General features: G+C 46.3%; 2 protein-coding genes across 2 annotated transcripts; one reads left to right on the forward strand and one right to left on the reverse strand.

The window, feature by feature from the left end:
* Positions 1 to 15,934: 15,934 nt before the first annotated feature.
* On the reverse strand, positions 15,935 to 17,074 carry LOC109783701 (uncharacterized). The gene is made up of 2 exons (XM_020342299.1): positions 16,250 to 17,074; positions 15,935 to 16,150 (listed from the first exon to the last, which is right to left on the reverse strand). Exons 1-2 carry the CDS (start codon positions 17,072 to 17,074, stop codon positions 15,935 to 15,937), a joined length of 1,041 nt encoding a protein of 346 aa, XP_020197888.1.
* An 11,392-nt stretch (positions 17,075 to 28,466) lies between these two features.
* LOC120974682 (uncharacterized) lies at positions 28,467 to 110,010 on the forward strand. The gene is made up of 3 exons (XM_073507377.1): positions 28,467 to 28,709; positions 108,974 to 109,764; positions 109,838 to 110,010. The coding sequence occupies exons 1-2, from the start codon at positions 28,467 to 28,469 to the stop codon at positions 109,385 to 109,387; spliced, it is 657 nt and encodes a 218-aa protein (XP_073363478.1). The 3' UTR covers positions 109,388 to 109,764; positions 109,838 to 110,010.
* The last annotated feature ends 34,169 nt before the right edge of the window (positions 110,011 to 144,179 follow it).

A 144,179-nucleotide genomic window follows, 5' to 3' on the forward strand; every position in this document is an offset into this window, starting at 1 on the left:
ATCTCGAAAAAGGATAAATAACTTGTAGCACCTCCTGACATCTTTATCGAGAGTAGGCGCTTGGCCAAAATATAAGGTTTGCCAAGAGGTTCTCTCGGCATAGTATAGACTCGGTTTTCATGACAAGTGACATGGCCCTTTCCTATTGGCTCTCTTTGCCAAGAGTGGCTCTCGGCAAAGATAGCACTCAGCCTATTCTTCAGGTCTCACATGTCAGGAGCTGGACACGTGGCCCTTTCCTACTAGCTCTCTTTACCGAGGGTGGCTCTCGACAAAGATGGCCCTCGGCCTATTCGTCGGGGGACCCACATGTCAGAAGCTGTACATGTGGCACTTTCCTACTGACTCTCTTTGCTGAGGGTGGCTCTCGGCAAAGATGGCCCTCGACCTATTCTTCAGGGACCCACATGTCAAGTACTGGACACGTGGCACTTTCCTACTGGCCCTGTTTGCCGAGAGTGGCTCTCGGCAAAGATGGCTCTCGGCCTTTCTTCAAGGACACATGTCAGGATCTGGACACATGGCACTTTCTTACTGGCTCTCTTTGTCAAGACGGGCTCTCGGCAGAGTTATGCCACGTGGCACCCGTCGTCCTCGTCCGTTGTCCATTAACTACTTTTTTTTGCCGAGTGGTACTGTTTGGCTCTTGACAAACTCTTTGCCGAGTGTCTGTGTCCTAGCTCTTGGCAAATTCATGTTTGCCTGAGAGGTGTACGCCGGGTGGCCTTTGCCGAGTGCAACTCTCGGCAAAGGCTTTGTCGGCAGTTATTGGCACTTTACCGAGTGTCCGTGGCACTCGGCGTATAGGGCGATTCTAGTAGTGCACGCTCCAGCGAGCCACGTGTGCCCCTCGTGCGCATGCCTTGGGAAGCGGGAGGAACGAGACGAGACGACCATTACTCTCCACTCCTCTCCCCTCCCCACCCAACCCCCATTCACACCCCTCTTTCATGGGCCCATCATTCGCACCGATGGCTGCCGACGCTTCAGCACTCCACTACACGACTCCTACCCCGCCGGCGAACAGCAGCCACTACCACTGGCGTGCCTCCGTGACAAAGCAGGCCCACGACCCCGATTAGTTGGTGAGGATGTTGAAGTCCCCTTTCCCATCTCCACTCAGCCGTCGGCAAGGGAGGGGACTGCGGCAAACGGTACTTTGGCTGTTGTGGCGGGAACGTCGACCGTGACAGGGGCGGGGAGTTCCCATGCGGTTCCCGGGACATCCACCGCTTTAGGTGCGAGGATGTTGTCGTTCTAGTCGGGGTTTGCTCTGGTGCCATCCGTTCTGCTCCACCTCCGGCGTCACCTGCTTCACCTCTGGCCAATGATGTAAATACATTCGATTGTGCATATTCAATTTGATTTGAGCAGTTAGAGTTTTTTCGGAGATGGTTGCTGCTCCGGATAGATTAGATTGTGCATGGTAGCAACGTGCATGTCTTGACTGATTCCTAGGATTGTTATGATCATAGTATTGTGCTTGTCTAGACTGGTTGCTATGACTATTAGGATTTCCTAGACTATGTAATGATTAGATAAAATTGTACATTGCTACCAATGTGCATGTCTAGACTGATTGCTAGGATTGTTGAGATCATAATATTTGTGCAAGCCTAGACCGAGTGCTTCGATTGCCTAGAATGTGTACTGATGTGTATGCTGATGTGCAGTGCATGTATTAAGGTGATCCTTGGTACTAGGCTTGGTTCTACACATTGTATTCTGATACTTGTACCAGTTCTCCCTCTCTACATGATAGCATGCGGTGAAGATCATCACCCATGACATGCACATTGTGATCCTACATATTGTAGTATGGTTTACATTGTAGGTTGGTAGTGTGTTCACCACAATGTTCTTCATTTCATCCCTCTGTTGGCAAGTTGGTCATCAATAATGATGCTTTCGGCAGCTGCTCGACGGGTAAAGTCGTGGTTGAAGGTAAAAGTACCAAGATATCGCCTAGAGAGGGGTGCATATGCGTTTTAAAAACTTTTCCGGATTTGGCTTTATCCTAATGTGGACTGGAATATGCAGATATTTTTCAAGCACAAATCCTAAATATACTAGGCCCCCTGGGGCACGCCCTGCTGCCTTGTCTTCTCCTCATCTGCCTTCTGGTCCTTCCCCGAAGCTTCTAAGGTCCCTCCTTGTCCAAAAAATTGTCAAAAAGTTTCATAGCATTTGGACTTCGTTTGTTAGGATTTTCTGTAAAACCAAAAACATGCAGAAAACAGCAACTAGCACTAGGCACTAGGTTAATAGGTTAGTTCCATAAAATGATATAAAATGGCATATAAAGTATATAAGATTGATAATATAATAGCATGAAACAATCAAAAATCATAGATACGTCGAAGACGTATCAGCATCCCCAGGCTTAATTCCTGCTCGTCCTCGGGTAGGTAAATGATAAAAACAGAATTTTTGATGTTGAATGCTACCCAACATGTCTTATCATGTAATCTCTTACGGTATGAATGTTGAGAAACGATGAAGTAGCATGGTATGGCTCTTTAACATAATAATATCCATGAATACAAGAAAACAATAATTACTTTTCAAAATATATGGTCCTTAACAAATGTGCGTTTTACAAAAAAATCCCTAACGAACGAAGTCCAAATGCTATTAAATTTTTTGACGATTTTTTCTGGACACGGTGGGAACCTAGAAGCTTCTGCGAAGGACCAGAAGCCAGACGAGGAGACGACAAGGCAACAGGGCGCGCCCTAATGTCTTGTGGTCCTCTCGCGGCTCCGTCTGACCTAATTCCAGCGCTATGCATTCCGAAATATTCCAAAAAAACCAGAGGAAGTCCCAAAACAATTCTTTCTCTACCGCAAGCCTTTGTTCTCCGTGATCCCAGCTGAAGGCCTTTGTCGGTAATCCGACAGAGGGGGAATTGGTCACTGAGGCCTTCTTCATCAACCTTACTGCCTCCATGATGATGTGTGGGTAGTTCCCCACAGGACCTAAGGGTTCTTAGTTGTAGCTAGATGGCTCTCTCTCTCTCTCTCTTTAATCATCAATACAATGTGCTCTTCGGAGATCGATTTGACGGAATCTTTTGTGGTGCGTTTTTTGGGATCCGATGAATTGTGCGTTTATGATCAGATTATTCATTGAAAGTAGTTGAGTTATTTCTAAACTTTATTATGTGCGATTGTGATAGCTTTGTATTTCTCTCCAATCTATCTGTTTTGTTTGGCCAGCTAGATTGATTTATCTTCAGCGGGAGAGGTTCTTTGTGGTAGGTTCAATCTTGCGATGTCCTCACTCTATGATAGGAGGAGTAACGAGGCACGTATTTGTATTTTTTCTACTAAGGTTAAAACAACGGGGTTTGATCATATCGATTGGTTTTATTATATCTATACTATGTCATCATACTTCATGCATTACTCTGTTTGTCATGAACTTAATACATAGAGAGGCAACATAGAAGCGCTCTTTAAGTGGAGTAATAGTAGTAGGCGTCAGTAAGTTTAACGGTCTACTTGTTTGTCATGAACTTAAAGGTTTGTACAATCTTTCCACTAAAGTGAACAGTAACATAGTGTTACAAAATAAGAAGTATGATGCATTGGAAAAAAAACTTGATAGTGTTGGCATCTTCAAAACTGAGATAGAAGCTCTTAACAAAAAACTTGATCACTTGATTTACTTAATCAATGAGGGTAAAGAGAGTAAGTTGGGAAAAAGAAAGATTGGTAATAACATCGAACTATTTGGGAAAGAGATGGTCAACCATGCTTCGAAGGACGATAATACTTGACACTATAAATTATTCCTAGCTAGGGGCATTAAACAATAGCACTTGTTGGGAGGCAACCCAATAGTTATCTTTTGCTTTCATTTTATTTTTCTTGAATCTACATGGTTATTTCTACTGTAATGATTGTGCTTTTAACTTTTAATTAGTGTTTGTGCCAAGTAAAGTCTTTGGGATGATTTAGATGATAGTAGAATTGATGTTGTGCAGAAATAGAAATCTTTGCACCCAGTGCTGGAGTTTTAATTCTGTACTGGAACTGATCAATTGCTGAAATTTTTACAAAGTATTGGTATACAAAATTTTCATGTTGTTCTAATTTTTAAGAATTTTTGGAGTTACAGAAGTATGGATAATTATTTTGTCATTACGCATTGTTCTGTTTTATACACATTCTTTTTTATTGCATAGTGTGCTTATTTTGATGATGCTATGGATTATATCGGAGGGTATAAGTCATGGAGAGCTTAGAATACAATAGGTATTACGCAAGGGAAATTATGAATCTATTTATAATAGTGCCTAAAGTGGATGATTGATTTATTGTACTAACGGATCTCACGAAGCTCCTGTTGAGTTTTGTGTGCTGAAGTTCTCAAGTTTTGGGTGAGATCATGATGGATGAAGGAATAAGGAGCTACAAGACTCTAAGCTTGGGGATGCCCAAGGAACTCCAAGGTAATATTCAAGGAAGACTCAAGCGTCTAAGCTTGGGGATGCTCCGGATGGCATCCCCTCTTTCGTCTACAATCTACCGGTAATATCACTTGGAGCTATATTTTTATTCATCACATGATATGAGTTTTACTTAGAGCATTGTGTGCTATAGTTTTATTATGTTTGTTAGTTTGACACAATCATTGTTTGCTGGACACACCTTTTGAGAGAGACACACATTCTTCATAATTTGTTAGAATGTTCTATGTGCTTCACTTATATCTTTTGAGTTAGGATGTTGCTCATATGCTTCACTTATATCTTTCGAGCATGGCGGTAGGTATATGTTATAGAAATGATTTGCACTCTCATGCTTCACTTATATTCTTTTGAGAGTCTTAAATAGGAAGTGGCAAGGTGCACGGGTTATAAGACTTGTCCAAAAATGACAGGTATACAAGAGTGGTATAATAAAAACTTTCATGTGAGATAATTGAATATGAAGCGTGTGATTTAATTATATCGACGTAGTAATATGAAAGAGTATTAGTTCATAATAATTGGTTAGTAAAAATATCAATATTAAAGTTTGGTGGGTATTACTCATTTAAGTGTCCGTCATGGCATGACGGGGATGTTGGAGCATATTTATTCCTCGTTGAAATCCTTTGTGTTGTTCGAATCGGAGGCACGTGATGGTTAACTCCTACCAACCTCCTCCCTAGGGGCATGCGAGAAGTCCTTTGCTTCGAAGGCTAATAAAACTTTCACAGTAAGTATATGAGTTCTTTATGACTAATGTGAATTCATGGACTAATACGGCAGTCCCACCTATCCACATATTGCTAGCCTCTCTGGTATCGCGCATTGCCCATTTTCACTTCAAGAAATGGTGTGAACTTCGCCGGTGCATCCAACTCCCATGATATGATACGCCCTGTCGCACATAAGACTTATTATATCCTTCCTCAAAACAGCCACCATACCTACCTATCATGGCAATTCCATAGCCATTCCGAGATATGTTGCCACACAACTTCCACGGTTACTATTCACATGGCTTGTGTGTTCATCATCATATTGCTTTGCGTGATCATGTAGAGCTTTTTTTGCGGACTGTGATCATATAGAGCTGACATGATATTATTGGCAAAGCCATCATTCATCGTCATAATACATGTTACGCTAGATCATCGCACATCCTGGTACATTGCCAGAGGAATTCATATAGAGTCATATTATTTCAGTTTATCGAGTTATAAGTAAAAAGAAGTGTGATGATCATCATTATTGGAGCATTGTCCCAGTGAGGTAAAGAATGATGGAGACTGTTGAATCCTTGGAAAAGTGGGGATGCTGTTCATGATATTGTTCTAAAAAATGAAAAGAAAAATGAGAGAAAAAGAGAGAAGGAGCAACGCTACTATTTGTTTACCACACTCGTGCTTCAAACTAGCACCATGTTCTTCATATAAAGAGTCTCCATGATTTGTCACTTTCATATACTAGTGAGAATTTTTACATTCTAGAACTTCGCTTGTATATTACGATGATGGACTTCCCCAAATGCCCAAGGTGTTCATGAGGAAGCAAGTTGTTTGCACACCCACTTAGTTTCAGTAGCGAGCTTTCATACAACTATAGCTCTACTGCATCTATTGCATGGTAATTCCTACACCTTGCATTGATATCGATTGTAAGGCCTCTCCATTGCCTAATGATCCGCCGAGTTGATGCGAGACTTTCTTCACTTTTGTCTTCCCTTATAAACCTCTACCAACATATTCTATTCCACCCATCGGCCTAAGTGCATGTCTCACCCTCATATATTGAGTGGAGTTGAAAAAAGATGAAACGAGAAAAGGTACGATCAATTGTTTGATTTGCCATCGGGGTGCTCATGATTTGTATATTGTAAGGAAGACGGAGACATGCCATGCTTACATAATTCAATGAGTAGGGAACATGCAGAAAACAACAACTGGCACTACGCACTAGGTTACTTCCCAAAAATGATATAAAATGGCATATAAAGTACATAAGATTGATAATAGCATGAAACAATAAAAAATTGTAGATACGTCGGAGACGTATCATCACCTTCCTCGATAGATCCGCTGCCACTATGAAGTGGATGGCCGATCTTGTCGTACATTTCCAGCCCACGCGCCCAGGCATCATGCTGCCTGCCGGCCTCACCGACCTCCATGCTGAAGACCTCTTCCACGCACCGATGTGCCAGTGGCTGCATGCTATCGCGCTGAAGAATGTCCACCTCGAGGGCGACCTTGCGGCATGCCTCCAGCCCACTCATGTAGGCAACGCGCTGTCCGGCGCCCTTACCAGCCTCCAAGGGGTTGACCTCTTCACCGCACCGACGGCGCTACAGCTGGCCACCATCACGCCGAAGAATGTCCACCTTAAGGCCGTGCTCGCCACCAACTAGATCAAGCCAGTGTGCGCGGCATCCTACATGTTGCATAAACAACGAACTTATAGAGAAAAGCAACTATCTTAAGCACAGACCGTAACGCCCCATGAAAAATTACAATGCAACCGCCTTAAGGAAAACACTAAAACACCGATGATAAACACGACTCGACACACCCTGGCTAGCACAAGACGGCCTCGGTGGCCCGGGGCCGCTAAACGGCGAGAGTATGCCGAGCCAAGCGCACGCACGTGCTCGACTTGAACAGAAGGACACCTGGTCGAACTGGCGCACCCGGCATGCAAGGCCGAGCATGCAATGTTCAGACCCCGAGTTGGGCCCTTGCGCATGCACGGGTCACGTGAGCGACTCGGTCGGCCAGGGGGTGAGCGACACTAATAGGTCGGCCCGACTCGCCCACTCACCCACGGCGCAGCGCATGAGAGGGCGCACGCGAGCATGACGCGAAGCCACCGCAAAGAGGTGGGCCTGCTGAGCCAGTGGCCCGCACGTCATGGACCGTCGCAAGAAAGACGCACGATGTTGGGTGGGCGTCGCGATCGAACCACCACGCAAGCGCCAGCCTGCAGCCGGCACTGTGCCCCGCCTTTCGTGACTAAACCAGCCCGGCAAGGGCCGAAGACGCTAAAAGACGGACCTAGCTCACCCATCGCGTGTGAGGCAGCGAGGGAGACAACACACGTGGGCAGGACTGAAAAAACACATGACGGTGGCCCCGGCCGCACCCGCGGTCCACCCGTCATGGACCCTCGAGGCAAGATTCCCCGGGATGTGCCTGCGCCACGGCATCGCACAACGGATGGCGCAAAGGCCTTCCTCGCCCGCAGAGGCTCCCAGAAGGCGGGTACTTCAACATCTTTTATAGGAGTAATGGAAAACTGTCAGTTATCTGGATTCACCGGTACATGCATGCAAGATGCCTAAAGTTTCAGGTGACACCATCCCTTAAATGCTCTCATGATACTAACTATAAAAAATAAATTTAAATGTTTCAAAAAATTCTGATTTTTTTTAATGTCCATATGGTATGTGTCTACAACCTCTAAAAAGATCCAAATTCAAAATACACATTGAGAAATAAAAAAGAGAAAATCTAGTATGAATAGTGTTACTAAAAGAGAAAAGAAAAAGACACTATTCACATCTGAGTTTGTCTTTTTTGTTTCTCAATGTGCATTTCGAATTTGGAGATGATATTTTTAGCGGATGTAGATATATTCCTTGTGAACATCCATATTTTCTGCAGAATTTTCTGAAACATTTAAAATTGAATTTTTAAAAAATGGGAGCACGAGAGAGTTGGTTTCACTGGATATCGGGTAGCTTGTGATGGTTGCGTGCGGCCAGTTACATATTGATTGAACGGTAGTACATGACAAATATTACCACATATGTGGTCGTAGGTACAGTGATGCATAGTTCCATTTACTTTCGGTCGTTTACCGCCCGCACACCCACGCACGCCATATACACGTACTTTTGATCTGAAAATGGGCGTGCGCTGTCTTCTTCTGTACATGCATGTAATGGGCGCTTAATGGTAGGTGTGTTGTAGTACGGCAGGTACCTTTTTTTTACGGAAGGTACCTTTAGCCTTGCTGAAGACTAGACCATATCAAACCAACTCATTACTAGTTACTTCACTTTCGAGTAAAAGAACCCTACATTTTGACTGGGTTGAGGTCGCATAGAACAAATACAATAATGGGCTATAAGCCCACTTACATGGTATTTTTGTATATGTGGAGAAGAGAGACAGGCAAAAAGGAGGGAGTAGGTTCTAATGCAATAACCAGCCTTTTCAGATGCTCATAGGTAAAATGAGTAAAATTTACTCAAAAAAAGGTTAAATGAGTAAATGAGAGAAAAGAGAGAGAGTGAAAAAAATCACAAGCCTTAGAGCCAACCTTCCAACCCTATTGTATGACTGAATAATATTGCTAGCTCTTAATGACATGGTAATCTTATATAGCTAGCTGCTGGCTATATTATTAACCATGCTATTAGGCTCAGTTTGGGGTAGTATGTGAGTTCGGTTATGTTTTTCTTTTTGCGGGGCTAATTTAATTATGGTGTACCGGACTTATTTTGTAAATATAGCCGTAAAAATTGAAGAAGAAAATGTTGGCCAAACAAAAAGTAGGATAAAACTTGTTTTTATTTACACAGTACAGACGCAAGCACTCATACATACATGCATACACTCATCCCTATGAACGCACACACGCACATCCTACCCCTATGAGCATTTTCGAGAGACTGAGCCGGCATATCATCTTGAGATTTATGAAGTCATCGTAGGCGCCTCGTCGTCGACGGGAATGTTAGGGATAAAACTTGTTGAAAGAACCCACTGCAATGTCAAATACCACTTTCATTATTCCCTCCGTCTTTGTTTACTCTGCATATTAGCTTTGACCTAAGTCAAACTTTATAAAGTTTAACTAAATTTATAGAAAATAATATAAACTTTCAACAAAAATGATGAGAAACTATATTTAATGTTGGGTACTTATTTTGTATTGTGGATGTTAATTAATTTTTGTATAAACTTGATCAGAGTTTACAAAGTTTGACTTGAGATAAAGATTTTTTTTGTGGGAAAAACTTTTTGATCTATTCATCAATTATCATGGCAGTACAGAGAACACCATAAGCAACAAAAGTTACATCCATGTCCGTAGACCACCTGGCGATGACTATAAGCACTGGAGCGAGCCGAAGGCATGCTGCCACCATCGCCTAGCCCTCACCGGAGCCAGCAGAACTTATGGTATCTCACAGTTGGAAAGTCGTCGTGCTAAGGCCCCACAAGACCAACGCACCAGAACCGCAACCATCTCCGATGAAGAGAAACGTAGATCAAAATGATCCAACCTGTAGACACACATACATAGACGAACGAAAACTGGATCCAAGCAGGTCCACCGAAGGCAAACACCGACCGAATACCGCAAGATCCACCGGAGACACACATCCACACGCCATCCGACGATACTAGACGCACTGCGGGATGGGAACTAGGTAGGGAGAACTTTATTCCATCTTAAGGAAGCCGCAACCGCCTTGCCTTCCTGAGCAGAACGCAAACTGAACCAAACTCAATGGCACGCCTAAAAACAACCAAGAGCCCTCTCACTGGCAAGGGTCGGGTTCCATCAGGCCTCCATGGCCATAAGGCCACAAGAGACTTGAGACAAAGCTAATACGAGAGTAAATAAAACCAAAAGGAGTACATACGATCTGACTCCCAAAATTGCAGACCATTCTATAGGGGCTCCTTTGATTCAAAGGATTTTCATAGGAATTTTGGAGGATTAGAATCAATAGAAATTTTTTCTAGGTTGGTTGTTTGATTCATAGGATTGAATCCTATAGGAACTTTTTCGAAGGAATTTTTTACCACTTTCCATAAGATTTCTAGCATCCACTCAAACCACTTTGAAAGAATCCTCTGTTTTTCCTATGATGCTATCAAACAACTTAGGCCTCCTTTGGTTCATAGGATAGAAATATCATAAGAATAAGAAAATCATAGAAAGTGAGATGATATGCATCTCAATTCCAATAGGGAAAGAGATGACATTTGATGCATAGGATGTGATTTTTTTCGTTGAGTCTGTGCTAAATTTTTTTCTTTGAAATGTGAGGGATTGGTTCCTATCCTACATAGAAATAGGAATCCACTCCTACAAACTAAAGGGCTTCATATGAATTTTTCCTTCAAAAATCATATCCTATAAAATTCCTACAAAGGCCTCAAAATCTTGTAGGATTGAGATGAGCATGACATTCCAATCCTATAGTTTTCCTATTCCCATATTTTTAGAATCCTGCGAATCAAAGAGACTCCTACAAACTTTAAAGTGGAGTAATATATCCCGGCAACAATAGTATGGTAATCCACGAGCCATCTGGCATGCTAAATTATTCCCAAATGATAAGTGTCACACGTGTAGCACGAAGTATTCTGGCCATGACATTTTTTACAACTAAAGTTGTCATTTGAAAAAAAAACTAAAAAAAACAAACTTGCCATCCGAAAAGGAAGTTGCCATGCTTGACAACTAAAGTATGCCATGCTTGTGTCTCTAAATTTGCCATAAAAAATGTTCGGAGCTGCCATGTGTTCGTGCCACACGTGTGGCGCTTATCAGGATTCAATTTATTTAGGGTGAAGAAGAGATGTTTATTTGCTCCAGAGGGTATATTGTTTGCAAACTCAACAGCTGGTTCTTATTTGAAGAACTTTGATGTACCAAATCACGGAGCATCATTGGTATACATATGTAAATCTAGTAGATTGATAAAATACCTAAAAGGTTGGATTATTAATTAGATGCTGGCAGATACGAAAGTGATAGGAGCATAGTTTTCTCTTGAGAAAGTATAGTACGTTATCATCTTATTTATTCCTTTTCATCATCCGGCCGTTTTGTTATCGATTGATTTCATACATATGAACGTGCTCGTGGTATTCGCGGACATGTACAGCAATATGCTGACCGGAGAAAGAATAGTATCCGGCCTGCTGGTTCTTGATGTCAGATAGACTAGTTATTCAATAAAACTAAATTAACTAATGAGGTGTAAACTACCTGTAAACGCCTCATCACAGACCACGACACAATAATAATTAAGATGCACCACATGAGCATACGATACTACTATACTTGCAGTATTATTCAGTGACATCGATAACCAATGACGTCGTTAGCAACATGAACCACAAATCTTGTTTTAAAAAAAACATGAACGACAAAACCAAAACCAGTTAGGTATATAACTAAAAAATCACGTAGACAATTCCGTTGCTTACAATGCCAACCAAGCCTCTGCAAATAAATTCACATGCATGCATATCCCACTGAGAACCGTTTAGGCACACACAGATAGATTGTGGTCATCCGGAATTGGGTCAAATCACAGTGAACTCGTTGCTAATTTAGTTTCGTTATGGTTCTATAATAATATTATTAGGATCAATCAGCATCAAGTGGTTCTTAGTTAAACACAAGTAGCTTTCTGAGGGAAGCTTCTTTGAATCTGAATGACATCCAGTACATGGGATCGTTTGCACGCGCATAACCTTGTAGCCAAATTTTTCCATGACAAAGGGTCTGCAATATTGCGCGCGCCGTGGTTTTCGTGGTGCAGAAAATCGGGAGACCGCATTTGGAGGCATTTTGGATGCAGATTAAGACATGGTTCGATGTTATCTCTTCCTGCACTCTGCCGGTATTAAATTAACCTAAACTTGTGCTGATGGAGTCTGTGCTCTCATTCGTAAGCACAGTCGTGTGCATCTGAAAACAGTTGCTACACCTAGAAACCTAATTATATTTTTGAGGACTCGGTTAAACTAGCATATTGCTACATGCTAAACGTATATGATGACTTCCGGCCGGTCGCACTTCTGTTAAAAAGTAAAAGATATAGTCACGCTCACACACTCTGCTCCTTCCTCATTCATATGATTTTTTGGGTATATAAAGCATAGATGTAGCCATTGTTCCCTGTCATGAAATGCAATATTGCGTGCATGTGTCTTAATTAGACTCCAAGGTCGTCATCTAAATTGAGAGCGATGATTTTTCATAAAATAAAAGAAATTGAGATCCTGTCACACTCCAACTCCCCTTCCTCGTCCATTAGATTTCTTGGGTAATATTGCATAAATGTAGGCATTTGGTCCTCTTAAGATGCAATACTGCATGTATGAGTCAGTTAATTAGGAGGACATAAATATATATTTGCTACAAAAGTTAATTATTGAATAAGAATATAAATATATATGAGTTAAAATGAAGGGTTGATTAAAAATGTAATGGTAACTTTCAAAAAAATGTTTAGCATGTCCATATGTAACAACAATATTTTAACAAGTGTAAGGAAGAAAAAATAGAATCCAACGTACGTATGCATGAGTTTACTAGTCAACCATCAATTCAACCCACGTCTTTCTCTTTTTACCTCTGCCTCACGGAATCTGTCTAGGCATCGCCCTTGGTAAATTAATTGTCAAAAGAATTATGAGGATATGTTTTGATCAGTTTGACTTAGCAAAGGCACCGGAATCGAGTCAAGGCCAAGAGTCTCGCAGCACACACACATTCAAGCATTCGGTATTTTTGGAGGGTTGTGCCCTAATGTTTCTTTTCTGCTGACAGCGTACACGTCCTGTCAGTTTAGTGCTTTCTTTTAATCCCCCTCTACAGCCATCTCTCTCTCTAGGTCCCCAAAAAGATTCCAAATTGAAGTGCTATTATACTGCTAATGGTCTCACTAATTACTACATGTTGTATTGCTTCTCGATCTGGATTGACTTCTTGACACTTGCTGTAGAGTACTGTCCAGAATGCGACCAGTTCTCCATCTTAAATAGAGTAATTTATCTGATCTCGCAAAGCACCAGAAAGAATTGTTTTGGAGTTAGTTACGGGGAACTGTCGCTGGATTGGAATTGAGGGCAGCCTGTCCTTGCATTAGAAATACTGACCACCTCCTCATTGTTTAAAGCATGTAGCTTAGTTAAACAAATCGGATGGAGTACAGTCTAGAACTCTAGATGGAATACATTTGCCCAGTGTGTGTCATGCTGTGATTAATGTGATCTGTTCTGATTAATGGCTGGAGAATCTCAGCATCTGATCAAGAGTGCCCATTTTCTAGTCTGGATATGATCAGCTGAAGATTCAAAACAGCTACATATGGATGATTAAGTAGTACTATATAGTATATGTTTGGTTATTATTGAAGAACGTCTGCGGAAGATTATGATAATGTGTATATGTGCATCAACATATGGTTACCTACATTTTGCATTTGGCATGAAATAATGTATGCCCTTATGGCCTTATCCTTCGAGCTTCCTTAAACTGCAGCCAAACAGGGGAACAATCAATATGGCGAAGGATAGAGACACGCGTACAAGTAGTAGGAGAGATCCAAATAAATATGGAATAGTTAAATTAGTGTAGTGGCAGCTAAGTAATGACAAGAGTTCTTGCTTTTTCAACTGTTTCTTGCGGAGGGGAATGCTGCTCATGCATTCCACTCTTGTCTTTTTAGATTCCCGATGCTTAGCATCGTCATGTAGTAACTTTGTGATCTCGCAAGCTCGACGGACTAATCCTCTAGCTAGTAGATCTTCTGGGGGCACTAGCACTATTGAGATAGAGTAACTTAATCGGCCGTGGTCCTGCAGCTTCGAACTGTGGCAAAGGTGCAGCCCTAGCTGATCTTGTCCTCTTGCGAGAGAACTGGTCATGGTCCTAGCTAGCTTAATCTATCTGATTTTGCCACTCACTTTTGCCTTACCGCTTGACCCGGTTCATCCATTGTACACTCAGATACCCTTTGTCTTTATCTTCTCAGGTACATTATAGTACTCCATATTGAAAAAGAATGCTTCTTCTTCTTTTTTTGCGGGAGAAAAATAATGCTTCTAAGTGCTTTCATTTTCTTTTTAACTGTTTGAAAGATGCACAAGAACCGGGTGGCCGGGCCAGTGGACGCATGCAGCAATTCAGGGAGGCCCCAATCCCATATTCTACTAGTACTAGTATATTTCCATGTAACGGATGGCCCTTTCAAAGTTCGTTACCGAATTGAAGGAGCGGCGATGGCGATGCAATACACCAACCTCCGAGTGATGCAGAATGATTTTGGATTTTGTCCAGCTCACTGCCATTAACTCCCTTGCCCAACTCCCACGTTCGGGCCTGGGCCGGTCGAGCTTAAAAAACTCCCGGCGCCATCGCGTCGCCCTCGATCGGTAGAGTATCTCACTCTCGCCTCGTTCGTTTCTCTGTCCGACCCTCGTCGCCCCTCATCAGTCGTCACAGCTAGCTCGATCAGTTGGCACTGCCATGCACACATGCGCGCAGTCGTACGCAGAGGCATGGGCCATGAGGGGAATGAGAAGCATCCTGCCATGTGACGCCAAACCATATTCTAGTGCAAGGAGGAGCGTGCAACATGTACAAGGACCGGGACCTCCCAGGTCTAGCTAGCTAGCTACTGTCCACAACTCTCATCGTGGCTTTGCTTAGCTACCATGCAACCGAGACTGAAGCGCCCTTGATGACCTGATCGAACGTCGCAAGAAGTATGTGCATAGGTACTTTGGGTAGCTCGAACTGGGCAGTATACTGTCAAAAGAAGCTCTAACTGGACCCTATATATACTGTAAAAAAAAGAGCTCCAACTGGACCCTATATAGGACAGGTCATGGTAATTAAACAGAAATTTGTTTGCCGACATCTACTCTCTGTGGTACTTTAGATGTGTACATTTAGCTAGCTCTAAGAGCAACTCCAACGGGCCGATCCAAAGGGACGGCGCATTTGTTCGCTTTTTGTCCGTTTAGGTCGGCCGCCCGCCCTGTTTTAGATTTAGGTCGGCAGTGCGCCCACCGCGCCAACCCTTTCATGTCCACACTCAATTTTGTAAAAAAGGCATGCGGTCATAAATCATGCCAGCGGCCATGTCTCATGCCGGCACCATGCCAGCGCCGGGCATACAATGCCGGCTTCAAAAAATATCACCACACAGTTCATGCTGGCGCACTCGCCAACGGCCGGCACACATGCTAGCACACAAAAAAAGGTGGGACTTGAGTTCGACCACGCCATCGCGGCCCCGTGGTCATGCCAGCGCACCTGCCGGCATACAAAAAAAAGGATGGCGCTCGCCGCCACGAGATCACTCGTCGTTGAACTTGAGCATGTCGGCCTGCATCTTCTCAAATCACGGCATCTTCCTTGGCGACACGGTGTTGAAATCCACCTTCATGATCTCCATCCCGGTCATCATGCTCGCGAGAGCCAGTTCTTTTGCCTTGGTCTTGGCGTTGGCGGCCTCGATCTCTAGCATCTTGCCTTGCTTCTCCGCCTCCATCTCAAGCATGTTGGCTTGCTTCTCCGCGTCCATCTCAAGCCTTCTCCTTTGGATCTCCATGAAGGGGTTCATTTGCTCTTCTTCGTAACGCCGACGCTCCTCCTCCCTTGAGTCCTTCTTATTCATCATGCCCTCCAGGCTTGCGATCAATGCGTTGGATGCCGCATCCCGCTTGTCCTCCTTCTTTGAGTTGGTCTTCCCCGCGGCCGTGCCTTCTCGCCGTCCCCAATCTCCTCCACGGCTTGCTTCCCCCCACGCGACTTCAGGGCGGCATATTGCGCCTTAAACTTCTCCTCGTCTTTGATGACCCTAAAGTAATGGGAGAGGTTGAAGCACTTGCCATTGTGTTGGACCTTGAATGCCTACAAATGTATTTCATGCAAGCACATTGGCAAATGGTATGCAAATGAACACGCAAGCATAAACTTGAAGACACAAAAGAGTGCGGCTTGCTAGCATACCATGTCTTGCATGCCGATGCCGCTCACGGGGCGGGCCTTGACGCTCTCAAGAGTGGCACAGAACTTGTTGCACTCTTGTTGGATCACCCTCCATCGCTTCGAAATGGACACCCACCCGCGCGTGCTCACTATTTGGTAAGGCGGAAACTTCTTGAGCTCATGAAACTCACGATGGACACGAATCCAAAAAGTTGAATGCTTTTGTTCGGCGCCCGTCTTGGGGTCTTGCCCAATGTCTCTCCAACACTCGCAAAGAAGTTTGTCCTTGGCTGCCGTGTATGCCTTGGTCCACTTGCTCTTCTGCTTCAGCTTCGGCCCGGCGGCTTGGTTGGCGGGCTCGTCCTCGAACAAAGGCTCCCCTTCGATGTCGCACTCGTCCTCTTCCTCTTGCCCGTAGTCCTCCGAAAACTCGTGGTCAAGTGGGAAGCCATCCAGGTCCATGCCGACCTGATCACGCATGAAGGCCGCCTGATCGGGATCGTAGCCAGCAGATAGCGTGAACGCCCCTTGGCCGTCCTGGCTTTGTGTCTCGTCGGGATCATAGCCAGCAGCTGGCGCACCACCCTCGAAGATCAGGTTCTGCATATAGTCCTCGTCGCCGGCAGCCGGCATTCCGTAGAACAGGTTGCGTGCGCCCGGCAGCACGTCGGCTGGCATCTGCCGCGCGCGTTTTCTCACGCCTCCGGATGACGAGCCACCGGCCACCGGTGTGGCGTTGAGGTTAATGGGCGCGGGCGCGGGCGTGGAAGGCGCCACCACGCTCACCTCGAGCGAGCACTCCCCGGAGAGGCGGGAGGCCTGCGGGTAGACGTGGAAACCAGGCATCGGGGTGCAAGCCGACGCGCGGGGCGAGTTGGGCAGCACCATCCGAGGGAACACAGATGAGCCGGTGGTGTCCGCGGCCACGACGGCGTTGACGAGGCCGTGCTGGCTAGGGTTTAACCCTAGCATGTAGAGCGCCTCCCTCGTTACCGCCGCAACGCGGGCGTTGGTGACCTCCTGCTGCGCGGCGACGGCGACGGCGGCCGCCGCGATGGCTTCATCCCTCGCGTCCGCGGCGTGCCTTCGGCCCTTTCTCTTGGCCGACTCCCTTGCCCGCTATTCGGGCGTCAGCGCCTTCTTCGGCTTGGGCGCGGCGGCGGTCTTGTGGGGGGCGCGAGGCTTGCCTTTGCCGGAGGGGCAGTCGTCATGCCAGACGAGGCGAGGGAGGCGAGGTCGGCGGCGGCGTCGAGGTTGAGGTCGTCGTCCATGGCGGGGGTGGGGCGGGAGCGCGCGCGGACGGGAGGGTTTTGGGGAGAAATGGAGGGAAATGGTGGAGGCTGCCACCAACAAGCGAACCCGAGGGAGAAGAAGGCACGCACGCGTCCGTCTCGTGTCTGCGCCGACGCAAATCCGGCTCAAAAATGGGGCGGGAATGGGTAGGCAGACGGACGCCAAGCGGACGCGCGTCCGTTTGGGTCGACGCGTTGGGCCGACTTTTATGTCCGCACCGATCCAAACGAACGCCAGCGAACGAAATGGGTCGCCCCATTGGAATAGCTCTAACAGTTGCGGGAGCGCGGCATATATGCACCGGCTAGCTGCGCCCACTTTAATGCCGCACGTTTACGTACGGGGACCCGTGCTCTGTGTGTGTGCAGCGCGTATCGTGTCGACGATTTCGTTTGCGTCGCAGTCGCAGCGCTTTCCGTGCCGGCCGGACAGCCGGGGCGGCCTAGATGCACGCACGCACGCACCTATCGATAATTACGCGCGAGAGCGAGTGATTGCTCGTCGCTGAGTTTGAGAAAAGTTGGTTGGTGGCGTTCACACTATAGTGACACCACAGCCGCTAGCTTGGGGACCGATTCCTTTGTGTTTCACTCGCAAATACACCCATACGATTGCAACGAAAGAAAAACAATGAGATTATGCAGATGTGGTAGTGATAAAAAAATTTGAAATACATGCCAAGATGAGATAAGGACTTTTAAAATGTCATTTCATAAGCTATGTTTGAATCATGTCATGATGAGATAAAGGATTTTTAAGAAGTCATTTAAAAAACTGGAAATGCGATGGTCTCATCACGACTGGATTTCCTAAGGCGCCACAACGAATCTTTTTGGCTGAGCAGACTGCATTGATGGACCCTGCATTGAGCTAGACTGATGAATGATGTGTCCTACCTTGCCCTAGCGTCGCGGTGTTTTTCATGACTAGTAAAATTGTGGTACCAGAACAAACATAATTCTGTAGGGAGGCAAATTAGACATTTATTCATTTTTATATAGCTTAAAAACTAACACATAGGAAGTTGTGTCAATTTTTTGGGGGCTCGACGTTGTACAGAACAGGAAAACCTTTTTCTTTTACTGGAGTGAAAAATCATAAACAACTTCTATAGATCTCCTAAATAAACCATGTAAGCAACGGTTCGTTTTGTTCGTTTTTTATGGATCTGTTTGAATTTTTGTGCACTTTTTTAAAATTTCGTGGGCTTTTTTTTAATTACCAAATATGTTTTGAATACACGATCATTTAAAAAAAAATTATGAACATTTTGTTTTTCGCAGAAACTTTTTTGAAATCGTGATTATTTTATAATATGCAAACAGTGTTTTAAAATCACGAACTGTTTATGATTTGATTTTTTTTAACTCGCTTTCAGAAATTTGGAATTTTTAGAAAACCAGAATTAATTTTACAAAAGAAAAAGAAAAGGCAAAAAGTAAAAAAAAAAGCAGGGGGCGTCATGCCTCGCACATGGGCCGGCCCATGAACGCGTGCGGGGAGGAGGAGGTGCATGATACGTCTTAAATGTATTTATAATTTTGATTGTTCCATGCTGTTATATTATCATTCTTGGATGTTTTACAATCATTTTATAGCAACTTTATATCATTTTTGGGACTAACCTATTAACATAATGCCCAGTGCCAGTTGGTGTTTTTTGCTTGTTTTTTACTTTGCAGAATATCCTTACCAAATGGAGTCCAAACGCAACATAATGTTTTAGAGATTTTTTGGAGCAGAAGACAACTTAAGAGCCAAGGAAGTGCACCAGGGAAGGCCCGTGGGGGCCATAAGACACCAGGGCGTGATGTTATTGTTGCTGTAATCAAAGACGCATTGCCCCCCAGAGGCCCCTGGCGCGCCCTGATGGGATGTGGGGCCCATGGGGGTCTCCTCCTCCACCGCCTCTCAGCTTTATAAATACTCAAATATTTCAGAAGCCCTAGGGAAGTTTACGAAACACAATTCCGGCACGGAGGGGTTCATCATCCTCATTGGTGCTCCTCCGATGATGCGTGAGTAGTTAATCATAGACCTACGGGTCCATAGGCAGTAGCTAGATGGCTTCTTCTCTCTTTTTGATTCTCAATACAATGGTATCTTGGAGATCTATTTGATGTAATGACTTTTTGCGGTGTGTTTATTGGGATCCGATGAAGTTCGAGTTTATGATCAGATTTATACCCATGAATATTATTTGAGTCTTCTTTGATCTCTTAGATGCATGATTGTTATAGCCTCGTATTTCTTCTCCGATTCTTTGGTTTAGCTTGGCCAATTAGATTGAATTTTCTTGCAATGGGAAGAGGTGCTTTGTGATGGGTTCAATCTTGCGGTGTCCTCACCCAGTGACAGAAGGGGTTGCGAGGCACGCATGTATTGTTGCTATTAAGGGTGAAAAGATGGGGTCTATATCTACATGAATAGATCTTGTCTACATCATGTCATCATTCTTATTGCATTACTCCATTTCTCCATGAACTTAATACACTAGATGCATGCTGGGTAGCGGTCGATGTGTAGAGTAATAGTAGTAGATGCAAAATTGTTTCGGTCTACTACTCTTGGACGTAATGCCTATATACATGATCATTGCCTTGGATATCGTCATAATTATTTGTTCTTCTATCGATTGCCCAACAGTAATTTGTTTACCCACCGTAGGCTATTTTCTCGAGAGAATCCACTAGTGAAATCTACGGCCCCCGGGTCTATCTTTTATCATATTGCTTTCAGATCTACTTTTCATCATACTTGTTTTCAGATCTATTATTCCAGAAACACAAAACTACCTTGGTGCACTTTTTATTTACATCTTTTATTTTGTGTTCTTGTGCGATCTATTTATCCAATCTCATACAAACCAATCTATTTTTTACCATGGAGGGACTGACAACCCCTCTTACGCGTTGGGTTGCAAATATTTGTTCTTTGTGTGCAGTGTAACACCCTGGTTTTTTTTGCCCTTTTCTTATTCTTTTTGATTTATTTGTTTTTGCTCTGATTTTATTTTTGGTGTGGTTCTGTGGCCTTGCCACCTAGGAGATCATCCTCATTTCTTCTTTCAAGTGGCTCATCATTCTCAAAAATTTCCCAAGACCATGTCATTTCCATTCTAGCTCAACCCTAAAATTCTTTTTCTCAGGAATATTCCTTTTTCTATTAAAGGAATAACCCTATTTGCCCTAGGTTGTGAAGCAACCTATATTTCTGTCTTCCGCAAAATTCCCAATAATTCTCATAATTTCTTTGGGTCATATGTTGCTCAAATATGCCCAAACTTTCCTGTCCTAACCCAAAAATAATTCCCCAATATTATTTCTTCATTTCTGTCCAGTGTGACTTTCTGTGAAGGAAGTGCCACCTATCAGTTCTTGATTGCTCCCAAACTTTTTGGGCATGCTTTTACGTCCAAATCATTGGCCCATACCAAAATTCAGCTTCATTTGCGTAGTGAATTGTGACGCCCGGATAATTAAGCCACAGTAATCCCATGTTAATGGTGCCATGTCATCACATTACTATTGCTAATCCTCGGTTGATCCAAGTCACGATCCAAATTCAAATCTAAAATACAAGTCCAAAATTCAAATTTATCAAACAAGCAAAATAAAATGTTCAAAGTGTGGCAAATATACCATAACTAATTATGATGGTGACCCAACACTTTTGTAAAATAATTAAATGCCCTTTTGTGAATATAACAGCGGCTAAAAATAATTATTAAATGCTTTTTAAATTATAAAAATACTAAACTATTTTATTTCAACCTCAAACTAAATGTGGCAGTGGTATAATTAGTAAAACCAATTTAGATGTTGTTACTATATTTTATAAAGCTAATTTCTATTCAAAAATAAAAGAAAACTAAAACTGTAAAAAAAGAAATAAGAAAAAGAGAAGAAGCAAAGAAAACAAAACAACCCCCCCCCCCCCCCTAGTGGGCCTCGTGGACCAGTTGGGCCACAAAGCCACCATGCCGGCCCAACTCCTCCCCACCGCCCCCTTCCTCTGCTACAGGGAGGCAGGGGGATCGTGGCGCCCATCCGCCGGCGATGGCCGGGCGTGGCGGCCATCCAGCCCCTTTGGTGCCCTACTAATACACCCGGGGCGCCCCCAAACCCTAGCTTCCCCGTTCCCCTTCCTCCCTCGCGCCCCCATCTACTCTTCCTCGTCGACGTCGTCGTGCCCGTGACGCCAAGGCCACCGCGCTCGTCCCCGATGTCGTCCACCGTTCGTCCTCGTATCCCCGTCGCCTCGTCGTCCCCGAACTCCTCCCCAACGACCTCGTCAAGCCTCCCCGAGCCGTCTCCCTCCTCGGACGCCGACGCCCTCGTCATCGTCTCCGGCCACCCCGACCCCCCTCGAGCCCGCTGCCACCTCCCTACGGCTCTCGGTGAGCCCGTCCTTCTTTCCCCTTCCTTTCTCCCCCGCCATAGACGCCATATACTGCCGCGGCCGATCTCTCGGGACCGCGCGCTCACCACGTCGTGGCCGCGTCCCGCGTCCCTTGAGCCCCGCCTCACCTGGCCGACCCCCGCGTAGCCCTGCGCCGTCCGCGCCGGCTATGCTCCTGCTGCTCCGCAGCGACTGCCGCTCGCGCCGCCCGCCCGCGGTGGCCTCGCATGCCATCCATCCCGCCCCGCAGCCGCGCCTCCCCTGCTCGCTGGAACCGCCCCGCTTCTCGAGATCCCCCGCCTGCGTGCTGTTTCTCCTGTGCGAGTCCGCGGCCACCGCTGCCTCCCCGCTACTGCCTCGCGCCACCACTGCCTGTCGCCTCCTGCGCCGCTTGCGCTCTCGCGCGCCTCGTCCGTGCCGCGGCCCCGCACCCTCGCCCCCGCACGCTCCCATGGCCGCGCGTGGCCGTCGCTGTCCGTCCCCTGCTGCGGCTCTGCTCCGGCCAAGCCGCCGCACGCCGTCGCTCGCACCCTGCCTCCGCAGCCCCAGCGCCCGCGCGCCGCCTCCCCCCTGCGCTCGCCTCCGTCTGCCGCGGCCGGCCGGCGAGCCTCGCCCCGCCGCGCCGGGCTACGGCCTCCGCCGGCACTCCCTGTTGCCCCGTTCGGGTGCACGGGCGCCCACGCCCGCAGCTCCCGTAACCCCTGCGCCCGTTAACCTGCGTGGCCTCCTGGGCCACTTACAAGTGGGGCCCGCCCCTGTTATAAAAAGAAAAGAAAATATGTATAAAAATAATAATTTTAGTTAATTAATTAATTAATTCTATTAATTAACCCTAATTAATTATGTTCAATTAACCTAATTGCATTTTAGTCGAATTAAACATGTTTAGTTACAACGTGTCTATGACAGACATGCCCCACTGCCCTGTTTGACTAGTCAGCAGTCAGTGCTGACTGTTGACCTCATGATGACGTCATGCTGGTGCAATAACTTTGTTTTAGAATTAATATTAATTTCAGAATATTGTTAAAACTTTAGAAATTAATATAAAATAATCCGTAGCTCGGATGAAAAAGTTTTATAGATGAAAGTTGCTCAGAACGACGAGGCGAATCCGAATGCGCGGTCCGTTAACCTGTCAGATGCCTCTAACTATCTGAACATGGAACATTCCCCCTCCGGTCATCTGTGTGACACAGGTCCGGAACCGGGAAAACATTCCCGGTTGAATTCCCCCTTCACCTATATCGCGTAGTACTGCGTTAGAACACCCCTAGTACTGCTTATTGCTTGTCGTGTATCTGTTTGCTCTGTATTTACTGTTTCTTCCCTCTCTTCTCTCCGGTACACCCCGAGACCGCTGCTGATGCCCCTGTGATCGACTATGTCGACGACGACCTTTCTCCCCTTTCATCGGAGCTTCCAGGCAAGCCCCCCCTTTGATCACCCCGATATCGCCCATTCCATTCTCTTATGCTTGCATTAGATTTAGCTACTGTAATTGATTGCTCCTATTCTGATGCATAGCCTGCTTTTGTACCTACTATTGTTACCTACCTGCTTGTCCTAAACTGCTTAGTATAGGTTGGTTAGAGATCCATCAGTGACCCCCACTTGTCCTTGTTGCCCCTGCTTCATCATCGACGCCTCGATCAACGTGATCGACGACCAGAGCCTGACACCTCACATCACATCACGCCCCTTTAGTTGCTCGACTCTGTAGAGCTACTATCGAGTGCCGAGGGTGACCCCTCATAACGCACTCCTGATGATAATTCTGTAGTGTAGCTATTCGGTCGTGGTCAACGGGGGTGGTTCCTATTTCACCATTCCCGATACGGCTCTGTCGTGCAACACCTCAAGTGTGAACCTCGAGGGTGGTCCCTCTTACGTTCACCTTGATGATTACATCAAGTTGAATCCTTCGAGGGTGATTCCTTGGGTTTTCCCTTTGATGTTTGACACACGGTTACCTTGACTTTACTTGAGACATTGGTGAAAGTCGGGTGGGCCCGGAGAGCACCCGAGGAGTTACGATGGCGGCTGGCTGTTTAGCGGTATCATCTAGGAGGGGGTGGTAGCTCCGGACTTGTCCCGACAGCCGTCACTATTTAATTGTTAATGCACTAACAGGTTTGGGTATTTGTTCTGAATTGGCCTCTGGCCTTTACGCACTAACCACCATGCGAGAATAGTTATGGGCCTCGACGTCGTGGTATCAGTCGAAGCTTTGTCAGATGTCCAGTTCAGCATTGCGGCACGGCCTGGTCGGCGCCCCAGTGGAGGTGGCCTGTATCGCCCTGCGCACAACGATCCGGAGTGCAACGGGCGATGGGCCCAGACCCTGGAGTGCTTAGGATGTAGACTGGCGGGGATCTCTCTGCTGAGCCTAGGTAGGGCTACGACGTGTTGATCTTCCGAGGCCGGGCATTGACCCTAGAAAGGTGTGTCCGGCCAGAGTGATCGAGCGTGTTGGAAAACGTGGTGCACCCCTGCAGGGAAGACATATATTCAAATACCGTGTCCACGGTAATGGACGTTCAGACTTGTATCCTGATCTTATACAACTAGAAATGGATACTTGATATGTGATGGATATGTGGCTCTGAGATTGCTTTCTCGTAGGGAGTCGAGGAAGGATCTCTGGGCGTTGATGTTACAACATGCTTGTTAATTATAAACTTCTATTCTTTACTCTTCTACATGCTGCAAGATGCTCGGAACTGCTTGAAGATGCTAGTCTTCGATAGGCTAGGCCTTCCCCTCTATTCTGGCATTCTGCAGTTCAGTGCACAGATACATACCCTTCTTTGATACCAATGCATACTTAGTATAGATCTGATGCTTGCGAGTACTTTGGATGAGTACTCACGGTTGCTTTTCTCCCCCTTTTCCCCCTTCTTTCTTCTTTCCGGTTGTTGCAACCAGATGGTGGATCCCTGGAGCCAGATGCCACCGCCGACGGATACTACTACATGGAGGCCGCCGAAGACCAGGGGTAGTTAGGAGGTCCCAGGCAGGAGGCCTTGCCTCTTCAATCGTTGATGTTTGTGCTAGCCTTCTTAAGGAAAAAGTTGTTTAACTTATGTCTGTACTCAGATATTGTTGCTTCCGCTGACTCTTGTGTATCGAGCTTTTGTATTCGAGCCCTCGAGGCCCCTGGCTTGTAATATGAAGCTTGTATTATTTTATTTGTGTCTAGAGTTGTGTTGTGATATCTTCCCGTGAGTCCCTGATCTTGATCGTACACATTTGTGTGTATGATTAGTGTACGATCGGAACGAGGGCGTCACAAGTTTGTATTAGAGCCGACTGCCTGTAGGATCCCCCTTTCCAACTCCTTGGCCGAAGTTGAGGCTAGTCATTAAAAAACTGTTTTACTAACATGGCTGTGTGGCTTACGGGCCCACGTCGCCATTGGGTGGTATTAGGATCTTTTACTTCTCGTCTATACTCTGGGACTCTGACCTCTCTTCTATTCGGGTTAAATGATTTTGCTAACTCTAACATTAGGGTCTCGTGATCACATCCATCCGTAGGTTTGTGTTACCCCTTTCTTGAATTGTGGGCCAAGATCGGCTTCTCAATGTTCACTGACCGCAGGATCTCTTATCGAGGGCACCCTGCATCGCCACTTGCAAATTCCTCGCTCCAGAGGTTTTCCCTGACATTGATGTAGCCTTTGCTATGTCCCGTTGGTGTATTCCCCCATCGCGTGCATGTGCGCCGCCTAGTATGTCTAGGATGATTCTCTTGTCCGAACTCATAGTAACAACGTGCAAATGGCTCGTATATGTATATGTATGTCTTTAATGACTACTGTTTTGTACATACCGTGCCTTTGCTCATGTTCAAGTTACATCATGAATGACTCCATACACTTGCTCCACCCCTTGCTAAACTACACCCTGTTGCATCTAAGCAGGATAGTTAGACCCGCTGATCATGGCCGTGGTGGCGACAAGCCACCACCTCCTGAATACATGGCCGGTATGATACAACAGTTTGATGTTGAATCACCAGTTAATGGAAGAAGTCACGACTCAGTTTCCACGCCCCAATATGAATCGGCAACCAGCCCCAGTGACTCTGTAAAACTTTGCACGTCTCAACCCTGTCATCTATCGCAGCTCAACTCAGCCCCTTGATGTTGATGACTGGCTCCGTGACATCACTTTTGAGTTGGAGTCTGCTATTGTAGCCCCTGACAACTATGTCACCTTCGTGGCATATTACCGGAAGGTCCCGCTGCTCAATGGTGGTACAGCCACATGCGTTCCTTACCTGTTGGAACCGCCATCACTTGGCCGGAATTCCAAGATGCATTCCGCGAGCCAATGTCGAACCATCTTGGTTAGTCACAACGTCCTCATTGAAATTAAAGGATTGGAATTCCATGTTTCCCCCATTGTTTTGAAGTCGTCCAATATCGACCTCATTCTGCAAATGGAATGCTTATAAACACATACTGCTTCTATCATTTGTGCCACTAAGACCGTCCATCTACTACATCCTTCAATGAGATAGTAAGCTACCATGCTCATCTTGTTTGAAATGCCGAAGCACAGATTTATTCCTTGAATGCATGAAACGCTTCTCCTCTTGTGAGAACCGAAAACGCTCCAGTCATTTGTGAATTCCCAGATGTCTTTCCAGAAGGACTACCTGGTCCATAACCTTGAACTTGTTGCAGTTAAATTTGGATTGAAGTTGTGGTGACATTACCTTCTCAGTAATTGTTGCGAGATCTTCACCGATCATTAAAGTCTGAAGTATCTCTTACTCAGCTAGATCTAGATCTCCGTCAGCAATGATGTATAGAAAACAATTATAGACTATGACTACGGTATTTCTTATACCCCTGTCAAGGCTAATGTCATGGCCGATGCCTTGAGTCGCAAGTCTTATTGCAACAATCCCATGGCTTATAAAGCTCAACCCCTGCCAGATGATCTCGCTTATAGAGAGCATCTGATCCGCGTTCTCGTTCAAGCTGAACGTCGCACCCGTTTGAGGACTATCAAATTTCTAATAGTTCAGTGGTCAAAACCTTCTAAAGATGAAGCCACTTGGGAACGTGAGGATCGTCTTCGAGATGAATACCCCGTTTTGTTTCCTTCTACCTCCTAAAATCTCGGGACGAGATTTCTTGTAGTGGGGGAGAATTGTGACGCCCGAATAATTAAGCCACAGTAATCCCATGTTAATGGAGCCTTGTCATCACATTACTGTTGCTAATCCTCGGTTGATCCAAGTCACAATCCAAATTCAAATCTAAAATAAAAGTCCAAAATTCAAATTTATCAAACAAGCAAAATAAAATGTTCAAAGTGTGGCAAATATACCATAACTAATTATGGTGGTGACCCAACACTTTTGTAAAATAATTAAATGCCCTTTTGTGAATATAACAACGGCTAAAAAGAATTATTAAATGCTTTTTAAATTATAAAAATACTAAACTATTTTATTTGAACCTCAAACTAAATGTGGCAGTGGTATAATTAGTAAAACCAATTTAGATGTTATTATATTTTATAAAGCTAATTTCTATACAAAAATAAAAGAAAACTAAAACTGTAAAAAGAGAAATAAGAAAAAGAGAAGAAGCAAAGAAAAGAAAACAACCCCCCCCCTAGTGGGCCTCGTGGACCAGTTGGGCCACAAAGCCACCAGGCCGGCCCAGCTCCTCCCCATCGTCCCCCTCCTCTGCTACAGGGAGGCAGGGGGGATCATGGCGCCCATCTGCCGGCGATGGGCGGGCGTGGCGGCCATCCACCCCCTGTGCCCTACTAATACACCCGGGGCGCCCCAAACCCTAGCTTCCCCGTTCCCCTTCCTCCCTCGCGCCCCCATCTACTCTTCCTCGTCGACGTTGTCGTGCCACGTGACGCCAAGGCCACCGCGCTCGTCCTCGACGTCATCCGCCGTTCGTCCTCGTCTCCCCGTCGCCTCGTCGTCCCCGAACTCCTCCCCAACGACCTCGTCAAGCCTCCCTGAGCCGTCTCCCTCCTCGGACGATGACGCCCTCGTCATCGTCTCCGGCCACCCCGACCCCCCTCGAGCCCGCTGCCACCTTCCTACGGCTCTCGGTGAGCCCGTCCTTCTTTCCCCTTCCTTTCTCCCCCGCCGTAGACGCCATATACCGCCGCAGCCGATCTCTCTGGACCGCGCGCTGACCGCGTCGTGGCCGCGTCCCGCGTCCCCTGAGCCTCGCCTCACCTGGCCGACCCCCGCGTAGCCCTGCGCCGTCCGCGCCGGCTATGCTCCTGCTGCTCCGCAGCGACTGCCGCTCGCGCCGTCCGCCCGCGGTGGCCTCGCACGCCGTCCGTCCCGCCCCGCAGTCGCGCCTCCCTGCTCGCTGGAACCGCCCCGTGTCTCGAGCTCCCCCGCCCGCGTGCTGTTTCTAATGCGCGCGTCCGCGACCACCGCTGCCTCCCCGCTGCTCCCTCGCGCCACCACTGCCTGTCGCCCCCTGCGCCGCTTGCGCTCTCGCGTGCCTCGTCCGTGCCGCGGCCCCGCAACCTCGCCCCCGCACGCTCCCATGGCCGCGCGTGGCCGCCGCTGCCCGTCCCCTACTGCGGCTCTGCTCCGGCCAAGCCGCCGCACGCCGTCGCTCGCACCCCGCCTCCGCAGCCCCAGCGCCCGCGCGCCGCCGCCCCCCTGCGCTCGCCTCCGCCTGCCGCGGCCAGCCGGCGAGCCTCGCCCCGCCGCGCCGGGCTACGGCCTCCGTCGGCGCTCCCTGTTGCCCCGCTCGGGTGCACGGGCGCCCACGCCCGCAGCTCTCGTAACCCCTGCGCTCGTTAACCCGCGTGGCCTTCTGGTCCACTTACAAGTGGGGCTCAGATATTGTTGCTTCCGCTGACTCTTGTGTATCGAGCTTTTGCATTCGAGCCCTCGAGGCCCCTGGCTTGTAATATGAAGCTTGTATTATTTTATTTGTGTCTAGAGTTGTGTTGTGATATCTTCCCGTGAGTCCCTGATCTTGATCGTACACATTTGTGTGTATGATTAGTCTACGATCGAAACGGGGGCGTCACATGAATCTTCCTCAGCAATTTTTCAAAGTTTATGTCAGACAGAAGCCATTGTGAAGGAAGTACTAGCTAGGAGTATCCAAATGAGTTGAAATTTTGCACACTCCTTCATGTGCTCATATAATCTCCCTCCTCAAATTTTTAGCTCCATCCAATCAACTATGTGATCACAGGATCAAATCTTTGCTTCTGGCAATATTGCTTCATTAATTCTGAAAAATTACCAGATCATGCTCCTGCCCAAATCACTTCTCTCCACCAAATTTGGGATCATTTCAACCAGCCATTTTCTCTCCAAAATTATTCCATGTTTCTGGACAGAGAGGATAGCTGTGAAGGAAGTACCATTTTGGCATGTCCAATTGGTATGAAATTTTTACAGCATCTTCTTATGACCATATCATCATGCCTTGCCAAATTTCAGCTCAAGTTGATACTCGATGTGAGTGCATCATCCAAATCTTGATTCTGGACCTAATCTGTTGTCCCAAAGCAACTAGGCTGTTTTTTGGTCCATTTCTTCTCTAATTGCACAGGATTATAGTCCTTCCTTAGCTAAACACACCAGGCATCAACTTTGGCTCCAATCAATTCTCTGTTGAGCACAGTGGCCTGAATAAGTTTGATGCAGCAAATTTTCATCGATGCCTAATTGCACAGGATTATAGTCCTTCCTTAGCTAAACACACCAGACATCAACTTTGGCTCCAATCAATTCTCTGTTGAGCACAGTGGCCTGAATAAGTTTGATGCAGCAAATTTTCATTGATGCCTACCTTAGCTACAGAGCCTCTTCTCTCGAGTTGTTGCTTTCTATAGTCTCCAAGTTGGAAGGACATCATGCTGGACACAGTTTCCCCTCCTCTCATGACCTCTCTTTGCCATGTCGCATGGTGATAGCGTAGCTGGCACGCCTGTGCACGCGCTCTGTTCGCTTTGGCCGCGTCCAGGGCGTCGCCTAGCTCCGACCCCTCCCCCTCTCGTCGCCTTCGCGCGCGTGACCATATCTAGTTGTTGGGGAGCGTAGTATTTCAAAAAAATTCCTACGATCACGCAAGATCTATCTAGGAGAAGCATAGCAACGAGCGGGGAGAGTGTGTCCACGTAACCTCGTAGACTGATAACCCACAAGTATAGGGGATCGCAACAGTTTTCGAGGGTAGAGTATTCAACCCAAATTTATTGATTCGACACAAGGGGAGCCAAAGAATATTCTCAAGTATTAGCAGTTGAGTTGTCAATTCAACCACACCTGGATAACTTAATATCTGCAGCAAAGTATTTAGTAGCAAAGTAGTAGGGAAATAACGGTAACGGTGGCAAAGGTAACAGTAAGAGTTTTGTAGTAATTGTAACAGTGGCAACGGAAAAGTAACTAAGCAAGGATCAATACGTGAAAAGCTCGTAGGCATTGGACCAGTGATGGATAATTATGTCGGATGCGATTATTCATGCACCAGTTATAACATAGGGTGACACAGACCTAGCTCCAATCATCAATGTAATGTAGGCATGTATTCCGAATATAGTCCAACGTGCTTATGGAAAAGAACTTGCATGACATCTTTTGTCCTACCCTCCCGTGGCAGCGGGGTCCTATTGCAAACTAAGGGATATTAAGGCCTCCTTTTAATAGAGTACCGGACCAAAGCATTAACACATAGTGAATACATGAACTCCTCAAACTATGGTCATCACCGAGAGTGGTCCCGATTATTGTCACTTCGGGGTTGCCGGATCATACCACATAGTAGGTGACTATTGACTTGCAAGATAGGATCAAGAACTCACATATATTCATGAAAACATAATAGGTTCAGATCTAAAATCATGGCACTCGGGCCCTAGTGACAAGCATTAAGCATAGCAAAGTCATAGCAGCATCAATCTCAGAACATAATGGATACTAGGCAACAAACCCTAACAAAACTAACTCGATTACATGATAAATCTCATCTAACCCATCACCGTCCAGCAAGCCTACGATGGAAGTACTCACGCACGGCGGTGAGCATCATGAAATTGGTGATGGAGGAAGGTTGATGATGATGACGGCGACGGATTCCCCTCTCCGGAACCCCGAACGGACTCCAGATCAGCCCTCCCGAGAGAATTTAGGGCTTGGCGGCGGCTCCGTATTGTAAAACGCGATGAATCCTTCTCTCTGTTTTTTTCTCCCCGAACGTGAATATATAGAGTTGGAGTTGAGGTCGGTGGAGCACCAGGGGGCCCACGAGGCAAGGGGGTGCGCTCAGGGGGGTAGGCGTGCCCCCCACCCTCGTGGACAGGGTGTGGGCCCCCTGGCCTTGATTCTTTCGCCAATATTTTTTATTAATTCCAAAAATATTCTCCATGAAGTTTCAGGACATTTCGAGAATTTTTATTTCTGCACAAAGATAACACCATGGCAATTCTGCTGAAAACAACGTCATTCCGGGTTAGTTCCATTCAAATCATGCAAGTTAGAGTCCAAAACAAGGGCAAAAGTGTTTGGAAAAGTAGATATGATGGAGATGTATCAACTCCCCGAAGCTGAAACCTTTGCTTGTCCTCAAGCAATTCAGTTGACAAACTGAAAGTGATAAAGAAAAACTTTCACAAACTCTGTTTGCTCTTGTTGTTGCAAATATGTAAAGCCAGCATTCATGTTTTCAGCAAAGATTATGAACTAACCATATTCACAATAATACTTAGGTCTCATGTTTACTCATATCAATGGCATAATCAACTAGCGAGCAATAATAATAAATCTCGGATGACAACACTTTCTCAAAACAATCATAATATGATATAACAAGATGGTATCTCGCTAGCCCTTTCTGAGACCACAAAACATAAATGCAGCGCACCTCTGAAGATCAAGGACTGACTAAACATTGCAATTCATGGTAAAAGAGATCCAGTCATAGTCATACTCAATATAAATTAATAGTAATGGATGCAAATGACAGCGGTGCTCTCCAACTGGTGCTTTTTAATAAGAGGATGATGACTCAACATAAAAGTAAATAGATAAGCCCTTCGCAGAGGGGAGGAGAGATTTGTAGAGGTGCCAAAGCTCGGTTTTGAAATAGAGATAAATAATATTTTGAGCGGCATACTTTCATTGTCAACATAACAACCGAGAGATCTCGATATCTTCGATGCTACACACATTATAGGCGGTTCCCAAACAGAATGGTAAAGTTTATACTCCCCCACCACCAACAAGCATCAATCCATGGCTGGCCCGAAACAACGGGTGCCTCCAACTAACAACAGTCCTGGGGGAGTTTTGTTTGCAATTATTTTGATTTGATTTGAGCATGGGACTGGGCATCCCGGTGACCAGCCATTTTCTCGTGAATGAGGAGCGGAGTCCACTCCTCTTGAGAATAACCCGCCTAGCATGGAAGATACAGACAGCCCTAGTTGATACATGAGTTATTCGAGCATACAAAACAGAATTTCATTTCAAGGTTTAGAGTTTGGCACATACAAATTTAATTGGAACGGTAGGTAGATACCGCATATAGGAAGGTATGGTGGACTCATATGGAATAACTTTGGGGTTTATGGAAGTGGATGCATAAGCAGTATTCCCGCTTAGTCCAAGTGAAGGCTAGAAAAAGACTGGGAAGCGACCAACTAGATAGCGACAACAGTCATGAACATGCATTAAAATTAATAAACATTGAGTGCAAGCATGAGTAGGATATAATCCACCATGAACACAAATATCGTGGAGGCTATGTTGATTTTGTTTCAACTACATGCGTGAACATGTGCCAAGTCAAGCCACTCAAATCGTTCAAAGGAGGATACCACCCTATCATACCACATCACAACCATTTTAATAGCATGTTGGCACGCAAGGTAAACCATTATAAACTCCTAGCTAATTAAGCATGGCATAGGCAACTATAATCTCTAATTGTCATTGCAAACATGTTCATTCATAATAGGCTGAATCAGGAACGATGAACTAATCATATTTACAAAAACAAGAGAGGTCGAGTTCATACCAGCTTCTCTCATCTCAATCAGTCCATCATATATCGTCATTATTGCCTTTCACTTGCACGATGACGGAACGGTGTGGATAATAATAATAGTGCACATGCATTGGACTAAGCTGGAATCTGCAAGCATATGATACAAAGGAGAAGACAAGGTAACATGGGCTCTTGGTTAAATCAACAATAATGCATATAAGAGCCACTTCAACATTTTAATCATGGTCTTCTCCTCTCGACCCCCAAAGAAAAGAAAAGAAATAAAGCTATTTACACGGGAAAGCTCCCAACAAGCAAAAGAAAAACAAGAAATCTTTTTGGGGTTTCTTTTAATTATTACTACTACAGGCATGGAAAGTAAACTAGCTAAAGGCTACAACTAATTTTTTTGGTTTTTCTTAAGGTTATTCAAGCACACAAGAAGAAAGCGTAAAAAGGAAAATAAACTAGCATGGATAGTACAATGAAAAAGTATGAGCACCGACAACTAGAATAGGTGTGTGAACATGAATGTAATGTCGGTGAGAAATACGTACTCGCCAAGCTTAGGCTGTTGGCCTAAGTTGGTTTATGCCCATGGATCAAAGTTGTAGCTGGGGTCGTACTGAGATGCAGCAGCTATTGCCTCATGAGCTGCCGCTTGGAGGCGAGCTGCCTCCGTCCTCCTCTTATACTCGTTCGCCTCCTCCCTGGTTATAATATATCTCCCTTTTGCCTGAAAGTCAAAGAAAGTAGGAGCAGGGAGAGCAACATGGACAGTGCGGCGCCTGTCAAACATTAGTCGGTACTGGAGAGGCTGTTCATTCCTCTCAATAAACTGATGGCGAACCATAGCATCATAATCTAGATAAGCGGGAGGCAATTCCATATCATTTTCATGTATGGGTATCTCAAGAAAATTAGCCACACGGGTTGCGTAAATCCCACCAAACAAATCTCCACTTAAACCATTATTATGCAACCTTCGTGCAACAATGGCCCCAAAGTTATATTGTTTATCTCCTAAAACATCACTCTTGAGAACACAAAGATCTGGAACACACATGTGACATGCCTCATCCTTACCGTTTATGCATCTACCTATAAAGAGAGCAAAATAATGTATAGCAGGAAAATGAATGCTCCCTATGGTAGCTTGTATTATTTCTCTAGATTCCCCCACAGTGATACTAGCAAGAAAATCCTTAAACTCAGATTTGCGAGGTTCACTAGCACTACCCCATTGCGGAAGTTTACAAGCAGTATTAAAATCTTCTAAGTCCATAGTATAAGATTTACCATAGAGATCAAATAGGACAGTGTGAGAATTGTGTGAAGATGTAAATTTGAACCTTCTCACAAAGGAATCAGTTAGGTGATAATACTGAGGGCACTTATCTAGCATGAAGCCCTTGAGTTCAGCATTATGCACATATACGTCAAATTCCTCCATAATTCCTGCTCGGGCCATGAAATCTTCTGACGGCCATTCACAAGGCCGCACTTGAGCTTCTCTTGGTAGTTCATGGTCCGGCTCACGTATTGCGGGCCTGGGTCCTTGCTTCCTTGAAGAACCACCTTGGTAAATTTTCCTAAACATATTTCTTCCTCTGAAATTTATTTGAAAATTTTAGTAACTCAAAATAAAAGTGAACCAAACTCAACAAAATTGATAACAACTACTCCCACAAGTGCCTAGAGACTATATCATGCATTAGAACTACTTGGGACCATATAAGTTTTACATGCAAGCTCAAGAACAGGGTCACTTAGGCAGCAGAAATTTGCAATGAATAAAGCACTAGAACAAAAACTAATTGGACCATTGGAGGAGTCACATACTGAAGAACAATCCCCCAAAGCAGTTTTGTGAGTGGAGCTTTGAGCAAGGAGATCGAAAATCGCAGCAAGATGAGCTAGAACTCGTGCTTGAGCTAGTTGGTGATTTTTTTGGGAGGAAGAAGGAGTGTGTGGGTGCAGGGATAAGTGGAGGGGGCCACCAGGGGCCCACGAGGCAGGGGGCGCGCCCAGGGGGTGGGCGCGCCCTGGACCCTCGTGGCCAGGTGCTGGCTCCCCCTGATGTGTTATCAGTGCCAGATATTCTCAAATATTCTTGGAAAAAATCATATTTCAATTGCAGGGCATTTGGAGAACTTTTATTTTTGGGGCGTTTTTTATTGCACGGATAATTCAGAAAACAGACAGAAAATACTATTTTTGCTTTATTTAAAAATAACAGAAAGTAAAAGGAGGGTACAGAAGGTTGTGCGTTCTAAATTCATCCATCTCATGCTCATCAAAAGGAATCCACTAACAAGGTTGATCAAGTCTTGTTAACAAACTCATTCCGAATAACATGGAACCGGAGAAATTTCGAATAACACTATGTTACCTCAACGGGGATATGCACATCCCCAATAATAAGAATATCATCTCTCTTTTTGACAGTAGGAAGAGGAAATTCAAAACCTCCAAAAATAATCGATGGAATTTTTCCAATAGAATTGATACTGTGGACTTGAGGTTGTTTCCTCGGAAAGTGTACCGTGTGCTCATTACCATTAACATGAAAGTGACATTGCCTTTGTTGCAATCAATAACAGCCCCTGCAGTATTCAAAAAGGGTCTTCCAAGAATAATAGACATACTATCGTCCTCGAGAATATCAAGAATAACAAAGTCCATTAAAATAGTAACATTTGCAACCACAACAGGCACATCCTCACAAATACCGACAGGTATAGCGGTTGATTTATCGGCCATTTGCAAAGATATTTCAGTAGGTGTCAACTTATTCAAATCAAGTCTACGATATAAAGAGAGAGGCATAACACTAACACCGGCTCCAAGATCACATAAAGCAGTTTTAACATAGTTTGTTTTAATGGAGCATGGTATAGTTGGTACTCCTGGATCTCCTAGTTTCTTAGGTATTCCACCTTTAAAAGTATAATTAGCAAGCATGGTGGAAATTTCAGCTTCCGGTCTCTTTCTTTTATTAGTAACAATATCCTTCATATACTTAGCATAAGGATTCATTTTAAGCATATTAGTCAAACGCATACATAAAAAGATAGGTCTAATCATTTCAGCAAAGCGCTCAAAATCCTCATCATCCTTTTTCTTGGATGGTTTGGGAGGAAAAGGCATGGGTTTCTGAACCCATGGTTCTCTTTCTTTACCGTGCTTCCTAGCAACAAAATCTCTCTTATCATAACGTTGATTCTTTGATTGTGGGTTATCAAGATCAACAGCAAGTTCAATCTCTACATCATTGTCATTACTAGGTTGAGCATCAACATGAACATCAGTATTAACATTATCACTAGGTTCATGTTCATCACCAGATTGTGTTTCAGCATGAGAAATAGAAATATCATTGGGATTCTCAGGTGTGTCCATAACAGGTTCACTAGAAGCATGCAAAGTCCTATCAGTTTTCTTTTTCTTCCTTTCATAAGGACTAGGTGCAACAATATTAGTTCTCTGAGAATCTTGCTCAATTCTCTTATGGTGGCCTTCAGGATACAAAGGTTCCTGAGTCATTTTACCCCCTCTAGTCACAACTCTAACAGCATTATCATTTTTCTTATTATTTAATTCATTGAGCAAATCATTCTGAGCTTTAAGCACTTGCTCTACTTGAGTGGTAACCATAGAAGCATGTTTACTAATAAGTTTAAGTTCACCTTTAACTCTAGACATATGATCACTCAAGTGTTCAATCATATAAGCATTACGTTTCAATTGTCTACCATCATAAGCATTGAAGTTTTCTTGTTTAACAATAAAATTATCAAACTCATCTAAGCATTGGCTAGCAGACTTATAACGAGGAATATCACCTTCATCAAATATATATAGAGAATTTACCTTTACTACCTGTGTCGGGTTATCAAGACCGTGTATTTCTTCAATAGGCGGTAAATTAAGACCATGTATTTCTTCAATAGGAGGTAAATTCTTAACATCATCAGCTTTAATACCTTTTTCTTTCATATATTTCTTTGCCTCTTGCATATCTTCAGGACTGAGAAATAGAATACCCCTTTTCTTCAGAGTTGGCTTAGGAGTTGGTTCAGCAAGTATCCAATTATTTTCATTAGTCAACATATTATTCAATAGCAATTTAGCTTGATCAACTGTTCTTTCCCTGAAAACACAACCAGCACAACTATCCAGGTGGTCTCTAGAAGCATCAGTTAGTCCATTATAAAAGATATCAAGTATTTCATTTTTCTTGAGAGGATGATCAGGCAAAGCATTAAGTAATTGGAGAAGCCTCCCCCAAGCTTGTGGGAGACTCTCTTCTTCAATTTGCACAAAATTATATATTTCCATTAAAGCAGCTTGTTTCTTATGAGCGCGGAAATATTTACCAGAGAAGTAATAAATCATATCCTGGGGACTACGCACACAACCAGGATCAAGAGAATTAAACCATGTTTTAGCATCACCCTTTAATGAGAACGGAAATAACTTAAGGATATAGTAGTAGCGAGTTTTCTCATCATTAGTGAATAGGGTGGCTATATCATTTAATTTAGTAAGATGTGCCACAACAGTTTCAGATTCATAGCCATAGAAAGGATCAGATTCAACCAAAGTAATTATCTCAGGGTCGACAGAGAAATCATAATCCTTATCAGCAACACAGATAGGTGAAGTAGCAAAAGCAGGGTCATATTTCATTCTAGCATTTAAAGACTTTTCTTTCAACTTAGCTAGTAATTTCTTAAGATCATTCCTATCATTGCAAGCAAGAAAGTGTCTAGCAGTTTCTACATCCATAACATAGCCCTCAGGCACAACAAGCAATTCATATCTAGGGGGAGAATCTTCATCGTCACTTTCATCAATATTATCAGTTTTAATAATTTCATTCTCTCTAGCCCTAGCAAGTTGTTCATCAAGAAATTCACCTAGTGGCACAGTATCATCAAGCATAGAAGTAGTTTCATCACAAGTATCATGCATAGCAGAAGTGGCATCATCAATAACATGCGACATATCAGAATTAATAGCAGAAGCAGGCTTAGGTGTGTAACGCCCACGATGCGGCTATATCTCTCACGTGTCGAGGCACGACTTAGAGGCATAACCGCATTGTAGGTTTTGTCGCAAGAAGGGTCATCTTCACACAATCCCATGTAATGAACAAGAATGGGATAAAGAGAGTTGGCTTACAATTGCCACTTCACACAATACATTAATAAATCATACATCATTCAAAATACACACATAGACCGACTACGGTCAAATCCAAATGAAAAGAAGATAACCCCAAATGCTAGATCCCCCATCGTCCCAACTGGGCTCCACTACTGATCATCAGGAAATGAAACATAGTAACGACCAAGGTCCTTGTCAAACTCCCACTTGAGCTCGGTTGCGACACCTGCACTGGTATCCTCGGCACCTGCAACTTTTTTGGTAGAATCTGTGAGTCATGAGGACTGAGCAATCTCACACCCGTGAGATCAAGACTATTTAAGCTTATGGGTAGGATGGGGTAATGAGGTGGAGCTGCAGCAAGCACTAAGCAAATATGGTGGCTAACATACGCAAATAAGAGCGAGAAGAGAAGCAACGCACGGTCGAGAAGCTAGGAAATGATCAAGAAGTGATCTTGAAGCTACTTACGTTCAAGCATAACAGAAGACCGTGTTCTGTTCCCGGACATCGCCGAAAAGAGACCATCACGGCTACACACGTGGTTGATGCATTTTAATTAAGTCAAGTGTCAAGTTCTCCACAACCGGATATTAACAAGTTCCCATCTGCCACATAACCGCGGGCACGGCTCTCGAAAGTTTATACCCTGCAGGGGTGTCCCAACTTAGCCCATCACAAGCTCTCACGGTCAACGAAGGATATTCCTTCTCCCGGAAAGACCCGATCAGTCTCGGAATCCCGGTTACAAGACATTTCGACAATGGTAAAACAAGACCAGCAAGACCACCCAACTGTGCCGACAATCCCGATAGGAGCTGCACATATCTCGTTCTCAGGGCACACCGGCTAAGCTAAGCGTACAGGTACCAACGTAACCCAAGTTGCCAAGGGACGGTCCCGCACGGTGCTCTAGCTTGGACCAACACTCAGAGGAGCACTGGCCCGGGGATTTAAAATAAAGATGACCCTTGAGTCCGCGGAACCCAAGGGAAAAAGGCTTAGGTGGCAAATGGTAAAACCAAGGTTGGGCCTTGCTGGAGGAGTTTTATTCAAGGCGAACTGTCAAGGGGTTCCCATTATCACCCAACCACGTAAGGAACGCAAAATCAAGGAACATAACACCGGTATGACGGAAACTAGGGCGGCAAGAGTGGAACAAAACACCAGGCATAAGGTCGAGCCTTCCACCCTTTACCAAGTATATAGATGCATTAAAGTAAATAAGATATAATAATGATATCCCAACAATATCCATGTTCCAAACATGGAACAAACTTCATCTTCACCTGCAACTAGCAACACTATAAGAGGGGCTGAGCAAAAGCGGTAACATAGCCAAACAATGGTTTGCTAGGAAAGGTGGGTTAGAGGCTTGCCATGGCAATATGGGAGGCATGATATAGCAAGTGGTAGGTAGCGCGGCATAGCAATAGAGCGATCAACTAGCAAGCAAAGATAGAAGTGATTTCGAGGGTATGTTCATCTTGCCTGAAATTCCGCTTGGAAGAAGATCAAGTCCATGAAGAAGACAAACGAACGTAGTCGAACGAACCCTCACAACTCCGGAACGAAACCGAAGCTAACGAGAGAAGCAAACCAGAAAGAAGCAAACAACATGGTAAACACACAATCATAAACATGGCATGATGCACAATCAAGTATGATGCATGTCCGGTTTAAATGAGGCATGGAATGGCAAAATGCAACAAACAATACTACAAATTAAGTTGAGCTCAATATGCAACGAGTTGCATATTGACAAAACACCACATCAATTATTTAGTTCTCTCCCGTTTATGTACCCAACAAAATTAACTGTGGTTAAGCATGGCAAGAGGTGAAGCATAATAAAACTATCTATTTAGGCAAGTTTAAATGAGGCCGGAAATAACAAATAACAATTCCGAAAAATCCCCATATGTCATTTAGCAATTTAAAGCAAACAACAATTTTTAATGTTATTATCATGATGCGGATGACATATGCAAGTTTTAAGCCATTTTATGGAAATGTTGACATGAGCATGATACGAGGCATTTGTCGCCATGGCCGAAGGAAAAGGGTGCCACGGCGGTGAAACGGAAATGGTGCCACGGCAACATCCCGATTCCGGCAACTCGATTGAGATGCTGGTGCAAAGGAACAAGTGTGGGTGTGCGAAACGTGCAAGAGTGACGGGGAGTGATCCCGGATACCGGGTGTCCCACATGTCGGTGGCATGGCTTACGACGAACGTGCAAGGAACAATTCGGACACAGTCCAAACATAGGGTGCATCTCATACAACACATGCATTCGGTCCACGGACGTCGTCTCAGGGTTATACCTTCGAAGCGTGCCTTTTCGGGGCGGATCGGGTTCGACGGTAGTCGTTCACGTTCATAGTCGCACAAGTTTCCGTAGATGTTTGGGGTCACGGCGAGGAACTCGGCATTTTGGTGCGGTGTAGGGGTACATGTCGAAGGTCGTCGTGGTACTTGGCGTTTCGGTCAGTACTCGTTCGAGCATCCGTGTGGTCTTAGCCGGTGGTGTACTTGGCGAATCCAGATGTATTGGTAGTAGTACTTGGCGAATTCCACGCTTGGTGACCATTGGACTTGGCGTCAATAGCAACAGGGGCGCGAGGCAGGAGGTTGGTTCCGAGCGGGACTTGCAGCGGCAGTGGCGGGAACTTGGCACGGCGGCCTCGCGAGGCATGGGGAGGCTTGAGGCGGCAGCGTCGAGGAGGAAGACCGGCGACGCAGCTGCGGGTACCGAGAGGCGTGGCTCCGACGGGCAGGGTCGGAGACGAGGTGTAGAAGGGCGGCGAGGGACTCGGCGATGGGGACGGCCTGAAACTACTGCTAGTGGCGCTCGTGGCCATGGGACGCGGAAGCCGAGGTCGAAGGCGAGGCGCGGGGAGGTCCGAGCGTGGCGTCGGCGAGAGGGTGCTGGCGCGCGGCGCATGGTGGTGGTGGTGGGGAGCTCCGGCAACAACGAGCTACAGGAGGTCGGCCTTGGAGCGTCGGTGCTCGAGGCGAGGAGTAGGAGACGACGCAGACGAAGTCGTGGGGGCGCAGGGACCTGCTCCGTTGAGGCAGAAGGAGGCCGGGGCAGGAGCGGCGGGGGTTGGCGAGGTGGTAGCGGGGGCTCCAGACGATGCAGAGGTGGAGAGGCGCGACGACGGCGGTTTCGGGCCGGATCGAGGAGGAGGGAGGCGAGGGGATCGGGCGTAGGGAGCTCCTCTCCCTGGCTCGATGCGTGCGTGTGTGTGTGGTGACGGGCAGAGGGAACGAGAGGGAGAGGTATCGAGCAGGGGGGTCGGGCTAGGGTTAGATAAGGGCTGCAGGCTGGGCTTTGGGCTTAGAGGCCGGATGGGCTGCAGGCTCTCTTCTCTCTCTCACTCTAAAGAAAATAAAAAAACAGAGATAAGAAAGAAAAGAAAGGGAGGTTAGGGGAAGAAGTTGGACACGCGGATAATTTTCTCGGACTCACAAAAATGTGCTTGTTCCGAGAAAATAGAAAAGGCCATGATTGAAAGATTTAAATTCAAACTCATTTGATTTAATTCAAATGATTTGAATAGGAAGTGAGGGTTGGGAAGGTCCAAAAATGTTTGGATTTTTGGTGGAGCTCCGGAATATGATGAAAGAATATATGGCAAGGTTGGAGACCAAGAATTAAGATAACAAAGGCATTGGGATAATTTGCAAGTGTGTTATGGTGATTTCCAAATTAAAGAAATATTTAATATAGCTCCCTAATATTGGGAGGATATGTTATAAAGAGAAGTCACCCTTCCCTCGATTTAAATAGATCAACCATCTATGCAATTTATTAGTTGAGTTGAGATGCAAAGATTAATGACATGATGGCATGATGACATGATGCAATGCAAAAATAAAAGATCAAGCACAAAAGAAACACACGGTGATCACGAAACTATGGAAGTCTTCTGAAGCGTCGGTCTCGGGGCGTCACAAGGTGTTGCAAGCTTACTCAAAACAGAATGTGAATCAAGTGCAGAGCTAGATGGCAGTTCCTTACCTCCCCTCGTAGTTGAGAGATAAATTTTGGTTTTCTCGTCTTTCAAGTTCCTCATAGTGATCAGCAGATATAAATCCCAAGTGACTCAAAGAATAGAGCTATGCTCCCCGGCAACGGCGCCAGAAAATAGTCTTGATAACCCACAAGTATAGGGGATCGCAACAATTTTCGAGGGTAGAGTATTCAACCCAAATTTATTGATTCGACACAAGGGGAGCCAAAGAATATTCTCAAGTATTAGCAGTTGAGTTGTCAATTCAACCACACCTGGATAACTTAATATCTGCAGCAAAGTATTTAGTAGCAAAGTAGTATGGAAATAACGGTAACGGTGGCAAAGGTAACGGTAACAGTTTTGTAGTAATTGTAACAGTGGCAACGGAAAAGTAACTAAGCAAGGATCAATATGTGAAAAGCCTATAGGCATTGGATCAGTGATGGATAATTATGTCGGATGTGATTATTCATGCAACAGTTATAACATAGGGTGACACAGAACTAGCTCCAATTTATCAATGTAATGTAGGCATGTATTTCGAATATAGTCATACGTGGTTATGGAAAAGAACTTGCATGACATCTTTTGTCCTGCCCTCTCGTGGTAGCGGGGTCCTATTGGAAACTAAGGGATATTAAGGCCTCCTTTTAATAGAGTACCGGACCAAAGCATTAACACATAGTGAATACATGAACTCCTCAAACTATGGTCATCACCGGGAGTGGTCCCGATTATTGTCTGAATAACATCGTCCGATATATCATTCTTTATGTCTCGACCATTTCGAGACTGCTCGTCATGTCCGTGATCTCATCCGGGACTCCGAACAACCTTCAGTCATCAAATCACATAAACTCATAATACAAATCGTCACCGAACGTTAAGCGTGCAGACCCTACGGGTTCGAGAACTATGTAGACATGACCGAGACACATCTCCGGTCAATAACGAATAGCGGAACCTAGATGCTCATATTGGCTCCTACATATTCTACGAAGATCTTTATCAGTCAAACCGCATAACAACATACGTTGTTCCCTTTGTCATCGGTATGTTACTTGCCCGAGATTCAATCGTCGGTATCACCATACCTAGTTCAATCTCGTTACCGGCAAGTCTCTTTACTCATTCCGTAATGCATCAACCCACAACTAACTCATTAGTCACATTGCTTGCAAGGCTTATAGTGATGTGCATTACCGAGAGGGCCCAGAGATACCTCTCCGATACACAGAGTGACAAATCCTAATCTCAATAAACACCATCGGAGACACCTGTAGAGAATATTTATAATCACCCAGTTACGTTGTGACGTTTGATAGCACACTAAGTGTTCCTCTGGTATTCAGGAGTAGCATAATCTCATAGTGAGAGGAACATGTATAAGTCATGAAGAAAGCAATAGCAATGAACTAAACGATCATAGTGCTAAGCTAAAGGTGGGTCTTGTCCATCAGATCATTCTCTAATGATGTGATCTCATTCATCAAATGACAACACATGTCTATGGCTAGGAAACTTAACCATGTTTGATTAACGAGCTAGTCAAGTAGAGGCATACTAGGGACACTTTGTTTGTCTATGTATTCACACATGTACTAAGTTTCCGGTTAATACAATTCTAGCATGAATAATAAACATTTATCATGATATAAGGAAATATAGATAACAACTTTATTATTGCCTCTAGGGCATATTTCCTTCAGTCTCCCACTTGCACTAGAGTCAATAATTCTGACACCCATGGAGTCTTGGTGCTGATCATGTTTTGCTCGTGGAAGAGGCTTAGTCAGTGGGTCTGCAACATTCAGATCCGTATGTATTTTGCAAACTTCTATGTCTCCCTCCTTGACTAGATCGCGGATGGAATTGAAGCGTCTCTTGATGTGCTTGGTTCTCTTGTGAAATATGGATTCCTTCGCCAAGGCAATAGCTCTAGTATTGTAACAAAATATTTTCATTAGACCCGATGCACTAGGTATGACACCTAGATCGGATATGAACTCCTTCATCCAGACTCCTTCATTTGCTGCTTCCGAAGCAACTATGTACTCCGCTTCACACGTAGATCCCGCCACGACGCTCTGTTTGGAACTGCACCAACTGACAGCTCCACCATTCAATATAAATACGTATCCGGTTTGTGACTTAGAGTCATCCGGATCAATGTCAAAGCTTGCATCGACGTAACCATTTACGACGAGCTCTTTGTTGCCTCCATAAATGAGAAACATATCCCTAGTGCTTTTCAGGTATTTCCGGATGTTCTTCACCGTTGTCCGGTGATCCATTCCTGGATTACTTTGGTACCTCCCTACTATACTTATAGCAAGGCACACATCAGGTCTGGTACACAACATTGCATACATGATAGTGTTGGAACACGCGGTACGCTACACTAGCGCCAAATAAAATTTTCTACCGCGCACCCAAGATCATGCTGCTGGAAATAGATCACGGGATCGGGTTTACCACTAGACGCGCAGTCACCACAGCGGAAGTAGAGTTGGTGATGCGTGTAGCCGATCTCCCGGGCCGTCTCCTCCTCGCGTTGCCGATCACCCGCGAACAGCGAAGACCCGTGAACGGTGATCTCCCGCGAACGGCACCTCGCGGTTCCCTCGAACGATTCGTCCAAGCACCACAGATGCGATGCCTCCAAGGTATCCACACGTACGGGGAGCAACGTCGAGCAGCGGACTGCTAGGTCCGGTCGCGCGGCATGGGCATGGGGAGTCGTGGTGGCTAACCAGGGTTCAATCCGATCCCCTAAGTGGTGTGCCCACTCCCCTTTATATAGACTTCCGAGGTGGGCTCAACACTTGAGCCCACTAGGAGTCCACATCCATTTTCCACTCAGATCCAATCCAAATGGGCTGCAACCCCTTAAGTGTGCGACCCTATAGGTTCACGTACACATGGACACGACCAGAGTCGATAGTTGGTAGCGGCTCCTAGCAGAACGTGCCAACTCCCATGTGGGCGTAAAGTCGTTTGACGAACCTCAACAATGTGGCATATGCAACATTCCTTTTGCCTCACGATATTTGTTCTCGAGCTCAAGGCGAGTACTTGTCACCCTAGTGTCAGCTCGATCTCTCTTCTCGAAACCATGATACAGATTCTCGAACTGGGTTAACACTTAACCCAAGTCGCATGGCCATGCTTTCCGAATCTGATCACTCGAGAGGGCCCAAAGAATATCTCTCCAAATAGGAGGGGCAAATTCCATCTTGGTCAACCATGTCACGTGGCATGTCTCACGACTCACGTGAAAGCTACCTTTATAACTACCCAGTTACGGAGTAGCATTTGATAGACCCTAAGTGAGTCGATCCTCATCCTGAGAACATGCGAGGACCTCAGGTCTAGGACATGGCATAGACATTGCACTTGAGACTAACAGATGACTATATCTCGCTGCGTCTCAAAGTGGGTCTGTCCGGCTCGGTGATCTCCATCCCCGAGCCCATACTATCGGTTTAGGGATAATTAGATTTATGCCCCTAGTTGTGTCCCACTCGTCTGTTTTACCCCTAATTCCCAAAAGTCACCGGTTCTGTCCAAGTCACTTTGATCCTCTTATGCTTTTGCCCTTTGACCGTTTGACCGTCAGTTTGAAAACTTCATAACTAATTCATACAAAATCAAAAAAATGCAAATAAGATAACAAAATGTTCAGAAAAATATCACCCATATGTCAGTGTCATTTGCATTCATGAAAAAAGTGTTGGAAAGTGCACATCCGAGTTTTAGCTCTTTTGATACCACCATGAATAGTAAACTCTAAAAAAATCAAAAAAATATGGTGGCAAAGAATGACAAGTGTTCTAAGTGCTTGCCAAGTTTCATTAGGGAACGACATTCGTGGAAGTCGTGGCAAAAAAATAATCTATTTTGGAGTGCTGATTTTTTTTTGCCGCGGCACCCACGAATGTTATTCCCTGATGAAACTTGGCAGGCACTTAAAACATTTGTCATTCTTTGCCACCAACTTATTTTTGAATTTTTTTGAACTTTTTTAGATTTTACTATTCATGGTGGTAGCATAAGAGCTAAAACTCGGATGGGCACTTTCCAACACTTTTTTCATGAATGCAAATGACACTGACATATAGGTGATGTTTTTCTGAACATTTTGGTATCTTATTTGCATTTTTCTGATTTAGTATGAATTAGTTATGAAGTTTTCAAACTGACAGTCAAACGGTCAAAGGGCAAAAGCATAAGAGGAGCAAAGTGATTTGGACAGAACCGGTGACTTTTGGGAATTAGGGGTAAAACAGACGAGTGGGACACAACTAGGGGCATAAATCTAATTATCCCATCGGTTTAGCATCTCCATGCACATGACTTGTGAAACATAGTCATCAACCGAGTCGTATACTAGTCAAGGATATGTGTCCGCATAACCTTATCAACTAGGGACCATTAAAACAATCATCATACAATACATAGTTCCACAAACAAGTCACATACTTATTGATACATATCATTGATGATGTTCAAGGACAATACAAAGGACTCATGAATACATATGGAAATAATATCATCACATGATTGCCTCTAGGGCATATCTCCAACAGTCTCCCACTTGCACTAGAGTTAATCATTTAGGCATCATATGCCCATGGAGCTCATGTGCGCCTCATGCTTCGGACGTGGGAGAGGCTTCGTCAATGGATCAGCAACATTTGCATCCGTGTGTACCTTGCATATGTTTACATCACCTCTTTCGACAATGTCGGGAATAAGGTTAAAACGCCTGAGTATGTGTTGGGTTTTATGATGGTTCCGTGGTTCCTTGACTTGCGCAATGGCACCACTATTATCACAATAGAGGTCCAATGGATTAGACGCGCCCTCAACCACACCAAGATCAGAAATAAAATTCTTCACCCAAACACTTTCTTTTGCAGCTTCAGAAGCCGCAATGTACTCGGCCTCTGTTGTAGAATCAGCTACCATATCTTGCTTGGAGCTCCTCCAGCTCACTGCTCCTCCGTTCAGAATGAACACAAACCCAGATTGCGATCGACTATCATCCCTATATGTTTGGAAACTAGCATCGGTGTAACTATTTACAACGAGCTCATCCTCAGCTCCATAAACCAGGAACATCCTTAGTCCTTCTCAAGTACTTAAGGATATTCTTAACCGCTGTCCAGTGACTCTCCCCTGGATCAGCCTGGTATCTGCCCACCACGCTAAGAGCAAAACTAACATCGGGACGAGTACATACCATAGCATACATGATGGACCCAATAGCCGAAGCATACGGAATCCCATCCATGCGTCTTCGCTCATCAGGAGTCGTAGGACTCTGAGTCTTGCTAAGACTAATGCCATGTGACATGGGCAAGAAACCTTTCTTGGCATCTTGCATGTTGAACCGCTTCAACACCTTGTCAATATAGGCACTCTGGCTTAATCCAATAAGCCTTCTCGATCTATCTCTATAGATCTTGATTCCCAAAATGTAAGCTGCTTCTCCCAAGTCCTTCATAGAAAAACTATTTTTCAATGAGTCCTTGATAGATTCAAGCATTTGAACATCATTTCCAATCAATTATATGTCATCCACATATAAGATCAGAAATGCAACTGAGCTCCCACTGACCTTCTTGAATACACAATGATCACAGTCATTCTTGATGAAGCCAAACTCTTTGACAGCTTCATTAAAACGAATGTTCCAATTCCGAGATGCTTGCCTTAATCCATAAATGGATCTCTGAAGCTTGCATACCATGCTAGACTTCTTTGGATTGACAAAACCCTCGGGTTGTGTCATATACACATCCTCGGTTAAATTTCCATTAAGGAAAGCCGTTTTGACATCCATCTGCCATATTTCATAGTCGAAATATGCCGCTATAGCAAGAATGATCCGAATTGATTTAGGCATCGCTACCGGTGAGTAAGTCTCATCGTAGTCAACTCCTTGAACTTGTCGAAAACCTTTAGCAACAAGTCGAGCCTTATGGACTGTGACATTTCCGTCCATATCAGTTTTCTTCTTAAAGATCCACTCGCACTCAATGGCTCGAACGCCATCTGGCAGATCAACCAAGTTCCAAACTTGATTGTCATCCATGGACTTTAATTCGGATCTCATGGCCTCAAGCCATAACTCGGAATCAGGGCTCTCCATCGCTTCCGCATACGAAGTCGGCTCGCTGTTCTCCAAGAACAACACATTGCAGTCATGCAAATTGCGTATTCCGACCTCCGTGGAACCGGTGTCGACTCCACTACGGGTTCCCTGACTAACTCCGGTGTGACAATATCACCTACCGGAACGTCCCCGTGTGGTTCTCGAATTTCTTCTAGTCGGACTGTCCTCCCACTAGCCTTTCGATTGAGAAACTCTTTCTCAAGGAAAACTCCATGTCGAGCGACAAACACTTTGCCCTCTGCACGGTTGTAGAAGTAATATCCCAAGGTTTCCCTTGGATATCCCATGAATATGCACTTGTCCGATTTGGGTGTGAGCTTTTCCGACTGGAGTCGCTTGACATATGCTTCACATCCCCAAATTTTCAGAAAAGACAAACTGTGACTCTTCGCGGTCCATATCTCATATGGTGTCTTATCTACGGACTTAGATGGTACCCTGTTTAGTGTGAAAGCTGCAGTTTCTAGAGTGTATCCCCAAAATGACAAGGGTAAATCCGACTGACTCACCATCGATCGGACCATGTCCAACAGGGTCCGATTCCTCCGTTCTGACACACCATTTCTCTGTGGTGTACCCGGAGGTGTCAGTTGTGGAACTATTCCACGATTCTTCAGATGATCATCAAACTCTTGGCTCATATACTCACCGCCACGATCAGATCGTAGAAGTTTGATTTTCTTGCCGAGTTGATTTTCCACTTCGTTCTGAAATTCCTTGAACTTTTCAAAAGTTTCTGACTTGTGCCTCATCAAGTAGACATATCCATATCTACTCAAGTCGTCGGTGAAAGTCACGAAGTATTGGAAACCACCTCTGGCTGTCGTGCTCATTGGTCCACATACATCACTATGTATAAGTTCCAACAACTTGGATGCCCTCTCGCAACTCTTTGCAAAAGGAGTCTTAGTCATCTTACCGAGTAGGCAAGACTCGCATGTCTCGAATGATTGAAACTCAAACGAAGTTAGAATTCCATCATCATGGAGCTTCTTCATGCGCTTTTGACTAATGTGTCCTAGTCGACAATGCCAGATGTAAGTCGGATTTATCTCATTAGGCTTATGCCTCTTGACATTTATGTTATAGACTGATTCACCTTCAAGATCTAGGATAAATAACCCATTTACAACGGGTGCAAAGCCATGAAACATATTATTCAAGTAAATAGAACAACCATTGTCCTTAATACTGAATTCATAACCTTGTCTCATCAAACATGAGGAAGAAATAATGTTTCGACTCAAAGCAGGAACATAATAACAATTATCAAGTTCCATTACAAATCCTGAAGGTAAATTAAGTTGCATAGTGCCGACGGCCAATGCAGCAACTCTTGCTTTATTCCCGACGCGAATGTCAACTTCTCCTCTTGCGACATTCCTAGTTCTGCTTAGCCCCTGCATCGAGTTGCATATGTGAACAACCAATTTGGTATCATATACCCATGAGCTACTAGAAACATCAGCAAGATAAATGTCTATAACATATACAACAAGTGTACCTGAAGAAGAAGTCATACTTCCAGCCTTCTTGCCCTTCTCGGCAAGCCACTTGCTACAGTTCCTTTTCCAGTGTTCGGGTTCCTTGCAATGAAAGCAAATACTCCCCGAAGCCGTCCCTGACTTAGGCGCAGCGGCTGTAGTTGGAGTTGCCTCCTTCTCTTTGCCCTTTGCCTTAGCCCTTTTCTTGGACCAGCTCCTCTTGAACTTAGCCGAGTTCTGCACCATCAACACTTGACGATGTGTACCTTTCTTGATATCCTGCTCTGCCACTTTGAGCATCCCATGCAATTCAGTGAGCTTCTTTTCCATCCCATACATATGGTAGTTCGAGATGAACGGCCCATAGCTGTCTGGAAGAGAACCTAGAATTGTATTTGTGGGCAACTCATCCCCAAGTGGGAAGCCCAGCCTATCCAGAGCTTGCATGTACCCGATCATCTTGATCACATGCGGGCTCAGTGGATCACCCTCTTTTAGCTTACAATCCATCAAGGATCGCCAGACGTTGAACCTTTCGGTCCTAGCCTGCATTTGAAACATGCTCTTAAGGTTCTCGATCATATCGAAAGCCTCAATATTTTCGAACTACTGCTGCAGATCGGGCTCCATAGAAGCCAGCATGAGACCGCTGATCTCATTTGATTCATCAACGAGTTTCTGGTAGGCATTTCTGGCTGTGGCATTAGCATTATCGGCAGGTTCCTCTGGAAGCGGATTCTCTAGAACTTGTTCCTTTTTCTCATGCCTAAGAACAATTCTCAGGTTTCTATACCAGGTGGTAAAGTTTGTTCCATTCAATTTATCTTTTTCCAGGATTGATTTCAACGCAAAAGGGGTAACTTGAGCAGGTGGTGCCATTGATCTATAACAGAAATATGCAAAACACTAAGACATGTATTCATGAAGAGTAATTCATATTAAACATTTTAATAGGATCATTGCTCCCACTAAAATTAACTTCCCTCAGTCGATACTTAGTGATTCAAGATCCAAGATCAACATGTCAACTAGTGAGCTTTTGCATCACCGCTAGAGGACAAGATCACTCGGTAAGCAACTCTTGCTAATCGTATCTCCATACGACTCTTGTTGTTGGGGACATCTCATGCCTCGCCAACTCCTATGCCTCGTAGCCCAAAACTGTTTTGATAGCCACGACAAGTCAACCAATGCTCCGCGTGTAAGTGTCCGACACAAACCCATCACTTCAAGGAGATCTAGTGGCACCCTAATTTCATAGGCCCACCACTAAGTATACTTGACATGTGAAGGTGCAGCAATTGGGGAGGCATTTGTACTTGACATTCTTTGAGGGATCACCCTACTTAAAACATCTACCATGCAAAAGGAAGGGTGCATAAAAGGGATAAACTTTCACAGACAGTTTATGTATGTGTGATATGGTATAGCCCCTTTTCACAGCGCGTGGTGATCTCCATCTCCACGTGCGCAGTCTGCCCATGCATGGTTGTCCTCGTGGTGATTTCCATCTCCACGCCATGGTGTCATCCGCCAAGTGTTACATAAGATACTATGCTATTAAAAACTAATAGCTACTGGAAGTAAATTACATTACATGGCTTCTCATGTTGACACGCAGGTCATTAACACAATAATGGGACAACCATATGGCTCCTGCCGGTTGCCGCACTCATGACACGCAGGTCATGAAACAATAATATACAAGCAACATACATGGGCTATACCAAATCACAGTCATTCCCTGCAAAAACAAGTCAGACGTTCTACCGCCGAATATAAAACCTTTTGAAACTCTATCTTCCAAGCGGATTTTGGCCTAGCCAGAAGCGCCGAAATCCTGTTCCAGTATTTTGCTGCTAATCCAACTTTTCGTTAGCTTCAGTTTGACAGGTCGTGGAGCAAAATCGGAGTTCGTATGCAAAAGTTACAACCGTTTTACCGAGACCGCTCCAACAGATTTCAGCACCGCGGAAATCACATTTCCAAGGTGTTGATCTATGTTCCGATTTGATCAATCTCATTGATCTTCACATGCTGCATCCGGATTTACGTTCCACTGTCTACCCCGATGGCGGACAACCGACCGGTAGGGGTAAGTCGTGTCACGACCTCTGCATCACGATCACGGAAACAAGATCACGAAACCAACCTTCAACACTGACATGCGCGACCGATCTCATCGACCCGCACCTGAACCGATCTACATATCTCATATGCATATCATTGAATCTATTACCACACAGCGGCGGCTCTGATACCACTATTGGAACACGCGGTACGCTACGCTAGCGCCAAATAAAATTTTCTACCGCGCACCCAAGATCATGCTGCTGGAAATAGATCACGGGATCGGGTTTACCACTAGACGCGCAGTCACCACAGCGGAAGTAGAGTTGGTGATGCGTGTAGCCAATCTCCCGGGCCGTCTCCTCCTCGCGTTGCCAATCTCCCGCGAACAGCGAAGACCCGTGAACGGTGATCTCCCGCGAACGGCACCTCGTGGTTCCCTCGAACGGTTCGTCCAAGCACCGCAGATGCGATGCCTCCAAGGTATCCACACGTACGGGGAGCAGCGTCGAGCGGCGGACTGCTAGGTCCGGTCGCGCGGCATGGGCATGGGGAGTGGCGGTGGCTAACCAGGGTTCAATCCGATCGCCTAAGTGGTGTGCCCACTCCCCTTTATAGAGACCTCCGAGGTGGGCTCAACACTTGAGCCCACTAGGAGTCCACATCCATTTTCCACTCAGATCCAATCCGAATGGGCTGCAGCCCCTTAAGTGTGTGACCTTATAGGTTCACGTACACATGGACACGACCAGAGTCGAGGTTGGTAGCGGCTCCTAGCAGAACGTGCCAACTCCCATGTGGGCGTAAAGTCGTTTGACGAACCTCAACAATGTGGCATATGCAACATTCCTTTTGCCTCAGGATACTTGTTCTCGAGCTCAAGGCGAGTACTTGTCACCCTTGTGTCAGCTCGACCTCTCTTCTCAAAACCATGATATAGATTCCCGAACTGGGTTAACACTTAACCCAAGTCGCATGGCCATGCTTTCCGAATCTGATCACTCGAGAGGGCCCAGAGAATATCTCTCCAAATAGGAGGGGCAAATTCCATCTTGGTCAACCATGTCTCGCGGCATGTCTCACGACTCACCTGAAAGCTACCTTTATAACTACCCAGTTACGGAGTAGCGTTTGATAGACCCTAACTGAGTCGATCCTCATCCCGAGAACATGTGAGGACCTCAGGTCTAGGACATGGCATCGACATTGCACTTGAGACTAACAGATGACTATATCTCGCTGCGTCTCAAAGTGGGTCTGTCCGGCTCGGTGATCCCCCTCCCCGAGCCCATACTATCGGTTTAGCATCTCCATGCGCATGACTTGTGAAACATAGTCATCAACCGAGCCGTATACTAGTCAAGGATATGTGTCCGCATAACCTTATCAACTAGGGACCATTAAAACAATCATCATACAATACATAGTTCCACAAACAAGTCACATACTTATTGATACATATCATTGATGATGTTCAAGGACAATACAAATGACTCATGAATACATATGGAAATATCATCATCACATGATTGCCTCTAGGGCATATCTCCAACAGATAGAACCTATGGCTGAGGCATAGGGAATGACTTTCATTTTCTCTCTATCTTCTGCAGTGGTCAGGAATTGAGTCTCACTCAACTTCACACCTTGTAACGCAGGCAAGAACCCTTTCTTTGACTGATCCAATTTGAACTTCTTCAAAATCTTATCAAGGTATGTGCTTTGTGAAAGTCCAATTAAGCGTCTTCATCTATCTCTATAGATCTTGATGCCTAATATGTAAGAAGCTTCACCGAGGTCTTTCATTGAAAAATTCTTATTCAAGTATTCTTTTATGCTATTCAGAAATTCAGTATCATTTCCGATCAACAATATGTCATCCACATATAATATCAGAAATGCTACGGAGCTCCCACTCACTTTCTTGTAAATACAGGCTTCTCCAAAAGTCTTTATAAAACCATATGCTTTGATCACACTATCAAAGCGTATATTCCAACTCCGAGAGGCTTGCACCAGTCCATAAATGGATCGCTGGAGCTTGCACACTTTGTTAGCACCTTTAGGATAGACAAAACCTTCTGGTTGCATCATATACAACTCTTCTTTAAGATATCCATTAAGGATTGCAGTTTTGTCATCCATTTGCCAAATTTCATAATCATGAAATGGGCAATTGCTAACATGATTCGGACAGACTTAAGCATCGCTACGGGTGAGCAGGTTTCATACTAGTCAACTCCTTGAACTTGTCGAAAACCTTTCGCAACAAGTCGAGCTTTGTAGACAGTAACATTACCGTCAGCATCAGTCTTCTTCTTGAAGATCCATTTATTCTCTATTGCTTGCCGATCATCGGGAAAGTCAACCAAGGTCCATACTTTGTTCTCATACATGGATCCCATCTCAGATTTCATGGCCTCAAGACATTTTGCAGAATCTGGGCTCATCATCGCTTCCTCATAGTTTGGAGGTTCGTCATGGTCTAGTAACATGACGTCCAGAACAGGATTACCGTACCACTTTGGTGCGGATCTTACTATGGTTGACCTACGAGGTTCGGTAGTAACATGATTAGAAGCTTCATGATCATCATCATTAGCTTCCTCACTAATTGGTGTAGGAATCACTGGAACTGATTTCTGTGATGAACTACTTTCCAATAAGGGAGCAGGTACAATTACCTCATCAAGTTCTACTTTCCTCCCACTCACTTCTTTCGAGAGAAACTCCTTCTCTAGAAAGGATCCATTCTTAGCAACGAATATCTTGCCTTCGGATCTATGATAGAACGTGTACCCAACAGTCTCCTTTGGGTATCCTATGAAGACACATTTCTCCGATTTGGGTTCGAGCTTATCAGGTTGAAATTTTTTCACATAAGCATCGCAGCCCCAAACTTTAAGAAACGAGAACTTGGGTTTCTTGCCAAACCACAGTTCATATGGTGTTGTCTCAATGGATTTAGATGGTGCCCTATTTAACGTGAATGCAGCTGTCTCTAAAGCATAACCCAAAAATGATAGCGGTAAATAATTAAGAGACACCATAGATCGCACCATATCTAATAAACTACGGTTATGATGTTCAGACACGCCATTTCGCTGTGGTGTTCCAGGTGGCGTGAGTTGTGAAACTATTCCGCACTGTTTCAAATCAAGACCAAACTCGTAACTCAAATATTCACCTCCAAGATTAGATCGTAGAAATTTTATTTTCTTGGTACGATGATTTTCCACTTCACTGTGAAATTCTTTGAACTTTTCAAATGTTTCAGACTTATGTTTCATCAAGTAGATATACCCATATCTGCTAAAATCATTTGTGAAGGTCAGAAAATAATGATACCCGCCGTGAGCCTCAACAGTCATTGGATCGCATACATCAGTATGTATTATTTCCAATAAGTCTGTTGCTCACTCCATTGTTCTGGAGAACGGAGTCTTAGTCATCTTGCCCATGAAGCATGGTTCGCAAGCATCAAGTGATTCATAATCAAGTGATTCCAAAAGCCCATCAGCATGGAGTTTCTTCATGCGCTTTACACCAATATGACCTAAACGGCGGTGCCACAAATAAGTTGCATGATCATTATTAAACTTATATCTTTTGGCTTCAATACTATGAATATGTGTATCAATAATATCGAGATTCAACAAAAATAGACCACTCATCAAGGGTGCATGACCATAAAAGATATTACTCATATAAATAGAACAACCATTATTCTTTGATTTAAATGAATAACTGTCTCGCATCAAACAAGATCCAGATATAATGTTCATGCTTAACGCTGGCACCAAATAACAATTATTCAGGTCTAAAACTAATCCCGAAGGTAGATGTAGAGGTAGCGTGCCGACGGCGATCACATCGACTTTGGAACCATTTCCCACGCGCATCGTCACCTCGTCCTTAGCCAATCTTCGTTTAATTCGTAGCCCCTGTTTCGAGTTGCAAATATGAGCAACAGAACCAGTATCAAATACCCAGGCGCTACTACGAGCATTAGTAAGGTACACATCAATAACATGTATATCAAATATACCTTTCACTTTGCCATCCTTCTTATCCGCCAAATACTTGGGGCAGTTCCACTTCCAGTGACCAGTCCCTTTGCAGTAGAAGCACTCAGTCTCAGGCTTAGGTTCAGACTTGGGCTTCTTCACTTGAACAGCAACTTGCTTGCTGTTCTTCTTGAAGTTCCCCTTCTTCTCTTTGCCTTTTTTTGAAACTAGTGGTCTTGTTAACCATCAACACTTGATGCTCCTTCTTGATCTCTACCTCCGCAGCCTTTAGCATCGCGAAGAGCTCGGGAATCGTTCCATCCCTTGCATATTATAGTTCATCATGAAGCTTTTGTAGCTTGGTGGCAGTGATTGAAGAACTCTGTCAATTACACTATCAACAAGAAGATTAACTCCTAGTTGAGTCAAGTGGTTGTGGTACCCAGACATTCTTAGTATATGTTCACTGACAGAACTATTCTCCTCCATTTTGCAGCTGTAGAACTTATTGGAGACTTCATATCTCTCAATCCGGGCATTTGCTTAAAATATTAATACATCTCCAACGTATCTATAATTTTTGATTGTTCCATGCTGTTTTAATATCAATCTTAGATGTTTTATAATCATTTTATAGTCATTTTATATCATTTTTTGGTACTAACCTATTGACATAGTGTCGAGTGCCGGTTGCTATTTTTTCCATGATTTTTACATCACAGGAAATCAATATCAGACGAAGTACAAATGCCACAAAACTCCATGATGATTTTTTATGGGCCAGAAGGAACACATTGGGCCCTGGTTGCACCTGGGGGGAGTCCGGAGGAGGGGACAACCCACCAGGGCGCGCCAGGAGGCCCAGGCACGCCCTGGTGGGTTGTGCCCACCTCGGGTGCCCCCGGACCGCCTCTTTGCTCTATAAATACCCCAAAAATCCAGAAACCCTAGGGGAGTCGACGAACTATTCATCCAGCTGCCGCAGAGTCCAGAACCACCAGATCCAATCTAGACACCATCTCGGATGGGGTTCACCACCTCCATTGGTGCCTCTCCGATGATGCGTGAGTAGTTCTTTGTAGCAACCTTCGGGTCCGTAGTTAGTAGCTAGATGGCTTCCTCTCTCTCGCTGAATTCTCAATACAATGGTCTCTTGGAGATCCATATGATGTAACTCTTTTTGCGGTGTGTTTGTTAGGATCTGATGAACTTTGAGTTTATGATCAGTTATATCTTTTTATATCCATGAAAGTTATCTAAGTTTCTTTGATCTCTTATATGCATGATCTCTTATAGCCTCGTATTTCTTCTCCGATATTTGGGTTTTGTTTGGCCAACTTGATCTATTTATCTTGCAATGGGAAGAGGTGCCCAGTAGTGGGTTCGATCTTACGGTGCTTGATCCCAGTGACAGAAAGGGAACCGACACGTATGTATTGTTGCTACTAAGGATAAAAAGATGGGATCTATATCTACGCAATAGATAAACAGATCTTGTCTACATCATGTCATCGTTCTTATTGCATCACTCCGTTTTTCCATGAACTTAATACACTAGATGCATGCTGGACAGCGGTCGATGTGTGGAGTAATAGTAGTAGATGCAGGCAGGAGTCGGTCTAATAATCTTGGACGTGATGCCTATGTAATGATCATTGCCTGGATATCGTCATAATTATTTGAAGTTCTATCAATTGCCCAACAGTAATTTGTTTACCCACCGTTTGCTATCTTTCTCGAGAGAAGCCACTAGTAAAATATTGCTTTAGCAACATGTGATCTTGTTCATGGCATTTTTCCAAGTAATGTTTTGATCTTGTTGTTGCCATGATGTTGCTTGGAGTTCTAGGACTTATATTTTGCAGCTTGTGAGGATGACATGTTGCCATTGGATTATTAGTGGCTAGTATTATTTCATCGTTATGGTAGTTGATATTGTATTTTGGAGTATGATTTTGGATATGATGATTGCATGTGGATCTTATCTGGATAGCTTGTTCTTGCTATTGGATTAGTAGTATTATCGTTCTTGGATTTAGCATGCTCTCAGTATTTTGTTATCCTCGAAGATTATGATATGACCATGTTATGCTTTGGATTATTTGTTGGATATTGCTATAACTTGGATCAGAGGTTGACAGATGATAACGGAGTATCGGTATCACAGATATACTTTGGGGATAAATTCCGTCATTAAGTTGGTCAGGTGCCACCGAACCGTGCTTTTCCAGTGCAAGCATGCTTGCCTTTATGGGAAGGCCCTAATGCAATCTATTGTCATGTCTCTCGCCGGTGCATCCAACGAGGGAAGGTTATGGGCGCGCGCTACCCTGATCAGGTAGGCGGACATAAGCCTTGTGTGCCCGTAGTTGTTGTAGCCGACTTTGTCCCCGTTTGGGACCGTTTTTGCTTTTTCCATGACGGTGGCCCTTGGATGTCACAAGTTGACATCAGGACACCCATGACTTATCCCAAAGGGGAGTTGGTCGGAGTGGCCGGGAGGGTGTCATGGCAATAGATTGGTTTTGTCGGAACACCGTTGGTCCACCCGAATGGGAGTTCGAGGCCATGGGTTCCGTGGCGTGGGTACAATGTGCTAACCTCTACAGAGTGTGTGTTAAATCTATCGATAGCCGCGTCCTCTGTTATGGGCACAGTTCGTATTAGGTCACACCGTTCGATCAACACTCACATGACAGAATGACTTATAGGTGATTTATATGTTGATATATTTGAGCAATACAGTTTAGCAGGATGATGACGAGGATGTTGGGATGATCTCAAGGATGATCATTCAGTTGCGATGTGGTCACGCGGTGATCACAAGGAGGTATTGATAACAAGGTGATTGAGGTGATTTACTGCTTGGCAGGATAGCCAAGAGTGAGATGGTTCTTCAGATGATGGTTCAGCAGTAATTTTAGTAGTATCATATCATAATTAGTAGTTGCTTCATAATAGTAGTTGTTGATAACTTAATCTGCTAATGCTATGTTGTTGTCTTGCCTTGATGCTTTTGGTTGTTGTGAGGTTGCAAGTACATTCAATGTACTGACCTGGCGTGTCATGCCAGATTTTAGGTGATGCCGTGATTGATTGTGTCGGCGTTCTGGGAACGGGGGTCCCCAGACTTGCCTACCTGCGGCCCGCGGCGTGGCTAAGCCAGCAAGCCGTACGACGCATCTTCATCAACAAGGCATCCAAGACCCTCGCGAGGGGCCAAGCCTCGCGAGGCAGATGACGCAAGACCTCCTCAGGAGTGGCCTAGTCAGGCAGGCTCACGAGGAGCGGATATATCAAGGCGGGGCAAACCTCACGAGGCTCTCGTGACGTGAGCCATGACGATCGACACCAGGCGGGCGCCAGCGCATGCAGCGTCCTTGTTTCCTCTTTGGTGCTAAGTAAGCAGGCGCAGGCGAGGAGTACCGAGGCATCAAGCAAAGGTTGCGATACCGGTGCAATGAGACCGAGACCAGGAGGACGGCAAGACGGAGGTCATCGTGGAGCCCAAGACGGTGTCACCACCAGAGCCTTTTGCAGGCGAAGACCACCTTTGTCAGGATAGCTTGTACTAGCTATCCCCCTTCAAATTTGCCCGCCGTTGTTGGCTCCCTTCCCGCTCAATATTTGGGAAGAGGACTAGGGCCTATATAAGTAGAGCTAGCCACCATAGTAGGGGGGATCGAGCAGTTCATCCAGCTCTCACCCGCTAAGACACCAAGCACAAAAACACCTCAACCTTAGGAGGTTGTTCTTCCCTCTGTACTGTTCATCATCAGCCCAAGATGAAATCCACCACCACCACACTGGAGTAGGGTATTACACCACAACGGTGGCCCGAACCAGTATAAACCTCGTGTCTTTCTGTGTTACGAGTTCGTCCGCAAGATCTTAGCGAGCTAGGGCGTAGATCGGTAGGAGGGAAAGACTTCACGCGCACCCCAGTGTTCGAACCTTAAGGGTTTGCCGAAACCCCACATCCGACATTTGGCGCGCCAGGTAGGGGTGCGCCGTAGCTTCCCTCTAGTCGATCAGTCGATCCGTCGCCATGGCGGACGCTCGCCGAGCTCGAGCTGAGTGGCGGGCTGCCCTCACCGCCCGCGTTGCTCAGACAGCTCCCGTCGGCGGGCCACCTCGTCGCTCTCCGTCTCCCACCGCCAACGCTGCCACCGGCCCGGCGGGGAACGAGCAGCAAGCGTCCTCGCTGCATCCTTCGGTGCGGCAGGACAGCCGGACCGCAACTCCGTCGCTGACCCCGGCCGGTTCTTCGTCTCATGCACGCCGCGCTCCCATGGAGGCGCGGGCCGCACTCCTCGCCGCAAACGAACTCCTGCGCTACCGCCCAGACGACGACCTCTTCGAGGAGTGGCTCGACCACGTCGCCGAGCTCGTCCGTGCCGCAGGGGGCTCCCCGGCACCGTCCCTCTCTCTGCCCCACCCTCAGCCAGCCACGGGCGACGAGGCTCATGGCGCGCCTCCACCACCTCTGCCCCAAGACGGTGCCTTGACACCAAGGCGCGCGGCCCCGCGGCGTGATCCGCCACGCCCGGCGCTCGCGCGCGAAGAGAGAAGCTACCAAGAAACCCCGCGGCCGTGAGAAGCTGCACCCGCGCTTCCCGCGCCGCCTCGTCAAGACCGCGCACCGCCCGCAGCGGCGGCACGCGGACCTCATCAAGACCAAGCTCCACCTCCGAAGCGGGACCGAGCAACCATGGCTGGCTGCCGCGCCTTCACCCCCGAGCTGCGTAGCGTCGCCTGGCCAGGCAAGTTCAAGCCGGATCTGCCTCCTCGCTACGACGGCACCACCGACCCCGCGGAGTTCCTGCAGCTCTACGAGCTGAGCATCGAAGCGGCCAATGGTGATGAGAAAGTCATGGCGAACTGGTTTCCCATGGCTCTCAAGGATGGAGCCCGCTCCTCGCTCCTGAACCTGCAGCACGGCTCGATCTCCTCCTGGGACGAGATGCGCGACCACTTCATCGCCAACTTCCAGGGCACTCGCGACCGCCCGCCGGCCGCGGGTGACCTGCGCCGCATCAAGCAACAACCAGGAGAGACCCTCCAGAAGTACATCCAGCACTTCAACAACACTCGCCTCAAGATCCCCAAGGTCACGGATGAGGCCATCATCTACGCGTTCTCCGACGGCGTCCGTGATGTCAAGATCAAGGAAGAGCTCGCTATCCACGAGGAGCTCTGCACATCTCAGGAGTTGTTCAACCTGGCGACCAAGTGCGCAAGAGCTGAGGAGGGGCGCCTCTCCCTCCTTGAGCTGCCAGCTGCGGGAGCGGAGGAGAAGAAAGCCAAGGCCAAGGACGTGAAGCGCAAGGAAGCGGCAGTGCTCGCAGCGGAGCCCGACACCAAGCGGGGCAGAGATCAGCCCGAGTCATCCAAGAATAGTCGACCGTTCTGCGCCTTCCACAACCTGAACACTCACAACACCAGTGACTGTCAAGAGCTCAGAGCCATACAAGAAGGACGCTTCGGTCGACGCCCTGAGCGCAGCGACCGGGGCTACAGCCATGGAGGAGGACATGGGGGCGGACGCTGGGACGACCGTGGCCCGCGCCAGGAGTGGCGCGACAGGCCTCCTGAGGACCGCTGGCAGGACCATCCTCGCGAGGGGGCCTGGAGGGACCAGCCTCGTGAGGATCGCCCCCAAAGCAACGTCGGTCTTCCCCCACTACCGCCACCAAGAAGGAGCGAGGACCACCATTAGGACGAGGGGGCTGGGGGCTTCCAGGAGCCGCGTGCAATCGCCTGCATCTTGGGCGGCGCTGAGGCCCCAGCCTCTCAGCGCATCTTCAAACAGTTCGCTCGCGAGGTGAACGCGGTGCTCCCCAAGCTCAAGGCCACGCGCCCGCTCAAGTGGTCCCGATGCGCCATCACTTTCAACTCGGCAGATCAGCTCAAGTGCGCGGCCACCGCCGGCGCCCTCCTGATGTTGTGTTCCCCGGTCATCAGCAATGTGCAAGTTACCAAGACCCTCATCGACGGCGGCGCAGGGCTCAACGTCCTGTCTGTCGACACATTCGACAACCTCCAAGTGCCGTATGAGCAGCTCCAGCCTACCAAGCCTTTCTCAGGGGTGACCGACGGTTCCACCACACCGATAGGGCAGGTCCGCCTGCCTGTCACCTTCGGAGAGCGCAAGAACTACCGCACCGAGCTCATCGACTTCGACGTCGCACACATCCGCCTGCCGTACGACGCCATCCTCGGGTATCCGGCCCTGGCCAAGTTCATGGCAGTCACCCACCACGGCTACAACGTCCTCAAGATGCCAGGAAGCGGAGGAATCATCATGGTCCCATGTGAAGAGAGAGACGCGGTGTGCTCCCTCGAGCGTGCCTTCCAAGCTGCAGCAATCAACGATCCCGACAGCAGAAGTGAGGGCCCTTCGGAGGCCATCCCCAAGAAGAAGCAGCTGCACCGCACAGGACCTCAGGAGGATGGCGCCGCGGCAGGAGCCTCATCAGGATTAGCGTCCGTCCCAGGGGCGCCTCCCTCCATCGCATAGGAAGGCGCGCCCAGCGCCCTCCTCGGGCAGGGCTCGGGGGCTCTCTTCTGGAGGGCCTCAGACCTTGCCAACCTCACGAGGGAGGCGCTTGGGCACCACTTGGAGGCGTGCTTCGCGGCACGTGTCCCTTAGGAGAGCACAGGGCAAGGAGTGCCCACCACTCAAGAGTTCATCACCAAGACCACTCAGGAGCTGCAAGACGCAAGAGCCATGCGCGGCGACGACCGCTCACGAGGCGCAGCTCCCCATCCAGGCGAGGATGCTGGGTTGCGTGTCTGCATCGACATCCCAGGGCTCAACAGGGGCGCATCTCAGGAGCGCTTCTGGCCTTCGTGTGTGGGCCGCTGCAAGGGCCCACCACACAGCTACGTTCGCATGCCCTTCGGCTTGCCGAGCGTGGCGTCAGCCTATCAGCGCAACATGCGGTGTGTCCTGGCGGCTCAGGAGGCCAGGTACCATGCCGTCCTGGAAGAGATGGAGACGGTCTTCAGGGAACCTCCCGAGCTCCCAGAGCCTCCCGAGGCTTGGGGCCCCGGTGGCTCGTGAAGAGTCATTCCTTCGACGCATGCCTTCAGCTGCACCAACTCTACTTCGTCTACAGAACCAGGTGACATCTTCCAAGCTCGTTTAGCTGGGAGCGCCCCTCGGGCTGCATCATTCCCAGGCCACATGGGTCCGTCCCTGTGGCATGTTTCCCTTTTGCTTATGTCTTTAGCTTACCTTGCGGGGGGTGCCCCTCGGGCTGCATCATCCCCAAGCCGCTCGGGCCGGACCCAGTGGCATGTATCTCCCTGCATTTACCCAAGTTGATCTGCTTTCCATGCTTAACCTGCCTACGGCTATCGCCTGCTCGACCATCGCCTCCCGCGGGGCCTTCTCACAGGCACGGCGCTGGTGCATGGCTCCGTCCCTGCCACGTCGACAAATCTGAGCGGTCGAGCTCTGGCTCGCGGCACGCCCCGCGCACGTCACCTCACCAGGCCCTCAGTGCCTTCACTTCATCCAGAGCAACCAGCGGCGGCTGGCAACTATAACGGCAAACCATGTTCTTCTTGTGCCTGTTCACAGGGATCCCGTGGGGAGGATAGCAGGCGGCAACACGAGTCTCCTTTTCTCTCGTGCAATTCGCTTGCGCGTTAAAGGGGGGGTCCTGAGCATCGCGACTCAGGAGCTCTTGCTGGCTCTCCAGCCCTCACCCCTGGCCTTGACCACGGCATCGCGACCTGGCATACCAGTGGCGGCTGAGCTCGCTCGAGGGCCGGGACCTGAGGACGTAGAGCACTAAGGAGAGCACGGGAGAAGGGAAACTCGTATTGCCCGGCCTAGCTATGCCGCACAAGTTGGCGCGCAGCCCTAGCGCAACGTCAGGAATCGCCACGAAGTCAACAAGATAAGTCCCGCTCTCGGAACGGCTAAATGTTTGGGCCTAATGGTCACTCACACCTTGCCGCAACCCCATTGCGGCCACGTCAACTCCCTTTCTTGCCTTACCATGGCCGCTTGGGCGCTAAGGGGGACCTCCTGAGCATCGCGCCTCAGGGGATCTTACTGGACCTCGTGCCGCACACCTCCTAGCCTTGACCACGGCACGTGACCTGGCATACCAGCGACGGTTGTAGCCTGCCTGGGGACCGGGACCCGTCAGCGTAGAGCAACAAGCTACCACGAGGAAAGAAAGGGGGGACCGAGCCTTAACGGGACATGCGTTCACCAAATTTTCATAACAGGGAAGATAAGCACAAAAGACATTACAGACCCTTACATGCCTCCACGGGGCACTTCATGACTCTTCGCAGGGAACAAAAGCTAAAACTAAGGGGGATCCTATCTACACCCACCCGTGGCGGATGCCATCATCAACAGTGGGCCACGGGAGGCCGGCGCTAACCCCATCCAGATCAGCGGCGGCGACGGCCGGACACCACAGCTCTGCTCCGAGCGCGGCGACAGCTCAGGGGCACGTTGCTGTCATCGCTCATCTCCGGAGTCTCATAGAGCTCAGGAGTGCTGCTGGACTCCCAAGGGTTGCCACTGCTGGAGTGGCCGCGAGCGAAACGCGCGTCAGCCTCACGCTCCTCTCCGGAGCAGCACTCCAGGCGGCGGCCCTCCGCATCGAAGACCTTGAAGAAGAGCGTGAAGGCGCCATCATACTGAAAGTGGATCGCGAGGGCGCCCCTCGCACTGCAGACCCGCGCGATCTCGCCCCAGCCGCGAGTCATGAAGATCTTGCCGATGGGGACCGCTTCGATCTCCGCTCCGGTCGCCAGAGCGCTGTAGTCGGCGTGCTGCAACCAGAGCTCGAGAGGCCCCCTCGGCGGCATCACGTCGGAGAAGAACCGCGGGAAGCGGATCCAAGAGCTTGGAGGCATCGGCGCCCACAGTAGCAGCTCGCGCGTGGACTCCGCGGCGTGGATTCTAGGGGCGACGGTGCGTGTCCCCGTGGCGTGGCGACCCCGGGTGCGGCGTGGGCGACGCTGCTCGTCGCTCCGTCCTCCCAATCCCTCGGCTCGGGCATACAAGGGTAGCGGATACCTTGGAGGAGGCCACTTGCACCAAGGCCTCGTCACCACCTACATCACCACTTCATCACGGCGGTGGACCGACCTCTTCTTCGGCGGAAGTGGCCCCGGGTCATCCCGGGGGGCCTTCCCCTTTTCTTCAGCAGAGAACCTTCTGATAGGCGCCATTGTTGTTAACAGAGGAGCAGGGAGGAAAGAGCAAGCAAGCAAGGAAGAGATGGGCGACGGGGGCTCAGCCCCCTCCCCATTTATAGCAAGAGAAGGCCAACCGGCGCCTCCCACGATCGCAGGTAATGATGGTTTTCCTTGCATGTCACAGGGACTTGTCAAGTCGAGCAGTTGCCGAGGCAGCGTGGGGAAGCGGAGACGCCCACGTCCAATCAACCGCCACGCGTCAACCGAGGCCGCAGGCTTTTCACTACAAAAAAATACACTTCCGTGATGATACGTGTTTGTCACAGCAGGTCGCGTTTTCTGTCATGCATGTACATCCATGACAAATTTATGACAGAATCAAGATAGTCATACCTGTGCTGTCGTAGAAGTGTTCCATGACATTGCCAAAATTATCATCACGGAAGTGTCCACTTCCATGACGATAAATCGCGCGTCACATAAGTGCTTTCGTCAAGGGTGACCGACACGTGGCATCCACCGTAACGGAACGCCGTTAAGCTATCGGGTCGGATTTTGGATCCGATAACCCGTTAACAGCCCTGACCAATGGGAAATTTCCACGTGTAAAATTCTGATTGGCCGAAGGGAACACCTGTCAGCTCGTCAGTGGGCCAGATGTCGCCCGTCCATTGGAGGAGACATGCCTATGATACGTCGACACGTGGTTGGGCCCAACAGAGGCCCATATAGGTTAAAAAGGCCGGCCCAGTCAAAGGCCCGTAGAACTTAATCAGGCACTAGTGGGCCAGCTCAATAACGGCCTGCTTAATAAAGGCCCATTTATGGCCCGAAGCCAGATCTGGCCCGTTAATTGTTCGCCCAATATTTGGGCCCATTTACGGCCCGAAGCCAGATCTGGCCCGTTAATTGTTCGCCCAATATTTGGGCCCATTTGCGGCCCGAAGCCAGATCTGGCCCGTTAATTGTTCGCCGAATATTTGGGCCCAACTACAGCCCAGTGACTTTCGGCCTGTTAGAGGCCTGATGTAGACATGGACCCATTTCAACCCGGTGTGACTTTCGGCCTGGGAATGGCCCGTGCTGCCCATGGGCCATATATGGTCAGATGGGACATCGGGCCCACTAACGGCCCGTGCTAAAGGTGGCAACAGTTAAGCCCAACGTGACTTTGGGCCTGTTAAAGGCATGTCGCGTAATTCGGCCCGTTGATGCCTGTGCTAAGCTTTCGGCATCTTAAAGGCCCATGATATCAGTGGGCCAACTAAGGCCCGAGATATGTTTCGGCCTGGTAACGACCCGTGAGCTAACTGGGCCCAAAACGGCCCGGTCTACATTTCGGCCTGCTGAAGGCCCGTCGACGACTAGTGAAAATTGAGGCCCAACATGCATTTTGGCCTGCTAAAGGCCCGTGGTTTCATCTCGCCCATAACAGGCCAGTACAATATTCAGCCTGTTAATGGCCCAACGCTACCTGGGCCAAACTAAGCGCTGGGTCGACAAAAGGCCCAACTAAAATATAGGCCGGTGTAAGTTTGGGCCTGGCGCAATGTGTGAAGGCCCCAATCATTCGGGCCCAAGAAAGACGCAGGCCGGCCCAATTGTGGCCCGCTAAAAACCTAGCCCGTTAGGATCGAATGTTTCGGTCCGGTCGACTACATCTGATTTTTTTCAGATAGCGAATGATGGCAGTAACTAGTAGGAATGAAGAACAAACCTACTATATACAATAAAGAAATTACGGCATAGTAACTAAGAATAAACCTACACTATACAATAAAGGATTTAAGGTATATTACATCCACTGGGCATCGAAGTTCGCCACCAGTGATCATAAAGCGCAACGAAGAAGCAGATTACAAAAACTGGGCACCATTGCAGCGCAACAAAATAATACTGAACCAAGACCACTTCCAAGACAGTTCAAGAAAGGTTAGCCTTGCGGGGGAACTGCTGCGCAAGCTGCTGAGCAAGGCTGTGAGACCGGCCTAGCATGTCGGTCATAGCTTCCAGGTGTAGCTGTTTAGCGATGAGGTTCTCATTGGTGTTCTCCGCAATCTTTCTTAGAGATAGGACTTCAAGTCGAAGTTGAGTTGCAGAATGCCTTTCTGCTAGAACTTGGGACTGAAGAAGTCGAACTGATTCAAACAACGAATTCTGTGAGCTTGTCTGACTATTAGTCTCAAGTAACTTGAACACTACATCAAGACAAGACTTTGGGGTTGTCTCGCTATCTTCAAGATGTTTTGCCTTCTTTGCTGCAATATATGTTGGGTTTGTCTCACAGCCTTCAGCAGACTTGTGCATGCCATCAGGCATATCACCCTGAAACAAAGCAGAGAGATGACAGGTTTTGCACGTGTATAAACAAAGATGATAACTGTTCTGTCAATTCTATCCAATTTCAAATTAGAAAATAAAGAGTAAGTTCAAAGTATCAATAGCATAATTTGGCATTGTTCATAATGCGGGGAGCTTCACCACACTACTGGATTACCATGTCAACATAACAAGCATAGATGAAGGGCAAAGAAAATCATTATATCTATTTTGGATAATGTGCATGGCATGTTGTTCATATCATCAGCCACATTAGTAAGATAAAACAGGAGATGGCAAGGTGCAAATGTGGGCTACTTCACCACACACTGGATTATAGATCCACAAAAACAAGCATACATATAGGGAGTATTAAGTAATGTGCATGGTATGAATAAGGAATTTGGTTTTACAAGTAAAACTTAGAACTGACGGTTCTTACGAACATGCATTTTGGTAGAAACAGCAAACTAAACAGCAGTAAACGATAGGGAGTATGAGCAAATTAAACAACAGTTGAGGATAAAGGCTTTAGAAGGACTGACTTACATTAACAATTAACACCGGCTTTATAATGCCCTTCTCCATGTCAAGGGAAGGATAACTCAAGAATTTCAGCACAGAATCTTCTTCATAAGCATTGCCTGTACTCTACATTTTGTAGAGAGTAATTATAGATATGATAATACTGGAAGGGATAGAGGACAATGAAGATAAGATGCAGATTGATGCTACATAATCAACTACCAATCCCTAGAAGTACAAGTGTTACAGGACAAAATGTACTGACAAGTGCAATGGGCTACACTTCTGCACTGGCATTGTCTGTGTATTCTACTTGTTGGTAAGATTAAATATAGATCTGATCTTTTTTAGTAAATGGTGGGCGAGGGAGATAAGATGCAGAATGCTACAAAATGAACCAATCCCTCTTCCCATAATACACGAGTGTTTTGAACACTGGTGTACTGTACAAAACGTTCTTATATTATGGGACGGAGGGAGTAGCTGTTAATGTAAGTACAATGATAGACCACGTTCAGTCCTTACAAGAGGACTGCAGAGCTAAACCTCTTCAAAAGCATTTGGTTGATTCTAAATTTATGTAAGAGTCCATACGGATCTTATAAGGTCCACCAAATGGGCGATTACGAGGCTAACATTTGCAGTGATGCTACATAATCAAACAGCTATGAAAGTAAGTATGGTCATACAGGGCAAGAGGTACTCACAAGAGCAATGCAGTGTGCAGTATAGTTGCGAGATTCTGTGGTCCCTTGAGAACGAATGTTCTTCTGCTAACAGTTTTCGTACAAGTGAGAAATTAAGGCAAATGCAGAAATGTAGTTCAAATTGTGATGTGATATCATAGACAGTACCTTACGCTGCAGCCGAGACCAATGTGTAACAAGATTATTCCAGTCACCGTCGGATAAATGTAGCACCGGAGACTTTACAGAAATTTCGTTCAGAGGCTTGCCATCGAAGTGCGCTTGCCTCAGGTAGTAACGATACTTCATCAACGAGTGCTTGAAAAGCGCAACCAACCCTTGCTCGTCATCACAATCCAGTTTGCTCCTAGCCTATTTAAAAGAATGAAATCTTGTGTCTTCTGTCAGCAGAAACATATGCAGTAATGACCATGAATAACATTAGTACATTACTTACGCGTAAGTTGCGGAGGAAGACTGGAAATTGTTCTGTGTCTGCGGTATAATCTTTCCATGAAGGAAAGATGCGCACAAAGTTCCTGACAACAACATAAGCTTCTTCTTCTAAACTGGGAAGAAATGGAACAGGGGTCCTATTTGCTGGAATTGGGGCTCTCTCTGGTTCGAAAAGGGATTTGGCAACTGGATTTGGTGTACTCTTTGCTGGAATAGGGGTTTTGCGTCGTACAGCTGTTGCTATGTCAACTGGCATAATCATACTGTTTGCTGCAGTTGGGGTCTGCTGAGTTGGGGCATCAGAAATGACCAGTGTAGTAGGGCTAGAGTCCGCTAGAGTTGGGGTATTTTGTGGGTCAGGTGATATTGCAACTACACCTAATGGGCTATTTGATTTATCAGGTGCCACTACCTTTTCCAAATACTTTGCTTGTGCTCCTCCACGATCAGCAATCGCCCTCTTCCTTTTGAACGTCTGATACACAAGAACAGCATTTGAATGGATAAATATGGTATGATGACAGATGGAATATGTACTGAAAATGGATAGGCAGGGCGTCTTCACATACACGATGTGTAAACTAAGCTAATAGCAGTTCAACAAAGTAGAAGCAATGCAAAGCATCAGTTGCAAGATATGTGCGAGCAATGTAACCTTGGAAAGTTAGAGCAAGTACCTTGATGGGTGAATAAGATAGGGCATCTTCCTCTGACTCCTCCACTAGGCAGCTACATTGACTTAGGTCTCCCTCTAGATCAGAATCACTGTTAGGATCATATTCTGAGCATGAATCTGTAGGTGGAGAGCTTTTGCATTGCATTGCATCCAGACTTGATTTCAGTCCCTTAATGCCAAGTTTGACAGCCATGGCATTGTTCTGCATTATTCTTTTCATGCGCGCAAGCTCATAATCATTATGATGCTGTTCAGAATCTGAGATTCATGAAAACATAAAAAGTAGTCAGATTATCTATGGAATGCATTGCGGACTCAACTCAGAGAGTGTCTCCCTATAAACCCCTGCATATGCAAAGTTCACCTCCCCAACCGTGCTGACCAGACCACACACAGGAATACAAACCCCTTATGTCTCTATAACAGGCAGGCACACATTTCAAAACTGAAGTAGGAACATTAGAATCATATGAAATTCGTATTTGAACAAATAAACTAAGCAATTATGAGTGGCGTAATGTTTAGCTTCAAGGGTGGAGTGTTGGTAGTGCGACACAAAGCAAGTAGGCAGATTGTATTCCATGTAAAAGATCAAAACCTATGTAAAAGCTGGAAATGACACTTTCTTTCTATACAATGCAGTGTTCGTTACCCACACATGATGGAAGAGATCACATAGAGAAATACTATTGTCACAGCCCCAGATCAGCCCTTGCTTGATTTTCTTGCATCCATGCATCATGTCTAAATTTCTTTCAAATTTGAATTGGGGAATTGGAGAGCCTCAGAAATCATTTCTAAAAATGATCAACATTAAAAATTGCTTCAAATGTTTCCAAGGAAATGTTCCTTTTCTGCTTTGAAAAAATATTGGCAAGAATAAAATTCAAACCAATATTTTTGGAGGTTCAAAAGTATTTATCTTGGGCCTTTGAGTTAAATCCTATAGTATTTGAATTGGATTATATTCATAATAATTAGTTTACTAATCCAATAATTCTGAAAATTGGTGAGTGGCTCTTAATATATTATACATAGCCACATGATTATTTTCAGAAGCTAAAAAAATAGTTTAGTGCCTGAACTAAATCAGAACACAAAAAAACAAAATAGAAAACAGAACAGAAATTATGGAAAGACAGAAACCTCACCTGGGCCTTACCTGGCAGAAGAGGCCCAGCCCACCAGGGGCTGAGTGGTCTTCTTCCTCCTGCCAGGAGGACACACAGGTGCGTGGCGAGCGCGCCGACGACGCCTTGCCACCTCCTGCTTCAGCCGCACGACCCCGACCCCTCCAGACGCGCCACGACGACGCCCCGAAGCCCCTGTCTCCTCTCCCTCACTCGCTGCACTCTCTCCCCTCCCCTGTCCCTCTCGCGCGCACTCACCCGAGCGCAGCCGCAGCCGCCGCTCGCCGTAGCCATGGCCAACGGCCACCCCACGCCTCGCCGACGCGCCCAGAAGCTCCGCCGCTTCATCCTCGACCCCCACACCGAGCCGCGCGACGCCGGACGCCCCACAACGCCGCCTTTGCCCTCGTCTTCAACCTCGGGCACCGGAGATCGCCACCGCCGATTCGACACCTCCGAGCCGTCCCCGAGCGCGCTAAGCATCCCTACAGCCTCTATGTGAGCTCCTACGCCGTTTCCCTCTTACCCCGACGCCGTTCACGACCTGTAGCCGTCAATTCCGCGCTGACAGAAACGCCCCGCCGCACGAGCTCGAGGCCGGCGTCACTTCGGTGACCATTTGGTCATCCGTCGGTGTGCAACGTGTTCGCAACCTCGCGTAGTGCATCCCTAGCGCACTGGTTCGCTCGACCGCGAGCCGCAGCAGCAAACTCACGAACGCCGAACTCCGGCCGCCGCCTCGCTCGCCACCGCCGATGCCACAGCTCACCCCATCTCCTCTCGCTTGCTCCTTTGGATGCGCGCGAACCCGAGGAACCCGTAGCAGCAAACGGCAAGGCAAATGGTTGCCCGTAGCTCGATCCCGAGGAACATCCGTCGTCGGATGTGCTCGCCGGCGTTCAACTCCGGCGAGCCGACGTGGCCGCGTGATTAGTGCTAATCACTGCCAGCTAACCAACCTATAGTCACTGACAAGTGGGCCCAGCGCCCTAATAGTTTTAACTTAATCACTAACTAGAGCAAGTGCCACTGACATGTGGGCCCAGGCCTTAACTAATCTAGATTAGGTTTAGTTTAATTCTAATTAACTCTGCTAGTTAACCTTGTCACTGACGTGTGGACCCCACTGTCAGGTTTGACTTGGACCAACCCTTTGACCTGCTGACGTCATGCTTACACATTGCTGACGCAGTAAATAGTTTCTGTATTTAAAATAACTCAGGAATTCCAGAAAATGCCCTAAACTTCTAAAATTCATAGAAATTCAACCGTAGCTCCAAATGAAATGATTTATATATGAAAAATTATCAGAAAAATCCAAAGAATCTGTTTATGGCATCCTCATGCATGTTTGAACAACTTACAGCCACTGTATATGACAATTTGAATAAATGGCATTTGAAATGTCTTATATGGAGTTTGAATTTGAACCTAAGGTTCAAACCAACTCCATTTAATATGTTGCTAGCTGCATTAGCTCAAAACACATTCATATTGCCATGTCATGATCATGCATCATATTGTGCATTGCATTGATTGTGTTTCCTCTCTGTTGCCGGTATTGTCCCCTCTCGATAGCCGTGTTTCCGACGATGAGTTCGATGACACTAATGAAGACTCAATGCTATCTTCAGAAGTGCCAGGCAAGCATAACCCCCCTTGTTCATTCCGATACAATCCCACTCTCTCGCTCCTGCTCTCTTTACTACATTAGGACAACAACGATTCAACTGTTACATGCTGCGGTAGTTGAACCCCTTATCCTCTGCATGACCTGTCATTGCCACAGTAAATAGTTGAAACCCACTAGCATGAGTAGGAGTTGTTTGAGCCCTGATGTGCCTACTCATTCATGCTTGTTTGTCATGCCTGCTACTGCTTAGAGTTGAGTCGGGTCTGATTCATCGGGGATGAATTGGAATGGTGATGAACATGTCCTACTGTGTGTGAGCTAAGTGTGTGAACACGATTTGGTAAAGGTAGCGGTGAGAGGCCATGTAGGAGTACATGGTGGGTTGTCTCATTGAAGCCGTCCTCAGGAACTGAGTTCTGTGTTTGTGATCCATGATACAGTTACTACCACGCATTGGGCCCGAAACCAATGGACCCTCTCGGCTTCTTAATCACCCTTGTCCTCTGTCCAGGAGTTGCAAGTAGTTTCTGGTGTTTGTAGTATGCTGGAGGCCGTGGACAGCGCTGACCGAGGGGTGGGCTGTGATGCGGTAGGCACGTGGCACGGTGTACCGGGCGCCCGTTTGGTGTCTCGGGAACCCTGCACACATCGTTCGGGGCCGTATGTGGAAAACTCGGCCGGACTCCCTGCGGATGGAACCTGAATAGGCGATAAACCTGGACTAGAGACTTCAGTGTTTAGGTAGGCTGTGGCCGACTCCCTCGCCAGGCTTCCGCTTGAAGGTTGCCGAGGTACACGACGTGTACATGGTGGTAAGTGGCGAGAGCGTGTGTGACGAAGTACACCCCTGCAGAGTTAATATGATCTATTCGAATAGCCGTGTCCGCGGAAATGGACTTCTGGGTTGCCTATAACAGTTCATAGACAAGTGAAAGTGGATACTCTAAAATACGCAAGATAAGCGTGAGTGCTATGGATGGCGTTCTCGTAGGGAGGCGGGAGCGGATCCATAGTGGAGTATTGATATGGTGAATATGTGGACTCGTGTGCGCCACCTCAAAAGAGTTGCTTGCAGTCGTAGTTCAGGATAGCCACCGAGTCAAAGCTGGCTTGCTGCAGTTAAACTCCACCACCCCCTTTGTTGATACCGATGCATATGTAGATAGTTCTGATGTAAGTCTTGCTGGGTACATTTGTACTCACGTTTGCTTATTTTATGTTTTGCAGAGAGACGTCAGTCTCGCTAGTAGTTCCGTGTGGACTTCGACGTTTAGCTTGATACCTCAGCTACGATCTTGTGCCCTCGGCAGGATCTAGTAAATAGTCACGCTTCGCAGCCTTTTTCATTTGTAGATGTCTGTACTCAGACATGTTAAGCTTCCGCATGTGCTTGACTTGTATGCTCTGAATGTTGGGTCATGAGACCCATGTTTGTAATATCTGGCTCTTCGGAGCCTAATGAATAAATACTCTGAGTCGTAGAGTCTTGTTGTGATGCCATGTTGTATTTGCACATATCGAGCATATTGTGTGTATGATTGAAATGCTTGGTATGTGTGGGATTCGACAATCTAGTTGTCTATCCTTAGCAGCCTCTCTTATGGGGAAATGTAGTCTAGTGCCTCCTTGAGCCATAGTAGTCCGCTACAGCCCGGTTCACCGGAGTCCTGCTAGCCCAACACTACTGCTCTGGACACTTGACTGGCCGGCATGTGTTTCATATCGTTCCTGTGTCTGTCCCCTCGGGGAAATGTCACGCGGTGACATCCGGAGTCCTGCCTAGCCTGCTACAGCCCGGGTTCCCGGAGTCCTGTTAGCCCAGTGCTACAGCCCGGATTCTCACGCTGCTGACCGACACGTTCGATGTTGATTCACGTATGCCTGTCCCCATACGTTAGTGCCGCTTTGGGTTCACGACTAGCCATGTCGGCCCGGGTTCTCTGTCATATGGATGCTAGCGACATTGTCATATACGCGAGCCAAAAGGCGCAAACGGTCCCGGGCCATGGTAAGGCGACACCCGTGGGAGTACCGTGCGTGAGGCCGCAAAGTGATATGAGGTGTTACAGGCTAGATCGGTGTGACTTGGAATCGGGGTCCCGACAGCGTTGGTATAAGAGCCTGACTGCCTGTAGGATTACCAAGCCAAACTGGTCGAAGTTGAGTCTAGAAATGCTTTAGTTATATAAGGGAATTGATTGTGGGAGGGAACGTAAGGCTCTTTTTACTCCTTTACCTTATGCCCTTCTGATCTGAGTCACCCTCTTCTCTTCTACAGGGATTAAGAACTAGGCTTTCTCATCTTCTATCAGGATCACGTGTTACTAATCCGTAGACTCATAGGATTAATGGATTTAAGCCTCAGTTCAGTTTCTACCACTACAGTGTCTTGTTAGTTGGACTTGGAACCTAGATATGATGTTGTTGTGTGGTTATGCCACCATTTTGTAGGATGTCTCAAATCCTTTGAACATTTACAGCCGTTATGCTGTCCGAGTCATCCCAGGTTTCTAAACAGTCTGATGCATTTGCAAATTCCTTCCTCCCGTACCTGATGTCCTTTTGGGCCGGATTAAGCACACTAATCGGTCTGTTGAGGTACTCCGTTACCTCGTCGTGTATGTTGGAGTTATTATTATGACCCTAGGTGTCTTAGAGGACTACTTGGTAATCTAGCAATGCTTGCATTCCCAGTGTGCGGATTCTGGCCACTATTCTTGAAAGCATCCCGTGATGCAATTTAGTTAGTAGGCATTCTATTTCTGGTTTCTTGGACCCAAGATTCACTCTACTTAACTCGTGTAGCTAGTGTTTGCTAGTTCCCTTAAGATATTAGTAACCTTTGCATTAGTCCTCGAGGTCCGTGGTATTTCATTCTTCCAATACCATGAACCATCATGGCAGAAGTTCTTTTAACCAAAAGATCACAACCAGGGCGCTCTTGAGGAGTACTCCATTCATATTGTGACTCTGCCAGTCCTTCCTCCTCTGCATGGGTTATCTGGAAGAAACCTGTTGAACTTTGTTCGACATACTAATTCATGCATCCACAACTCAGAAAAACATATGTTCCTTTGGGTTGTCCCTCTTTAGTTATTTTCTGGCCCTCATCTATCAATTAATAGTCAGGAGCAATGGTGCATTTGTGTTATCAATGCCTATTATTCTTGTGGTCCGTCAAGCCATTCTATTCCAGAATGACTAGGAGAAACAAACTCCAGTACCTCGTCCATCTCTGGGATTGGGTCAAAGTAGTTGTATTCCACAGATCAAATGCCAATCCAGTTTTTGTTCTGTTCTACCTTGGAGTGTTACCATCTTTATGGCAAGAGTGTCATGAGAATTGCACCACCTCTTATGAATTCTTGATTTAGTGATACTCCTCGCCATCATCGTTCATTCCTCGGTCTCCGTGTTATTATAACCGGAATACCGACAAGCGAACTGTGATGTGTGAAATCAATACTCCTAGCAACTCTGTTGCTTGGTAGTTAAAGGACAATAATTTCATCCTTAGCGTGTTGGTTATTGAATCACCATCCTGAGGTTGATCGTGCTACCTAGTCCATATTCCCGGTGTACTTTTCGATCAATGAGTTAGGATAGTGTCAGTCCTTGCTTATTCGGTCATATCGTCTTGCCCTGAAAAGCAAGATTGTTCTCGATCTTAACAACATGTCGGTGGATCGTGATTTTCCAAATATCTTCTTGGAAGTACCACCAGGTTGTCCCTGACCGATATGTTGAGTTCGTGAACAAGTTGGTTTTCCAATAAACCACCCCTTCTCCAAGAACCTGTGTTGGATACCCCTGAGCTAGTTGGTCAAGCTAAACAACAACTTGGAGAGCTGGAAGATAAAAGCTTGCCAGCTTAGTTCATTTCAAGGGATATATCTGCGTGTGTTGAAGATAGATGATATCTTCATCGATTGGTCCCTGTGATCAGTTGTTGGATCTATTGTCTTGTCCAAACTTTGATTTGAGTATGGGCTATCATCAAGTCAAATCAGAACCAACGATGTTCATAATGTTGTCTTACTCATGGTTGATCCCTCGAGCATACACCATTATATCTTTTGGGTCTGACCAATGCTATCACTTGTTCACATAATTATGGAATTCCATCCCCATGGAAACTTGGATGAATTGTTGTTGAGCCCATCAGCAACACTGCTACCTTCACCATGACTCGTGTTGAACATCCAGCTAGTATTGGAAACTTTATAAGCATTATCTTCGTGATCCGTTCATGAAGCATATGTTGGATGAAAGAAGTGACTTCCTCTAATTCATGTGCATTTGATGCAAGTTGCCGCCGTGAATCCGAGAAAGCATGTTTCTACCTCCTCTGGAATCATCCCAAGTCAGTTATGCACGTGCGAAGTATTCCGTGGTCTGTTAGACTGATCATCTTCATTCCATATGAATTCTCTAGCACACCAAGCCACTGATTGATTTGTTCAAGGAGAAGGAGTTCCTTCATAAGAGCTAATCCGGACTTATGAAAGAACTTCGATATCCTCGTTGATGGTTCCCAACCAGAACTCGGTAGTGTTTCATTGTAAGACTACCATGTGGGCATGCTTGTCTGGGACAACGTGTTCACATGTTTGCAGCAGAACCAGCTCATGTTTTGGAGCTTACTACCGTAGTTCATTTCCCGAGAATCTCGCAACGTCATCTCGTCGATTTGTGTTGCAAACCTTCATTTTCTTCTAGACTCGATGAGTCTGGAATATCCTGTTACCAACTAGATCCGAATCTCAGGCAGATATGACGGTTGGAACTTTTCCAAGATTATGATGTAGGTCCCGACAAGGTTGATGTTCTGGCCGACACACCTAGCCGGAAGATCTATTATTATAGTATCTTGATTAAGGAAGTTGGCCACCTCCCCATAAGGATTTCGTAGGATTTACTTCCGTAGTTATTCATTATGGATTCTTGTGCTCCCGAAGTCCGACCTACTACTTGATGTTCAAGATACCAAACCACATCTAATGGGTTACGCTAGAACATCAAGGAGAACATTAGAAGCGGCGTGCTAAATGTCTCTCGGTCGATCATCCAGATTTTGCTCCCCTGGCTTCGCTAAGGTGAAATCTGAGAAGGTGTTATCTTCCTTTGTATCCGCATTGTCCATCACTATTCATCATGGAAGTAAGATATGATGCCAGGATCTTCGGCACGGATATTGGTAAAACTTGATGAATATGGAAATGCTCAAGTTCTTGAGAGCACGCGCAAGCATTAGGTGTCATCGTCAGCACTAACTGGGATTGGCCCCAATTTCCTTGGTTATGTTATAACCTTTCCAATAGTGGAATCACTCTCTACTGTTGGGTTTCTCCCCAGTTACTAGAATCATTCCTAGCATTTGCATTTTTGTTCCCAGCTTGCACCGTCATTGTGCCATCCTACCATGGCTCCTATCCATTTCCGATGATAAGCAAAATCATCCCTTGCATTGTCTTCAACAAGGTAGTTCACATCATCCATCCTAGTCCGAGTATGCCATTCCTTCGAACTCCGCCAAACGATTGCTGTGATTTGCCTTAAGCTGGTATAAAGAGTTTCAATGATCTCTATATCAAAAGTAATTTTTTTGCCACTTAAGGGAATATTTCTATGAGCCACCCTTCCCTAAGGTGCCCCGTTATGGAATCGTGGCAATTATCTCCTCGCTACTTTGAAACCATGCACCATCTTATTCAACGTGGAATTGTGTTTATCAACTTGGATCTTCGTTCTCTGTTTCACTTCACCCCTCTCTTGATGTATGTGTCGAGTCTCAGCTCAAGAGATACCCAACGTCGCGTTCCGTGAGTTGATCGTGAGTTGCTCGATCTTCAAGGAGATCGATTTCTATAGAGTTTCCCTCGTCGTCATCGTGTCGGATGAAGATCTCGAAAGCAAAGACGTCAACGTTAATTGAAGCAACGGATCAACATCTTCGCGAAGAGCAATTGGATCATGAAGATCGTGTTAGCTTTGTGTACCCTATGTCTTCTTACCTCACGTCTTGAATCTCGGGACGAGATTCTTGTTTAGTGGGGGTGAGCTGTCACAGCCCCAGATCAGCCCTTGCTTGATTTTCTTGCATCCATGCATCATGTCTAAATTTCTTTCAAATTTGAATTGGGGAATTGGAGAGCCTCAGAAATTATTTCTAAAAATGATCAACATTAAAAATTGCTTCAAATGTTTCCAAGGAAATGTTCCTTTTCTGCTTTGAAAAAATATTGGCAAGAATAAAATTCAAACCAATATTTTTGGAGGTTCAAAAGTATTTATCTTGGGCCTTTGAGTTAAATGCTATAGTATTTGAATTGGATTATATTCATAATAATTAGTTTACTAATCCAATAATTCTGAAAATTGGTGAGTGGCTCTTAATATATTATACATAGCCACATGATTATTTTCAGAAGCTAAAAAATAGTTTAGTGCCTGAACTAAATCAGAACACAAAAAAACAAAATAGAAAACAGAATAGAAATTATGGAAAGACAGAAACCTCACCTGGGCCTTACCTGGCAGAAGAGGCCCAGCCCACCAGGGGCTGAGTGGTCTTCTTCCTCCTGCCAGGAGGACAGACAGGTGCGTGGCGAGCGCGCCGACGACGCCTTGCCACCTCCTGCTTCAGCCGCACGACCCCGACCCCTCCAGACGCGCCACGACGACGCCCCGAAGCCCCTGTCTCCTCTCCCTCACTCGCTGCACTCTCTCCCCTCCCCTGTCCCTCTCGCGCGCACTCACCCGAGCGCAGCCGCAGCCGCCGCTCGCCGTAGCCATGGCCACCGGCCACCCCACGCCTCGCCGACGCGCCCAGAAGCTCCGCCGCTTCATCCTCGACCCCCACACCGAGCCGCGCGACGCCGGACGCCCCACAACGCCGCCTTTGCCCTCGTCTTCAACCTCGGGCACCGGAGATCGCCACCGCCGATTCGACACCTCCGAGCCGTCCCCGAGCGCGCTAAGCATCCCTACAGCCTCTATATGAGCTCCTATGTCGTTTCCCTCTTACCCCGACGCCGTTCACGACCTGTAGCCGTCGATTCCGCGCTGACCGAAACGCCCCGCCGCACGAGCTCGACGCCGGCGTCACTTTGGTGACCATTTGGTCATCCGTCGGTGTGCAACGCGTTCGCAACCTCGCGTTGTGCATCCCTAGCGCACTGGTTCGCTCGACCGCGAGCCGCAGCAGCAAACTCACGAACGCCGAACTCCGGCCGCCGCCTCGCTCGCCACCGCCGACGCCACAGCTCACCCCATCTCCTCTCGCTTGCTCCTTTGGATGCGCGCGAACCCGAGGAACCCGTAGCAGCAAACGGCGAGGCAAATGGTTGCCCGTAGCTCGATCCCGAGGAACATCCGTCGTCGGATGTGCTCGCCGGCGTTCAACTCCGACGAGCCGACGTGGCCGCGTGATTAGTGCTAATCACTGCCAGCTAACCAACCTATAGTCACTGACAAGTGGGCCCAGCGCCCTAATAGTTTTAACTTAATCACTAACTAGAGCAAGTGCCACTGACATGTGGGCCCAGGCCTTAACTAATCTAGATTAGGTTTAGTTTAATTCTAATTAACTCTGCTAGTTAACCTTGTCACTGACGTGTGGACCCCACTGTCAGGTTTGACTTGGACCAGCCCTTTGACCTGCTGACGTCATGCTTACACATTGCTGACGCAGTAAATAGTTTCTGTATTTAAAATAACTCAGGAATTCCAGAAAATGCCCTAAACTTCTAAAATTCATAGAAATTCAACCGTAGCTCCAAATGAAATGATTTATATATGAAAAATTATCAGAAAAATCCAAAGAATCTGTTTATGGCATCCTCATGCATGTTTGAACAACTTACAGCCACTGTATATGACAATTTGAATAAATGGCATTTGAAATGTCTTATATGGAGTTTGAATTTGAACCTAAGGTTCAAACCAACTCCATTTAATATGTTGCTAGCTGCATTAGCTCAAAACACATTCATATTGCCATGTCATGATCATGCATCATATTGTGCATTGCATTGATTGTGTTTCCTCTCTGTTGCCGGTATTGTCCCCTCTCGATAGCCGTGTTTCCGACGATGAGTTCGATGACACTAATGAAGACTCAATGCTATCTTCAGAAGTGCCAGGCAAGCATAACCCCCCTTGTTCATTCCGATACAATCCCACTCTCTCGCTCCTGCTCTCTTTACTACATTAGGACAACAACGATTCAACTGTTACATGCTGCGGTAGTTGAACCCCTTATCCTCTGCATGACCTGTCATTGCCACAGTAAATAGTTGAAACCCACTAGCATGAGTAGGAGTTGTTTGAGCCCTGATGTGCCTACTCATTCATGCTTGTTTGTCATGCCTGCTACTGCTTAGAGTTGAGTCGGGTCTGATTCATCGGGGATGAATTGGAATGGTGATGAACATGTCCTACTGTGTGTGAGCTAAGTGTGTGAACACGATTTGGTAAAGGTAGCGGTGAGAGGCCATGTAGGAGTACATGGTGGGTTGTCTCATTGAAGCCGTCCTCAGGAACTGAGTTCTATGTTTGTGATCCATGATACAGTTACTACCACGCATTGGGCCCGAAACCAATGGACCCTCTCGGCTTCTTAATCACCCTTGTCCTCTGTCCAGGAGTTGCAAGTAGTTTCTGGTGTTTGTAGTATGCTGGAGGCCGTGGACAGCGCTGACCGAGGGGTGGGCTGTGATGCGGTAGGCACGTGGCACGGTGTACCGGGCGCCCGTTTGGTGTCTCGGGAACCCTGCACACATCGTTCGGGGCCGTATGTGGAAAACTCGGCCGGACTCCCTGCGGATGGAACCCGAATAGGAGATAAACCTGGACTAGAGACTTGAGTGTTTAGGTAGGCTGTGGTCGACTCCCTCGCCAGGCTTCCGCTTGAAGGTTGCCGAGGTACACGACGTGTACATGGTGGTAAGTGGCGAGAGCGTGTGTGACGAAGTACACCCCTGCAGAGTTAATATGATCTATTCGAATAGCCGTGTCCGCGGAAATGGACTTCTGGGTTGCCTATAACAGTTCATAGACAAGTGAAAGTGGATACTCTAAAATACGCAAGATAAGCGTGAGTGCTATGGATGGCGTTCTCGTAGGGAGACGGGAGCGGATCCATAGTGGAGTATTGATATGGTGAATATGTGGACTCGTGTGCGCCACCTCAAAAGAGTTGCTTGCAGTCGTAGTTCAGGATAGCCACCGAGTCAAAGCTGGCTTGCTGCAGTTAAACTCCACCACCCCCTTTGTTGATACCGATGCATATGTAGATAGTTCTGATGTAAGTCTTGCTGGGTACATTTGTACTCACGTTTGCTTATTTTATGTTTTGTAGAGAGACGTCAGTCTCGCTAGTAGTTCCGTGTGGACTTCGACGTTTAGCTTGATACCTCAGCTACGATCTTGTGCCCTCGGCAGGATCTAGTAAATAGTCACGCTTCTCAGCCTTTTTCATTTGTAGATGTCTGTACTCAGACATGTTAAGCTTCCGCATGTGCTTGACTTGTATGCTCTGAATGTTGGGTCATGAGACCCATGTTTGTAATATCTGGCTCTTCGGAGCCTAATGAATAAATACTCTGAGTCGTAGAGTCTTGTTGTGATGCCATGTTGTATTTGCACATATCGAGCATATTGTGTGTATGATTGAAATGCTTGGTATGTGTGGGATTCGACAATCTAGTTGTCTATCCTTAGCAGCCTCTCTTATGGGGAAATGTAGTCTAGTGCCTCCTTGAGCCATAGTAGGCCGCTACAGCCCGGTTCACCGGAGTCCTGCTAGCCCAACACTACTGCTCTGGACACTTGACTGGCCGGCATGTGTTTCATATCGTTCCTGTGTCTGTCCCCTCGGGGAAATGTCACGCGGTGACATCCGGAGTCCTGCCTAGCCTGCTACAGCCCGGGTTCCCGGAGTCCTGTTAGCCCAGTGCTACAGCCCGGATTCTCACGCTGCTGACCGACACGTTCGATGTTGATTCACGTATGCCTGTCCCCATACGTTAGTGCCGCTTTGGGTTCACGACTAGCCATGTCGGCCCGGGTTCTCTGTCATATGGATGCTAGCGACATTGTCATATACGCGAGCCAAAAGGCGCAAACGGTCCCGGGCCATGGTAAGGCGACACCCGTGGGAGTACCGTGCATGAGGCCGCAAAGTGATATGAGGTGTTACAGGCTAGATCGGTGTGACTTGGAATCGGGGTCCCGACAACTATTCACTCATGTCTACGGTTCCAGTATTTAGAAACAGGGTGGTCCACCCTAAAAGAATATTGACAACAAATATGACAAGGCAAGCATAGATGTAGTGAATCAATCATTTACTTGTGACCTTACTAGGACAAGTATGCAGAATTGTAACTGCAGTAAGAGACCGTCCAAAATCTGAATGAAGAAATTTGTCTAGCACTTATTGTTTGCAACTAATCGACGTGAATAATTGGATATTATATCGAATGAGTAAGAAAGACAAGTAAAATTGTCAACAAACCTGGCTTGTAGTAGTAATCTGGGTCAATGTCACTACGACCAGCAATCCAAAATGACTAGTTTCTGTCCGGGGGCCGGAATTTTGAAAACCCTGTGAACTTTAGAGGTACTAAAGATTACCGAAATACATCTGAACCATTAAGTGTAGGTAGCACTGAGCACACAACAAACCCTAATGACAGTCCTGCCTAATGAGTAATGGATCAATTCGAAAATGGGTGATGAGGAGTGGCTGCTGAGTGTTGAGGACGTATCTCAGGATAAATCGGGTTGGCTTGGTGGGTGATGCATGCCTGAGCCCTGAACGGACTGGGAAGGTAGGAACGGCGACGCGCCCGGGTAGCGGTGACGCTGTTGGGCGAGCGGCTCCTGGCCTCCTGTTAGTCCAGCGTCTCCTCCTAGACTCATGCCGTCCGGGGACAGCAAGTCGCCGGCGAGGCAGGCAGCTTGGGGCGAGTAGAGATCAGAAGTGCGCAGCAGAACAGAGGGGAATCGAGGCCTGGGACGACCCAAAATCCCAGGGTGGGCCGGCCCACCGTGGGCACCCTGTAGAGATACACACCCGAGCGGCGAACATGCATTTTTGAAACTAATTTAGGAACATTTAGCTGACCAATTAAACAACTTTGTTTAGCTTGATGGGTGGAGCAGTGTTATTATGACACGAAGCACGTATTCTGATCGTATAGTGATCATAAAAGGGGGAAACTCTAAGCATATTTTTTTAGCAAAAGAGGGTTTCCCCTCCGATTTCTATTAAAGAAACCACCACGGAACCAACATGATCAATTAAACCCTAAGCATGATCAATTAAACCGTATTATGGCTGTGCCATGGCAGATTTGAAGCTGCAAACCGGAGAAATGATATTTAGCATCCATTGTTTGCTTCGAACTAAGAACTAAATTCTAAGAGCTGAAAAGAAAGTAGAGTAACCAAGTTAAGATCTATTTTCTGGTTGAGATCAAAAAGTTGAGGAGATATGAAGTACGACCTCTCTTGCGGCGCCGTGTAGGCATCGGGGGTGCGATGGCTGTTGGTGGCGTTGAAGCAGATCTGCGACGGTAGACGGGTGCATCGGGGGATAAGTCCCGTTGCGGTGGAAGAGAAGGTCGTGTGAGTGGCCCCGGCAAAGAGGACGACGGTGCCGATGAAGCGAGAGGATGCGATGCAAGGCTATTGGTCCGTCGCCGTGGATGAGAAACGTCCGTCTCTAGCAGTGGACGACGCGGTCTTGGTGGGCGCTCCGGCATGGTGGAGGACGGTGGCGATGGATGTGGTGGAGGACGGCGGCGATGGATGGGGTGGCGGACGGAGGCTGGTGTGGGGATGGGGTGTTCTAGCGCGGACGGTGTATGAATGGGAAAATGGAGGGAGAGGTACGGGGAACCATGTTTTTGGGACGCGCCTGTCTGAAATATGGGAAAGTTACGAACTTAGCCCCCGTTTAAAATTTGGACGTCTCGTCAGTTGGGGATAGGACGGTAATCTCGCATCTCGCCAATATTTGCCCAGAGCGATTTTGGGCGAGGAGAGAGTGGTTGGCGCCCATGGTTGGCGCCCATGGTGTATGAACGGGGCTGACAGGTAGGGCGGTTGTGTCACGTCTGAGTGAAGTTACAAACCTGCCCCTATTGAAAATATTTGCCTACATCGATTTCGGCCGAGTCGAGTTTGTTTTGCCGCCCACCGTGTATGAATGGGGAATGGAGAGAGAAACAAAGGTCTTTCGGACGAGCTTGAATCTAATGAGTTTTGCCGCCCATGTTTGATGCCCACCGTGTCGGAATGGGCTCAGAGGCGGTCGTGTCACGTCTAATCGAAGTTACTAACCTAGCCCTATTTAGAGCAATGGAAATCGGGTCGCTGGATTGTCCATGTAATGGGTAGACAGTAATTTCCATCTCCCAAACACTTGGCTTCGGGCAGCCGGCGTGGGAATGGACATTTTGTTGCTTCTTTCGAATTTTGGGACAATAAGCATCCACGTTTACCCTGGCAACTAAATTCGAATCCATTTTGTATTCCTATATGAATCTTTATAAATCATTCTATGTGTTTTTATATATCTTCAAAAGGACGACAAAGATGTATTCCACTGTCATATATGAATATGGTTTACAAATGCCGATACTCAAATTCAGAAACTAGAATCTAGTTTAAGGTGAATTCGAATATTTGGAACACTTCATGTCACACGCAGCATAATGTGTACTCCCATTTAGATATGTACACAAGCGATGTATCAAGATTCAAATACCGAGTCAATCAACCAAGAATGTACAGAACTAACAGACATATAAACACTTACAGAGTATATGGATCAATAATATCAACTAACATACATAAGCCAGGCCGCTGTACTTTTTTTTGGCTACAACAACATCCTTTTTTTAGCTAGCATCTTGGCCCTTTCCGATGCGTGCCACTTATGGTCCATCTATACTACTACTATTGCTGAATGCACATTCAGCCCCATTGGCATATTTGTAGGTCTGGCACAGCAATCCAAATGAAATGTCTCCGAGTCTTATCAATTAATACAGACTTGTGCTCAAATAAAATTACAAACCAAAAAATAAAAAACAATTATTACATGATCTCTAAAACAAATGGTTTGATTGATTACATGAACAGACAACACAAAGGTTATTCAACTATGGAAAGAACATTTCACCTATGATTTACCAAGTAGGAATTTAATTTCCTTTTTTCCTTCAGGACCTTAACAATCTCGTCAGTCTCAGCTTGCTTCGTTTTGAAATCCACCAAATATTTAATGGTTGTCTTGAGTACTGCTTGTGATTGTGCTGTTTGCTTCCTCAACATGTCAACTTCATCTCTAAGTGCAGAAGCAGAATCTCTTTCTACCACTAGTTTAGCCTCTAGAGCATCAGCAGTTGGCAATTCATAATGCACGATTGGGCCGGTGCCACTGCTGTGGGATGATGCAACGTCCATGGGGACCTCGCTCTTTGATCTTGGGCTAACCTGTTTTGCCATTAAAGTTCCGATTGGATTCAGAAAAGTTGAAGTTAACAAAACATCTCAACTGGGAGTTATAACAGCAAACCAGTTAAACAAACAAGGAATTAAAGAGTTTCAATTGGATGCTGAAAAGTAGTTATTAACATCATTGTAACCCGCTGTTGCAGCAGCAAAGCAGTTAAACAAACAAGTAGATATTTAAGTTAAGGCAAACAGGTAATTCTTAACAGTAAGTATCAAACACATAGATAGGCGCAGTCTACAATATGATTAATAGGCTGTGCCATTATGTAATCAGTAGCAAACTAAATTAAACCAAGCAACATAATTGAACAATTTTGCAATAAGTGGCTAACTAAAATTCCGAGAAGCAGGTAACTGAACTTATGCTAGTTCTTTGTACAGGCACACTGCAACTTCTTTTTCACTTACAAGGTTGTACGAAGGAGTCCATGGCATCAATTGCTTGGATACGCAGTCCCAATACTTCTTTCTTCCCACACTGCATGGGTAAGTCGAATGGTTAATCTGGTAAGATGGTGCGTCCTTGATATGTTATATGAGGACGTGTAGTCAGACTAGTTGTAGCCAAACACATCACACTGGCTTTTACTCTATATTTCATGCGATTACTTTTGGCATATCGAGATCTAAGCAATCTACAATAGGATGAAAAGACTGGCATCCTTCACATTATTGGTGAACTCAGTTCATAGAAACAAGCAATTCAACCATTCTGTGGGTAAATCAAAAGCGCCACCGGAATATTTTTCACTATCCAATCATACACGCAAAAAGGGGCGACGCCACCAAAGGGGCTGGTATGGGCGGCCGCCTCAGGTGGCTGGAAAGTGTGCACCTAGTTTGAGTCGTCCAGGTTGGCTCACGCTAGTTTTGTTCGTCCCAACGCACGAGCAGGCAATGTAAAAAATGAAGAAAAATGTTTCAATTTGGATGGGCCAATAACATAAGTGCAAGGCAGGCCCTATAGCAGGCTCGCGGCCCAAACGAGCGCCTCCCATATCGATCGACAGCAGGAAAAATCCCAATTCATTCGCTCCAGCCTCCAGTCTGGTTCGCTCCTAACCTAGCCGCCGCTGGACAGACCGACACAGCACTTCCTCGCGCCCTCGTTGGAGGGAGGTCGCCGGGCTTCAAGCGAACGGAAGGACAAGAAGATGAAGATCCAACCCTGGGTGTAGCCTGCGTGGGAGGCAGCAGCGGCAGCATGGGCATGGCATCGAGCTTGCGCAAACGGACAGTCGCAGGTTGCAAGAGTGATGCGCAACGAGCAGGTACATCACATCCCTGATTATATCTAATTCAACTCTTCAATTTCTGGCCAATAGTTAAACCTGACGGTGTTGTAAAACTGCTTGTATGTAGGGAATCTATGAGAAAATGAAACCAATTTCTACTTATTTTATAACTCCCCCAATCAATACTGAACTGACTAAATCTGATGTATCTAATCAAGTTTCCGGTGCAAACATACAAGCTCATGTTGTTCTTGAGCCTGAAGTGTCTAATGAACAGACTGCTAATGAAGGATTTGATGCAAACATTTTACATGCTCCTGGTGATGAACATATAGTGTCTAATGAGGGATCTAATGCAAGTATTTTGCAAGCTCATTGAAGGATTTAGTGTCTAATGAAGATCTACTATGTTGAGAGAGACAGAGATTTGCAGGCATTGATGACAAGCAAACTATAGTGCATTTTCATAGCTTGAGGAAACGTTGAGGCCATCTACCAGAAAGTCCCCGTATCATGACAACATAGCATAAATACTTTTCTAATCTGTTGTTTGAAACTATTGGCATACTTGTGCAGGATAGATATATTGATATGCAGTTCGCGCACTGGTTATACGTGCAATTACACTTCGGTATTTTCAGCCAGAGAACGAATAATTCAAGCAGGTACAGACCATGTTTGTAGTCCTTGTACACCATGTTGCATTTTGTGTTTTTTGGTGCTTGCATCATTTAGTGTTTATAATCTGAACTACTTTGGATCATTAGCTGGTTTTCAAAGTGCATGTAGCTTCACATTTCTCAAGTTATGTTGATTTCCGGAGTGCAAGTGCCTTCGTATTTTTTAAGTTAAATGTTCGCCCCTGGTAACTTGAATTCGTGGATCAGCCACTGCACACAAATCATACACGAATGCCAGTACGAATTAAATGAAATGCAGGGACTTACGCTAGCTCGTTGTACAGGCTCACTGCAGCTCTGCTTGCGCTTGGGATGTTCCATGTACAAGTCCATGTTACCACTTTCTTGGATGTGCAGGCCTGGTGCTCCTTGCATCCCCCTCTGCATTTTTGACACGGCGAATGGTTGATCAAATAAGAGGAATCGACCTTGATGTTGTACCGGAGGACAGATACTTACAAGGTTATACGGGTGTGCAGGATGTGTACCAGATCCCGTAGCGCCGTCATGCTTCGCTAAAAAATGGATTTGCCTGTTTCAGATGATATCTCCAGAAGAAATAAGAGTTAAAGTCAGAGTTGCATAGGCGTGTAAGCTAAGAGAGCAGTGAAAGGATATCCAAACAACGTCGGAACAGTGCACAAGGGAGTGATGTGTGGATACCTAGTTCGGGCCGGCGTTTGGGCATGCTCGCCTAGCTAGAGTGCGGGTCACTTCAGAGCCGTTGAGGGTGATGCGCTGGCGTTGGCTGGCCGTGCACGGATGCAGATCTTGAGTGGCAGCGGAGCGCTACGATGCGGTGGACGAGACCGTTGGTGAAGCCCCAACGGCCTCGGGGGGTGGAGGTGCGACGATGTGCTCGGTGAAGTAGCCCCGGTGAGCTAGGAGACGGCGTCGGTGAAGCGCACCTGATGCGGTGGAACTCGGTGTCTGTGAGGCACATCGGTTGCGGCGGCCGATGTTGTCGGTGGACCACCCGATGCGGTGGATGAGGGCGTAGATGAGGTAGCTCCGGTGTGGTGGTGAAGCGCGACCGTCGTCTTCGTCGTCGTCGTCCGGCACAGAGGTGGGGAACGGTGGGGAAAGAGACGAGACGAGGGGCAATTCGAGGGTTGGCGGCGAATTAGGGATTTGAGCAATCTAGGCACGGAAGGGGACGGTGGAGAAGAGAGATTTTGTAGGGCTGGAATTGGGGCCGCCAGATATTTCAATCCGAAACGTGGAAGCGCGAACTTATATTGTCATCGTCCTTTTTTTGGGGGGGAGGGGGGTGGGTGGCTGGGTGCTACGCGTCCGTTCGACACACGCGACCACCCCGACAGGACGATGCTTCGGTGCCTTAAGGCACCTGCCTTTGTGTCCATGACATGTGGGCCCAACAGGTGGCTGGCCCACATGTCAGTGACCCAAAGGCAGTTGCCTTTAAGGCACCGAAGTATCGTCCACCCCGACACGACCCTGGTCTGCCTGGTGCGCCTACATTTGAGAATGCAAACGAATCTTCTTTCATTTGCAAACAAATCTGTATGTATTACCATGCCCGTGTTTTCCTTGCAATAATTAGTCATTCGAAACGAGATACTCCATCCGTTCACTTTTGTAAGTCGTTTCAGACAACTTAAAATGAACTGTGTTGCACATTGTTTGAAATGTCTTCAAGGTCTTATAAAAGTGAACAGAGGGACCACTATAAATTAACTAATGAGGAGTTATTTGAAAAAAAATCAAAACGGTACCCACGCTAACGTGGATTAGAGTATGTGTCACATAATTAGTTATTTGAATTAGAGTGTGTGTCACGTAGTTAGTTATTTGAATTAGAGTGTGTGTCACGTAACGATCTCCAATTCTAACGTGGATTTCGCATTTCACTGTATCCACGCTACTTTTTTAATACAAATTCATATGTATATGATGAACACCATGGTAGTGAGAAAACTTTTGGATGGATTCAAACATATGACCTACAAAATAGCACAACAAACTGAGTCAATGTCAACTTTTCGAAACTTAGTATGGCACGAATACGAAATAATTACCCGTATGCCTGGTCCTCGGTTCAAATCTTACAATGTACACCGAATTGAAACATCGATATTAAGTCTCGTACTATGTACATTCAAATGTTGTTTTTAGCCCCCCCCCCCCTCGCACAAACGCTACATACTTCTTGTATCGGTCAATCTTCCTCTCCTAACCACCTTAGGAAGCTATCGGTTTCCAACACACGTTCATTCTTTCTCTCCATGTTTCGATCTCTAAGTCTCTCAACTACACAACCCCTTTTTCCACTCTGTTACCAAATGTATTTACCTCACACACCCGCCATTGCACCCCATGCCGAGCTCTCTCTCTCCCCCCTCTCCCTCTCACCCTCTCGCGCTAAATACATGCATTGCCTATCTAGCCCCCCAACCTCTCGTGCGCACGCACGCACGTTGTATATCTAGGTCACTCCCTCAAGACTGTCTCACTCTTTCTTCCGCACGGCGGGCCACACTCGCTCAATCTCGCTCTCTTTATCTGAGTCTCGTTTTACCTCGTTTTCTTTCACACACAAATGATATATCTCCCTGTTCGGGCCTCGATCGACACACTCTATACTCTCTCACGCAGATTGTCTATCTAGGTCAGTCCATCCAAGCCGCCGCCACTCTTTCGACCTCATGGTGGGCCAGGCTCACTCAATCTCTCTCTCTCTCTCTCTCTCTGTATGTCTCGATTGACCTCGCTCTTTCTCGGACAAAAATGATATATCACCATGTTTGAGCCCAATTCGACCTATTCACATTGTATACTCTCTCACGCACATCGTCTATCTAGGTCACTCTCTCCAACCCGTCTCACTCTTTCGATCGCACGGCGACCCTATGTGATCGGTTGACCTTGCTTCCTCCCACGCACAAAATATATCTACACGTCTGTGACTGGATCATCTCTCAAGCTCTATCTTACAGCCCTCACCCTTGCCAAAAAGCTCAATCGGACAATATCTCTCCAGAGCATATATATTTGTTCAATGAATGTCGGACCACACTCACTTTGTCTCTCTATCTATATGTCTCTCGATTGACCTCGCTTTCTCACACCGTATCTTCCACGCGTTGAAGCTACTACCTCTCCATCCCTCGCAAAGCCGGAGCTATTTACATTGTGAGGGGCACTCCAACCTTGGATTAATTTGTGTAGGCATTTATTCCGGTCGGTTTAGATTATATTTTCGTAGCATTCGGCCCACAACTACTCCAAACACCGTTGCAACCCACGCAACTCCCCTAGTTGATTTCCCTCTGGCTCGGTAATCGTTCTCTCGCACGTCCTTTCTCGCCTTCAACGTTGCACCATGGTATTATTGAAAAAACTATGTTGTTCTCTTTAATTATTATAAATAAGCTACAAAACTACACACCGATAGTCCACTTGGAATGGAACAAATTTCGACCCACAAATTAAAGTGCTACAAACTACACACCGAGGGGCCCACATGTCATGAAACAAATTTGGACCCATATACAAATTAAAAAATAAAGGACGAGGATCGAACATGCAACCGGGCCTTCAAGCCGCACGTCAATAGGCAACATACGTAGAATAGCAATGTTTGTTGTACCCCCTTTGTTCACATAATGTTTTTATATTACCACAGCCTAATTAATGGATAACATGTAATATTATTTTTAGTACTATTCGCCTTCACTTACTGGTGGGTTCAATGTGTGCTCTCTCTCTCCTCCCCTTCTGCGTTTAGACGCACAGGCAAATAGGAAGAACTCGCGGGCGATGTTGCCGTTGACCATATCTGGACGCGTTCACAAGTCATGGTACCAGTTTCACGTACTAGCAGCACTAGTCAGTGTGTACGTGCAATGCACGTTAATTTGGAAGTATATTAAGTGCATGCGGATATTAACTACTAGGATATTATTTGCGTGTTGTCATGTGATTAGCACTATTTTTGGCATGAAATTAACTGCACGCTAAACGTGTTGAGCGCTCGACATTGAAGCAGTCTAGGTCGTTGGATGACAAGGAATACATGTGGCTTGATGACGTTTTATATTTAATTTGATACAGCTCTAGTAGAACATTCAATCGATCAAACCATACATTTCGTTCAGTCTGACTCCGACTTTAAATTATACGACGATCGATATAAAATAAACGGAAATGATAAACGTTCGGATTTTAAGCATGGCAATCCGAATGTTTTTCATGGCAAAATTTAGATTACGCGGCGGCGGCGGCGGCGTCTCGCGGTGGGAAGCGGCTCCTCTGCCGTGCTCTGTGTGTCGTCGGGCCACTGACCGACGGCGACGGCGGCGTCTTGCGCCGTTGTTGGCGTACTCCTGGACATTGGCCTAGCTTCAAGGAAGGCCGAAATGTTCTGGACTTCGGAGCGAGTCAACTGGCGGGAGGAGGCGACTGGCGTTGGTGCAAGGAAGCGGTCGACGGCGGCCATCCATGCCGCTGAGGGGGGCACTGGCACCCGCGCGGGGACAGGCGCTGTCAACGGCGCGGCGGAGACATTCGTGTGCACGGGCACCGGCACGGGCGTGCACGTTAGTGCACGCGCAAGCGCATGCGCTGGCAGGTGCACGGGCACCGGCACGGGCGTGCGCGTCAGTGCACGCACAGGCGCATGCGCTGGCAGGTGCACGGGCGCGTGAAAGTCGGCGGGGACCTCGTGGAACCCCGTGGGATCAAGCTCGGCGACAATATGCGGCTCCCAGCCCATCAATGCCACGGGGATGGGCGCTGGCGCAGTCGGAGCGACGGGAGCCGGAACGGGAGCGGGGACAGGCGCGGCGTCTTCCCGCAAGGCCAGTTCAAGCTCGTCCCAAAGCGCCTTATGTTCTTGAGACTCCGGCTGGGTGTCTTCCTCAGGAAACTGGAACACTAAGGGCAGACCATCGTGATGCGGCATGGCGTACGTTTAGGTCAGGCTAGTTGGAGGTAGACGACAGGAGAATCGGAGAGGAAGAGAGAGGATTGTAGCGATACCGGGTAGTGCAGGGTTGATTTTAAACTGCGGCGCCGGCAACATTAAAAGTGGGAGCAGTTGGGACGACGGTGGGCGGCGGAGCCTGGTCAAAGGGCTCGCCTCCCGGTGAGCCTGCATAGCGGTCTGCTCGCACGCCTCCCTGACAGCCGGTGCAGCGGTCTGCTCGCACGCCTCCCGTCGACTCACACGCTTGCTCGGACGGCACCTGCCGATGAGAAGCGGGGACAAGTGGCGGCACGTAAACGCCCACGGTTTCAATAGTGAAAGCGTTCGCCTTAACGTGACAGGTCTTTGTTCCAAAATACCTTGGCTCTTCATTTGTGCAACTTGTCATAAGCAGCTTGTCTCAAATTGAAGAAAAAACTTACGAAGTAATATTTGTGCCATATCACGTGACCATGCTTAGTTTCAAGAATTTATGCTCACTTTTGGATTTTTTGAAATTTAAGATCCAGGATTCGAAACAATATCATAACCTGCATCATGCAATAAATTTTCAAGCCGTACATCTGTCCTGTTGTATTTCTTAAGAAAGGATTTGGTCAAACATTTTGCTTAGTTAGACTTCAGACAAGTTATATATGCAGAGTAAAAGGATAATCCCTCCGTACCAGTGCATTGCCGGATATATTAACTCAAGTACTAGGCACGAACAAACGGGCTCAATTCTGTGCTCATCCTGGTGTAGTAGTAGTACTAGGCAATGCAGTTGACGAGTGACCTTGACGAGCGGCGACCGAGGGAATTGAACCGTGCTCGGCACAGTAGGTAACGTTGTCTAGTTACTAAAGCATCCCTCTGTTGTTCATCGGTGGTCATTATGGACCGGGGACGTCAGGGGAATTTCCTAGGGCTGGAATTCTGGCCGCCAGATATTTCGACTTGAAACGCTGATTCTCGACTGGTTGGGGTTGCCTAATGTGCGTACCACGCACGCCACCGAAGGACACGAGCCCGGCTTTTTTTAGGATCAACACGAGCCAAAGGTCTGGTTGGTACGCCGTTGGGTCCTACCATTCGAGAATACGAAAGGAACCATTTAAATTGCCGAACGAATCTATGTGTATTACAATACCCGTATTTTCCTTGCAAATACTAATCACAACGTGGTAATTGATTTATGACGAGTTGTTGAATTAGAGTGAGTTTGTGATATAGTGATCTCAACGTGGATTTCACATTTCATGGTATCCCTAGTAAGTTTTCCAATGCAAATTCAAATTTAAAAGATGAACAATATGGAGGTGAGAAAACTTTGTATGTATCAAGCATATGACCACACACACACACAGACAGAGACACACACGCACGAACACAACAACAATCCAATAAGTATAGTGCATCTATTTATCCAAACCATGCATGTATGACACGAATTCAAAAATACTCCTTCTATTCCTAAATATTAGTCTTTTAGAGAGTTCAGCAAGTGACTACATACAGAGCAAAATGAGTGAATCTAGACTCTAAAATATGTCTATATACATCCGTATGTGCCAGTCCATTTGAAGCCTCTAAAAAGACTAATATTTAGGAACGAAGGGAGTAAAATGTAAGACATCCATGGTCCTCAGTTCAATATTTAAAATGAACATGAAACTGAAACATGAATATTAAGTCTAGTACTACAGTACATGCAAATGTTGTGTTTAGGCGGAGCTATGATTGTCGGGAGTCAACCCCTCGACCTTAGATAAAATTGTGGAGCTCTATTTAGGGTTGTTTAGATTATATTTATCCCCACCCTCCCAACCACCGATTGGTTGTGCGCCCCCACCCCTCCTCCCGGGGATTATATCTTGTGCCCCCATACCTTAGATGCTATATGCCGATACGAGTTGCTTGGAGCTTGTAGATCTGAGATATAGCAGCTCACATGATGTGTCTTAATATTTTTGCAGGAAACCTTGATGAGTTTGAGAATTGCACACAATTTGTACAAAATCTACTTAAATGCCCTTTGATCCCATATCCAACGACCTCGATGCTCGTATCACCGTAGCATCTAAGATGAAGGAGGACATCATATTCTCCTGTATGTAAGAATATCATGTGCTACCACACCTTAGATGCTTTGGTGATACAAGCTCTTCGGAGGCGTTGGATTTGTGACCCAACACCTCCTCGGTGGTTTGAATGGTTTTTTGCAGAAAAGCCCCAAAAGAGTTTGGCCACTGCTTACAAGCACAAAGACTGCTCAGATGCCATTGGATCTCAGATCAAATGACCTCCAAGCTCGTATCACCGTAGCATCCAAGCTGCGATAGCACCTTATGTTTTCTCGCACGAGAGAGTATGAGGTGCTCCCGCACCGTAGATTCTATGGTGATACGAGTTCACTGAGATCTAACGGCCCACAGTAGGAGGTTTGAATGTTTTTGCAATATACGGCTGATAGAGTTTGGGAAATGCGCAGAAAGTATAAGTACTACGCATGTGCCATTTGATCACTGATCATACGACCTAGATGCTCATATCACCGTAGCGGGTAATTAAGCTACGGGGAGCACCTAATATGAGCACCGGGGAGCCGTTGGATCGAAGATGCAGCGGCGCACACGAGGCCTGAATGTTTTATTTGCAAAAAAACCTTTGGAGAGTTTGGAAATTGCGCATAATTACAAAGACTACTCTCAAGCCATTGGATCTCACTTCCAACGGTGTAAAAACTCGTATCACCATAGTATCTAAGCTGCGGAGTGGATGTGATATTCTATGCCGTTGTCATTTTTGTTCGTAAATTTGCAAAATACGTGTAACTCGTGCCGTTACTTGTCTAACCGCGCAAAGTGTTTGTTCAAAAAAACCATCCTACACTGAAATATCGGAACAACACACGGGGGTCCCACTTGTCATTAATCAAATTTGGACCTAAAACTAACAAATCTGAAAGACGAGATTCGAACTGGCAACCTGGACTACAAAGCGTAAGTCGATAGCCTGAAAAAACGAACGATTGTTGGCTTTGTCCCATAACTTGATTTTATACAGTACTTGCGTTGAGTAGAGTAGAGGGAGTGCCTCGTCAACACGTGCATGACCGTTGTCTCACTTACTGGTGGGTCCCAGGTCTGCGATCTCAATCTATCTTCTCTCCATCGTCTAACCTTTGCACGGGCACACACGAAGAGTGGCGCTAGCTTGCCATGGTGTTATTACAAAGCTTGGAAAATAGAAGAATCGCCTAGAACAAGAGACGTTGTTGTTGGGGATCGTAGCAGAAATTTAAAATTTTCTACGCATCACCAAGATCAATCTATGGAGTCATCTAGCAACGAGAGAGATGAGTGCATCTACATACCCTTGTAGATCGCGAGCGGAAGCATTCAAGAGAACGGGGTTGATGGAGTCGTACTCGTCGTGATCCAAATCACTGATGATCCTAGCGCCGAACGGACGGCACCTCCGCGTTCAACACATGTACGGTTGGGAGAGACGTCTCCTCCTTCTTGATCCAGCAAGGGGAAAGGAGAGGTTGATGGAGATCCAGCAGCACGACGGCGTGGTGGTGGAAGCAGCGGGGATCTCGGCAGGGCTTCGCCAAGCTCAGCGAGAAGGAGAGGTGTTACGGGGGGAGAGGGAGGCGCCAGGGGCTTAGGTGCGCAGCCCTCCCTCCCCCCTTTATATAGGGGCCCTGGGGGGCGCCGGCCCCTGCAGATCTCATCTCAAGGGTGGGCGGCGGCCAAGGGGGGACTTGCCCCCAAGTCAGGTGGGGCGCCCCCACCCCCAGGGTTTCCAACCCTAGGCGCAGGGGGAGGCCCATGGAGGGGCGCACCAGCCCACCCGGGGCTGGTTCCCTTCCCACTTCAGCCCATGGGGCCCTCCGGACCATTCCGGAACTCCTCGTGATGTCCGGGATCTCATCCGGGACTCCGAACAACTTTCGGGTTACCGCATACTAATATCTCTACAACCCTAGCATTACCGAACCTTAAGTGTGTAGACCCTACGGGTTCGGGAGACACGCAGACATGACCGAGACGACTCTCCGGTCAATAACCAACAACGGGATCTGGATACCCATGTTGGCTCCCACATGCTCCTCGATGATCTCATCGGATGAACCACGATGTCGAGGATTCAAGTAATCCCGTATACAATTCCCTTTGTCAATCGGTACGTTACTTGCCCGAGATTCGATCATCGGTATCCCGATACCTCGTTCAATCTCGTTACCGGCAAGTCACTTTACTCGTTCCGTAATGCATGATCCCGTGACAAACTACTTAGTCACATTGAGCTCATTATGATGATGCAATACCGAGTGGGCCCTGAGATACCTCTCCGTCATACAGAGTGACAAATCCCAGTCTCGATCCGAGCCAACCCAACAGACACTTTCGGAGATACCTGTAGTGCACCTTTATAGCCACCCAGTTACGTTGTGACGTTTGGCACACCCAAAGCATTCCTACGGTATCCGGGAGTTGCACGATCTCATGGTCTAAGGAAATGATACTTGACATTAGAAAAGCCTCAGCAAACGAACTACACGATCTAGTGCTATGCTTAGGATTGGTTCTTGTCCATCACATCATTATCCTAATGATGTGATCCCGTTATCAATGACATCCAATGTCCATGGTCAGGAAACCGTAACCATCTATTGGTCAACGAGCTAGTCAACTAGAGGCTCACTAAGGACATGTTATGGTCTATGTGTTCACACATGTATTACGATTTCCGGATAACACAATTATAGCATGAACAATAGACAATTATCATGAACAAGGAAATATAATAATAACCATTTTTATTATTGCCTCTAGGGCATATTTCCAACAGTCTCCCACTTGCACTAGAGTCAATAATCTAGTTACATTGTGATGAATCGTACACCCATAGAGTTCTGGTGTTGATCATGTTTTGCCCGTGGAAGAGGTTTAGTCAATGGATCTGCGACATTCAAATCCGTATGTACTTTACAAATATCTATGTCTCCATTTTGAACATTTTCACGAATGGAGTTGAAGCGACGCTTGATGTGCCTAGTCTTCTTGTGAAACCTGGGCTCCTTGGCAAGGGCAATAGCTCCAGTGTTGTCACAGAAGAGAGTCATCGGCCCCGATGCATTGGGAATAACTCCTAGGTCGGCAATGAACTCCTTCATCCAGATTGCTTCATGTGCTGCCTCCGAGGCTGCCATGTACTCCGCTTCGCATGTAGATCCCGCCACGACGCTTTGCTTGCAACTGCACCAGCTGACTGCCCCACCATTCAAAATATACACGTATCCGGTTTGTGACTTAGAGTCATCCAGATCTGTGTCGAAGCTAGCATCGACGTAACCCTTTACGACGAGCTCTTCGTCGCCTCCATAAACGAGAAACATATCCTTAGTCCTTTTCAGGTACTTCAGGATGTTCTTGACCGCTGTCCAGTGTTCCATGCCGGGATTACTTTGGTACCTTCCTACCAAACTCACGGCAAGGTTTACATCAGGTCTGGTACACAGCATGGCTTACATAATAGACCCTATGGCCGAGGCATAGGGGACGACACTCATCTTTTCTCTATCTTCTGCCGTGGTCGGGCATTGAGCCATGCTCAATCTCACACCTTGCAATACAGGCAAGAACCCCTTCTTGGATTGATCCATATTGAACTTCTTCAATATCTTGTCAAGGTATGTGCTTTGTGAAAGACCTATGAGGCGTCTCGATCTATCTCTATAGATCTTGATGCCTAATATGTAAGCAGCTTTTCCAAGGTCCTTCATTGAAAAACACTTATTCAAGTAGGCCTTTATACTTTCCAAGAATTCTATATCATTTCCCATCAATAGTATGTCATCCACATATAATATGAGAAATGCTATAGAGCTCCCACTCACTTTCTTGTAAACACAGGCTTCTCCATAAGTCTATGTAAACCACGCTTTGATCATCTCATCAAAGCGAATGTTCCAACTCCGAGATGCCTTCACCAACCCATAGATTGAGCGCTGGAGCTTGCATACTTTGTCAGCATTCTTAGGATCGACAAAACCTTCCGGCTGCATCATATACAATTCTTCCTTAAGGAAGCCGTTAAGGAATGCCGTTTTGACGTCCATTTGCCATATTTCACAATCGTAGAATGCGGCAATTGCTAACATGATTCAGACGGACTTCAGCTTCGCTACGGGTGAGAAGGTCTCATCGTAGTCAACTCCTTGAACTTGTCGATAACCCTTAGCGACAAGTCGAGCTTTATAGATGGTAACATTTCCATCCGCGTCCGTCTTCTTCTTAAAGATCCATTTATTTTCTATCGGTCGCCGATCATCGGGCAAGTCTGTCAAAGTCCACACTTTGTTTTCATACATGGATCCTATCTCGAATTGCATGGCTTCAAGCCATTTGTTGGAATCTGGACCCGCCATTGCTTCTTCATAGTTCGAAGGTTCGCCGTTGTCCAACAACATGATTTCTAAGACAGGGTTATCGTACCACTCTGGTGCGGAACATGTCCTTGTGGACCTACGAAGTTCAGTGGTAACTTGATCATGATCGTCATCATTAACTTCCTCTCTAGTCGGTGCAGGCACCACAGAAACATTTTCTTGTGTTGCGCTACTTTCCGGTTCGAGAGGGGTCATCTCATCAAGTTCCACTTTCCTCCCACTTACTTCTTTCGAGAGAAACTCTTTCTCCAGAAAGGACCCGTTCTTGGCAACGAAGATCTTGCCTTCGAATCTGAGGTAGAAGGTATACCCAATGGTTTCCTTAGGGTATCCTATGAAGACGCATTTTTCCGACTTGGGTTCGAGCTTTTCAGGTTGAAGTTTCTTGACATAAGTATCGCATCCCCAAACTTTAAGAAACGACAGCTTAGGTTTCTTTCCAAACCATAATTCATATGGTGTCGCTCAATGGATTTCGACGGAGCCCTATTTAAAGTGAATGCGGCAGTCTCTAAAGCATAACCCCAGAATGATAGCGGTAGATCGGTAAGAGACATGATAGATCGCACCATATCCAATAGAGTGCGATTACGACATTCGGACACACCATTACGCTGAGGTGTTCCAGGCGGCGTGAGTTGTGAAACAATTCCACATTTCCTTAAGTGTGTGCCAAATTCGTGACTCAAATATTCCCCTCCACGATCTGATCGTAAGAACTTTATTTTCCTGTCACGTTGATTCTCAACCTCACTCTGAAATTCCTTGAACTTTTCAAAGGTCTCAGACTTGTGTTTCCTTAAGTAGACATACCCATATCTACTCAAGTCATCAGTGAGGGTGAGAACATAACGATAGCCACCGCGAGCCTCAATGCTCATTGGACCGCACACATCAGTATGTATGATTTCCAATAAGTTGGTTGCTCGCTCCATTGTTCCGGAGAACGGAGTCTTGGTCATTTTGCCCATGAGGCATGGTTCGCACGTGTCAAATGATTCATAATCAAGAGACTCCAAAAGTCCATCTGCATGGAGTTTCTTCATGCGTTTGACACCAATGTGACCAAGGCGGCAGTGCCACAAGTATGTGGGACTATCATTATCAACCTTACATTTCTTGGCATTCACACTATGAATATGTGTAACGTCACGTTCGAGATTCATTAAGAATAAACCATTGACCAGCGGGGCATGACCATAAAACATATCTCTCATATAAATAGAACAACCATTATTCTCGGATTTAAATGAGTAGCCATCTCGCATTAAACGAGATCCAGATACAATGTTCATGCTCAAAGCTGGCACTAAATAACAATTATTGAGGTTTAAAACTAATCCCGTAGGTAAATGTAGAGGTAGCGTGCCGACGGCGATCACATCGACCTTGGAACCATTCCCGACGCGCATCGTCACCTCGTCCTTCGCCAGTCTCCGCTTATTCCGCAGCTCCTGCTTTGAGTTACAAATATGAGAAACCGCACCGGTATCAAATACCCAGGAGCTACTACGAGCGCTGGTTAGGTACACATCAATAACATGTATATCACATATACCTTTGGTATTGCCGGCCTTCTTACCCGCTAAGTATTTGGGGCAGTTCCGCTTCCAGTGACCGTTTCCCTTGCAATAAAAGCACTCAGTCTCAGGCTTAGGTCCATTCTTTGTCTTCTTCCCGGCATCTTGCTTACCGGGCGTGGCAACTCCCTTGCCGTCTTTCTTGAAGTTCTTCTTACCCTTGCCTTTCTTGAACTTAGTGGTTTTATTCACCATCAACACTTGATGTTCCTTTTTGATCTCCACCTCCGCTGATTTCAGCATTGAATATACCTCAGGAATGGTCTTTTCCATCCCCTGCATATTGAAGTTCATCACAAAGCTCTTGTAGCTAGGTGGGAGCGACTGAAGGATTCTGTCAACGACCGCGTCATCCGGGAGATTAACTCCCAGCTGAGACAAGCGGTTGTGCAACCCAGACATTTTGAGTATGTGTTCGCTGACGGAACTATTCTCCTCCATCTTACAACTGCAGAACTTGTCGGAGACTTCATATCTCTCAACCCGGGCTTGAGCTTGGAAAACCATTTTCAGCTCTTGGAACATCTCATATGCTCCGTGCTGCTCAAAACACTTTTGGAGCCCCGGTTCTAAGCTGTAAAGCATGCCGCACTGAACCAGGGAGTAATCATCACTACGCGACTGCCAGGCGTTCAGAACGTCTTGAGTTGCTGGGAAAACAGGTGCATCACCTAGCGGTGCTTCAAGGACATATGCTTTCTTGGCAGCTATGAGGATAATCCTCAGGTTACGGACCCAGTCCGTGTAGTTGCTACCATCGTCTTTCAGCTTGTTTTTCTCTGGGAACGCGTTGAAGTTGAGGGCAACATTAGCGTGGGCCATTTGATCTACAAGACATATTGTAAAGATTTTTAGACTAAGCTCATGATAATAAAGTTCATCTAATAAAATTATTAACGAACTCCCACTCAGACAGACATCCCTCTAGTCATGTAAGTGTTACATGATCCGAGTCAACTAGGCCGTGTCCGATCATCACGTGAGACGGACTAGTCATCATCGGTGAACATCTTCATGTTGATCGTATCTGCTATACGACTCATGTTCGACCTTTCGATCTCTTGTGTTCCGAGGCCATGTATGTACATGCTAGGCTCGTCAAGTCAACCTAAGTGTATTGCGTGTGTAAATCTGGCTTACACCCGTTGTATGCGAACATTAGAACCTATCACACCCGATCATCACGTGGTGCTTCGGAACAAGGAACCTTCGCAATGGTGCACAGTTAGGGGGAACACTTTCTTGAAATTTTAGCAAGGGGTCATCTTATTTATGCTACCGTCGTTCTAAGCAAATAAGATGTAAAACATGATAAACATCACATGCAATCAAATAGTGACATGATATGGCCAATATCATTTTGCTCCTTTTGATCTCCATCTTCGGGGCGCCATGTTCATCATCTTCACCGGCATGACACCATGATCTCCATCATCATGATCTCCATCATCGTGTCTTCATGAAGTTGTCTCGCCAATTATTACTTCTACTACTATGGCTAACGGTTAACAATAAAGTAAAGTAATTACATGACGTTTCAGTTGACACGCAGGTCATAAATAAGTTAAGACAACTCCTAGGCTCCTGCCGGTTGTCATACTCATCGACATGCAAGTCGTGATTCCTATTACAAGAACATGATCAATCTCATACATCACATATATCATTCATCACATCCTTCTGGCCATATCACATCACATGACACTTGCTGCAAAAACAAGTTAGATGTCCTCTAATTGTTGTTGCAAACTTTTACGTGGCTGCTATAGGTTTCTAGCAAGAACGATTCTTACCTATGCCAAAACCACAACGTGATATGCCAATTTCTATTTACCCTTCATAAGGACCCTTTTCATCGAATCCGATCCGACTAAAGTGGGAGAGACAGACACCCGCTAGCCACCTTATGCAACTAGTGCATGTCAGTCGGTGGAACCTATCTCACGTAAGCGTACGTGTAAGGTCGGTCCGGGCCGCTTCATCCCACGATGCCGCCGAATCAAGATAAGACTAGTAACGGCAAGTAAATTGACAAAATCAACGCCCACAACAACTTGTGTTCTACTCGTGCATAGAAACTACGCATAGACCTAGCTCATGATGCCACTGTTGGGGATCGTAGCAGAAATTTAAAATTTTCTACGCATCACCAAGATCAATCTATGGAGTCATCTAGCAACGAGAGAGATGAGTGCATCTACATACCCTTGTAGATCACGAGCGGAAGCGTTCAAGAGAACGGGGTTGATGGAGTCGTACTCCTCGTGATCCAAATCACCGATGATCCTAGCACCGAACGGACGGCACCTCCGCGTTCAACACACGTACGGTTGGGAGAGACGTCTCCACCGTCTTGATCCAGCAAGGGGAAAGGAGAGGTTGATGGAGATCCAGCAGCACGACGGCGTGGTGGTGGAAGCAGCGGGGATCTCGGCAGGGCTTCGCCAAGCTCAACGAGGAGAGGTGTTACGGGGGGAGAGGGAGGCGCCAGGGGCTTAGGTGCGCAGCCCTCCCTCCCCCCCTTATATAGGGGCCCTGGGGGGGCGCTGGCCCCTGGAGATCTCATCTCAAGGGGGGGCGGCGGCCAAGGGGGGACTTGCCCCCCAAGTCAGGTGGGGCGCCCCCACCCCCAGGGTTTCCAACCCTAGGCGTAGGGGGAGGCCCATGGGGGGGCGCACCAGCCCACCAGGGGCTGGTTCCCTTCCCACTTCAGCCCATGGGGCCCTCCGGGATAGGTGGCCCGACCCGGTGGACCCCCGGGACCCTTCCGGTGGTCCCGGTACAATACCGGTGACCCCGAAACTTTCCCGGTGGCCGAAACTGGACTTCCTATATACAAATCTTCACCTCCGGACCATTCCAGAACTCCTCGTGATGTCCGGGATCTCATCTGGGACTCCGAACAACTTTCGAGTTACCGCATACTAATATCTCTACAACCCGAGCGTTACTGAACCTTAAGTGTGTAGACCCTACGGGTTCGGGAGACACGCAGACATGACCGAGACGACTCTCCGGTCAATAACCAACAGCGGGATCTGGATACCCATGTTGGCTCCCACATGCTCCTCGATGATCTCATCGGATGAACCACGATGTCAAGGATTCAAGTAATCCCGTATACAATTCCCTTTGTCAATCGGTACGTTACTTGCCCGAGATTCGATTGTCGGTATCCCGATACCTCGTTCAATCTCGTTACTGGCAAGTCACTTTACTCGTTCCATAATGCATGATCCCGTGACTAACTACTTAGTCACATTGAGCTCATTATGATGATGCAATACCGAGTGGGCCCAGAGATACCTCTCCGTCATACGGAGTGACAAATCCCAGTCTCGATCCGAGCCAACCCAACAGACACTTTCGGAGATACCTGTAGTGCACCTTTATAGCCACCCAGTTACGTTGTGACGTTTGGCACACCCAAAGCATTCCTACGGTATCCGGGAGTTGCACGATCTCATGGTCTAAGGAAATGATACTTGACATTAGAAAAGCCTCAGCAAACGAACTACACGATCTAGTGCTATGCTTAGGATTGGGTCTTGTCCATCACATCATTCTCCTAATGATGTGATCCCATTATCAATGACATCCAATGTCCATGGTCAGGAAACCGTAACCATCTATTGATCAACGAGCTAGTCAATTAGAGGCTCACTAAGGACATGTTATGGTCTATGTGTTCACACATGTATTACGATTTCCGGATAACACAATTATAGCATGAACAATAAACAATTATCATGAACAAGGAAATATAATAAAAACCATTTTTATTATTGCCTCTAGGGCATATTTCCAACAGTTGTGGCTGGTCGAGACGGAGCTAACCACATCTATCCTCCGTGCCACGTTTGCATGATGAAGCTGTGTGGCTAGTGGGGTGTTTTCGACCGACTGGCTGTGTCCTGAGGTTGAACCATAGGTACTACGTCTGATACAGTATATTTTTACACGCACATTTTTCCTCCGTGCCGAGACATGCACACCCTACCGCGCGGTTTCGGGGTCCTCCCGGGTGGTGCACGCATATATTCTTCCTGACGTGGGACGCCCTACCGCGCGTTTTCTGGGTCCTCCTCGGTCGTAGCGCCGAAGCAAGTAAATGAGTCGTCAAATCACGAAAGACCACCTTTCCCGGCGAGTACATCAGTGAAGCACGGTGGCTAGCTAGGTGGGCTAGTTCGACCGATTAGCTGGGCCGCCGCCACATTTGTTTTTTCACCCCTTTTTTTATCTACTTGTCGGCAGGTAAATTTAAATATCCACCGCGGCGTTGCTCTGGTGTTTGGGTGCGGCAGGATTTTTAATTTTTTGAGTGACGGGAGCAGGCGCGGCAGGATTTTTAATTTTTTGATTGACGGGAGCAGGCGCGGCAGCAATTAGTCACGATGACTCCGCCAGTAAAAACCCACTGCTCCCTGATGTGAGAAGTCGTCGACTGGTGTTATACCGTGGTGAAAACCAAAAGATTCCCTGCTCCCTCCGCCTTCCCGTAGATTGCATTGCCTTTCAGCCGTTTCGCCCCCTTTGCTTCCTCTCCCCATTGCTTCTACCTGGTGCCATGGCGGCGCAGCAGATCACGAAGTCCGAGGTGAGGCGCCTGACACAGGAGCTCCATGCCAAGGATGCGGAGCTCAGGGCCAAGGACGTGGAGCTCCGTGAGCTCAAGGAGGAGAGGAGTGCCATGATCCTCCGTTATATGCGGGAGTTCACGGAGCTTCAAAAGCGGCAGGCGTCCACCACAAAGATGCTCGAGGCGTCGGCGGCGTTGCTGCAGAAAGCAGGAGATACGATAGGCCGTCTGGGGAGCCGGCTGGAGCGCGAGTTGCGGCTGCGCGATGCCTACCGTCGTGCCAGCGCGACGATGCCGGCCGTCGGGCTAAACCCGTTCGACCACCCGGTCGACTTCAACGAGCTGCGGCTTCCTGACCTGGTCTCCTTCTTCACCTATATCTCTGAGGAGCTGAGCCATCTCCGCGCGATGGTGGGGGCTGAGCTGGACAAGGAGGGGTTGCGGGCTGCCGTCGCCGTTGCCGGGCGAATCCTTTCAGGGCTCCGTCACCGGAATCCATTCATGCCATTGGACGCCGTCTTTGACGAGCTGGCTCCGGTCGACTGGGAGCGGGCTCTGCGAGCGGTTGCACTCTGCATCACCAACGTCGTGCGCCTCGAGAAGAAGAGGGACTTCGGTGGTGTTTAGGCGCCCTCTGCATGGGCATGTCCATGTCTCGGCGCAACATGACCGTTGGATCAAACTCAGACGGTGCAGATCAGTCACTGTAGCACAAAGCGTGTTGGTGTGTTTGGTTGCATTCTCATCTCAATATAGTTGTTTCCTCTTCGTGTATTTTTGTCAACCTACTAGTGTGGACTCATGCACCCTTCATGCACTCTGCCAAACACCCAAAAGTAGGTCGAGAAGGGAACTTTTGCTCCCATCCCGTGCACCCTTCATACACCCTGCCTAACACTATTCGTGCTTCATATGGTTCATGTTTCGTGGAGTACTGTAGCACCGTACTCTCCGTGCGCTGTGGACCTAGTTCTGTTAACATTGATCTCACCGTTCATTCTCGACCGGACAGTCGAAAAAGCGGTACTATGTTACATATAGGAGTAGTTGACATGCTCACAACATCATTTCTTATCGTCATATCTTACTACACTAGCAACAAGATTGTGTAGTACTGACACATGCCTAGTAGTAGGAGCACTGTGTATGTTCAAGTGGCTGCCGGGTTTCGCACTCCTCCGTCGTAAGAGTGGAAACGCTTGCTGTAAGCATTTTTTTCTTCAGAAAAATAGTGGACACGCTCTACCATGCAGATCCTCCTCCAGCCATGCACTAAATTACTCACTTTCGCCGACGTGTGGGACAGCCAGCACCTGGGTCCACCAGCCATGCACTAAATTACTCCGTAGTAGAGTGACGGTAGACTACCCCGATCGAACCGCCGCAGTAATTCCCAATGAGCCGTCAAATCACAAAACCCCCTCCTTTCCAGCAGTAAGTTGGACGGAGGAAGCAACCATCATTTCACTCTTCTCTCTCATCTTCCTCTCTTGAAGAAAACCCCCACTTGCTTCACTTCTCCCTCATCTTGTTCCTCCTTTCACTCTTCTCTCTCAGCTTCCTCTCTTGGATGGACGCCGGAGCACCGCCGACGTGATGTCTATGGCTCTGGCCAAAACCGTCGAGGCTCATGGTACGAAGAAGCGCAAGGACCCCGCCGAGACTACCGCAGAGAAGCACAAAGCCATCGCCCTGTGCAAGCCCCCCTCTCCGGGAACCCTCATTAAGCAAGTCCAGGTAATGTCTCTTGTTGACGATCTTTTTCTCGATCTTGATCGTGTTTTTTCATCTAACACGCAGTACTAGTACTGGTAGTACAACTTTCTGGGTGATCTTTCATGTGATTTTAGTGTGCCAAATGACGGTTCTAAATTCCTCTTTTGACCAAAACATGCGAGAGGTTGACACTGATTTCTTATAGACAAATCTAAGACAAGAATTTTGGGACGGAGGGGGTACTTTATGAACATCAATGCTACCTTTTAAGAGGGTATATTTGCCTTAGTAACTTGTGTTATGGATATTGCATGTAATCCCTCTGCTCTCATGCCTTTGAAGACATGTTCTAGTGTCTTTGTTCACTCATTTTTGTGCGTATATATAGTCATATATGGAGTATAATATCGAAAATCATCTTATATTTCTGAACGGAGGTAGTAATAAAATATGGTTTCTGTTTGAATTAGAACCAGGTCCACGGTGGAGATGAAGTTCTCAAAGTCATGTCGTGTGAACTGGAAGACCTGATGATGAGTTCTACTGCTGAACTATCCAGCTGTTGTGTCCTTGTCGCCACGTGTCCTGAACTAGTGTTTTCCAGTAGCATTGTTGTCAGGCGTGTTCTCGAGGCTGTACTTGACCACAACAATTTCATGGCTGTGCCTTCGATTACGCAGGGTGTGGTTCTTGTAAAGCTTCCCAACAAATCTGATGCGGCCTGTCTTCATCATCATGTTTATGAGTGGAAAGACCACTCTGTTAGGTTCTCCAAGGTTGACAAGATGGTGATGGTGCATGTAGACATCTCACATGAGGTCCATGGCCTAGTCAGTTATGCGAGGTTCATCCCGTAGGTCGGTGGCAAGAAATAGTCTGCAGAGTTTAGTTAGTGCAACTTTGCTTGTCTGTAGTAAGTACTATTGTTCAGTACTTGATTTGTGTTTGTGAACCCTGTATTATTTATTAGTACTGCCGCTTTTGGTGTGTGAACGGTCTATGTTAATGTCTATGTTAATGTCTGTCCACTCCATTCAGTCTGTACATTTTGAAGTATCCAGATCATATTTTTTGTGAGGGCGGTTTATCAATTATGGTTACACTCCAATATCTGTATGCATTGCAGGGTTTATCGCACCCACCAGGATTTCCAGTCCCATGGATGTTCGGTCCATACAATTTGTCACGACCTTTGGACTGTCCTGCTTGTGGGAGTAGGCGGGGCCCCTGCATGCCACGCGTAGTTGGACGATCAATCTTCTGTTTAGTACTTCAACATAGTGATTTCCTGGTAAGGATTCACTCGTGTCACATCAAGTAAATCTTATTGATTTCACTACTGGAATCAGCTAATTTGCCATCTGCCAGCTCTTTGCCGTCTGCTAGCGGATGGCAAAGAAGGTCTTTGCCATCAGCTACCCAAAAGCAGACGGCAAAGAAATGGCAGACGGCAAAACAGGCCTTTGCCATCAGTCACTTCTTTGCCGTCAGCTGGCGGACGGCAAAGAATCTTTGCCATCAGCTGGCGGATGGCAAAGAATCTTTGCCGTCAGCTGGCGGACAGCAAAGAGAGAGGTGGCCCCCCACTAACGAGCCGTTTACGGAAAAAAAACGCCCCCTCTTTGCCGTCTGCTAGCAGATGGCAAAGAGACAAAACAGCGGACGGCAAAGAGACAAAACAGCGGACGGCAAACCAGATCCACACCCACCGCGCGTTATCTCTTCTCTCCCTCCCCCCCCCCCCCCCCGCCGTTATCTCTTCTCTCCCTCTCTCCCCACCCCGACGCCCACCAGATCCGCACCCACCGCCGCCCCCGCCGCTCCTCGCTCCGCCGCCTCCTCTCCTCGCCGGCCGTCTCCGCGGCCTGCCTCCTCTTCGGCCTCGCCGGGTTCCTCGCCGCCGCGGTCTCCCTCTCCCGGGCGCCCGCCGAGGCCCCGTGGGGCCACTGCCCGGACTCCTCGCACCCGCTCTCTGTCTCCGTCGCCTGGGACCGGCGCCCCGGGGATGCCGCGGGCGGCGCCACCGACCTCCCGGCGGGCCTCGCCACCGGATCGCGCGGCAGGCACAAGGTCATGGCCTTCGTCGGGATCTTCACCGGGTTCGGCTCCGTCGGCCGCCGCCGCGCGCTCAGGCGGACGTGGCTCCCCTCCGATCGGCAGGGTCTCCTTTTGAATTGCTGCACTCTTCTCACTACTACTGATAAATAGTGATTAATTAGTTTCTTTCCTGAGTTCGAAGAATGATGCATGAAGTTGGACAATCTATTGTTCTGTACAGGGAATTTGTACATTTGCTTCTAGAGTTCTAGTGGTAAACGTGCCCAAGTTCTGTTGCTTGATGATTGTCACAACTATTTTTTATTTTGGTTTCTATCCAGTGATGATGTCGCTTAAGTGCTCTTGCAATTCTCATCATGTTCACTTTAGTGCAGGTTGGAGGAAGCTACTGGTCTGGCATTCAGATTTGTGATCGGCAAAAGCAATGACAAGTCTAAGATGGCAGCTCTTAAAAGAGAGGTTGAAGAATATGATGATTTTGTGCTTTTAGATCTTGAGGAGGAGTATAGCAGGCTTCCATACAAAACGTAAACAGTATAGCTAGTATCTTATCATTATGTTATCTCTTCATATGGGAACTGATTTGATCTTATGTTTTAGGTTAGCATTCTTTAAGGCTGCCTATGCGTTGTTCGATTCTGATTTCTATGTTAAAGCTGATGATGACATTTACTTGAGACCAGGTGAGCAAGAAACTGACAACATCCAAGATATATGCTCTCGGTGGCTTCGACCAACATACACAAATTTTCTTTTTGTAAGGTACACATACACAAACATACATTGGATTGGATCTAGTACTTTCATATCATAGGGTATAAAGAAGTAGTGGGGCTCACTTGGATTGGTCTAGTAGGCAATATTTGCTGTAAGGGCCTAAATTTGTTTTTATTTGTTTAGCGCTGACTGTTTTGGATTGGGTCTAGTACTTTCATATCTGCATTTTTTTCATAGTTAAGTTCTGAGCTTCCTGAGATATGTTTCTTTTAGAGCCAACAATTGTGCTCGAGTATTGGAAGGGAATGCAATGGTTAGCATGGAATGAGGTACTGGACTGTTTAGAATAGGTTAAGCAGCTTGTTGTTCTCAGTGAATAGGGTATGTACTACTAGCATGGACATGTATGTAATGGCCGGGAGAAAGTTGGTTATAGTGTTTCCATTTCATAACTGGATCCGGTGGGGGTGGGGGAGCTGTCTAAGAAAAACAGTGCAAACTTAGAGAAAAATTGTGTGGTTAACTGGTTAAGAACCTGAGAAATGCAACTGCAAGTTTAGGGGTACATAAAACATACGGTGTACAAGTTGAGGGAACAAGAGCGCAATTCGTACCATATGTTTTTTTGTATTTGCGAACGCTCACCTGGGCAATTATACTATGTAGCACTCGTCGCTGCCTGCTTATTGTTTTGATTGTTCTCTTTTGATGAACGCAGGTATGAGCCACAGTCCTTCCTACTTGGATCAGAATACTTCCTTCATGCATATGGGCCTATTTATGCTTTATCAGCTGATGTGGTGGCAAGCTTAGTTGCTCTGAGAAACAACAGGTAAATATTCTAAAACTCGCCAAACTGTACCAGTAAATATTATTTTTTGGGTCTTAGCATGCCAACTAGTACCAAGATTTTTTTTAACTTGGTACCACAGAAAGATGTATACCTAAAAAGTGCCCTGGGGCCACATGTTAGTGACACATGAATGGCACTTCACAACTTGAATGTGCCGTGGTTGTGGTTGTGGGATGTGCCGTGGCGCGGTGGTGCTGGATGTGCCCACGTCGCCGGCGGTGCTGGATGTGCCGTGGCGCGGTGGTGCTGGATGTGCCCACGTGGCCGGCGGTGCTGGATGTGCCGTGGCGCGGTGGTGCCCCTGGGTGGCGCCTCCGTGCTGCGGTGCCCTTGGTTGGCGCCTTCGTGCCCGTGCTCTCACTGGTGCCACCGTTGTGGTGCTCTCTGGCAAGCTCCGGCTTGTTGTGGTGGTGTTGGTTGTGATGCTGGTCACACCATAGTGATGGTGTGGCTGCATCCTACTTCGGCTACAACTCCTTTTGGTGAGCTTCTCCTTGCTCCCCTCCTGATCTCTCTAATGCATAGCTCTAGATCTTGATCTTGTGGGATGTGAGGCTCTATTAGCTGTGGTTAGCTGCTGTAGATGAGCATCAACTTGTATTGGAGCTCTCTGTGATGGATTCTTGCTGTGTCAGGGTTTTGGTCAGTGACCATCTATGTGTATTTGTGAAGTATATATACTCCTGTACTGCTCTGTTCTATTTAGTTGATCCTGGAGTTGTTACTTTGGTCAGTTACTTTACTCATGAACGGATACTCACTTGTTCTTAGTTATTTTACTTCTAATACTGATATGAACAGATACCACTTGGTTTGGCTATTCCTATTTGTCTCTTTCTAATAGCCTATGAACAGATGCTATACTTGGTTTTGGCTGTTACTTTCCTAGTTTTCTACTGATAAGACAGATACTACATCTGATTTGGGCAGTGATGCTGGTCTGAGCCCCCCTCTCTTAGGCTTAATTTACATGTGACTATCCCTGTGCTGTGATGAACTAGCCCTGGCACTTCCAGGCTGTCTGAGCACATAATCCCTCAAGTATACCTTGAGGTCTTCTGTAGCTCTCCTTAATAGTTATCTATTCTAAGCTGCTGGTGGTTGGATGTGTTGGGACTTGGTCTGGTTGGCTGATTATCTTGATCTCAAGTACTGGCTCCTAGGGCATTGCATTTCACCAAGTGAAATGCTACATTTCTAGTCCTAACCCATTCTCTCTTTCTTAGTGTTTTTGTTATGCAGGTTGGAAGAAAAGAAGAAGATCCGGAGAAGATCTTAGTAATAAGATAGTTTTTTAGGAAAATAGATATTTAGTTTTAGATCATTCCTTGTAATATTTGTTGGATATGTGTTCATGGATATGTGTTGGATATATATGTGTTCATGACTATATATTGGTAACATGTGTTGGATATATATGTGTTCATGAGTATTGGTAATATGTGTTGGATATGCTATATTGGTCATATATATATATATATGTGTTTGATTTTCTGTGAAAATGAATTGATATAAGAAGAAACAGAATTAATGCCTATTTGGTCTCTTTGCCATCTGCCAACAGATGGCAAAGAGCCTGCAGCCTTTGCCGTCAGCTGGCGGACGGCAAAGGCTGCCGTTAGCCACCTAACGGACACTAACACTACTCGTTTTGCCGTCCGCTTCTTTGCCGTCCGCGGCAGACGGCAAAGGCGCCTTTGCCGTCAGCCGCCGAAAGCAGACGGCAAAGTAGGTCTTTGCCGTAGCCTACTTTGCCGGAGCCTTTTGCCGTCCGCGGCTGACGGCAAAGGCCTTTGCCGTCGGCCGTTCATGCCTTTGCCGTCCGCCGTGGCAGACGGCAAAGTAGCTAATTCCTGTAGTGTTTACTGTCTAAATCTTATTGATTTAATGTCATGTTTTCTTTCTTTTCCTGCAATTTTACGATGCAGGTTTTGCCATGTGACATTCATCACAGAATAAACCGTTTGGTTTGCTCTACGATGGCTATTTTTGCAGGTTTCACTTCTTATGTCATGTCAGTAACGAAGGCACTGTCCATCACTTATATTACTGGAAAAAATTGGATCAGTCTGTTGTCTGAGTACAACCTGAATCCCTATGATGAACTGCAGTTTGGTTTAACAAAAACGCCACAATTAGTCCTTCTCGCGTTTAAAAGAAATGAAGAAAAAAACTGGATCACGGTCACGGATCCTAGTCAAGTTAGAAAGCTGATCATAGCAGACCAGACATGATCGCCGCTGTCTCGCACAGATCGAGCACCGGCAGTTGCTCTAGCACTGACAGCGGCAGCAGCTCAGTCTGATCCAGCTGAGGATTGGGCACCGACCGCGTCAGCGGATCAGTCTGATCTACCGGAGGATCGGGCATCGACACCGGCACCTGCTCCGACACCGGCACCAGCTCTACAAGGAGCACCATCTCCGGCAGCAGCGGCGGCTTCGGCACCTGCACCAACACTTGCACTTGCATCTGCTCCGGCCCGTGCAGTTGCACTGGCAACAGACTGGGCTGCAGTTCGCACTTCATATACCAAAGTCCTTACAAAAACCGACATGTCCACCTTCTTGGTAAGCATTGGCCGCCCAAGTGCTTCGTTCTTTTTTCTTTCCATGTTGTTTCACATGATTCACTGTGTTGATCTAACTGTTTGGGTATGTCTTCTTGTTTGCAAACAGAGAATTCCTAGAGCAACGAGGGAGTCGTTCAACAATCCGGGTGACCGCGGCCAAGTTTCTCTTACCATGCGCAGCCTTGGTGTGAATGAACCTGCTCAATATACCATAAGTACAAAGGATGGTCGCATGATGATTGATGCTAAAGGATGGTCAAGGTTCAAATCTAAATCATATCTTGCGGTAGGGGATGATGTCAAAATCAAACTTTCTCGGCAAGGAGAGCTGGTCCAAATCAACTTTGAAATTCTTCAGTAGCAGCACGCAACTGCCAAACTGATCTATCCTCCGAGAGATTTTGATGTAATAATCTGGCATGGTGAAACAAGTGTCATGTGTGTATAAGTAGTACGACAGTATTATTTATCACATGGTATATCGTTGATAGAATTGCAACTCTGATTGCTGGTTAGGAACTGTCATTCGATTTCATTCCAACAGCTGCCGTGCTTTATTCAATTTTGTGTATTCGCCTTGCGACAGCATCTAAAACCAGCACCGTACCGATCGCTTGCAATATGAAAAGCGCTGAGGTAGAACACATGGGCCCCCAAACATGCAGGGTCGGCCTGCGGCCCAAAGTCCAGAACCGTGAGCCTATCTGAGTATTATATTCTCAGCTGAACCCCCATAATGCCCGTGCGTTGCAGAGGGAGTATATTTCTCGGCAAGGTGAGCCTGTGATATAAAAGATTTGTATATTTCTTTACAGAGGGAGTATCTCTCTATCAAAAAATATATTTATGTGTAACTAGTTACTCTTGTCTTTCTACTTCCTTTTGCTGATATGTGGGGCAACCGGCAACGGGGTCCACATGCCATATGCACAAATTAGAGTGCACAACTTCACGGTAGACACACCCCGGTCGTAGCGCCGCAGTAATGCCCGATGAGCCGTCAAATCACAACCCCCCTTTCCAGCTTTAGCAGTAAGGTGGACGGACGAAGCGGCAATATTTCACTGGGCCTGAATCCCCTTCTCCCTCGTCTGCTTGTTCAGAGAAAACCCCCTCTCGGTGATTGCATAGGGTTTTCTCATGGAGAACCAGGTACGAATTCTTCATCCATCCCCGATAAATCCAAGTCCCTTGGTCGCAGGTAATCCTAGGATGGCAGCCGCCGCCGTTGATGCATTTTTCTTCCTACTGAATCTAGTGTGTTTCATTTGCAGTGCCCAAAGTGCGAGTACCCTACAGGTTTCTGCGCCCTCGGCGAGACGCCACACTTGTTCCTTCTCATCCTAACACAGCATTTTGAAACGCGCACAGTATGTTCCTAGAATCCTCTTTTCTATCCGGGAGGGTGGGGGTTTTTTGAACATGATGTGTTCTCATATTATTTTTCCTGCAGTGTATTATTTGCTCTGCCAGAACACATGTACTCAAGATGCTCGGCCTTGCCATAACTGAATACACTAGTTTAATGGTCACAGTGAAGACAAGCCATGGATATAAGTTCCGAGTTGGGTTCATGAACCAAGAAGATCGCTGCTTTTTTACGGCCGAACTTGGATAAACTTTCTCAAGTGTTACGGACTGAAAGTTGGCGCACGAATGTTGATGGAAATAGCAGAACCTGGTCTCATCTTCACTATGATCTTCCACCCCGATGTCGTTCCAATTGTTCATCCATGTTAGTTTTGTATCTGGTTCTTGCTTGTTGCCTCGATTACTTCTTAATCCACCTATTCTGTCTAACTAATCACAATTTAACTTTAGAAGTAGCAAGGAATCTCTCACGAAGATGCTACTTCTAACTAGTATTTTCTTATAATTGGTGGCACGTGTAGGTTTTTTCAGAGTTAAGCAGTCTGCTCGTTTGTTACTCTGTAATAACTCGGTTGTTACTAATGGCACTGAAGTTGACTGGATCGACATCCACAAGTTCCTACACTTTATTGATCGTCTTGAGGTCCTTGTGGGGCGTTTCAATGGTGGAAGGCCACGTGGGATATGTGTGCCACTGCTGCACTCGTTGAACAGGTCCAACTGTGTGGAGAAACTTATGGTACGAGCTGTTTTCTGTTATATATGTTGTTCATAAACTATTGCTTATACACAGTTTTACAGCTGTGATCTTCTTGAAACAGGAATTGCCGAGTTCTATTGTTCCTATACAGATGCCTGACCATGGTCGGGTCAGACTTGCGCTTGGTCACAACATGATGTTTATGTCGACCTACTCAATTCCCCTTGGAGGTGAAAAGATACTTATTCATGGGTGGTCTCAAATAATGAAGGCCCGTCCATCTTGGAGAATAGGACAGAAGATTATGTTCATGCTTTTCCATGGCTCTAAAGTGAATATCCTATTTATTGACCACGTTGCGAGATGAAGCCGCTTTCAGAAGGTTTTGGATGCGCGGGGTGGCGCATGGGCCTTGTCCTGGGGCTTGGCGGCCTCACCCTTGGTTAATTGTAGGCAAAGTAGCACTGTTCGAGGCGTGCTTTGTACGGTTGAACCTGTATAAGTACTCATACTGCTTTCAGCTTTGGTTGTTAAGTGCCCCTGCTGGTTTCAGTTAAGGTTGTTAAGTACTCCTGCTGCTTTTACAGTCTGTCGTGTTTCTTCAGTCATGTCTTCCTCCAGCCGCCAAAACCAAACCAGCGCCGGTGGGGCCGCCTGCTTCCGCCTCCCACGGTTGGCTGCGCCTCAGCGCACGCATCGCCGCCCCACCGTCTCCTAAATCATTAACGCCGACATCCTCCGCGTGCTTTGGTGCGCTCGCCGCGGCGCCGCCCTCTCGTGTTGTCAACATGGTCAACAAACAACAGGAATCGGCAGAAGTACGTGGAGAGGATGACAGTAGGGGCCCACCACGTCAGCGTATGGAAAAATAAAATGCTTACTCCTAGTGTTTTCCTGACATCTGGGACCCACGACATTGTGAGCGTATATAGTCAATAGACAAGAGAACATCACAAGATCGGCTGACACCTGGGACGTAGCTACTCGAGCAGTATTTTTTTTGTTTGGTATTGTTGAGACGGAGCAGGGTTTGAACTGGGCTGTGGCCCGTCTAGCCCAGGCTTATATTTTATGTTCACCATGTGACCAGTCCAGCTATTTTTTCTTTGTGAAAATGAGCCCAGTTTATCTTTTCTGAAGAATACCCAATCCAGGCCTACTTATTTTTCTACGCCCTGATGGGCTGCAACTCTTTCAAGATGCCTGCAAATCTTGAAAGTAATATGAAATGAGTTATAAATATAAAAACAGATGACAAATTGGCAATTACTTTATAATTTTTGATTTTTTTCACATTTTCGGATTCCTATTTCACTGGGCATTAACCTAATTTAAATATATCTTCAAAGTACTTTAAATCTGGCTCGACATTTCAGTATTAAAAATAGTTTGGAACCCACAGAAATATGCGAAATTGGCCCTGGCCAACCAAAAAAAACAACTGCAATAAATTGCATAAGAAGTTGCCATGAGCTATATATAAATTATTAAAAAAAGAGGGAGTGGCCTGACTTGTGGGCCTGCTTAGTTGACGCGTATGCAAGATTTTTTTAGTTATTATATACGTCAACAAACGATTCTAGCAGACGTAACCGTTGGATGTCAATCCAACGGCCGTCGAGTTTCTTCAATCTCTGATCTTCTTGCTCCAGCCGCCAAAGCAGCGGCGGCGGGACCGCCTACTCCCGCCTCCCGTGGCCGGTTGTGCTGCCGCGCAGGCCTCAGCGCCCCCTACTACTCCCACCGCTGGCCAGGGCATCCCTCTACTCACCCACACCCCCTGTTATTCTGTGGCGACGGCAGCCTCACACCGCAGCCGAACCGGTGAACCCTCATACTCCTCTCCGCGCGGGCTTCCACTGCCGCGTCTTCCCCAGCTCCGCGTCGTCCCCTTCCTAGGCCTCGCCGTCGTCCACCGCCGTGGTGCTCTCGGCGCGGCATGGTCAATGTGGTCAACGACCGACTTCCATCGGAAGAGTACTGTACGTGGAGAGGCTGACAGTTGGGTCCACGGCAGCCGCAAGGAAGTGCCTCCTTATTACACGGTAAATAATTATTCCTCCACCTGACAACAGGGACCCACCGGACGGGCCACCAGTATTTCACGAAAAAAAACGTTTCCCCCTGACTGCTCGGACCCACAAGACGGGCCACCATATTTCGCAAAAAAAACGTTCCCCCCGCTGTCAGCTCGGACCCACCGGAAGTGCCTCCTTATTACGCACAAAAAAATGAATACCCCCTGCTAGCTGGGACCCACCTTGGTGGGAGGCTGACTTGTGGGCCTACTAAGTTGACTGGGACGGAGGCCTTTGTCAACTTTAGTCAATATATGAACGATTCTAGCTCCAGTGACCGTACGATGTCCATCCAACGGCCATAGTGCTTCTTCAACCTCTGGTCTTCTTGCTCCAGCCGCCCAAAGCAGCGCCGGTCGTGCCGCCTGCTCCTGCCGCTCGTGGCCGGCTGTGATGCCGCGGAGGCCTCACCGCCCCTACTACTCCCACCGCTGGCCAGGCCATCCCTCTACGCACCCACACCCCCTGTTATTCTGCGGCGACGGCAGCCTCACACCGCAGCCGAACGAGTGAACCCTCATACTCCTCTACGCGTGGGCATCCACTGTCGCGTCTTCCCCGGCTCCACGCCGTCCCCTTCCTAGGCCTCGCCGTCGTCCACAGCCCTGGTGCTCTCGGCGCGGCGTGGTCAACAAGGTCAAGGAATGGCTTCCATCGGACGTGGACTGTACGTGGAGAGGCTGACAACTGGGTCCACGGCCGCAGCAAGGAAGTGCCTCCTTATTATGCGCAAAATAATTATTCCTCCACCTGACAGCGGGGACCCACCGGACGGGCCACCGTATTTCGCAAAAAAACGTTTCCCCCTGACTGCTGGGACCCACCAGCTACATCTTCGCACGCAAGGAAGTGCGTCCGAAAAAAACGATTCGCCCCCCTCACTGCTGGGACCCACTAGCTACATCTTCGCACGCAAGGAAGTGCGTCCGAAAAAAATGATTCGCCCCCCTGACTGCTGGGACCCACCAGCTACATCTTCGCACGCAAGGAAGTGCGTCCGGGCAAAAAAAACAAAACGATTCCCCCCCTGACTGGTGGGACCCAGCAGCTACACCTTCGCACGCAAGGAAGTGCGTCCGGGCAAAAAAACAAAATGATTCGCCCCCTGACTGCTGGGACCCACCAGCTACATCTTCGCAGGCAAGGAAGTGCCTGACAGTCGTGACCCACCTGGTCGAAGCGTATGTAGCGTTGTCATTCTGGTCGCGAACGTGTACGTACATATATACTGGTCGATGTAGAGGCGCGCACGTGTCGTAGTAGAGGTGCGTACGTGTCGTAGTAGAGGCGCGCACGTAGCATGTACACGTACGTACAGCGGCCAGGGTGCAAGAAAGAAAATACGGCCACGTACGTACATACGGGCAAGGTCTCGAACGCCTACTCGCGCATACGTACGGCCAGGGCTCGTGTACATGGCTGGGTCGGAACGGAGAAACAGCGTCGTCGTCGTGTTCATGGGGAGGCAACGGAATGCGTCGTGTTCATCGGGAGGCAACGGAACGCGTGGGAGCCAACCGGCTGGGTCGGAACGGAATGCGTGGCTGTGTTCATCGGGAGGGCTTGGACGGAACAGGCGATGGAAACGAGGCCTGGCGTACCGCAAAACGGAGGAAACGGCCTTGTGTTCGACGAGCCACGTTCAAAATGGGATCCTGTTCATCGGGAGGGGTCTGGCGTACCGCAAAACGGAGGAAACGGACCTCCTACGGTCGAAACGGGGGTCCTGTTGATCGGGAGGGGTGTGGCGTACCGCAAAACGGAGGAAACGGACTTGTGTTGGAGCGCTACGGTCGAAACGGGGGTCATGTTGATCGGGAGGGGTGTGGCGTACCGCAAAACGGGACTCCACGGGATACTGTTCATCTCCACCGTCGACCTCCTCCAGCCTCCACGGGCTACCGTCGACCTCCTCCAGCCTCCACGGGCTCCTGTTCATCCAGCCTCCACCGCGCGCTACTCCATCGGCTACTGTTCAACCACCCCTCCACGGGCACCCCTCCACCGTCTACTGTTCATCCAGCCCTCCACACCACGGGGTCCTGTTCAACCACCCCTCCACGGGCACCCCTCCACCGTCTACTGTTCATCCAGCCCTCCATACCACGGGGTCCTGTTCATCCAGAGGTAACGCCACCGCTCACTGTTCATCCATACCCCCCCCCACCGCAACGCTCATTGTTCATCCAATCGATCGGCTTCAGTTAGCAGCAGTAGCGAAGGAATCACTCGATCGGGTTCAGTTAACAGCCATCGATCGATCGCTTGGGTTCAGTAATGCGTAGCCTGCAGTGCAATCGCTCGGGTTCAGTTAGAGCCCAACGCCTCGCTCGGGTTCAGTTAGAGCCAACGCCTCGCACACACGCGCGTACGTGTACGAGAGAAACGCGCATCGCTCGGCCCCCGACCTCCCACCGTAACCGGGAACTCCCCGAAATTTTCCTCCCCCTCGCTTCTACCATGGTTTTTTCCGTCATGGACGGCCCAAAGAATGTCATGCGGTTGCGTCTCCGGCCCGCCCAGGACGAAAAGCCCATTTTCTGTCATGATTTTTTGTCATAGAAGTAGGAGCCCACCACATCTATGATGATAGCGGGTTTTGTCACAATTATCGTCATAGAAGTGTCATATGTATGACAGAAAAAAAATTCGTTCGGCCCAAAATGTCACGGGTGTGTCTTTTTTTTGTAGTGTTTGGGGCCCGCGGCGCTCCGAACTTGACCCTTGGCCTCGTCGCGAAGCCAAGCCCGAGCGCACCTTGGGCTCGGGGGCTACTGTCGGTATTCTGGGAACGGGGGTCCCCAGACTTGCCTGCCTGCGGCCCGCGGCGTGGCTAAGCCAGCAGGCCGTACGGCCCATCTTCATCAACAAGGCATCCAAGACCCTCGCGAGGGGCCAAGCCTCGCGAGGCGGACGACGCAAGACCTCCTCAGGAGTGGCCTAGTCAGGCAGGCTCACGAGGAGCGGAGATATCAAGGTGGGGCAAACCTCACGAGGCTCTCGTGACGTGAGCCATGACGATCGACACCAGGCGGGCGCCAGCACGCGCAGCGTCCTTGTTTCCTCTTTGGTGCTAAGGAAGCAGGCGCAGGTGAGGAGTACCGAGGCATCAGGCAAAGGTTGCTATATCGGTGCAACGAGACCAAGACCAGGAGGACGGCAAGACGGAGGTCATCGTGGAGCCCAAGACGGCATCACCACCAGAGCCTCTTGCAGGCGAAGACCAGCTTTGTCAGGATAGCTTGTACTAGCTGTCCCCCTTCAAATTTGCCCGCCGTTGTTGGCTCCCTTCCCGCTCAATATTTGGGAAGAGGACCAGGGCCTATATAAGTAGAGCTAGCCACCACAGTAGAGGGATCGAGCAGTTCATCCAGCTCTCACCCGCTAAGACACCAAGCACAAGAACACCTCAACCTCAGGAGGCTGTTCTTCCCTCTGTACTGTTCATCATCAGCCAAGAGGCAATCCACCACCACCACACTAGAGTAGGGTATTACACCGCAGTGGTGGCCCGAACCAGTATAAACCTCGTGTCTTTCTGTGTTACGAGTTCGTCGAGTTCGTCCGCGAGATCTTAGCGAGCTAGGGCGTAGATCGGTAGGAGGAAAAGACTTCGCGTGCACCCCAGCGTTCGAACCTTAAGGGTTTGCCGGAACCCCACATCCGACAGATTGCTTGTCGAGGTTTCCATTCGTGCGAGCTAGATCGTGTCCCATCCAAAGTCCCTGCGGAGTGGAGTTCACCACCTTCATCGTTGTTCCACTGCTAGAAGTTTTTCGCTGCTACGAGTTGTTCCGCTGCTAGCATAGAGCTATCTTAGCAGGCGTAGTGTCGCCGTGCTGATGTGATCTTTTGTAACATCAGACCCTTTACCCTTATCCTTTGTAATAAGAGATGATTTGTTCTATGCCGAGTAGTGCCGTATTCTAGAAGACTTACCTCGATCTCTGGGCTGGAATACAAGGTGTTCCGGTCTCTTTGAGCTGGGGTGCCACATGCAGGTACCATTTACATAGTTTTGATTGGTTCTCCTACTGGATTTATACCTTGGTTTCATAACTGAGGGGAATTGTTGGGAAACGTTACATGGAAAACAAAAAAAATTCTACGCACACGCAATGATCTATCCATGGAGATGCATAGCAACGAGGGGGAGAGTGTGTCTACGTACCCTCGTAGACCGTAAGAGGAAGCGTTTCATAATGCGGTTCATGTAGTCGAACTTTCTTCGCGCTCCACCGATCGAGTACCGAACGTACGGCACCTCCGAGTTCTGCACACGTTCAGCTCGGTGACGTCCCTCGCCTTCTTGATCCAGCAAGGTGTCGAGATAGTAGATGAGTTCCGTCAGCACGACGGCTTGGTGACGGTGATGGTGATGTGATCTGCGCAGGGCTTCGCCTAAGCACCGCGAGAATATGATCGGGTGTGTAAACTGTGGAGGGGGGCGCCGCACACGGCTAACAATTGATGTTGTGAGTTCTAGGCGCCCCTTCCCCACGTATATATAGGTGGGAGGGGAGGAGAGGCAGCCATGGGGAGCCCCAAGTAGGATCTGAATCCTACTTGGGGTTTCCCCAAGTGGCGCCCCCCTTTCCTTTTTTCACCGGAGAAGAAAGGGAAGGGGGAAGAGAGAAAGGAAGGGGGGCTGAACCCCCCCCCCCTTTTCCTTCTCCAATTCGGCTTCCTGCCTAAGGGGGGGTGCACCACCCCTTGTGGGCTGGTGTGCTCCCCTCTTATGGCCCATATCTTCCCCCCGGGGATTCCGGTAACCCCCCCCCCCAGTACTCCAATAATTACCCGATACACTCTGGAACACTTCCAGTGTCTGAATACTATCATCCTATATATCAATCTTTACCTCTCAACCATTTCAAGACTCCTTGTCATGTCTGTGATCTCATCTGAAACTCTGAACAACATTCGGTCACCAAATCACATAACTCATATAATACAATATCGTCCTCGAACATTAAGCGTGTGGACCCTACGGGTTCGAGAACTATTGGTGTTAAATCACATAGTGATGTGAACTAGATTATTGGCTCTAGTGCAAGTGGGAGACTGAAGGAAACATGCCCTAGAGGCAATAATAAAGTTGTTATTTATATTTCCTTATATCATGATAAATGTTTATTATTCATGCTAGAATTGTATTAACCGGAAACTTAGTACATGTGTGAATACACAGACAAACACAGTATCCCTAGTATGCCTCTACTTGACTAGCTCGTTAATCAAAGATGGCTAAGTTTCCTAGCCATAGACATCTGTTGTCATTTGATGAACGGGATCACATCACTAGAGAATGATGTGATGGACAAGACCCATCCATTAGCTTAGCATAATGATCGTTAAGTTCTATTGCTATTGCTTTCTTCATGACTTATACATGTTCCTATGACTATGAGATTATGCAACTCCCGAATACCGGAGGAACACTTAGTGTGCTATCAAACGTCACAACGTAACTGGGTGATTATAAAGATGCTCTATAGGTGTCTCCGATGGTGTTTGTTGAGTTGGCATAGATCGAGATTAGGATTTGTCACTCCGTATCGGAGAGGTATCTTTGGGCCCTCTCGGTAATGCTCATCACTATAAGCCTCGCAAGCAATGTGACTAATGAGTTAGTTGCGGGATGATGCATTACGGAACGAGTAAAGAGACTTGCCGGTAACGAGATTGAACTAGGTATGGTGATACCGACAATCGAATCTCGGGCAAGTAACATACCGATGACAAAGGGAACAACGTACGTTGTTATGCGGTTTAACCGATAAAGATCTTCGTAGAATATGTAGGAGCCAATATGAGCATCTAGGTTCCGCTATTGGTTATTAACCGGAGATGTGTCTCGGTCATGTCTACATAGTTCTCGAACCCGTAGGGTCCGCACGCTTAACGTTCGATGACGATTTGTGTTATAAGTTATGTGATTTGATTCGGAGTCCTGGATGAGATCACGGACATGACGAGGAGTCTCAAAATGGTCGAGAGGTAAAGATCGATATATTGGAAGGCTATATTCGGACATCGGAAAGGTTCCGATTGATTCGAGTATTTTTCAGAGTACCAGAGAGTTACGGGAATTCGTCGGGGAAAGTAGTGGGCCTTAATGGGCCATACGGGAATGGAGAGAAGGGCCTCAAGGGGTGGCTGCACACCCCCCCATGGCAAGTCCGAATTGGACTAGGGAGGGGCGGCGCCCCTCTCTTTCCTTCTCCCTCTCCTACTCCTTCCCTCTCTCCCCTCTTGGAAAAGGAAGGGGACTCCAACTAGGATAGGGAATCCTAGTTGGACTCCCCCTATAGGCGCGCCCCTCCTAGGCTGGCCTCCTCCTCCTCCCTCCTTTATATACATGGGCAGGGGGCACCCCAAAGGCACTCCAAGATTTGTCTTAGCCGTGTGCGGTGCCCCCCTTCATAGTTACACACCTCGGTCATATCGTCATAGTGCTTAGGCGAAGCCCTGCGCCAGTAACTTCATCATCACCCTCACCATGCCGTCGTGCTGACGAAACTCTCCCTCGGCCTCAACTGGATCAAGAGTTCGAGGGACGTCACCAAGCTGAACGTGTGCAGATCGAAGAGGTGCCGTGCGTTTGGTACTTGGATCGGTTGGATCGTGAAGATATTCGAGTACATCAACCGCGTTACTAAACGCTTCCGCTTTCGGTCTACGAGGGTACGTGGACACACTCTTCCCGCTCGTTGCTATGCTTCTCCTGGATAGATCTTGCGTGATCCTAGGATTTTTTTTGAAATACTACGTTCCCCAACAGTGCCATCCGAGCCAGGTCTATGCGTAGATGTTATATGCACGAGTAGAACACAAAGAGTTGTGGGCGATAATAGTCATACTGCTTACCAGCATGTCATACTTTGATTCGGCGGTATTGTTGGATGAAGCAGCCCAGACCGACATTACATGACCGCATTCATGAGACTGGTTCTACCGCCGTGCTTCGCACACAGGTGGCTAATGGGTGTCTGTTTCTCCAACTTTAGTTGAATCGAGTGTGACTACGCCCGGTCCTTGTTGAAGGTTAAAACAGCACACTTGACGAAAAATCATTGTGGTTTTGATGCGTAGGTAAGAACGGTTCTTGCTAAGCCCGTAGCAGCCACGTAAAACTTGCAACAACAAAGTAGAGGACGTCTAACTTGTTTTTGCAGGGCTTGCTGTGATGTGATATGGTCAAGACGTGATGATATATAATTTGTTGTATGAGATGATCATGTTTTGTAACAGTTATCGGCAACTAGCAGGAGCCATATGGTTGTCGCTTTATTGTATGAAATGCAATCACCATGTAATTGCTTTACTTTATCACTAAGCGGTAGCGATAGTCGTAGAAGCAATAGTTGGTGAGACGCCAACGATGCTTCGATGGAGATCAATGTGTCAAGCCGGTGATGATGGTGATCATGACGGTGCTTTGGAGATGGAGATCAAAGGCACAAGATGTTGATGGCATATCATATCACTTATATTGATTTCCTGTGATGTTTATCCTTTATGCATCTTATTTTGCTTAGTACAGTGGTAGCATTATAAGATGATCTCTCACTAAAATTTCAAGGTATAAGTGTTCTCCCTGAGTATGCACCGTTGCGATAGTTCTTCGTGCTGAGACACCACGTGATGATCGGGTGTGATAAGCTCTGCGTTCACATACAATGGGTGTAAGCCAGTTTTGCACACGCAGAATACTCGGGTTAAACTTGACGAGCCTAGCATATGCAGATACGGCCTCGGAACACTGAGATCGAAAAGAACGAACGTGAATCATATAGTAGATATGATCAACATAGTGATGTTCACCATTGAAAACTACTCCATCTCACGTGATGATCGGACATGGTTTAGTTGATATGGATCACGTGATCATTTACATGACTCGAGGGATGTCTATCTAAGTGGGAGTTCTTAAGTAATATGATTAATTGAACTTAAATTCATCATGAACTTAGTCCTGATAGTATTTGCATATCTATGTTGTAGATCAATAGCTCGCGTATAGCTTCCCCGTTTTATTTATGATCTATTCCTAGAGAAAAAATAAGTTGAAAGATGATGGTAGCAATGATGCGGACTTGGTCCGTGATCTGAGGATTATCCTCATTGCTGCACAGAAGAATTATGTCCTTGATGCACCGCTAGGTGACAGACCTATTGCAGGAGCAGATGCAGATGTTATGAATGTTTGACAAAGCTCGGTATGATGACTACTTGATAGTTTAGTGCACCATGCTTTACAGCTTAGAATCGGGACTTCAAAAACGTTTTGAATGCCACAGAACATATGAGATGTTCCAAGAGCTGGAATTGGTATTTCAGACTCATGCCCGAGTCGAGAGGTTTGAGACCTCGGACAAAGTACTTAGCCTACAAGATGGAGGAGAATAGCTCAACTAGTGAGCATGTGCTCAGAATGTCTGAGTACTACTATCGCTTGAATCAAGTGGGAGTTAATCTTCCGGATAAGATAGTGATTGACAAAATTCTCTAGTCACTATCACCAAGTTACTCGAACTTTGTGATGAACTATAATATGCAAGGGATGACGAAAATAATTCCCGAGCTCTTCGTGATGCTGAAATCGACGAAGGTAGAAATAAAGAAAGAGCATCAATTGTTGATGGTTAACTGCTACCTCTTGAGCACTGCGTTGGTTTTTCCCTTGAAGAGGAAAGGGTGATGCAGCAAAGTAGCATAAGTATTTCCCTCAGTTTTTGAGAACCAAGGTATCAATCCAGTAGGAGACTACACTCAAGTCGCCTTGTACCTACACAAACAAATAAGAACCTTGCAACCAATGTGATAAAGGGGTTGTCAATCCCTTCACGGCCACTTGCAAAAGTGAGATCTGATAGAGATAGTAAGATAAATATTTTTGGTAATTTTATAATAAAGATTGAAAGTAAAGATTGCAAAGTAAAATGGATTGGATACTTATATGATGGAAAATAGACCCGGGGGCCATAGGTTTCACTAGTGGCTTCTCTTAAGATAGCATAAGTATTACGGTGGGTGAACAAATTACTGTCGAGCAATTGATAGAAAAGTGCATAGTTATGAGAATATCTAGGCATGATCATGTATATAGGCATCACGTCCGCGACAAGTAGACCGAAACGATTCTGCATCTACTTCTAGTACTCCACACATCGACCGCTATCCGGCATGCATCTAGAGTATTAAGTTCATTAGAACAGAGTAACGCATTAGACAAGATGACATGATGTAGAGGGATAAACTCAAACAATATGATATAAACCCCATCTTTTTATCCTCGATGGCAATAATACAATACATGACGTTTCCCTTTCTGTCACTGGGATCGAGCAACGCAAGATTGAACCCAAAGGTAAGCACTTCTCCCATTGCAAGAAAGATCAATCTAGTAGGCCAAACCAAACTGATAATTCTGAGAGACTTGCAAAGATAACAAATCATACATAAAAGAATTCACAGGAGATTCAAATATTGTTCATAGATAATCTTGATCATAAGCCCACAATTCATCGGATCTCGACAAACACATAGCAAAAAGAATTACATCGAATAGATCTCCAAGAAGATCGAGGAGAACTTTGTATTGAGATCCAAAGAGAGAGAAGAAGCCATCTAGCTAATAACTATGGACCCGAAGGTCTGTGATAAACTACTCACACATCATCGGAGAGGCTCTGGTGTTGATGTAGAAGCCCTCCGTGATCGATTCCCCCTCCGGCGGAGCGCCGAAAAAGGCCCCAAGATGGGATCTCACGGGTACAGAAGGTTGCGACGGTGGAAATAGGGTTTCGTGGTGCTCTCGGATGTTTTTGGGGTATATGAGTATATATAGGCGAAAGAAGTCAGTCAGGGGAGCCACGAGGGGCCCACGAGGGTGGGGGGCGCGCCCTCCTGCCTCGTGGCCTCCTCGTTCCTTTCTTGACGTCCAGTCCAAGTCTCCTGGATTGCGTTTGTTCCAAAAATCACTCTCCCGAAGGTTTCATTCCTTTTGGATTCCGTTTGATATTCCTTTTCTGTGAAACGCTGAAATAGGCAAAAAAAACAGCAATTTGCATTGGGCCTTTGGTTAGTAGGTTAGTCCCAAAAATAATATAAAAGTGTATAATAAAGCCCATTAAACATCCAAAACAGATAATACAATAGCATGGAACAATCACAAATTATAGATACGTTGGAGACGTACCATTAACAAAACCACTAGTTTCAAGAAAAGGGCAAAGGAAAAGAAAGGGAACTTCAAGAAGAATGGCAAGCAAGTTGTCACTCCCATGAAGAAACCCAAAAGCTGGACCCAAGCCTGAAACTGAGTGCTTCTACTGTGAAGGAAATGGTCACTGGAAGTGGAACTACCCTAGATACTTGGCGGATAAGAAGGATGGCAAAGTGAACAAAGGTATATTGGATATACATGTTATTGATGTGTACTTTACTAGTGTTTATAGCAACCCCTCGGTATTTGATACTAGTTCAGTTGCTAAGAGTAGTAACTCGAAACGGGAGTTGCAAAATAAACAGAGACTAGTTAAGGGTGAGGTGATGATGTGTGTTGGAAGTGATTCCAAGGTTAATAAGATCACCATCGCACACTCCCTTTACCTTCGGGATTAGTGTTGAACCTAAAATAAATGTTATTTGGTGTTTGCGTTGAGCATGATTATGATTGGATCATGTTTATTGCAAAATGGTTATTCATTTAAGTAAAAGAATAATTGTTGTTCTATTTACATGAATAAAACCTTCTATGGCCATACACTCAATATAAATGGTTTATTGAATCTCAATCGTAGTGATACACATATTCATAATATTGAAGCCAAAAGATTCAAAGTTAATAATGGTAGTGCAACTTATTTGTGGCACTGCCGTTTAGGTCATGTTGGTGTAAAGCGCATGAAGAAACTCCATGCTAATGGGCTTTTGGAATCACTTGATTATGAATCACTTGATACTTGCGAACCATACCTCATGGGCAAGATGACTAAGACTCCGTTCTCCGGAACAATGGAGCGAGCAACTGACTTATTGGAAATAATACATACTGATGTATGCGGTCCGATGAGTGTTGAGGCTCGCGGCGGGTATCGTTATTTTCTGACCTTCACAGACGATTTGAGCATATATAGGTATATCTACTTAATGAAACATAAAGTCTGAAACATTTGAATAGTTCAAAGAATTTCAGAGTGAAGTGGAAAATCATCGTAACAAGAAAATAAAGTTTCTACGATCTGATCGCGGAGACGAATATTTGAGTTACGAGTTTGGTCTTCATTTGAAACAATGTGGAATAGTTTCGCAACTCACGCCACGTGGAACACCACAGCATAATGGTGTGTCCGAACGTCGTAACCGTAGTTTATTGGATATGGTGCAATCTATGATTTCTCTTACCGATTTACCACTATCGTTTTGGGTTACGCATTAGAGACAGCTACATTCACATTAAAATAGGGCACCATCTAAATATGTTGAGGCGACACCGTATGAACTGTGGTTTGGCAAGAAACCTAAGCTATCGTTTCTTAAAGTTTGGGGCTGTGATGCTTATGTGAAAAAGCTTCAACCTGATAAGCTTGAACCCAAATCGGAGAAATGTGTCTTCATAGGATACCCAAAGGAGACTGTTGGGTACACCTTCTATCACAGATCCGAAGGCAAGTATTCGTTGCTAAGAATGGATGCTTTCTACAGAAGGAGTTTCTCTCGAAAGAAGTGAGTGGGAGGAAAGTAGAACTTGATGAGGTAATTGTACCTTCTCCCGAATTGGAAAGTAGTTCATCACAGAAATCAGTTCCGGTGATGCCTGCACCAATTAGTGAGGAAGTTAATGACGATGATCATGAAACTTCGGATCAAGTTACTACCGAACCTCGTACGTCAACCAGAGTACGTTCCGCACTAGAGTGGTACGGTAATCCTGTTCTAGAAGTCATGTTACTAGACCATGACGAACCTACGAACTATGAGGAAGCAATGATGAGCCCAGTTTCCGTGGAATGGCTTGAGGCCATGAAATCTGAGATAGGATCCATGTATGAGAACAAAGTATGGACTTTGGTTGACTTGCCCGATGATCGGCAAGCCATAGAGAATAAATGGATCTTCAAGAGGAAGACGGACGCTGATAGTAGTGTTACTATCTACAAAGCTAGACTTGTCGAAAAAGGTTTTTGACAAAGTTCAAGGTGTTGACTACGATGAGATTTTCTCACTCGTATCAATGCTTAAAGTCTGTCCGAATCATGTTAGCAATTGCCGCATTATATGAAATCTGGCAAATGGATGTCAAAACTGCATTCCTTAATGGATTTATTAAAGAAGAGTTGTATATGATGCAACTAGAAGGTTTTGTCAATCCTAAAGATGCTAACAAAGTGTGCAAGCTCCAGCGATCCATTTATGGACTGGTGCAAGCATCTCGGAGTTGGAATATACGCTTTGATGAGTTGATCAAAGCATATAGTTTTATACAGACTTGTGGTGAAGCCTGTATTTACAAGAAAGTGAGTGGGAGCACTACAGCCTTTTTGATAAGTATATGTGAATGACACATTGTTGATCGGAAATGATGTAGAATTTTCTGGAAAGCATAAAGGAGTATTTGAAAGGATTTTTTCAAAGAAAGACCTCAGTGTAGCTGCTTACATATTGAGCATCAAGATCTATAGATATAGATCAAGACGCTTGATAAGTTTTTTCAATGAGTACATACCTTGACAAGATATTGAAGTAGTTCAAAATGGAACGGTCAAAGAAGGAGTTCTTACCTGTGTTGCAAGGTGTGACGTTGAGTAAAGACTCAAAACCAGACCACGGTAGAAAATAGAAAGAGAATGAAAAGTCATTCCCTATGCCTCAGTCATAGGTTGTATAAAGTATGTTATGTTGTGTACCAGACCTATTGTGTACCTCACCATGAGTTTGACAAGGGAGTACAATAGTGATCTAGGAGTAGATCACTGGAGAACGGTCAAAATTATCCTTAGAGGACTAAGGAAATATTTCTCGGTTATGGAGGTGATAAAGAGTTTATCGTAAAGAGTTACGTTGATGCAAGCTTTGACACCGATCTAGATGACTCTAAGTCACAATCCGGATACATATTGAAAGTAGGAGCAATTAGCTAGAGTAGCTCCGTGCAGAGCATTGTAGACATAGAAATTTGCAAAATACATACGGATCTGAATGTGGCAGACCCGTTGACTAAACTTCTCTCACAAGCAAAACATGATCACACCTTAGTACTCTTTGGGTGTTAATCACATGGCGGTGTGAACTAGATTATTGATTCTAGTAAACCCTTTGGGTATTGGTCACATTGCGATGTGAACTATAGAATGTTAAATCACATGACGATGTGAACTATGTTGGGGAACGTAGTAATTTCAACAAATCTCCTATGCACACGCAAGATCATGGTGATGCATAGCAACGAGAGGGGAGAGTGTTGTCCACGTACCCTCGTAGACCGAAAGCGGAAGTGTTAGCACAACGCGTTTGATGTAGTCGTACGTCTTCACGATCCGACCGATCCAAGTACCGAACGCACGGCACCTCCGAGTTCAGCACACATTCAGCTCGATGACGTCCCGCGAGCTTCGATCCAGCAAAGCTTCGCCGGAGAGTTTCGTCAGCACGACGGCGTGATGATGGTGATGATGATGCTACCAACACAGGGCTTCGCCTAAGCACCGCTACGATATGTGATACGTCTCCGTCGTATCTACTTTTCCAAACACTTTTGCCCTTGTTTTGGACTCTAACTTGCATGATTTGAATGGAACTAACCCGGACTGACACTGTTTTCAACAGACTTTCCATGGTGTTATTTATGTGCAGAAACAAAAGTTCTCGGAATGACCTGAAACTCCACGGAACATCTATTTGGAAAATAAGAAAAATACCGGAAGAAAAATCCACGTTAGGGGGCCCACACCCTGTCCATGAGGGTGGAGGGCGCGCCTGCCCCCCTAGGGCGCGCCCCCTACCTCGTGGGCCCCCTGACGCTCCACCGACCTCAACTCCAACTCCATATATTCACTTTCGGGGAGAAAAAAATCAGAGAGAAGGATTCATCGCGTTTTACGATACAGAGCCGCCGCCAAGCCCTAAAACCTCTCGGGAGGGCTGATCTGGAGTCCGTTCGGGGCTCCGGAGAGGGGGATTCGTCACCATCGTCATCATCAACCATCCTCCATCACCAATTTCATGCTGCTCACCGCCGTGCGTGAGTAATTCCATCGTAGGCTTGCTGGACGGTGATGGGTTGGATGAGATCTATCATGTAATCAAGTTAGTTTTGTTAGGGTTTGATCCCTTGTATCCACTATGTTCTGAGATTGATGTTGCTATGACTTTGCTATGCTTAATGCTTGTCACTAGGGCCCGAGTGCCATGATTTCAGATTTGAACCTATTATGTTTTCATGAATATATGTGAGTTCTTGATCCTATCTTGCAAGTCTATAGTCACCTACTATGTGTTATGATCCGGCAACCCCGAAGTGACAATAATCGGGACCACTCCCGGTGATGACCATAGTTTGAGGAGTTCATGTATTCACTATGTGTTAATGCTTTGGTCCGGTCCTCTATTAAAAGGAGGCCTTAATATCCCTTAGTTTCCATTAGGACCCCGTTTCCACGGGAGGGTAGGACAAAAGATGTCATGCAAGTTCTCTCCATAAGCACGTATGACTATATTCGGAATACATGCCTACATTACATTGATGAATTGGACCTAGTTCTGTGTCACCCTATGTTATGATTGTTACATGATGAACCGCATCCGGCATAATTGTCCATCACCGATCCAATGCCTACGAGCTTTTCATATATTGTTCATCGCTTATTTACTTTTCCGTTGCTACTGTTACAATCACTACAAAACACGAAAAATATTACTTTTGCTACTGTTACTTTTGTTACCGTTACCACTACTATCATATTACTTTGCTACTAAACACTTTGCTGCAGATATTAAGTTATCCAGGTGTGGTTGAATTGACAACTCAGCTGCTAATACTTGAGAATATTCTTTGGCTCCCCTTGTGTCGAATCAATAAATTTGGGTTGAATACTCTACCCTCGAAAACTGTTGCGATCCCCTATACTTGTCGGTTATCAAGACTATTTTCTGGCGCCGTTGCCGGGGAGCATAGCTCTATTCTTTGAGTCACTTGGGATTTATATCTGCTGGTCACTATGAAGAACTTGAAAGACGCTAAGACAACAATTTATCCCTCAACTACGAGGGGAGGTAAGGAACTGCCATCTAGCTCTGCACTTGATTCACCTTCTGTTTTGAGTAAGCTTGCGACACCTAAACCTGCTTCTGCTATTCATTCTGATATGTCGCATGTTATTGATGATGCCACTTCTGCTATGCATGATACTTATGATGAAACTACTTCTATGCTTGATACTACTGTGCCACTTAGTGAATTTCTTGATGAACAACTTGCTAGGGCTAGAGAGAATGAAATTATTGATAATATTTATGAAAGTGATGATGAAGACTCTTCCCCTAGTAAGTATGAATTGCCTTTTGTGCCTGAGGGCTATGTTATGGATGAAGCAATTGCTAATGAAATTTTTGCCTGCAAAGATAGAAATGATGCTAAGAAATTATTAGCTAAATGGAAGCAGCAATCCCTTAATGCTAGAATGAAACCTGATCCTGCTTTTGCTACTTCATCTATCTGTGTTACTGATAAGGATTATGAATTCTCTGTTGATCCTGATATAATTACTTTGGTTGAATCTGATCCTTTTCATGGCTACGAATCTGAAACTGTTGTGGCACATCTTACTAAATTAAATGATATAGCCACCCTGTTCACTAATGATGAGAGATCTCGCTACTTCTATATCCTTAAAATATTTCCGTTCTCATTAAAGGGTGATGCTAAGATATGGTTTAATTCTCTTGATCCTGGTTGTGTGCGTAGTCCCCAGGACATGATTTATTACTTCTCTGCTAAATATTTCCCTGCTCATAAGAAACAAGCTGCTTTAAGGGATATATATAATTTTGTGCAAATTTAAGAAGAGAGTCTCCCACAAGCTTGGGGGAGGCTTCTCAAGTTACTTAATGCTTTGCCTGATCATCCTCTTAAGAAAAAAGAAATACTTGATATCTTTTATAATGGACTAACCGATGCTTCCAGAGATTACCTGGATAGTTGTGCTGGTTCTGTTTTTAGGGAAAGAACACCGGATGAAGCTGAAATTCTATTGAATAATATGTTGACAAATGAAAATAATTGGACAATTCCTGAGCCTATCCCTAAACCAACTCCGAAGAAGAGAGGTGTTCTATTTCTCAGTCCTGAAGATATGCAAGAGTCAAAAAAATCTATGAAAGAAAAAGGTATTAAAGCTGAAGATGTTAAGAATTTACCTCCTATTGAAGAAATACATGGTCTTAATCTACCGCCTGTTGAAGAAACATATGACCTTAATCCATCACCTATTGAAGAAACTCATGGTCTTGATAACCCGACACAGGTAGTAAAGGTAAATTCTCTCTATAGATATAATAAAGCTGAAATCCCTCCTACTAAAATTGCAAGCCAATGCTTGGATGAGTTTGATAACTTTATTGTCAAACAAGAAGATTTTAATGCTTATTTTGGTAGACAATTAAAACAAAATTCTTTTATGATTGAGCACTTGGGTGATTATATGGCTAATGTTAAAGGTGAACTTAAACTCATTAGTAAACATGCTTCTATGGTTACCACTCAAGTAGAACAAGTACTTAAAGCTTAGAATGATTTGCTCAATGCATTGAATAGTAAGAATAATGACTATGCTGTTAGAGTGGCTACTAGAACTGGTAAAATGACTCAGGAACCTTTGTATCCTGAAGGCCACCCTAAGAGAATTGAACAAGATTCTTAGAGAAATAATATTGATGCACCTAGTCCTTCTAAAAGGAAGAAAAAGAAAAATGATAGGACTTTGCATGCTTCTAGTGAACCTATTGCTGAACCACCTGAGAATCCAAATGATATTTCTATTTCTGATGCTGAAACACAATCTGGTAATGAACATGAAACTAGTGAGAATGCTAATGATGATGTTCATGATGATGCTCAACCTAGTAATGATAATGATGTAGAGATTGAACCTGTTGTTGATCTTGATAACCCACAATCAAAGAATCAACGTTATGATAAGAGAGACTTTGTTGCTAGGAAACATGGTAAAGAAAGAGAACCATGAGTTCAGAAACCCATGCCTTTTCCACCCAAACCATCTAAGAAAAAGGATGATGAGGATTTTGAGCACTTTGCTGAAATGATTAGACCTATCTTTTTGCGTATGCAATTGACTGATATGCTCAAAATTAATCCTTATGCTAAGTATATGAAAGAAATTGTCACAAACAAGAGAAAGATACCGGAAGCTAAAATTTCCACCATGCTTGCTAATTACACTTTTAAGGGTGGAATACCAAAGAAACTTGGAGATCCAGGAGTACCTACTATACCATGCTCCATTAAAAGAAACTATGTTAAAACTGCTTTATGTGATCTTGGAGCCGGTGTTAGTGTTATGCCTCTCTTTATATCGTAGACTTGACTTGAATAAGTTGACACCTACTGAAATATCTTTGCAAATGGCTGATAAATCAACTGCTATACCTGTCGGTATTTGTGAGGATGTGCCTCTTGTGGTTGCAAATGTTACTATTTTAACGAACTTTGTTATCCTTGATATTCCCGAGGACGATAGTATGTCTATTATTCTTGGAAGTCCCTTTTTGAATACTGCAGGGGCTGTTATTGATTGCAACAAAGGCAATGTCACTTTTCATGTTAATGGTAATGAGCACACGGTACACTTTCCGAGGAGACAACCTCAAGTTCATAGTATACATTATATTGGAAAAAATCCATCGATTATTTTTGGAGGTTTTGAATTTGCTCTTCCTACTGTCAAGAAGAAATATGATATTCTTATTATTGGGGATGCGCATATCCCGTTGAGGTAACATAGTGTTTATCGAAATTTCTCCAGTTCCATGTTATTCGGAATGAGTTTGTTAACAAGACTTGATCAACCTTGTTAGTGGATTCCTTTCGATGAGCATGAGATGGATGAAACTAGAAGGCACAACCTTCTGTACCCTCCTTTTATTTTCTGTTATTTAGTTGAAATAAAGCAAAATTAGTATTTTCCTGTCTGTTTTCTAATTTATCCGTGCAATATAAAAATACCCCAAAAATAAAAGTTCTCCAAATGCCCTGAAAATGGAATATGATTTTTTCTAGAATATTTGAGAATATCCGGCACTGAGAACACAGCAGGACGGGCAAGCACCTGGCAACGAGGGTGGAGGGCACACCCTACCCCCCTGGGCGCGCCCCCTGCCTCGTGGGCCCACGGTGGCTCCCCTCCACTTATTCCTGCACCCACACACTTCTTCCTCCCAAAAAAATCACTATCCAGCTCAAGCACGAGTTCTAGCTCATTTTGCTGCGATTTTCGATCTCCTTGCTCAAAGCACCTCTCACAAAACTGCTTGGGGAGATTGTTCCTTGGTATGTGACTCCTCCATTGGTCCAATTAGTTTTTGTTCTAGTGCTTTATTCATTGCAAATTTGTGCTGCCTAGGTGACCATGTTCTTGAGCTTGCATGTCAAATTTATATGGTTCCAAGTAGTTCTAATGCTTGATGTAGGCTCTAGGCACTTGTAGGAGTAGTTGCTATCAATTTTATTGAGTTTGGTTCACTTTTATTTGAAGTTACTAAAAATTTCAGAAATTTTTCAGAGGAAGAAATATGCTTAGGAAAATGTCCAAGGTGGTTCCTCAAGGAAGCAAGGACCCAGGCTTGCAATGCGTGATGCTGACGATGAGCCACCAAGGGATGCTCCAGTGCGGCCTTGTGAATGGCCTTCAGAAAACTTTATGGATCGAGCGGGAATCAAGGAAGAGTTTAACGCATATTTGCGTAACGCCGATCTTGTGAGCTTCGAGGCAGAGAAGTGCCGCCAATACCACTATCTCACTAGTTCATTTGTGAGGAGGTTTGAATTTTCATCTTCACGTAATTCTCCAACTATCCTGTTTGATCTTTATGAAAAATCTTATACTATGGACTTAGAGGATTTTACCACTGCTTGCAAACTTCCACAATGGGGTAGTGCTAGTGAACCCCGCAAATCTGAATTTAGAAATTTTCTTGCTAGTATAACTGTGGGGGGATCTAGAGATATAACACAAGCTACCATAGGGAGCATTCATTTTCCTGCTATACATTATTTTGCTCTCTTCATAGGTAGGTGTATAAATGGTAAAGATGAAGCATGTCATATGTGTGTTCCTGACCTCAGTATTCTTAGGAGTGCTGTGTTAGGAGACAAATCTGATAACTTGGGAGCCATTGTTGGACGTAGGTTGCATAATAATAGATTTAATGGAGATTTCTTTGGAGGAATTTATGCAACCCGCTTAGCTGATTTTCTTGGTGAGGACATTCGTGAGGATGATATTGAGTTGCCTCCTACTTATTTAGACTATAATGCTATGGTCCACCACCAGTTTATCGAGAGGAATGAATCACCTCTCCGGTATCGCTTAATCTTTGACAAACGTCGTGCTGTCCGTATTACTCTCCTTGCTCCTGCCTTCTTTGTTTATCAGGCAAAAGGAAGATATGTTATTACCAGAGAGGAGGCAGATGAGTACGAGAGGAGAGCGGAGGTAGCTCGCCGCCACGTTGCAGCTCAGGAGGCAATAACTGCCGCAGCTCAGTACGACCCCAGCTGCAACTATGGATATCCGCCAGGCCATCCGTGGCAATAAACCAACTTAGGCCAAAAGCCTAAGCTTGGGGGAGTACGTATTTCCCACCGACATTACATTTATGTTCACACACTCATTTCTAGATGTCGGTGCTCATACTTTTTCACTGTAATATCCATGCTAGTTTATTTTATTTTTTTCCTGCTTTCTTCTTGTGTGTTTGTTAAACCTTAAGAAAAATCAAAAAAATAGTGTAGCTTTTAGTTAGTTTATTTTTCTTGCTGTAGTACTAATAATTAAAAAGAAAACCCGAAAAGATTTCCTTTTCTTCTTTTGCTTGTTGGGAGCTTTCCCGTGTAAATAGTTTTATTTCTTTTCTCTTCCTTGGGGGTCGATAGGAGAAAACCATGATTAAATTGTTGAAGTGGCTCTTATATGCATTATTGTTGATTTAACCAAGAGCCCATATTGCCTTGTCTTCTCCTGTTTATTGAATGCTCACAGATTCCAGCTTAGTCCAATGCACGTGCACTCTTATTATTCACTTCGTTCGGTCGTGCAAGTGAAAGGCAATAATGACGATATATGATGGACTGACTGAGATGAGAAAAGCTGGTATGAACTCAACCTCTCTTGTTTTTGTAAATATGATGAGTTCATCGTTCCTGATTCAGCCTATTATGAATAAACATGTTTGACAATTAGAGATCATAATTGCTTATGCCATGCTTGATTAGCTATGAGTTATAATGGTTTACCTTGCGTGCCAACATGCTATTAAAATGGTTATGATGTGGTATAGTGGGGTGGTATCCTCCTTTGAATGATTTAAGTGACTCGACTTGGCACATGTTCACACATGTAGTTGAAACAAATCAACATAGCCTTCACGATATTTATGTTCATGGTGGATTATATCTTACTCATGCTTGCACTCAATGTTTATTAATTTTAATGCATGTTCATGACTGTTGTCGCTCTCTAGTTGGTCGCCACCCAGTCTTTTGCTAGCCTTCACTTGTACTAAGCGGGAATACTGCTTGTGCATCCAATCCCTTAAACCCCAAAGTTATTCCATATGAGTCCACTATACCTTCCTATATGCGGTATCTACCTGCCGTTCCAAGTAAATTTGTATGTGCCAAACTCCAAACCTTCAAATAAACATTCTATTTTGTATGCTTGAATAGCTCATGTATCAACTAGGGATGTCCGTATCTTCCATGCTAGGCGGGTTATTCTCAAGAGGAGTGGACTCCGCTCCTCACTCACGAGAAAATGGCTGGTCACCGGGATGCCCAGTCCCATGCTTTATGCAAACTAAATCAAAATAATTGCAAACAAAACTCCCCCTGGGACTGTTGCTAGTTGGAGACACTCGTTGTTTCGAGCAAGTCATGGATTGATGCTTGTTGGTGGAGGGGGAGTATAAACTTTACCATTCTGTTTGGGAACCGCCTATAATGTGTGTAGCATGGAAGATATCGCCATCTCTTGGTTGTTATGTTGACAATGAAAGTATGCCGCTCAAAATATTATTTATCTCTGCTTTAAAATCAAGCTCTGGCACCTCTACAAATCCCTACTTCCCTCTGCGAAGGGCCTATCTATTTACCTTTATGTTGAGTCATCACCCTCTTATTAAAAAGCACTAGCTGGAGAGCGCAGCTGTCATTTGCATCCATTACTATTAATTTATATTGGGTATGACTATGACTGGATCTCTTTTATCATGAATTACAATGTCTAGTCCGTCCTTGATCTTTAAAGGTGCTCTGCATTTATGTTTTGCGGTCTCAGAAAGGGCTAGCGAGATACCATCTTATTATATCATATCATGATTGTTTTGAGAAAGTGTTGTCATTTGAGTTTTATTATTAACGCTCGCTAGTTGATTATGCCATTAATATGAGTAAACATGAGACTTAAGAGTTATTGCAAATGTGGTTAGTCATAATCTTTGCTAAAAACTTGAATGCTGGCTTTACATATTTACAACAACAAGAGCAAACAGAGTTTGTAAAAGTTTTTCTTTATCACTTTCATTTTATCAACTGAATTGCTTGAGGACAAGCAAAGGTTTAAGCTTGGGGGAGTTGATACGTCTCCGTCGTATCTACTTTTCCAAACACTTTTGCCCTTGTTTTGGACTCTAACTTGCATGATTTGAATGGAACTAACCCGGACTGACGCTGTTTTCAACAGACTTTCCATGGTGTTATTTATGTGCAGAAACAAAAGTTCTCGGAATGACCTGAAACTCCACGGAACATCTATTTGGAAAATAAGAAAAATACCGAAAGAAAAATCCACGTCAGGGGGGCCACACCCTGTCCACGAGGGTGGAGGGCGCGCCTGCCCCCCTAGGGCGCGCCTGCCCCCCTAGGGCACGCCTGCCCCCTAGGGCGCGCCCCCCTACCTCGTGGGCCCCCTGACGCTCCACCGACCTCAACTCCAACTCCATATATTCACTTTCGGGAAGAAAAAATCAGAGAGAAGGATTCATCGCGTTTTACGATACGGAGCCGCCGCCAAGCCCTAAAACCTCTCGGGAGGGTTGATCTGGAGTCCGTTCGGGGCTCTGGAGAGGGGGATTCGTCGTCATCGTCATCATCAACCATCCTCCATCACCAATTTCATGATGCTCACCGCCGTGCGTGAGTAATTCCATCGTAGGCTTGCTGGACGGTGAGGGGTTGGATGAGATCTATCATGTAATCGAGTTAGTTTTGTTAGGGTTTGATCCCTAGTATCCACTATGTTCTGAGATTGATGTTGCGATGACTTTGCTATGCTTAATGCTTGTCACTAGGGCCCGAGTGCCATGATTTCAGATCTGAATCTATTATGTTTTCATGAATATATGTGAGTTCTTGATCCTACCTTGCAAGTCTATAGTCACCTACTATGTGTTATGATCCGGCAACCCCGAAGTGACAATAATCGGGACCACTCCCGATGATGACCATAGTTTGAGGAGTTCATGTATTCACTATGTGTTAATGCTTTGGTCCGGTACGCTATTAAAAGGAGGCCTTAATATCCCTTAGTTTCCAATAGGACCCCGCTGCCACGGGAGGGTAGGACAAAAGATGTCATGCAAGTTCTTTTCCATAAGCACGTATGACTATATTCGGAATACATGCCTATATTACATTGATGAATTGGAGCTAGTTCTGTGTCACCCTATGTTATGATTGTTACATGATGAACCGCATCCGGCATAATTGTCCATCACCGATCCAATGCCTACGAGCTTTTCATATATTGTTCATCGCTTATTTACTTTTCCGTTGCTACTGTTACAATCACTACAAAACACGAAAAATATTACTTTTGCTACTGTTACTTTTGTTACCGTTACCACTACTATCATATTACTTTGCTACTAAACACTTTGCTGCAGATATTAAGTTATCCAGGTGTGGTTGAATTGACAACTCAGCTGCTAATACTTGAGAATATTATTTGGCTCCCCTTGTGTCGAATCAATAAATTTGGGTTGAATACTCTACCCTCGAAAACTGTTGCGATCCCCTATACTTGTCGGTTATCAAGACTATTTTCTGGCGCCGTTGCCGGGGAGCATAGCTCTATTCTTTGAGTCACTTGGGATTTATATCTGCTGGTCACTATGAAGAACTTGAAAGACGCTAAGACAACAATTTATCCCTCAACTACGAGGGGAGGTAAGGAACTGCCATCTAGCTCTGCACTTGATTCACCTTCTGTTTTGAGTAAGCTTGCGACACCTAAACCTGCTTCTGCTATTCATTCTGATATGTCGCATGTTATTGATGATGCCACTTCTGCCATGCATGATACTTATGATGAAACTACTTCTATGCTTGATACTACTGTGCCACTTAGTGAATTTCTTGATGAACAACTTGCTAGGGCTAGAGAGAATGAAATTATTGATAATATTTATGAAAGTGATGATGAAGACTCTTCCCCTAATAAGTATGAATTGCCTTTTATACCTGAGGGCTATGTTATGGATGAAGGAATTGCTAATGAAATCCCCCCCCTCTCCTAGTCCAATTCGGACCAGAGGGGGAGGGGCGCGCGGCCTGCCCTAGGCCAGCCCTCTCTCTCTCCACTAAGGCCCATAAGGCCCACTATTTCTCCCGGGGGGGTTCCGGTAACCCTCCGGCACTCCGGTTTTCTCCGAAACCACCCGGAACACTTCCGGTGTCCGAATATAGTCGTCCATTATATCAATCTTTACGTCTCGACCATTTCAAGACTCCTCGTCATGTCTGTGATCATATCCAGGACTCCGAACTACCTTCTGTACATCAAAACACAAAAACTCATAATACCGATCGTCACCGAACTTTAAGCGTGCGGACCCTACGGGTTCGAGAACTATGTAGACATGACCGAGACACGTCTCCGGTCAATAACCAATAGCAGAACCTGGATGCTCAAATTGGCTCCTACATATTCTACGAAGATCTTTATCGGTCAAACCACATAACAACATACGTTGTTCCCTTTGTCATCGGTATGTTACTTGCCCGAGATTCGATCGTCGGTATCTCAATACCTAGCTCAATCTCGTTACCGGCAAGTCTCTTTACTCGTTACGTAATGCATCATGCCGTAACTAAATCATTAGTCACATTGATTGCAAGGCTTATTGTGATGTGCATTACCGAGAGGGCCCAGAGATACCTCTCTGATAATTAGAGTGACAAATCCTAGTCTCGATCTATGCCAACTCAACAAGTACCATCGGAGACACCTGTAGAGCACCTTTATAATCACCCAATTACGTTGTGACATTTGGTAGCACAAAAAGTGTTCCTCCGGTAATCAGGAGTTGCATAATCTCATAGTCATAGGAACATGTATAAGTCATGAAGAAAGCAATAGCAGTAAACTAAACGATCAAGTGCTAAGCTAACGGAATGGGTCAAGTCAATCACATCATTCTCCTAATGATGTGATCCCGTTAATCAAATGACAACTCATGTCTATGGCTAGGAAACTCAACCATCTTTGATTAACGAGCTACTCAAGTAGAGGCATACTAGTGACACTATGTTTGTCTATGTATTCACACATGTATTATGTTTCTGGTTAATACAATTCTAGCATGAATAATAAACATTTATCATGATATGAGGAAATAAATAAAACTTTATTATTGCCTCTAGGGCATATTTTCTTCAGTCTCCCACTTGCACTAGAGTCAATAATCTAGATTACACAGTAATGATTCTAACACCCATGGAGTCTTGGTGTTGATCATGTTTTGCTCGTGGAAGAGGCTTAGTCAACGGGTCTGCAACATTCACCATATGTATCTTGCAAATCTCTATGTCTCCCACCTGGACTTGATCTCGGATGGAATTGAAGCGTCTCTTGATGTGCTTGGTTCTCTTGTGAAATCTGGATTCCTTTGCCAAGGCAATTGCACCAGTATTGTCACAAAAGATTTTCATTGGTCCCGATGCACTAGGTATGACACCTAGATCGGATATGAACTCCTTCATCCAGACTCCTTCATTTGCTGCTTCCGAAGCAGCTATGTACTCCGCTTCACACGTAGATCCCGCCACGGCGCTTTGTTTAGAACTGCACCAACTGACAGCTCCACCGTTCAATGTAAACACGTATCCGGTTTGCGATTTAGAATCGTCCGGATCAGTGTCAAAGCTTGCATCGTCGTAACCATTTACGACGAGCTCTTTGTCACCTCCATAAACGAGAAACATATCCTTAGTCCTTTTCAGGTATTTCAGGATGTTCTTGACCGCTGTCCAGTGATCCACTCCTGGATTACTTTGGTACCTCCCTGCTAAGCTAATAGGAAGGCACACATCAGGTCTGGTACACAGCATTGCATACATGATAGAGCCTATGGCTGAAGCATAGGGAACATCTTTCATTTTCTCTCTATCTTCTGCAGTGGTCGGGCATTGAGTCTGACTCAACTTCACACCTTGTAACACAGGCAACAACACTTTCTTTGCTTGATCCATTTTGAACTTTTTCAAAACTTTGTCAAGGTATGTGCTTTGTGAAAGTCCTATCAAGCGTCTTGATCTATCTCTATAGATCTTGATGCCCAATATGTAAGCAGCTTCACCGAGGTCTTTCATTGAAAAACTCTTATTCAAGTATCCTTTTATGCTATCCAGAAATTCTATATCATTTCCAATTAACAATATGTCATCCACATATAATGTTAGAAATGCTACAGAGCTCCCACTCACTTTCTTGTAAATACACGCTTCTCCAAAAGTCTATATAAATCCATATGCTTTGATCACACTATCAAAACGTTTATTCCAACTCCGAGAGGCTTGCACCACTCCATAAATGGATCGCTGGAGCTTGCACACTTTGTTAGCTCCCTTTGGATAGACAAATCCTTCCGGTTGCATCATATACAACTCTTCTTCCAGAAATCCATTCAGGAATGCAGTTTTGACATCCATTTGCCAAATTTCATAATCATAAAATGCGGCAATTGCTAACATGATTCGGACAGACTTAAGCATCGCCACGGGTGAGAAAGTCTCATCGTAGTCAACTCCTTGAACTTGTCAAAAACCTTTCGCAACAAGTCGAGCTTTGTAGATAGTAACATTACCGTCAGCGTCAGTCTTCTTCTTGAAGATCCATTTATTCTCTATGGCTTGCTGATCATCGGGCAAATCAACCAAAGTCCAAACTTTGTTCTCATACATGGATCCCATCTCAGATTTCATGGCTTCAAGCCATTTTGCGGAATCTGGGCTCACCATCGCTTCTTCATAGTTCGTAGGTTCGCCTTGGTCAAGTAACATGACCTCCAGAACAGGATTACCGTACCACTCTGGTGCGGATCGTACTCTGGTTGACCTACGAGGTTCGGTA

The sequence above is a fragment of the Aegilops tauschii genome, chromosome 2 (genome assembly GCF_002575655.3).
Source record: "Aegilops tauschii subsp. strangulata cultivar AL8/78 chromosome 2, Aet v6.0, whole genome shotgun sequence".
Taxonomy (NCBI): Eukaryota; Viridiplantae; Streptophyta; class Magnoliopsida; order Poales; family Poaceae; genus Aegilops; species Aegilops tauschii.

Bases quoted from the DNA above. Each gene is read 5' to 3' on its own strand.
- LOC109783701 (XM_020342299.1), bottom strand. From the start codon at position 17,074: ATGCCTGGTTTCCACGTCTACCCGCAGGCCTCCCGCCTCTCCGGGGAG. The intron at 16,151-16,249 runs GTATGCTAGCAA...ATACATTTGTAG, and splicing joins GCATCGGCATGCAAGACATG to GCATTCAAGGTCCAACACAA.
- LOC120974682 (XM_073507377.1), top strand. From the start codon at position 28,467: ATGGCCGCGCGTGGCCGCCGCTGCCCGTCCCCTACTGCGGCTCTGCTC. The intron at 28,710-108,973 runs GTAACCCCTGCG...GACGCCCACCAG, and splicing joins CGCCCACGCCCGCAGCTCTC to ATCCGCACCCACCGCCGCCC.